General features: G+C 38.4%; 7 protein-coding genes and 2 pseudogenes across 12 annotated transcripts; 5 read left to right on the top strand and 4 right to left on the bottom strand.

The window, feature by feature from the left end:
- Window positions 1-12,868: 12,868 nt before the first annotated feature.
- On the bottom strand, window positions 12,869-16,172 carry LOC107507380 (olfactory receptor 7A5). Its single transcript, XM_016138463.2, has 2 exons — window positions 16,094-16,172; window positions 12,869-13,814 (listed from the first exon to the last, which is right to left on the bottom strand). The coding sequence occupies exon 2, from the start codon at window positions 13,796-13,798 to the stop codon at window positions 12,869-12,871; it is 930 nt and encodes a 309-aa protein (XP_015993949.2). The 5' UTR covers window positions 13,799-13,814; window positions 16,094-16,172.
- Window positions 16,173-29,663: 13,491 nt separating this feature from the next.
- Window positions 29,664-30,639, top strand: LOC107507379 (olfactory receptor 7C1-like). The gene has a single exon (XM_016138462.2). It carries the CDS (start codon window positions 29,677-29,679, stop codon window positions 30,637-30,639), a length of 963 nt encoding a protein of 320 aa, XP_015993948.2. The 5' UTR covers window positions 29,664-29,676.
- Window positions 30,640-34,183: 3,544 nt separating this feature from the next.
- Window positions 34,184-37,639, top strand: LOC107507378 (olfactory receptor 7A10-like). Of its 2 annotated transcripts, XM_036233870.1 has the most exons (2): window positions 34,184-34,201; window positions 36,728-37,639. In XM_036233870.1, exons 1-2 carry the CDS (start codon window positions 34,184-34,186, stop codon window positions 37,637-37,639), a joined length of 930 nt encoding a protein of 309 aa, XP_036089763.1. The 2 variants fall into 2 exon arrangements, with proteins under 2 accessions (XP_036089763.1, XP_015993947.2); XM_016138461.2 differs by lacking the exon at window positions 34,184-34,201 and having other exon boundaries at window positions 36,722-37,639.
- Window positions 37,640-47,487: 9,848 nt separating this feature from the next.
- On the bottom strand, window positions 47,488-48,498 carry LOC107507377 (olfactory receptor 7A10-like). The gene has a single exon (XM_036233358.1). It carries the CDS (start codon window positions 48,490-48,492, stop codon window positions 47,488-47,490), a length of 1,005 nt encoding a protein of 334 aa, XP_036089251.1. The 5' UTR covers window positions 48,493-48,498.
- Window positions 48,499-49,873: 1,375 nt separating this feature from the next.
- LOC107507382 lies at window positions 49,874-52,438 on the top strand (annotated as a pseudogene).
- A 14,507-nt stretch (window positions 52,439-66,945) lies between these two features.
- Window positions 66,946-78,967, bottom strand: LOC118612457 (zinc finger protein 709-like). Its single transcript, XM_036233867.1, has 4 exons — window positions 78,809-78,967; window positions 71,230-71,356; window positions 70,965-71,025; window positions 66,946-70,585 (listed from the first exon to the last, which is right to left on the bottom strand). Exons 1-4 carry the CDS (start codon window positions 78,809-78,811, stop codon window positions 69,001-69,003), a joined length of 1,776 nt encoding a protein of 591 aa, XP_036089760.1. The 5' UTR covers window positions 78,812-78,967; the 3' UTR covers window positions 66,946-69,000.
- A 6,561-nt stretch (window positions 78,968-85,528) lies between these two features.
- LOC107519390 lies at window positions 85,529-88,778 on the bottom strand (annotated as a pseudogene).
- Window positions 88,779-89,394: 616 nt separating this feature from the next.
- LOC118612458 (olfactory receptor 7A17-like) lies at window positions 89,395-90,969 on the top strand. The gene has a single exon (XM_036233869.1). The coding sequence runs from the start codon at window positions 89,438-89,440 to the stop codon at window positions 90,404-90,406; it is 969 nt and encodes a 322-aa protein (XP_036089762.1). The 5' UTR covers window positions 89,395-89,437; the 3' UTR covers window positions 90,407-90,969.
- Window positions 90,970-106,442: 15,473 nt separating this feature from the next.
- Window positions 106,443-140,980, top strand: LOC107519424 (zinc finger protein 791-like). 5 transcript variants are annotated; one of them, XM_036233864.1, is made up of 5 exons: window positions 121,411-121,579; window positions 125,875-126,062; window positions 136,826-136,952; window positions 137,144-137,204; window positions 137,612-140,980. In XM_036233864.1, the coding sequence occupies exons 3-5, from the start codon at window positions 136,919-136,921 to the stop codon at window positions 139,263-139,265; spliced, it is 1,749 nt and encodes a 582-aa protein (XP_036089757.1). In that variant the 5' UTR covers window positions 121,411-121,579; window positions 125,875-126,062; window positions 136,826-136,918; the 3' UTR covers window positions 139,266-140,980. The 5 variants fall into 5 exon arrangements, with proteins under 5 accessions (XP_036089758.1, XP_036089757.1, XP_016017599.2 ...); XM_036233865.1 differs by lacking the exons at window positions 121,411-121,579; window positions 125,875-126,062 and adding an exon at window positions 106,443-106,611; XM_016162113.2 differs by lacking the exon at window positions 125,875-126,062.
- The last annotated feature ends 3,199 nt before the right edge of the window (window positions 140,981-144,179 follow it).

Below are 144,179 nucleotides of genomic sequence, written 5' to 3'. Positions count from 1 at the left end.
CATTCTCTTCAAATCAAGGTTGCACATCCTGATACTGCAGAAGAAGAGATATTTACAGTTTCCCATACCTGCTCATTCATTTTTAGTCCCTCCTCTGAGCATATCATTTTCCCATGGGACACTAGTCTGGAAAGAAAGGATAATTTCCTTCTGAAATCTGTTCCCAAGACCATTATAGAAGTCAGATGAATCCTATTTTTATTGTTTCTTCTCCATGAACATGCTGGTCTTCCAGTGGTCTAACCTCCTTGCACTTTCTCTTTATCTGGAGTTAATATTTTCTCCAAATATACAACTGAGAAACCTATCTAGACTAGATCCCATGGACCTCAAAAGTTTTGTCTTATGACAGGAAACAGCTCTTGATATCCCCAGAAAATTAGTAACCCCTCTTCAACAGGAGAGAGAGGTGTATGCCTTTGCTACAAAACAATGGTGACTATAATCCTTGGCTTTCGACAATTCAGTTTGGAGATTATATGAATCTAGTTTAGAGCTATCATTTACTTCCTCTTAAAAATTTTCAATTTTAATTATATTTAAATCTTCGTATGCACCATGAACTGAACTTAATATCTTATATGGATTATTTTATTTCATTTTTACAAATGTCCCTTCTTTGTGGTGAGTGCCATTATAAACCCCCATTTTACACTTGCAGGAATGGGGCTCAGAAGAGTTAAGTGATCTGTCCTAAGTTATGAACTGAGAATAGGATCAATTTTGATTGGAATTTCTTTAAGATATTTCCAGTGTTTATACCCTTGGCCGGTGGGTCTGACTAGGATGATTTTGCCTCCAGGGAGCATTTGGCAATGTCTGGAGAAATTTCTGTTTGTCTCAACTGCGGAAGTGCTATAGGTACCTATAGGTTTGAGGCCAGAGATGCGGTACAATATCCTACAATGTACATGACAACCCCCACCACAGAAAATTATCCCGCAGAAATGTCAACAGTGATGAGATGAGAAGTACCATTCTTCAACAGATTTTCTCCAACATCAATGAGTATATGAATCAGTTGGGGACATTTTTCAGATGTGCATTCTGGGACAGGTCTAGGGTAACCCAGAGATTCTACATTTGTAACTAGCTCCTAGTTCATATTGATGCTGCAAGTCCTAATTTGTGGACCACCTGAGTATCAAGGCTGTGTTCCAGCGTTCGATTTAAGAGTAAGAATTTTTTGGCCTTCTCTACAAGAATCCTATTACATATTTCATGTTAACCGTGGGTTTTCAAATCTTGGATTCAGTAGCTCAACTTATGCACACTCAAGTTTACACGTGCCTTCTGAGTATTGCTCTCACGACAGGAAATAAAACCTTAAGGCCTCTGTTCCTTATCTATAAGTAAGGAAATTTCACCTATTTTCTTTTGAGATTTAATAACATATTAAAGCTGATGGGAAATTACTGGCACAAAGAAGATGCTCAGTCTATAGCAGCAGTTGTGACTATGTCCCAGTTTGACACTTACCAAGTTCACTGTGACACTTGGGACAGGCAGTGAGCCCAGCATATCCCTGGTACTGGGAAACAGAGAGATGTCATTTAGAGGAAGAATCTCCTCTAGGAGCAGACAGGAGCCATTGATCTATACTGTGTTGTACTCAGTGACATAACTTCTAACCACCTCACACTAACTTCAAAAAAGGCCACAGTGAGCATTCGTAGACACTTCTAGCTGTTTTACTATATCCCATATTTCACTCTGGAGAACATCTATAAAGCAGCTGTTATTTTGTAAATCTAACTATTCATCGTTTTCTTCTTACCTTCCTTGTTGCAAGTCTACAGAGTATATCACTTAAACTTTTGGTGTTATCAAAAGTGTAAAATGCTTGTGTGCCTGTTTCTGCCCCAAGTAGAATTTGGTTCATTTTTCACAATTATTGATTCACTGCCTCATTTTCTTGGGTCTGTACATCCCCACCCATTGCCTTGAGTCTTGAAGGTGTCACAAGTGTGGGGAGTGTGCGTTCCCATTGTTTGGCTTTGAGTTGGACATGAGACATGATTTGGTGGATAGAATGTAAGCAGGCATTACCTGCTCAATGCCTAAGAAGAAACTGTAAGAAATAACGTGAGATTGCCCCCTTTCTCTTACTCTTTCCTATTTTATGAGCATGAATACCTTCTCACACAGAAGCTGTTTCATCAGCCCAGGTCCAGAATGAAAACATACACTAAGAAAACAAAACTAAGTCAGAGTCATAGATACTCTGCAGTATACATGTATTGCGATGAGCAATAAATTTTTGTTATTTTCAGCCATTGTGATGTTAACAATTACTTGTTACCAAATCAGACTAATATACTCCTTTGTAGGATTCTTTTTTATTAAAATTATTGGAGTAACATTGATAAATAAAATCAAGTAAGTTTTCAATGTACAATTCAACAATGTGTCATATATATATTTATGTATGTGCGTATATATTCCTATACATATCATGGTGTGATCACTGCCCAAATGTAAATTACCTTCTGTCACCGAATATTTGACCCCCTTTTCCCCTATCTACCTACCTCTCTTTTCTCTTGTCATATGATTCTGAATAATAATTATTAACTACCAGATAGATTGACATGGCAGAATACATATTTGTTCATTTGTATCTCCAGATGACTTGTACATGAATATTAAAAACTCCAAAATGAAAACATGGCCTAAAAATTTAAAGATACTTTTAAATGTAACCATAGTGACTCTAGTCTAATCTCCACTGATTTGAATATGAAGCCGTGAGAATAATATTCCGAATATTTATATGTATACTTTACTTTCTGGACTCAAATAACGCTCACTTTCCAAAATTCAGCAATCAAATAGATTGAGTGTGAGAAATTACTTGTATGATGTTTTCTACTAAACATGAAAAAAAGTTCTCATAGTCTGTGTCTGTGTGTATGCATGTGTTTCTCTCTCTCATTCTTCCAAATCATTTGTAGGAAGTTACAAATTCCATATTGGCGTAGAATGTAGAAACTTGGAAAACGCTTCTCTCTCACACTAGCAAGAAAAGATCAAATAATCTACAAAATCATAGCTCTTTTTGAACCTTTGAGAGAACTGAGATTACAGAGCAACCAGATAGCCTGACAGCTATGTGAGGAAGAACTAGCCTGGGGAAGGGCATGGGAAGAAGCCAGGGCCTCCACGCAAGTATACCATGTTTCAGGTAAAATCTTAAAAATTTTCTAAAGGCCAAGTGTGGAGTGGCTACAACGAGAACATAGCATATCTCTGCAGGAGGTATGGGTATTATCTCACTGCAACTCTCAGAAAATCACAGAAGTGTGCACAGGAGGTTCTGTTGGTCAGATAAAGCTCCCAGGCAAAGAGGTCCAGGAGTGGCAGTTGGCAATTGGGCTGAGAAATCTCAGAAAAGATAAGAAGCAAAGTGATATGGATGGGATACCAGCAGCATCTAATATAGACACAGATATTGTGGTTCCTCCCCTGGAGTTGTTGCTGGGAGTCTACCATCTTGGAGTTTGTTGTTTGGTCTGAGCGTGTTAGGGTGGTATGAACATATTGGGGTGCTATGAGCAAGGAACAGCCAGTTTGAATATTAGAGATCTGTTTGCAAGGATCTCTCTGCCTACAATTAGGTAGGCAAACAAGAGTGACTGTAGGATCAGCTAGTTTATAGTCTTTTTATTAAACATGATGAAAAACCACTTAAGGTGTTTAATCAGCAAATTACCACAATTTTTCAATCACATCTATGATTCAGTTCAAATTAATTTTTGTGTATGGTATGATGGGCAGGTAGAGAGGTTCACAGTAATTCACATATTCCACCTTAGGGACAAATTTTAAGTAATTATTTTTAAAAAACTTTGTTTGTTGTGTAAATGTTAGGAATGAGACCTTTCTAGCCAAGAGTGGCTGTACCAATTTGCAGTCCCTCCAGCAGGGTATGAGGGTTCCTTTTTCTCCACATCCTCTCCAACATTTGTCATTACTTGTCCTGTTGAATATAGCTATTTTAACAGATGTGAGATGGTACCTCATTGTGGTTTTGATTTACATTTTCCTAAAAACTAGCCATGATGAGTATCTTTCATACGTTTTTGACCACTTGTATGTCTTATTGAGAAAAGTGTCTGTTCAGGTCCTCTACCCAATTTTTGATTGGATTGTTTGCTTATTTGTTATTATTGAGTTGTGTGAGTTCCTTGTATGGTTTTGATAGTAGACCCTTATCGAAGGCGTTGCTTGCAAATATATATTCCTATTTGGATAGTTCTCTTACCTTGTTGAAAGTTTCTATTTCTGTGCAGAAGCTTTTAGTTTGATGTAGTCATATTCATTTATTTTGCTTTTGCTTCCCTTGCCTTTGAGGTCAAATTCATAAAATCCTCCGTAAGGGTTTTAACTGCAAGATCCATGAGTTTATTCCCTATGTTTTCTTCTATGTGCTTTATTGTTTTGGGTCTTATACTCAGGTCTTAATCCATTGAGTTAATTTTGGTGTGTAGAGATAGACAATAGCCGAGCTTCATTCTTTTGCAATTTCTTTCCAGTTTTTCCAGCACCATCTATTGAAGAGGCTTTCCTTTCACCATTGTAGGTTTTTGGCTTTTTTGTCAAAAATCGTTAGCTCATACATGTATATACGGGTTTACTTCAGGACTCCTGATTCTGTTCCACTGATCCAAGTGTCTGTTTTTCTGCCAATACCATGCCATTTTGATTACTGTCACTTTGTATTGTAATTTGAAGTTAGGCAGAGTGATGCCTCCAGCCACATTCTTTATTCTCAGGATGGCTTTGACAATCCAGGGTCTTTGTGATGCCACACAAATTTGATGATTTTTTGTTCTATTTCTTTAAAAAATGCCAATGGGATTTTGATGGAGAGTGCATTAAATCTGTAGAATGCTTTAGGTAATAAGGTCATTTTAACTATGTTGATTCTTCCAATCCAAGAACATGGAATATCTTTCCATTTCTTTATATCTTCTTCAATTTCTTTTAATAGGATCTTGTAGTTGTTATTATATAGATCCTTCACATGTTGCATTAGATTTATTCTTAGGTATTTTATTCTTTTTGTTGCAATTGCAAAAGAACTTATTTTTTTCACTTCTTTTTCTAACACTTCATTATTGGAGTACAGGAACACTGTGGATTTTTGAACATTTATTTAGTATCCAGAAACTTCACTGTATTTACTTATTATTTCTAGTAGTGTTCTTATAGAGACCATAGGGTTTTCTATATAGTGAATCATGTCATCCACAAATAGTGATAGTTTGACTTCTTTGTTTCCCATATGGATGCCTTTTATATCTTCCTCTTGCCTGATTGTGCTTGCTAGGATCTCAATGTAATGTTGAATAACTGGTGATAGTGGACAGCCTTGCCTTGTTACTGATCTTAGAGGGAAGATTTTTAGTTTTTTACCATTAAGTATAATGTTAGATGAGGGTTTGTCATATATGGCTTTTATCATATTAAGTTACTTTCCCTCTATACTGATTTTGTTAAGTATTTGATAATAAATGGATGCTGAATCTTGCAAAGGTTTTTTCTGCATCTATTGATGTGATCATATGATTCTTATTTTTTAATTTGTTTATATGTTGTATCACGTTAATCGATTTGCATGTGTCGAACCATTCCGGAGCCCCTGGGATGAAGCCCACTTGATTATGGTATATAATATGTTGCTTTATTCAGTTCGCTAGTATCTTATTTAGGATTTTTGCATCTGTTTTCATGACAGATATTGGTGTAGTTTTTGGTTTTTGTGTTATCTTTACCAGGTTTTAGTATCAGGGTAATATGAGCCTCACAAAATGAGTTAGGAAATATTATTTCCTCTTTGATTTTTTGGAAGAATTTGAGGAGAATAGGTATTAAATCTTCTTTAAATGTTTGTTAGAATTCACTGGTGAAGCCATCTGGTCCTGGAGTTTTACTTTTTGGTAGATTTTTGATTATTGTTTCAATTTCCATACTGCTGATCAGTCTATTTAGATTTTCCAGTTCTTCTTGATTCAGTCTAGAAAGGTTGTATCTTTCTAAGTACTAGTTCATTTCTTCTAGGTTATTAAATTCCATGTTATATACTTTTTCATAGCATTTATGTATGATTTTTTTGTATTTCTGCAGTATCTGTTGTCGTTTTCCTCTTTCATTCCTGATTTTGTAAATTTGTGTTCTTTCTCTTCTTTCTCTTTTTTCTTTAGTGAGTCTAGCCAGAGGTTAGTCAATTTTGTCAGCCGTCTCAATGAACCAGCTCTTCGTTGCATTTATTTTTTCTTGTTTGTTTTCAATTTCATTTATTTCTTCTCTAAGTTTGATTATTTCTTTCTTTCTGCTGAATTTAGTCTCCACTTTTTTCTTCCTTTTCTAGTTTTTTTTTTAGATAAAGTTTTAGGTTGTTTATTTTGGTTCGTTCTTATTTTTTGAGATAGCTCTGTAATGATATGAACTTTTCTCTTATTACTGCTTTTGCCATGTCCCAAAGTTTTGATATGTTGTACTATCATAATTATTTGTTTCTATTTATCTCTTAACCTCTCTTTTTATTTCTTCTCTGACCCAGTCATTCTTCGGTAGCATGTTGTTTAATCTCCACGTATTTGTGGTTCTTCCTGCTTTCTTTTTGCAGTTGAACTCTAGTTTCAAAGTATTATGATCAGAGAATATGGTTGGTATGACTTCAACCTTCTTATATTTGTTGAGCCTTTCTCTGTGTCCCAGTATGTGGTCGATTTTTGAGAATGTTCCATGTGCGCTAAATGTTATATCTTTTTGTGCATGATTCCTTTTATTATTATGAAGTGTCTCTCAGTATCTTTCTTTACCTTTTTTATTTTGAAGTCTATTTCATATGATATTAGTACTGTTACTCCCGCTTTTCTCTGAATGCCATTTGACTGAAATATAATTTTCCACACTTTCACTTGAGACTATATTTACCTTTGGAACTGAGATACATCTCCAGGAGGCTGCATATGGTGGGATTTTGTCTTCTGAAACAATCTGAAACTCTGTGCCTTTATGCTGGCAAGTTCAGTCCATTTACATTTAGGATGATTATTAAAATATGAGGTTTTCCTGTACCATTTTATGTTTTTGCAGCTCAGTGTTTCCATTGCTTCCTTGTCCTTGTTTGTCTGGTTTTGTTGTTGTTGTCATTTTTTGTTTTGTTTTGTTTTGTTTTGGTTGAGTTTTGTGGATTTACCCTCTGGTCCTTCTTTTTTTATGTTACGTACTTCAAATCTGAATCTTTGGCATGTGGTTACCAATTTTATATATATATAATACACACACACATACACATACATGCACATGCGCATATATATATACACGCGTGTGTATATGTATACATATAGATAGATTCATTTCGGATCTGTTGATATGATTCATTTCAGATCTCATTGAGTTTTTTCAGAAATACCATCTCGAATTCTCTGTCATTTAAGTTGCATATTTCTATGTCTGTAAGCTCATTTTCTGGAGATTTTTCTCTTTCTTTCTGATATGCCTTGTCACCTTAGTGGTTTGTGATTTTTAATGGACTGTTTCTCTTCCTGGGTATTAATGGAAGCAAACTCTGCTTCCCCCCCCCACCCCAGAAAGAAGATTTATTATATACAGGTCTCTCTTTAGCTTGTTGCAAAGAAGGTATTTTACTTTGGGTTTCCAGTAGGTGCTATCTAAGCCTTTGGATCCCTGATTTATATAATGCCTTCTTTTCTTATAGATATTCAATCACACTCACTACCTCAGTCTCGGTCTCTATCAGTGTTAGCAATAGTTTTGGTAGCGTTTATTCAGATTCCCCTGGGCTCTGCAGTGTTCATTGTGGAGGATATGGGGAATTGGGTCCTCTGTGTTGGGGGATGAGATCTGCAACTCAGCTCCACCTTTTGCATTGTGGCTGGTAATGATCAAGTATTGTTTCTCTGCCGACCCCACTTCTCTGCCATCCCCATTTCTCTGCTTTCTTCACTGATGCCTGGGCACTGCCACTGGCCATATGGAGCTCAAAGCTCTCCCAGGCAGAGTTGTTCAGGGAGCCTGCCACATCTTCTCCCCTCCTACTCCTCCTGCAGGAAGCGATGGCTGCAAGAGGCTGCTTTTTTGTTTCCCCAGTCTATCCCCCAGCTCTTGGGATTCTGAACCATGGTACCTTTATGCGTAGATCACACACTCTAATGTGCTTATGTACAGGTTCAGTGTTTTTTGTTGAGTATTAGACGTACAGCTTATTGTCATTTGAAGAGGAGTGATCTGGGGACATCTCTCACTCTGCAATGTTTCTGATATCCTGACTATAATCTTCATGCTATACTTTACATACTCTTGACTATTTTGTAACTACCAATTTGTACTTTTTATCCTTATCTTTTTCACCCATCCCCCAATGCTGCTTCCATGTGGAAACCCTCAAAATTTTTCTCTGTATCTATGCGTTTCTTTCTGTTTTGTATTTTCATTTATTTCAATCCTTAGATTCCACATATAAGTGAAATCATGACACATATGTCTTTCTCTGTCCAACTTACTCCACTCCACACCATAATCTCTACATCCATCTATGTTGTTGCAGATGGCAAGATTTCAATCTTCTTTATGGCTGACTGATATTCAATTGCATATATGTGCCACCGCATCTTTATTCATTCATTTATTGGTGGACATCTAGGTTGCTTCCAAATCTTGGCTAATGTAAATAATACTGCAATAAATACGTGGACGTGGATGTCCCTTTGAAGTTGTGACTTCAGATTCTTTGGATAAATACCCAGAAGCAGAATTCATGGATCCTTCTTTATCTCTTTCTGTAGATTTTGTTTTAGAGGCTATTTTGTGATATAAATATGGCTACACTATCTTATTTTTACTTTTTCGTTTCCATTTGCATGAAATGTCTTTTTCCATCCTTTACTTTCAGTCTTGGAATCTTTCAATTCGAAGTAAGTTTTATAGGCAACATATGTAAGGGTCTTGTTTTCTTAGCCATTTAGCCATGTTATGCTTTTTTGATTGGAGCATTTAATCCATTTAAAGTAAATGTTCATAGATAGATACTTAGTCATTTCCATTTTATTATTTATTTTTTTATCTTTTTTTTCTTTTTCTTCTTAAAGAAGACCACTTAACATTTTTTGTAATGCTGATTTAGTGATGAACTCCTTTAGCTGCTTCTTGTCTGGAAAGCTCTTTATCTGTCCTTCAATCCTAAATGATAGCTTTACTGGGTAGAGTAATCTTAGTTGTAAGTCCTTGCTTTTCATCACTTTAAATATTTCATGTCAATCTCTTCAACAATTTCTGTTGAGAAATCACCTGAAAGTCTTTGGAAGATCCCTTGCAGGTAATTAACTGCCTTTCTCTTGCTGTGTTTAAGATTCTTTCTGTGTCTTTAAGCATTGGCATTTTAATTATGCTGTGTTGGTGTGAGCCTCCTGGGTTTGATCCAGGACAAGGCAAATTTCCCTAAGTACAGGGGTGTAGAGAGAGGGAAAAGACCAAAATCTGCACTGAGAGAAGAAGAGGGTCCTTTGGCTAAGAGTGTAGAAATAATCCAACACACATGCCAAATTTAAGGTCAAAGGAAAGTTTATTAAAGAAGAGGAAAGGCAAAAACTACAGAAAGCAAAAACAAAAACCCAAGGCAAGGGGAAAAAGCCTTGAGTGTCAGGGAGTGTCAGTTTATGCGTCATTTTTTAGATTCTACGAAAGGTAGTTTAAAGACTTCGTTTACCCATTTCCTTTTATATGAACATACAGTGAGGAAGTAGAAGGGGAAGAGCATGTAGCATGAAAGCCCTGATGGTAGTTCCCAGCCTTTAATCCACAGATTCCCTATGGTTTTAGCCATAGGGAATAAACAATTTTATTGTGCAGGGTGACATTTAAAGACTTTGTTTTTCCTGTTTCCTTTTTCACAAGTGGAGGAAAGGGGTTGTTAGCAAATGCAGCAGAAATCTTTCTTGGTTTTGCAGGTGTCCTCCTGGCCTGGCTGCAGAGCTGATCAGCATATTGCAATCTCTGAATGTAGTTTGATTCAACATTTTAATTCTCATGTCTTTTCCCTACATGTGGTTCGCCTTGCTTGAGACCTCTGTGTTTCCTGAGCTTGTATGTCTATTTACTTAGCCAGGTTAGGAAATTTTTTGTCCTTATTTCTTCAAATAGATTGTTAATTCCTGCTCTCTCTTCTCCTTCTAATACCCCATGATGCAAATGTTGGTACACTTGACGTTGTCCCAGAAGCTCCTTAAACTATCCTCATTTCTTTCGAATTTTTTTTTTCGCTGTTCTAGTTGAGAGTTTCCTGCTAACTTGTCTTTTGAATTGCTATTTCAGTTCTCTGCTTCATCCAATATACTATTGATTCCCTCTAATGAATCCTTTTTTATGTTTTCTACCTCTATTTTTATGCTTTCTATCTCTTGTCAAAATTCTCACTGAAATTATTGAGCATCATTATAACCAGAGTTTTGAACTTTCCATCTGGTAGATTGCTTGTCTCCGTTTTGTTTAGTTATTCTTCTGGAGCTTTGTTCTATTCTTCATTTAGGACATGTTTTTTGTCCCTCCTTTTAGGCTGCCTCCTAAAATTTTTCTATGCATGAGGTAGAGCTTTTCGATCTCCCAGTCTTGGCAGAGTATCCTTACCTAGTAGGTGTTATATGAGGCCCAGTGGCGCAGTCATCCTGGTCACCTAAGCTCGCTGCTCCAGGTGTGTCCCTTGTGTGGGTTGTGTGATGTGCCCTCCTGCTGTAGTCGAGCCTTGTTTACTGTTAGCACATCAGTGGGCAGGATTGACCCTCAGGCTGATTGGTTGTAAATGCAGACTATGACTACAATGGAGGAATTATTGGGCAGGGGCTGACCCTGTGGAGCAGGATTCGCTTTTGCAGGGCTCTGGTGCCTGCTGAGTCTGCCCTTTGGTTGTTTTGTTTGCAGATGTGGTTGGGTGATGCTCTGATATGCTCTCTTGTGGTCCAAAGCTAGCCACCAGTATATTGGTTCTGAGGTCTCTTATGTGGCTTCTGGTGCAGGCCAACATCAGATGCAACCTGTACCTTGCCTGGGGTCATTTGATATGAGCTACAACGTAATCTGCAGATGGTTGCCCCTCATGCTAGGCTCAAGGTGCCTGGCAGAGTCTGAGCTATATGCTGACATGGGCTGTCACCAGTGCCAGGCTTGAGGCTGCTTAGCCACAAGTATGGGCACTCCAAGACAAGATGCTGCTTGTTTGGGATTTGTGAACCTTTGGGGAATTTTAGTAAAGTCCACGGCATGAGCCAAGACATGCCGTTTGTATGGAAAAGCCACTGGAAGCGGCTTGGGCGAGTATGCAAATTGGGAGCGGCGAGGTGTCAGGAAATCACCAGGGCAGGGTGAATGGTGTTAGCCAGGTTCATGGAGACTCAGATATGGTGGCCTCCTGGGTGTGCTCCTGGGTGAAGAAAGAGCTCACCAAAGTAACAAGGGCTTCTACCAGCCCTCATTCTAAATCCAGACAATTTAGCTCTTCTCCATAAATCCTTGGTGCCTTTCAAGCTGCTTCCTCAGCTCTGGTGCTCAGTGTGAGTCTGTCATTAAGTAAGACCATGCATGGGGCATTTAAGAGGAAAACCTGGGACCCCAGCAGCCATCTCTCTCACTCAGCCACAATTTTCACTTGTTTTCACAGCCAGAATTTCTGGGGACTCCTTCTTCTTGACACTGGTACCCTGGGCTAGGGAGCCTGATGTGATGCTGGGATCTCTCCATCCTCAGGGAGGACCTCCACAGCTGTGATGCCTCTCCTGAATTTCAGCCACCAAACATGAGTGTCCATACCACATTGCCTTTATATGTTCATATATCAATGGACTCCTAGGATGCTTCTGTGTGTTGTAAATAATGTTGCAATAAACATAGGGGTGCATATGTCACTTAAAATTAGGGTTTTTTTATTTCTTCAGAAAAATACCCAGAATTAGGATTGGGGGTTAAATAAAAATGCCTAATCACTATGTTGTATACCCAAAACAAATATAATGTTGTATGTCAACTAAACCCTTATACATGAACACCAGTACTCTATACTTCAATGATTATATATATAGGATGAAAATATTTTTAATAATAATAATAAAGTATGTGGTAAAATTTTTTCTTCTTTATATGTAAAGTCTCTCTAACTAGGACCACATAAAGTCAATCTATTTATTCAAATTTGCTTTTCAGTGTAGACTCCACTGTGAGATATATGTATGATAATCAATTTTTATCAGTAACTATAGTAGGCAGTAGAGACACTAGGCAGAATAAAAGAATAACACCAGAAGACCAGTAGTAAAACTTAGTAGCATGACATTATCAGGAAGAATAGTAAAACTAGTGATGTAGAAAAGAATAACAGACTTAAACCGATAGCTTCAGTTTCAGATCTTTTTCTGTAATAAAGTTATGTAAGTGGCCTTAGGTGCCATACATAGTTTTTTCCATGTGAATAATACAACTCATCAACATTCCCTCAGGAAAACTGTAAAATATTACTTAGAAAGATAGATTTAATTTTAGAATTATTTTTTTAAGAAATACAATTTATCCTATGAAAGAAATGGAGATTTCCAAATAATTTGCATCCAAGATTGAGAAAAACATGGGGACAATAGGAAAATAGAAAAATGGAAATTTGTCCATGCATCAGACAGAGCTGAAAGCTTAATTGAGTTGGCAAATTGTAGAAAGAAATTTAAATCAAAGAAATGGTAAGACCAGAAAATAAATAGAAAGAACAAGTGCTTTTTCCACAATTTGAGCAAAGAATTGAAATTTCTAGCTCTAAAATGTTTTCAGCCCTGCAATCATAGGCACAGGATAATTGATCTTTTTATACTGCCACCCCAAAAACTTTTTTTAGACCTGCTTTTATGTCTTTATTCCTGAGACTATAGATGAAAGGGTTCAACATGGGTGTGATCACCGTGTACATCACCGAGGCTATTGAAGTTGTCATTGAGTTGTTGGAAACAGCATAGCCGAGGTACACTCCTAGGCCCGAACAGTAAAATAAGGAGATAACACTGAGGTGAGAGGCGCAGGTAGAAAATGCTTTATACTTCCCCTGAGCTGATGAGATTCCACATACGGAAATGACTATCTTAGAGTAAGAGTAAAGGATAGCAGGTAGGGGACCACCACCTAGCAGAACAACCCCGAAATACACCCCAATGTCATTTGAAAAAGTGTCAGAACAGGCAAGTTGGACCATTATTTTTTCTTCACAGAAAAAGTGGGGCACCTCATAGGGTGCACAGAAGGACATCTGCAAAGTCAATGCAATTTGTAAAAACGAATTCAGGATATTCGTGACCCAGGACCCAAGAACCAGCAGTCTACAGAGCCGGGGGTTCATAATGACCATGTAATGCAAGGGGTGACAGATGGCCACGAAGCGATCATAGGCCATCGCAGTTAAGAGATAGACATCCAAACCTGCAAAGAGTATGAAAAAAAACATCTGGGTCATGCAGTCTCCATAGGTGATGACTTTACTCTGTGTCAGGATGTTCACCAGCGTCTTCGGGACAATGGTGGAAGTGAAACAGATGTCCGAAAAGGACAGGTTGGAAAGGAAGAAGTACATGGGTGTGTGGAGGTGAGCGTCTATGCTGACGGCCAGGATGATGAGCAGGTTTCCAAACACAGTGATCACGTACATGAAGAGAAAACAACCAAAGATAAGGGGCTCTTGCCCTGGTTTCTCTGAAAATCCCAGAAGAACAAATCCTGAAAATTGTGTACCATTTCCTGGTAGCATGTAGTGGTAGTCACAACTAGAAAAGAAAAATAACATGATTAATTTTTACACACAGGGTCATTAACATAATGAACTGCTAGAATTTGTATTTTTCAGCCAAGGAAATATTTATATTGATCATATTGTCTTTAAGGAAGGTGCTGTGACACCTGTTATTAGGAGTTCCTGTCCCACACTCAGCCTTTTATCCAACAGGTCGTGTAATATACCATTTTAATGCAAAAGTTTTCATGCACTTGCGGAATTTTTGTTAAGGACAAACCATCTTCTAGGGTAAGAGTATCTAGTGCTGAAAAACAAAACTCCTTACAATCCAATGGTGGGGAAAAAAAGATAAATTAAAAAATAGAAATATATATGCCATGTCAGATAGTGACCAGTGCTATGAAAAAAAAAAGCAGGTATAAAATAGTGTAACAAGAACGTTATTTCAATGAAGTTCAGAAAGACCTACAGAAAAAGGTGCCATTTAAACAGAGTCCTGGAGGAAAACAGTGGGAGTCATGAGGTTATGTGGGGACATGTGTGCCTGTTGTTGAAAGGGTCAGTGCAAAGGCCCTGAGGAAGGCATTTGTTCCAGGTGATCAGCACTCAAATGGAAGACAAATGTCCAGGGGAATGAGCAAGAGAGAAAGAGATGAGAGAGAGTGTCACAGACTTTGGAGGAAGGAGATGGCCTCCCTGCAGCTGCTGAAACTTCAAGTCACAGGGATTCCCTTGTCCACATGTTGTTCCTTTTACATTTTAATTTTTGTTTAAAAATTCCTATGATTTAAAACAATCCCTTCACTTCCATATGTTGATTTACTTTCCGACATCTGTATTTAAGGGACACATTTTGGAGAATATGAGCTTAGGTTCAACTGCCCAGAGAACTGCTCATGCCCTACAAAACACACACTCAAACACAGTTACAGCCCACTACGGCATCCTAGGGCCATGTTACCACCTGGCTTTACTTGCTTCCAGCCAAGAGAATTAGAAAAGGAATGATACAAGCATATTGCCAAAATCAACTTATCTTGACCATAAAGAATGTAATCACAATTCCCAAATTCAAGCTCTTAAGCCTCCCATGAACATGTAAACATGGGGCTTCATTTTCATAAGACCATTTTGTTCCCTGTATTAAATACATTAAAAAGCACTTGAAAAATATGTGAGAGAAAAACAAGACCTAATTTCTCAGGTGGTCCCTGAGCAATTGTGATGAGGAGAAACTTCCTTGGTTCCGGTAGCATTCCACCCCTGGTTCTATCCCCTTGATGCCTAGAATAACTAATAAAACGGCAAGAAACAATTTATCGAAAAGAGAAAGGAGTGATATCTTTACCATGTCAAGACATAGAACTGATTGAATACCACTAGTAAAATAAGCAAAAGGGATTAACATACAATTTTAAAAAGAAAATATATAATCTATAACAATAGAAGAGGACTTTTACAAAAAAATCATTAAAGACTTTTCAGTGATTTTAGGTGCAAAACTTTATAAATCTGAAAAATAAATGTCTGTTTTGAATCTCGATCTACCACATTAGCTGCTTGAACTTGGAGACAACAGAATCATTATACGTTTGTCATTGTAAATTTATATGCTCATTCAAAAGCTTAGCACAGTTATGTCCTGTCACTAAATGGAATTGGTTATCACTGGTGATGCTATTTGGCTGATTTTTTTTCTTCTGCATTACAAGTGTCCCCATTCCTTCCCCACATCTTGGTAATATAATATAGCAAAATAATGCTTGATAATATGCCCGTTTTTACATATTAAATAAAATTTTTCATGTGAATACCCAAAATGAGAGATGGTACTGTGAAATGTATGTCTCAAGAATTACTATTGCAACATAATATACACTTCTATGGGTCCGGGTCTTCCTAATGAATACAAAACATACTCGAATACATCCCACCATGAAAATGTTTGAAAATGCCCTCAGTTACTCTATATTTCTACTCCCCTTAACTTCAAAATTTCTCTAATATGTTCTAATATTATTGAAACCACTTTATGCCTCCCATCTGTTCCTCACCTTATCCAGTTGGACTTGCATTCCCATCATTTAATTGTCGACGACTACCTCTGTACTGCTGATTCAACAGACACTTCTCTTTATAACATATTAAATACATTAACGATAAATGCTTTAGTCTACCCAGCACATAAACATAGCAATCTCTCAGCTACGAGCCAGGCTGGTTAGGCTCTCAGGGGACCTCAAGTTAAAGTTCTCCACTTGAATTCTCTCTGACCCTTTCCTGAATTACCTAGTAGGCTCTCAGACTCACCTGGATGGGGGGTGTCTGATAGGCAGAACTCTGTGTGGAAGTCTGAATTCCTCCCTTGATGATTGATGCTGGAGACTGGAGGTCTGTTCTCAGACAAGACAGCAGGAAGGAGTGAATCACTAGTCCCCACCCAGACTTAAGAATCCAAAAGCGACAACAACATTCTCTTCAACTCAAGGTTTCACAGCCTGACATGCAGCACAGGAGATATTTACAGCTTCCCATACCTGCATATCAGGCACTGTTTTCATTGTTAGTCCCACCTCTGAGCATATTATTTTCCCATAGGACACTGGTCTGGAAAGAAAGGATAATTTCCTTCTGATATCTGTTCCCAAGAGACCATGTTAAGTCAGGTGAATCCAATTTTTATTATTTCTTCTCCAAAACATGCCTGCCTTCCAGTGATCTAACCTCCTTGCACTTTATCCTAACCTGGAGTAAATATTTATTCCAAATCTACAACTGAGGAACCTCTCTAGACTAGGTCCCATTGACCTCCAAAGTATTGTCTTATGACAGGAAACAGCTCTTGATATCTCCAGATAATTGGTAACCCTTCTTCAACAGGAGAGAGAGGTGTGTTCCTCTTTTACAAAACAATGACTACAATCTTTGGGGGTTTTTTATTAATTATTCTCTATGGTGACATTGGTTAATGTAATCCTCTAAGTTTCAGCTGTACATTTTAACAGTGAGGCATATATACATTTACATTATGTGTTCACCTCCCAGAGTTAGATTTCTTTCTGTCACCACATATTTGACCCCTTTTATTCCATTTACCTCCCCATTTTCCCCTACCCTCTGGTAACCATAAGTCTATTGGCCATGTCTAGGAGTCTCCTTTTGTTTATCTTATTCATTTGTTGCTTTTAGATTTATGTCCCACATATAAGTAATATCGTGTGATTTTCAACTTTTTCTTTCTTGTTTATTTTGCTTTGCATGATTATTTCCAGGTCTATCCATATTGTCATAAATGGCAATGTTTCACTTTTCTTATGGCTGAGTAATATTTCAGAGCCCCCAGCATAAGGGATCAGGGAGAGTGCTCCACTGGGTTACACCTTCCACATTAGGCCATCTGGCCAAGGCTCAGAGACAAAACAAATATTCCTAACACATAGAAACAAACACAGAAAGGCTAATCAAATGAGAAAACAAAGAAACATGTCACAAAAGAAACAACGGGAGAAAACTCCAGAAATAGAGGCAAGCAACCTACCAGAGAAGAGTTCAAAATAATGATCATAAGAATGCTCAATGAACTTATGGGGGAAATGGATGAGCACAATGAGAACCTCAACAGCATAAAAAAAGGACATAGAAACCACAAAAAAAGAAACAGATAGAAATGAGGAATACAATAACTTAAGTGAAAGATACACTAGAAAAATTCAACAGTAGAATGGATGAAGCAGAAGATGGAATCGGTAGATTGGAAGACAAGGTGGCAGAATACACCCAATTAGAACAACAAAAAGAAAAAAGAATTTTAAAAAATGAAGATAGTTTAAGAGACCTCTGGAATAACATGAAGTGTAAAAATATTGGAATCAGAGGAGTACCTGAAGAGGAAGAGAGAGACCAAGGGACTGAGAATCTATTCAAAGAAATAATGACAGAAAACTTCCCTAACATGGCAAAGGAATTAGACTTACAAGTTCAGGAGGCACAGAGTCCCAAACAAGAGGAATTAAAACAGACCTACACCAAGACACATCATAATTAAAATCCCAAAGTCAAAGACAAAGAGAGAATCTTAAAAGTAGCAAGAGAAAGGAAGCTGGTTACTTACAAGCATACCCCCATAAGAATGTCTGCTGACTTTTCAATGGAAACCTTGCAGGCCAGAAAGGAATGGCAAGAAATATTCAAAGTTATGAAAAACAAGAGTCTACAACCACAAATACTCTACCCAGCAAGGCTTTCAATTAAAATGGAAGGTGAGATCAAGAGCTTCCCAGACAAGAAGAAGCTTAAGGAATTCATCACCAACAAGCCAACTTTACAAGAAATGTTAAAGGGTCTTCTGTAAAAAGAGAAGGGGTAAAAAAGAAAATAGAAATAACAACAATGAATAATAAAATGACAGTAACAATGTACCTATCAGTAATCACTTTAAATGTAAACAGATTATGTGCTCCAATCAAAAGACATAGGGTAACCAAATGGATAAGAAAACAAGACCCATGTATATACTGTCCACAAGAGACCCACTTCAGGTCCAGTGACACTCAGAGACTGAAAGTAAAGGGATGGAAAAAGATATTTCATGCAAACAGAAATAAAAATTTTTAAAAAGCCAGGGTAGCAATACTTATATCAGATAAAACAGACTTTAAAACAAAGGCTATAATAAGAGAGAAAAAGTGCATTACACAATGATAAAGGAATCGACAAATCAAGAGGACATAAACCTAGAAAACATATACACACCCAACACAGGAGCACCTACATATATAAAGCAATTATTGAATGACATAAAAGGAGAGATCGATAGTAATACACTGATAGTAGGAGACTTTAACACACCATTCACACCAATGGACAGATCTTCCAGGCAAAGAATCAACAAGGAAACAATGGGCCTAAAAAACACACTAGAACAGATGGACTTAGTAGATATTACCAGAGCATTTTACCCCAAAGCAGCAAAATATACATTCTTAAGTGAAAATGAAACATTTTCAAGGATAGACCACATGTTGGGACATAAATCAAGTCTCAATAAATTTAAAAAGATTGAAATCATATCAACTGTCTTCTCTGAGCACAAGGGTATGAAACTAGATATCAATTACAAGAAAAAAACTAGAAAATACACAAACACATGAAGGCTAAGTAACTTGCTACTAAACAGTGAATGAGTTATTAATGAGATCAAGGGAAAAAATCGAAAGATACCTAAAGACAAATGAAAATGAAAACATGACAACTCAAAATTTATGGGACACAGTGAAAGTAGTCTTAAGAGGGAAAGTCATAGCAATATAGGCCTACCTCAAGAAACAAGCAAAAGCTCAAATAAACAATATAATTTTACAATTAAAAGAACTAGAAGAACAGCAAACAAAGCCCAAAGTAAGTAGAAGGAAGACAATGATAAAGATCAGAGTGGAAATAAATGAAATAGAGTCTATACAAAAGATTAATGAAACCAAGAGCTGGTACTTTGAAAAGATTTAAAAAAAAAATGACAGACCCTTAGCCAGACTCATCAAGAAAAAAAGAGGACTCAAATAAATAAAATTATAAATGAAAAAGGAGAAATAACTATGGACTTCACAGAAATACAATGGATCATAAGAAAATACAATGAGCAATTATATGTCAACAAATTGGACAGCCTGGAAGAAATGGCCGCATCTCCCAAGACCAAATCAAGAAGAAACAGAAAATATGAACCAACCAATTACCACCAATGAAATTGAATCAGTCATCAAAAACCTCCCAAAAAAACAAAAGTCCTAGACCAGATGGCTTCATAGGCGAATTTTACCAAACATTTAAAGAAGAATTACCACTTATCCTTTTCAAACTATTCCAAAAAATTCAAGAAGAGAGAAAGCTCCCTAACTCCTTTTATGAGGCCACCATTACCTTGACTCCAAAACCAGGCAATGACATTACAAAAAAGAAAACTATAGGCCAATATCTCTTATGAACATTCATGCAAAAATCCTCGATAAAATATTAGCAAACCTATTTCAGCAATACATTTAAAGTATCACACACCATGATCAAGTTGGATTTATTCTGGGGATGCAAGATTGGTACAATATCAGCAAATCGATTAATGTGACACATCACATTAACAAATCAAAAGATAAAAACCATATGATCATGTCAATAGATGCAGAAATAACATTCCACAAAATCCAGCATCTATTTATCATAAAAACTCTCAGCAAAGTGGGAATAGAGGGAACATACCTCAACATAATAAAAGCCATATATGACAAACTTACAGCTAACATCATACTCAATGCGGAAAGACTAAAAGCATTTTCTTTAAGATCTAGAACAAGACAAGGATGCCCACTTTCACCACTCGTCTTCAGCATTGTATTGGAAGTTTCAGCCACAGCAATAAGACAAGAAAGAAAAATAAAAGGCATCCACATTGGAAAGGAAGAAGTAAAACTCTTGTTATTTGCCAATGACATAATACTATATAGAGAGAACCCTAAAGATTCCACCAAAAAACTGTTAGAACTGATCAATGAATTCAGTAAAGTAGCAGGTTACAAAATAAATATTCAGAAGTTAGCAGCATTTTTATACACCAATGAAGAACTTTCAGAAAGAGAAATTAAGAAAACAATTCCACTTACAATTGTGCTGAAAACTATAAAATACCCAGGAATCAAATTAATCAAGAAGGTAAAAGACCTGTTTTCAGAAAATTATGTCATCTAAAAAAGAAACTGAAGAAGATACAAATAAATGGAAGTATATATCGTCTTCATGCCTGGGTAGGAAGAATCAACATCATTAAACTGGCCATACTACCCAAAGTAATCTATTGGTTCAATGCAATCCCTATCAAAATATCAATGGCATTTTTCAGAGCGCTAAAACAAATAATACTAAAATGGAGCCGTAAAAAAAATAAATAGCCACAGCAATCTTGAGAAAGAAGAACAAAGTTGGAGGTATCACACTATCTGATATCAAACTATACTGTGAGGCTACAATAATCAAAACAGCATGGTACTGGCATAAAAATAGATACATTGAAACAGAATAGAGAGCCCAGAAATAAATCCACACCTATACGCTCACTTAATATATGACAAAGGAGGTAAGAATATATAGTGGGGTAAAGACAATCTCTTCAATAAATGGTGTTGGGAAAATTGGGCAGATACATGCAAAAAATGAAGCTGGACCACCTTCTTACACCAGCGGTATACAAGAATAGACTCAAAATGGATTAAAGACTTAAGTATAATATCTGAAACCATAAAACTTCTAGAAGAAAATGTAGGCAGTAAACCCTCTGATATTACTAACGGGAATTTCTTTTCAGATATAAATCCTCAGGCAAGGGAAACAAAGAAAAAATAAACAAGTGGGACTAAATCAAACTAAAAAGTTTCTGTACAGCAAAGTAAATCATCAACAAAACAAAAAGACAACCGACTGTTTGGAAGAAAATATTTGCAAATGATACATCTGATAAGGAATTAATATCCAAAATATATAAAGAACTTATACAACTCAACGAAAAATATCTAATTTATGTTTATCAGGTTTATTGGGGTAACATTGGTTAATACAATTATATAATTTTCAGGTGTACATTATAGTTTGACATCTATATATTCCATTGCGTGATTACGACCCAAAGTCTAGTTTCCTTCCGCTACCATATATTTGATCCCCTTTATCCACTTCACCCTCTCCCTACTCCCTATATTGGAAACCCTCCTCCTACACCCTCTTCCCTCTGGTAACCACCAGTCCATTGTCCCTGTCCCTAAGTCTCTGTTTCTCCTGTTCATTTGTTGCTTTTAGGTTTATATCCTACATATAAGTGATGTCATGTGATTTTCAACTTTTTCTGTCTGGCTTATTTCGCTTAGCATGATTATCTCGAGGTCCATCCATGTTGTCACAAACGGTAGTATTTCATCTCGCCTTATGGCTGAGTAATATTCCATTGTATATATACATGCCACAGCTTCTTTAGCCAATCATCTATCATACGACACTTCGATTGCTTCCATGTCCTTGCCACTGTGGATAATGCTGCTATGAACACTGGTGTGCAAATATCTTTTTGGATATGAGTTTTCATGTCTTTGGGGTAAATACCCAGCAGTGAAATTGGTGGATCATATGGTAGATTGCTGGAGCCCGCCGTCAGAGATCGAACAGCACCTGAAAGAGGGGGATGAAGACTAAGAAAAAAAAAAGGAAGACAGGAAAGGTTTCTTCAGGAGGGCATATAGTCTCATTGCTGCAGCCCCGAGTTTATTTAGCACAGCATATTTATACCCTACAGAATGAGTAAGAAGCAAAAACCTCTAAACATACACATAATTGCTGCCAATTACTCAGGAAGCTTTGTAGCTGTCTTAACATACTCTTTCCCGTGGTCAAAGAACCTTCAGTTTATCTCCCCCAAGGCCAGGCACACCTCCTCCCAAGCCAGCAGACTACACAGCTTGCCAACTCTGCAAAACTCCCAGCTTTACAGGCAGTTTCATGCTGCCTTGAAACAGCTCCCAACAGTAGATCAATTCTTAGTTTTTTGAAGAACCTCCTTACTGTTTTCCATAGTGGTTGTGCCAATTTGAAGTCCTATCAACAGTGTATGAGAGTTCCTTTTTCTCCACATCCTCTCCAACATTTATTACTTGTCCTACAAACAATCCAATTTAAAAATGGGCAGAAGACCTGAACAGAGGAAATATAGATGGCTTATAGACGTATGAAAAGATACTCAAGATCACTAGCAATAAGAGAATTGCTAATTAAAACCACAATGAGATATCACCACACACCTGTCAGAATGGCTATCATCAATAAATTAAAAACAAGTGTTGGCAAGGATGCAGAGAATAGGGAACCCTCCTCATACATTGTTGGCAGGGTTGCAAATTGGTACAGCCACTGTGGAAAACAGTATGGAGGTTTCTCAAAACATTAAAAATGGATATACCTTTTGACCCAGCAATTGCACTTCTGTGTATTTATCCAAAGGAAACCAAAACAATAATTCTTAAAGATCTATGCTTTCCAACATTCATAGCAGCACAATTTACAATAGCCAAGATATGGAAGCAACCTAAATGTCCATCAACAGATGATTGGATAAAGAAATTATGGTTCGTATATACAATGGACTATTACTCAGCCATTAAAAAAATGAAATCCTACCATTTGCAACAACATGGATGTTTCTTATGCTGAGTGAAATAAATCAGACAGAGAAAGATAAATACCATATGATTTCATTTACATGCAGAATCTAAAAAACAAAAAGAACAAACAAATCAAAATCAGACTCACAAATATAGTAGACAATTTGGTGATGGATAGAGGGGAGGGTGTTGAGATGCTGGGGGAATGGGGTGAGAGTTAAAGGAGTACAAATTAGTAGTTGATAGTTGGTCACGAAGATAGGGAGCATAGCATAGGGAATGCAGTTATCATTAATATGCTGGCTAGGTGGAGGGCCGTGGGGGGAGCAAGCAGTTGGGGGGATCATTTTATGAACTATAGAAATGTCTGACCAATGTACTGTATACTTGGAACTAAATTAAATAAATAAATTTTTTTAAATCATGACATCAGTTACCTCAAAAAAGTTACTATTGACATTATTTTTAATAATTGTTATTATTAAAATTTATAAAGTAAGAACCTAATGAAAATAGCATCATAGTTTTACACATGTTAAATATTTAAGAAATACATAAATGTATAATAAATGTAGTAGTTTATCTCAAAATAAAAAGGACACATAACCAAAAAAAGTATGTTTGGCAATGCCTGCTCTAAGTTATTGTCAAGTATTGATTTTATATCCAAAGTACTCTTTTGCACTGAAAGGGAATACTCTGAATAGCCTAGCTGAGTATGTGGCCAGAAGAAAAAATATGTATATGTACCTAAGTGAGTTTAAAGAAATGAATTCATTTACCGCAGATTGGAAGGGTGGGGGGTGGACTGAATTACTGGATCTGGGAACTTGTACAAAGAAAATTCTACCTCTGCAGCCAAAAAAAAAAAATCTTACCTCCTATTGAAATCAATGACCCATGAATTTTCTTCAGAATCTATCTCCTGTTTTCTAAATAGAAGTCAGGACGAAGTTCATGGGAGATTCCTACTCGGGATGGATGTGGTTGGGGGACATAGCTGTATCTCTGAGTCAGAAACTTAGTGTCGCTCACAGCAGTTCAAGGGCTAATGGGGTGGTCCTTTTAATGTGTCCTGCATGAGAGGTTATATACACTGGGGAGCTGTTCATTCCAGGGGAGATGACCCATCTATAGGAAGGGAATATACATCTATCCCCTAAGGAGAACCCATGGGAACTGAACTGGCAGAAAAGTTTCCCTTTATTATGGTCCCTTGGCTTCAAAGAAACTTAATTGCTTAGAGAATTGAACAATAATAAAACAATTTATTTAATGAGTAGCTCTGAGAACTTGGCCTCTGGACCCCTCCTCTGCAGACTCACCTGTAGCTCCTCAGCCCCAGGATAAGGATATCTCCTCTCTGAGTTGTCCAACCACTCTGGAGAACCAGCGCCTGGCCCCCATTTTTTTCCTGTTCTATGTCAATTGTCCAAGGAAGGCAAGACAGTAGAGCCAAATCCATGGAGTGATGCCATCAGGGATGCCAGAGTGAGTACTGAGGGAAAGCATTGTGAAGGGAAGTAAGGGTTTTAATCACCATGTCTTCTAGGGAGTCAGGTTGATAGTAAAAGGCGATTGATTCAAAATCCTGCACATTTCATGTCTCTGGCTCTTGGGATTCTTGCAACTCATTCCTTCTCAGCCCCTTTCTTCTCACTTATCATCTCAGGGCACAATTCCAAGCTCTCTCTCCTCCCACAGGAGGAACTGACCCAAGCTTCTATCTTCTCTACTCTCAGGATTCTGCTCTATTTCAAATTTAGCATGTCCTTTTATTTGTGAAGTGCTGACTGCATGAGGCAGCCTTGCAGAGTAAGAAAAGCACTGACTTAAAGTCAGGGAGGTATGATATCCACTTCAGCCTTCTCCATCTAGTGCTTGGTGGACCCTGGAAAAGTTTCTTACCTTTTTAACATCAGCACAACAGTGAGTATAAGGATATCTCAGAGAATGCTTATGGAAGAACAGATACCATGGACCTAGTGTCCAGGATTTAGTGTCATTTGAAAAACACCATTTATTTATTCATTCATTCACATAACAAGATCCAAAAGAATTCTAAGGAACCCACACAATATATAAAACAAAACAAAATACCTTAAATGTATATGACAAGAGAAATATGGTGGTAGAAATCAAGAAGACATAAAACTAGATGAATAATTACATGAGTAAACAAAATACCATGAAATGTTACATAGCTGCCAAAATTGAGCCCCTGATATGAGAATTCCAGTGAAAACAAAGGCTGCTGTGTTGTGAGGATCAAATTTGGCTATGTAAACAGAAGAACTAAAAATAAAAAGTGTTCATATCCAATTAGAGATCATTTTGTCTCCCTCATAAGAAAAGGGAGGCCAGCACAATGTCTCTCTGTTAACAGAAAGGACAAGAGTTTATTTCATCTCTCTGTTCCCCATCCATAATGTATGATTTTCCAAGATACATCAACTGCAGGAGTCCCATTGTGATGTGCAAATTCAAGACTAGAAGATGATAGAAAAGGAAAAGCCTTCTTAAGATCATTCCAGTATTCCCACTCACCCACTTAACATACTGTATAGACTAACCATGATTACAAGAGAAGGTGGAAAACAAGGTATCTTAGGTGGGAAAGTGACCACTGCCAAATATAATCAGGTTCTGTGAATAGAGGAGGAGAATAGATATGTTATATAAGCAATCTCTGGCACAATGATCACTTACAAATTCACAGTATCCACAACGTTAAGACAAACGCTTGACAGAAACATGACCCTTTCTGATGCTAAGGCAAAAAAGACATTGATCTCCCTAATTCTCCTGAAATGGTCACATTGTGTGATGGAAGGAGCAATGTCTCCAGCCAAATTCCCTTAGGGGAATGTAAAAACATTTTAAGATTCAAGTGTTTCTTAAGGTAGGCTAGAGGCATCCCATATGAAAAGAGTCACACTGTCAGAGAGGTTACATCATGGCCAGGTTTTAAAGTGTTCTGAAAAAGTCAGCAATAAAATTTGATTAGAGTTAAAAGTGTATGTTCCATCTGAGTGACAACAGCATTCAGATTTTCCGGTAGAGGCTTATCGAGCCTCCTTGGTTAACTCTATTAGCATTAATTTGGTAGCTCCAATTAACAAATTATTATCTAAATTTTTGGAATGACCTGCCTCTCTATATTTCTTTGAGCTCTTATAATTTTTACATACCAATCATATATGAATTTGGGGGGGATTTTTTTTGGTTTTTTTAATTAATTTATTTTTATAGTGACATTACTTAACAAAATCCAATAAGTTTTAGCTGTACACTTGAACAGTAAGACATATATGTATTTACACTGTGTGTTCACTTCCCATAGTTAGATTTATTTCTGTCACCACATATTTTACCCCGTTTACCCCATCTGCCTCCTCTCTCCTGCCTTTCCCTACCCTCTGGTAACCACTATTCTATTGGCCATGTCCATGAGTTTCTGTTTGTTTGTCCTGTTCATTTGTTGCTTTTAAGTGTATATTCCACATATAAGTGATATGTGATTTTCAACTTTTTCTGTCTGGCTTATTTCCCTTAGCATGATTATTATAAGGTCCATCAATGTTGTCGCAAATGGCAGTATTTCATCCCTTCTTATGGCTGAGTAATATTTCATTGTATATATGTGCCACAGCTTCTTTAGCCAATCATCTATCGTACAACACTTAGGTTGCTTCCATGTCCTGGCCACTGTGAAGAATGCTGCTATAGACATCAGTGTGAAAATATCTTTTCAGATATGGGTTTTCAAGTCTTTGAGGTAAATACCCAGTAGTGGGATTGCCAGATCACATGGAGGTTCAATTCTTAGTTTTTGTTTTGTTCTGTTTTGTTTTATGGTTCTGCTTTTATTTTTTTAATAATTTTTTAATTTATTTTGGTGACATTGATTAACAAAATCCAATAAGTTTTAAATGTACAATTTAACAGTAAGTCATATATATATATATATATATATATATATATATATATACACACACACACACAACATTATATATCTCTAATGTTGTCTGTTCACTGCCCATATTTAGATTTCTTTCTGTCACCACATATTTACCCCTTTTATGGCTGTCTACCTCCTCCCTTCCACAGCTTTTTTATCCTAATCATCTGCTGTAGGACACTATAGTTGCTTCCATGTCCTGGCCACCATGAATAATGCTGCTATGAATGTCGGAGTGCAAATATCTTTTCGGATATGAGTTTTCAAGTCTTTGGGGTAAATGCCCAATAGAGATATTGCTAGATCATGTGGTAAATCAATTCTTAGTTTTTTGAGAAAACTCTATACTGTTTTCCATAGTGGCTGCCACAATTTTCAGTCTCATCAGCAGTGTATGAGAGTTCCTTTTTCTCTGCATCCTCTCCAACACTTGTTATTACTTGTTCTATTGATAACAGCTATTCTAACAGGTGTGAGATGGTATCTCATTGTAGTTTTGGTATCTCATTGTGGTATCTCATTGTGGTTTTGCATTTCCCTAATAAGTAGTGATGTTGAGCATCTTTTCATGTTTGTTGCCATTTGTATGTCTTCTTAGGAGAAGTGTCTATTTAGGTCCTCTACCCATTTTTTGATAGAATCATTTTGTTGTTGTTGTTGTTGTTGTTGTTGTTATTGAGTTGTATGAGTTCTTTGTATATTTTGGATATTAGACCCTTATCGAAGGCATTGCTTGCAAATATATTTTGCCATTCTGATGGTTATCTTTTTACCTCATCGATGGTTTTTTTTGCTGATCATAAGCTTTTAAGTTTGCTGTAGTCCCATTTATTTATTTTGCTTTTACTTCCCTTGTCTTTGAGGTCAAATTCATAAAATCCTAAGCCCAAGGTCCTTGAGTTTTTAGTTCCTATGTTTTCTTCTATGCAATTTGTTGTTTCAGGTCTTATATTTGGGTCCTGAATCCATTTTGAGATAATTTTGGTGTGTAGTGACAGACAATAGTCTAGTGTCATTCTTTTGCAGGTGTCTTTTCAGTTTTCCCAGCACCATTTATTGAAGAGGCTTTCCTTTCTACACTGTATGTTTTGGGCTCTTTTGTCAAAAATTATTTTTCCATATCAACATACACTTACTTTTGGACTCTTGATTCTGTTCCACTGGTCTGTGTGTGCTATTTTCTGCCAATATCATTCCATTTTAATTATTGTTGCTTTGTAGTATAATTTGAAGAGTGATGCCTCCAACCTCATTCTTTTTTCTCAGTATGGCTTTAGTGATTCGAGGTCTTTCATGCTTCTATACAAATCTGATGATTTCTTGTTCTATTTCTTTAAAAAATGCTGATGGGAATTTGATGTGGATTGTATTAAATCTGTATAATGCTTTAGGTAAAAGGTCATTTTAACTATGTTGATTCTTCCAATCCAAGAACATGGAATATCTTTCCATTTTTTTGTATCTTCTTCAAATTCTTTTAATAGGGCCTTATAGTTTTTATTATATAAGTCCTTCACATGTTTCATTAGCTTTATTCCTAGGTATTTTATTCTCTTCATTGCAATTGCAAAAGGAATTCTTTTTTCCAATTCTCTTCCTGACAATTCATTATTAGAGTAGAGGAATGCTATGGATTTTTGAAAATTTATTTTGTACCCTGAAACTTTACTATATTTGTTTATTATTTCTAATAGTGTTTTTGCGGAGTCTTTAGGGTTTTCTATATAGAGAATCATGTCATCCGCAAATAGTGGCACTCTGACTTTTCATTCTCCTTTTGAATGCCTTTTATTTCTTTCTTTCTCTTGCCTGATTGTAATCGGTAGGACCTAAATCTTATATGAATTTGATTTAAAAAAATCTCTGCCCTCCTCACAAAGTTTGTAACCTGAAGACATTATTACCAAATCACAAATAAGTAGACCACTTCATATGACAAAAAAATTGCTCACATATAACATTAGTCTAATATGCAGTGCTTGTATTACCTTGTAAAACTATACTTTAAGAAATTCTACTGAAAGATAAAAGAAAAAAGGACATAATGCTTGACAGACTTTTCAATGACACAAACTAAAGTGTCATGAAATATATTGTAAGATAATGTATATATGATCACATAAGCAATGGAAATCATTGTGAAAGTTGTAGATATTTGCATTGAAAAATTAAACATAAGGTTCATAAACAATGCTTAGAATAGTTAGGATAATGTATGAAAATTATTAACTCCACACTGATGTTAGAAAAAAATAATTATTAAGCTCCTATTTTTAGCTACATGTTAAGCAGTGAGGCTGAAAGAAGGTGTGGAGGAAAATAAAAGTGAGGAGATAAAAACTGAAGGACTAGAAGCCATAGACGTTCTAGACGGACACTGCTCAAATGTTAATATGCATGTAAAATTCACAGTGATCTTGTCAAAGTTCAGATTCTGTTCAGCAGTTTTAAATGGGGCCTGGAATTCTGTATTCAAAGAAGCTCTTGGGCAATGCTGGTCCATGAACCACACTTTGAGTAGCCAACCTATAAAAGACATGACTACTTTGGAACTGTGATTTGTTTCCAGCTAGTATTGACAGCAAAAGAAAGGGTGGAAGCATTTCAAATCCCTAACTGAAGGTAATTATTAAAAGGTAGTACTTTATTAATTCATCTATCTAAAATTAAAGGCAACCACAGTCTCATGTTGCCAATGTGGTGATAATTGAATGTTACTTTTTCCTGCAAGTTTTTTCATCCTCATGGAACCAGGAAATCAAACATGTGCTTCAGAATTTCTCCTCCTGGGATTTTCAGCAAAGTCAGAGATTCAGTTTCTTCTCTTTGGGCTGTTCCTCTCCATGTACCTGGTGACGTTCATTGGGAATTTGCTCATCATCCTGGCCATCAGCTCAGACTCCCACCTTCACACTCCCATGTACTTCTTCCTCTCCAACCTGTCCTTTGCTGACATCTGTTTCACCTCCACCACCATCCCAAAAATGCTGCTGAACATCCAGACACAGAGCAAAGTCATAACCTATGCAGGCTGCCTCAGTCAGATATTTTTTTTCATTGTGTTTGGATGCTTGGACAATTTACTTCTGACCGTGATGGCCTATGACCGATTTGTGGCCATCTGTCAACCCCTGTACTACACAGTCATCATGAACCCTCGTCTCTGTGGGCTGCTGGCTCTGGGGTCCTGGTGCATCAGTGTTATGGGTTCCCTGCTTGAGACCTTGACTATTTTGAGGCTATCTTTCTGCACAAACAGGGAAATCCCACACTTTTTTTGTGATCTTCCTGAAGTACTGAAACTCGCCTGTTCTAACACCCTTGTCAATAACATAGTGGTGTATTTTACAACTGGCCTTCTGGCCATGATTCCTTTCAATGGAATTCTTTTCTCTTACTATCAAATTGTTTCCTCCATCCTGAGGATTTCCTCAGCTAGGGGCAAGTACAAAGCCTTCTCCACCTGTGGGTCTCACTTGTCGGTGGTCTCCTTGTTCTATGGAACAGGCCTTGGGGTCTACCTCAGTTCGGCAGCCACTTCATCCTCTAGGACAAGTCTGGTAGCCTCAGTGATGTACACTGTGGTCACCCCCATGCTGAACCCCTTCATCTACAGTCTGAGGAACAGAGACATGAAAGGGGCCCTGGGGAAACTCCTTGTCAGGATGAGGACTCTCAAGGACAGAAACGTTATAGGACTCTCATGAGTTGCTGGGTGCACAATAATGAGCACCAGAAATCTTGGTTTTCTTTGTCTAGCGTTTTTATTTTTCCTGATTTTACATGTCTTTTAATTAAATTTATTGGGATGACATTAGTTAATAAATATATTCACCACCGAAAATCAAATCTCTTTCCATCACCATATATTTGATCCCCTTTACTCTTATCTACCTCCTTCCCTTTAGTAACCACTAAACTGTTGTCTGTGTCTATGAGTTTTTGTTTATTTGTCTTGTTCATTTGTTTTATATCTCACATATACAGGAAATCAGACTTTCCTTTGGTTTTCCATGCTTTCCTCATTTTTCTTCAGGTTATATCTTGGGTGCTTTTTCACTTTATAACCAGTCATTTTAACTTTATGTGAAGAGAACCTGCCATTTTTTTCACTTATCTTCAATAATTGTCTATATTTTTTAAGTAAATCTTATACTTTTAAAATATATTCTCAGAAGTGAAGAGATGTGTACCTATTTTGGAAATGCTTCGAAAGCTCAATTACAGAGATGATTCTAACATTAGGTGAAGTTCAGTGAAGTTGTAGAATATGAAATCAATATAAAAAAATCAGTAGAGTTTCTATATGCTAATAGTGAACTATTGAGAAAAGAAAATTAAGTAAACAATCTTATTTACAAAAGCATCAAATACAATAAAATACTCAGGCATAAATTTAACCAAGGAGGTAGAAGATCTGTACCCTGAAAACTGTAAGTGATTAAATAAATTGAAGAAGACTAAACCAATGGGCCAGATACCCCATGTGCAAAAATTGAAAGAATTATGTTGTTAATAAAAATGTCCATACTACTCTAAGCACTCAGCTGACTCAAAGCATTCCATATCAAAATTCCATTGGAATTTTTTACATTAATAGAAAAAACAATTGTAATGTTTGCACAGAATCACAGTCCACCCCTAATGCCCAAAGCAATCTTGAGAAAGAACAAAGCTAGAAGCATATAGTTCCATATATCAAAGTATATTACAAGGCTACAGTAATCAAATATACCGTGCTGGCATTAAAACAAATAGACCAATAGAACAGAATCAAGAGCCCAGATATTAACAAATTCAGATGTTGTCAATTAATTTTTAACAACAGTTCTGAGAACACATACTAGGGAATGGATAGTCTTCTTAATTAATGGGGTTGGGAAAACTGGATATTCATATGAAGAAGAATAAAACTAGACCCCTATTCTATGCCTCTTACAAATATTATTTTGAAATATATTAAATATTTAAATGTAAGACCTTAATCTGTAAAACTTCTTAGAAAAGGAAAAAATTTTCTTTAACATTGGTATTGAAAATTATTTGTGGATATGACACCAATAGCAAGGGCAACAAAAGAAAAAATAAATGATCAATATTACATCGAACTAAAAAGTTTCCACATGGCAAAGGAAACAATCAATGAAATAAAAAGACTACCTATAGAATGGAACAAAATATTTGAAAACCTCATATCTGTTTTTTAATATCCAAAAAACATTAGGACTTATACAACTTAATAGGAAAAGAACAAATAATCCAATTAAAACTGGACAGATGACTTAAACGGACATTTTTCTAAAAGACACTTACAAATGCACAACCATTACATAAAAAGATACTCAACTGAGCATCAGGGAAGTGCAAATCAAAACCACAATGAAATATCACCTCACACCTGTTAGAATGTCTATTATCAATGAGTAAAGAATAACAATTGGTGACAAGGAGAAAAGGGAATCATTGTACTCAGTTGGTAGGAATGTAAATGGATATATCCATTATGGAAAATAGTATGAAGCTTTCTCAAATATTTTTTAAACTACTATGTAATGCAGCTATCCCACTTCTGGTTATATATCCAAAAGGAATAAAATCAGTATCTGGATGAGATATTGGCACTTCCAATTTCATTGCAAAATTATTCACAAAAGCCAATATATGAAAACAACCAAAGTGTTCATCGGTAGAAAATGGATAAAGGAAATGTGAGATATATATAAAATAGAACATTACTCAATGATAAAAAGAAGTAAATCCTGACATTCACAACAACATGAATGGACTTTAGGGGCGTTATGGTAACTGAAATAACTCAGACAGAGAAAGACAAAATTATATGATCTATCTTACATGTGAATATTTTTTTAAAAAGCCGAACTCATAGAAACTAAGATAAATAGGTGGTTGTCCAGGACTGAGGTGGGGGAAATGTGGAGATGTTGATCAAAGGGTACAAGCTTCCAGTTATAAGATGTCTAATTTCGTGGAATGTAATGTACAGCAAGGTGACTATAGTTAACAATAATGTATTATATACTTGAAAATTGCTAAGAAAATATATATTAAATGTTCTCACCACAAAAAAAGGTAATTATATAAAGTGCTGGTTGCGTTAACTAATCTTATTGTGGTAATAGTTGTGCAATACACATATATATCAAATCATCTTGTCATATACCTTAAATTTACACAATGTTGTATGTCACTTTCACATCTCAATAAAGGTGCAAAAAAATTTTTAAGTCTCCAGCAATGGATGAGACTGTATAATCCACCTAAGAGAATTGGGAAGTGAAAAAGTAATGGTGAAAAAATTAATTAAATTCCACCTGGGGCATATAGATACAAGCATTTCATATGTCTCTTAACAACAAATGGACAACAAATATATGAAAATATGTTCAATATCACTAGCTATTAGGGTAATGCAAATCAAAACCACAATGAGATACCATCTCATACCTGTTAGAATAGGTATAATCAACAAGACAAGTAGTAACAAATGTTGGAGAGGATGCAGAGAAAAAGGAACCCTCATACACTGCTGGTGGGACTACAAATTGGTAGAGCCACTATGGAAAACAGTATGAAGCTCCCTCAAAAAAACTAAGAATTAATCTATCATATGATCCAGCAATCCCACTACTGGGTATTTACCCCAAAGATTTGAAAACTCATATTCGAAAAGATATTTGCACACTGATGTTCATAGCAGCATTACTCATAGTGGCCAGGACGTGGAAGCAACTGAGTGTCCTATGATAGATGATTGGCTAAAGAAGCTGTGGCATATATAGACAATGGAATATTACTCAGCCATAAGAAGAGATGAGATACTGCCATTTGTGACAACATGGATGGACCTCGAGATAATCATGCTAAGCAAAATAAGCAAGACAGAAAAAGTTGAAAATCACATGACATCACTTATATGTAGGATATAAACCTAAAAGCAACAAACAGGACAAGCAAACAGAGACTCATGGACATGGACTACAGACTAGTGGTTACCAAAGGGTAAGGGGTGGGGGAGGGGAGAGGTAGACAGGGTTAAGGGAGTCAAATATGTGGTGACAGAAAGAAACTTAACTATGGGAGGTGAACACACAGTGTAAATATATATGTCTTACTGTTAAAGTGTACAGCTAAAATTTATTGGATTTCGTTAACCAATGTCACCATAAAAATAAAGAAATTAATTAACTTTTTAAAAAGCATGAAACTCCTAATTGATTTGTCAAAAACATTATGAAGCCAAGGATTAGTGTACCCATGGTTTTATAGCAAAGGAATGAAGCTCTCCTCCTATATGAAAAGGAAATAGCGATTTTCTAGAGCTATCAGGAGTCATATTTACACAAAATTACTGCTTTTAAGACCCAAGAGAAGAAGACAAGGCAGGTTCCCCAGTCTTAGATATGGAGAAGACTTTAACTCAGGGCTGTGAAAAGTTTCAGTGTTAAATTCTGGAAGCCAGAAGAGTTCACGGAGAGGGATAATAAAAATTAGATGCACCTGACTAACCTAACCTGGTCTCTTGGGAATAGCGAATTGGCAAGAAAATTTTCCATTCTATCTAGACAAGTTCTCATGGGGAAACATGCTAAGAGTTGGAGTAAAAATGGGAAATGTGTCTGATATGCACATGTGAGAAGCAGGCACAGCAAATATCCGAAGCTGTAAATACTTCCTCTACTGCTGTTCCAGAGCATGTTCAACTTTGACCTGGAGGGACATGGTTCTTGTATTTGGAGACCTAAGTCAGGATCAGAGACCAATGCTTCACTCCCTTCTTCTGTCTTCTCTGGGGAACAGCTTCATCAACCATCCAGGGAATTTGACTTCCACATGAGTCCTTCCTCTCAGAGACTCCAACCAGGTGAGTCTGAGAACCCAGCAGGTACTTCAAGAAAGGGTTGGAAAGAATGGAAGCTGAGAACTTCTACTTGAGATCACTTGAGAGCCTAACCAACCTAGCCTGAAGAACAAATGATTAGTGTGTTTGTTTGCTTGGTTAACTAATTAATTTATAATCACTTTAATATATTTTCTTTTTTAAAAAAAAAAGAAGCATTTGTTGAATTCAGCTATATGAGGATCATTGTTGACAATTAGTTGATGGTGATAAAAGTACAGTTGTATGAGAATGAAGAAGAAATGGGAGCCATAGTCTCCCAGAAAATTCTGAACATAGCAAAGGAGTTTTTCAGTTAAGGGAACTATGAAAATAGAGTATCAGACGTGGACAGGTGTGCAATGAAAGCATTTAGAAAACTTTCAGATGGAGTGTATTTGATTGAGTGTGTTCTCTGTTCATTAGAAAAATCCAGACCGATGGAAGCAGGTAGTTTCTTGCAACAGGAATACTTGAGACACACATTTCACAGAATCTTTTCTCATGATGAGTATTACCATGGGGGAAAAAAATGTATTTTATATAGAAACAGGCATATGCTAAAGGGCTTTACTTTGCAATTATCTCATTACTTGGAAGACTGAATATATTGGCCATTTACTCTTTCATTTGCAAATTGTCTCTGAAGGTTCTTTGCTTTATATACTAGGATCTGAGTGTTCTTATTCTTGTTTTTTGCTTGTTTTTGCTGTATCGTTTCCTTTATAGTTTATTTCATCTTCAGTTCTGAAAGAAAAGTTCAAGAATTGCACTTCAACATGTGGGAGAAGGGGAGAATGAGGTGTATTTTTAATAGCTAGAAATAGAGATATACGCAGCTTCATTCTCCCCACTTCTGCGCTTCCTCACATGGGTGTGTCAGATTCCATTTCTGTGGCACTACCATTTCACCCCAGAAATGCTCTAAGCTACAACCACTTCCCCTGCTCTGGCAAGATTCTTTATCTCCTAGTCTCTTTTCATTCCTGTGCTGTGTGTTGTGTGGGGAATGAGCAGTTCTCAAAACAGGAGTGTCTGAGATCATATATTTCAAACTGTGACCCTTCAAAGAGAGGTAAGAATGTTAACCAACACGTGAAAATAAAAAAGGGATCCTTTCCTATTTACAAGATTCTGTGAAAACAAAATTAATAAAGTTCAAGGAACAACTTGTGGACAAGGGACTCCTTGCGACTTGACGTTTCAGCAGCATCAGGGAGACCACCTCATTCCCCCATGTTCTCTGACACCATCTCTCATCACTGTCCCTTCTTGTTCATTCCCCTGGACAAACCAGTTTTCTTTTTAAACTTGATTTTCTGAAACAGCTGCCTTTCAGAGCATTCTTCCTGCTTTTCCTCTGACCAGTACACATTCCTTCCAAAACTCATGTCACTCTCCCTCTCTTCCTTGAGGTCTTTCTACACGTTTGTGGGTCTGCATGAACACACAGTGAATAACGACACTGCCATTTACTCTCCTCTTTAAACCTGATTTCTTTTTCTTCATAGCAACTTTCACCATCTGGTAATTTATATAATTTTATATCTCTTATATTCTTTCTTCATCATTGAACTATAGGGACTTTTGTATCTCAGCACCTTATACTCTTTGCCTAGAAGGCGCTCAGTCCTCCACTGATATTCCCCAAGTGCATGACAGAATTTCTCATTAAAGGTGTAGGATACATGACCACATGGGAGAAAAGGCTGAGTGGGACAGAGATGGCATGGGAAATCCTCTAAAGGGGATAAGTTTCATAGAAAAATTATGGATATTCATTTTTTAATGCAAAGTATAAATTATAGAATTTTGACTATATTTGTAATGCTTATTTTTGAGAAATTAACCATGCGATTTTTTCTGCCTGAGTAGTCACATCTACCACATGGAACCAGACAATGATTCAGAAATTTCTTCTTCTGGGACTTTCAGAGGAACTAGAACTACAGCCTCTCATATTTGGGCTTTTCCTCTTCATGTACCTGATCACTGGATTTGGAAACCTGCTTATCATCCTGGCCGTCAGCTCAGACTCCCACCTCCACACACCTATATACTTCTTCTTCTCCAACCTGTCTTTGGTGGATATCTGTTTTACCTCCACCACTGTTCTGAAGATGCTGGTGAACATCCAGACACAGAGCAAAGTCATCACTTATGAAGGCTGCATTACACAAATGTATTTTTTCACATATTTTGGAGCATTGGACATCTTCCTCCTGACTATGATGGCCTATGACTGGTTTGTGGCCATCTGTCACCCCCTGCACTACACAGTCATCATGAACCCCCAGTTCTGTGCACTGCTAGTTCTGGTGTCCTGGATCTTAGATTCCCTGAATTCCTTGTTAGAACCCTTAATGGTGTTGAGGCTGTCCTGTACAGACTTGGAAATCCCCCACTTTTTCTGTGAACTCAAGCAGAAGGTCCAACTTGCCTGTTCTGAAACCTTTCTTAATAACATGGTGTTGTATTTTGTGACTGTGCTGCTGGGTGGTTGTCCCCTGGCTGGTATCCTTTACTCTTACTCTAAGATAGTGTCCTACATATTTAGAATGTCATCAGCTCAGGGAAAGTATAAAGCATTTTCTACCTGTGCATCTCACCTCTCAGTTGTCTTCTTATTTTATTGTACAATCCTGGGAGCAAACCTCAGCTCTACTGCTACCCACAGCTCTCACTCAAGTGTAGCAGCCTCAGTGCTATACACTGCGTTCACACCCATGCTGAACCCCTTCATCTACAGTCTCAGGAACAAAAACATAAAAAGAGCACTGAAAAGATTCATTGGGATGGCAGTTACATAAGGGCCAATTGTCTTGGGGGTTCAGAAATGCTCATAATTGGAGGGCTAAATTCTCAGAGCCTGAAGTTGCTATTTTTTCAAGAGATTATAGAGGTAGAACTAGCATTTCTGTTTATTTCCTAGAATTCTCTTTTCTTTGAATTCAACTTCTCTATTTAAGTAGTGTACTTTATTAAGCTTCTGTTCTATATGACATATAGATAATGCTTCCCTTTGTCCATTTTCAGATGTTCTCAAAGTTTTTCACAAACTTGGATTAGAAATACTTGGCAATTTCCATATCCTACATGAGGCAACATGGATTTCTTAAAAGTAATCTATTCTCAAGTGACATATATCATGGCAAATAATTTAACCTAGTTTTCCTGAAAGAATAATCATGAGTTTACTTCTCATATGGAAAAAACACTATGACTGGCAATTCAGGCCATTTACATAATTTTGTTGTAGAGGAAAATATGATACCCCAGTTTTCACTTTGGGTCCATCATTCTTTTTTACACCACTACTCTAACTGCTCTTTCTGGTAATGTGAATTTTAATATTGTTAAGTCTCAGCCTGTTGGTAGTGAAGCTGTTGGCTAGGAATGCCTAAGGCTCATACCTGAACCCAGGGCACATACCAGAGCACACGTCTGGACCCACACTACTTGCTGCAGCCGTTACAGACATTTCCCTGACCTGAGCCTGTACTGAGGATGAACCAGCCTTTTGGTTCTCATGATTACAAGACACACCTCAACAACAACCATCAGAGCACTTTTAAAAACAAGGCTTATTACACACAGTTCCTGGAAGACACTTGACACACTTATGCAGGGAGGTGGGGGAAGAAGGAGAGAGGGAGGGGAAGAGAGAGAGAGAGAGAGAGAGAGAGGAGAGACAGACAGACAGAAAGCCTTGTGACTCTGCCTTTTTTGGAGTCTATGAGCAGGGTGGCTAGGATTTTGCGAGTTCACTTTTTCTTGGAGAATTCTAAAACCTAATAGTAAAATTAGGACATGGAAAGGGAAAAGCAGGGTCATTCATGAGGCCAGTTATCTAGGCTACTGAGGGTTTTCTAAAAAGGGGAAGTCATTGGTGGGGGCAACCTGGATGCTTATCTAATAATTAGTTTGTCATACAGCTGGCAAAGTGTACTTGACATTGTTGTCTTTGAAATGGATGCCTTGAAATTAAAAGCTTAATTTCAGTCACGTACATTACAATCAAAAAGCTTAATGTCAGGCATTCACACTATAAACATGTGACTGTGTTTTATACCTGGTTTCCTGATTTTATTGTTATCAGCTTGGTATCCACAATGTGTACCATAGCCACTAAAAAAAAATGGCCATCAAATACATTTATTCCAGTGGCTTCTACATGGAAAGACAAATTTGAGTAAATAGATTAACCTAATATGATTGTAGTCAGAGATGACCTTTATATATGAGAACAAAATGTCAAATCATTCATTTTATTACTATCCAAATTATTTCTTTTTCATGCTATACATCTGTTAAAGTATGGAAGATTGTATCCATGAGTGAAGGTGTTTATTTATTGAGGTGAAGAATGGGTCAGTGAGTTTTGTTTTATTACTAAATTATCTTCCTGTTTCTTCTTGTAAATTAATGCTACCTACAAATATGACTCTATCGTTCTAGAAAATGACTCTCCTTTTCTAATATTTGTCATAAATACTAAAGGATAATGAATAAACAATGCCAATATTATCCATTTCATGTCTCCATCCTGCTCAGGAATCTCTTCCATTTTCATGATCAGAGGATACTCACAAGAGAGGTTAATATTCTGCCCAGTCATGTGATTCAGAGTCACCAGTTTTTCTGCACAATTACGCATGTCTTTCCAACTTCTTCTGGTTACCCAGAAGGGAACCTCAGTATAGTCACTTGTTCATATAGTTATCTGAAATAAACTTGAACATCAGAATAATTATGAATGCTCACGTCAAATATTAGGTCATGAGCCAAAAATAAAAAACAGCAGATTATTATAATTGCTTTCAGTTCTGTTTGCTTTGATTATTGTGTTAGCTATTGCCGCATAATAAGTCATCCTATTTCAAATGAGACACCATAATACCTTTATTATCAGATCAGATTATATGATGGGAGTGTTTCTGATCTCTGCTAGGCTCCTCATGAGTGTGAAGTCAGCTGTCAGTCTTTCCATTGTGTTCTAAGGCTCATCTACGATGTGTGTTTTTGTAGTTTTTTTCTGACTTGCACCAATTTATGGTCAATTTACTACATTTCTATATCTAAGTTAATCTATTTATTTAAAAAATGAATTTATCATATGATTAGTTAAACTTAATTCCACTGTTCCTAAATTCACATATGACACTTGGCTTTCTTCCCAGTTAGAACTCTCCTACCACATTAAATGAGAATCAACTACCTATACTCTAGGTCCCACCCTGAGCCATAATATATTAGATTTTTTCTATTTAACTAAACTATTAGAAAACAATTATACACAACTGCATATTTAAAGTTCAAATTTGATTAATTAAAGGAGTACATGCTGCATGATTCCATTTGTGTATAATTTAAGACAGTCTATAAGATTTAACTGCTTTGTTATGTAATTGTTAAAAATATAATCTCCTGAGCCTTAATATTCCTATTTCTGAAGATAATTTGTGATAGTAAATGTAACTTCATATGGACGTTCTGAGGAATAAATGAAATATGTGGAAATACATTTTTTAGTTTAAGAAAATATTCAGGGGTAATGGTTATGTCTATTTTTCTGTGTATACATTTTCCTTTCAAATAAGCATACACACACATATATGTACACACACATTTATGATTCCATATTTTATGTTGAAAGGAAACTTGAAAGAAAGTTGAAGAGGATAGAAATAAAAAAGAATAAATGTTTGAATTAACATAAAAAAATAGAAATATAAACACAAAGATTAAGGAGAATTGTGACCTTTTGATAATGAATTTTGATAATGAATTTTATTATCTATCTTAATGCTACAAAGATGTCATAGTTAGAGCACATTAACATTTGTTCAATGAGGATTTCACTGTACCAGCTAATGGGGTGGAATATCTCCAAATCATTTTGAAATTTATTTTGTACTTCATGTAGGCATTTAATATAAAATTCCCTTACCCAAAGAAAGCTAATGAATGAACTGAATTAAACTCATTTACCTTAAACAAATTATATTTAATAAATGTCTGTATTATATTTATAATGCTGCTGTAAAATATTCCCACACAGTTGCTTAAAACAAAACACACACACACACACACACACACTCAGAGAAACTAAGAAAATAATCCCATTTACAATTATGAAAAAAATAATAAAATACCTAGGAATAAAATTAACCAAGGAGATAGAAGACCAGTTCTCAGAAAACTTGAGAGTCACTGAAAAAAAGAAATTCAAGAAGATACATATAAATGGAAGCATATACAGTGCTCATGGTAGGAAGAATCAACATCATTAAAATGGCCATACTACCCAAAGCAATCTATAGATTCAATGCAATCCCTATCAAAATACCGATGGCATCTTTCAGAGAACCAGAACAAATAATCCTAAAATTTATATGGATCCATCAAAGATCCTGAATAGCCATGGCATTCTTGAGAAAAAAGAACAAAGTTGGAAGTATCACACTACCTAACATCAAACTATACTACAAACCTACAGTAATCAAAACAGCATGGTACTGGCATAAAAACAGATACATTGATTAATGGAACAGAATAGAGAGCCCAGAAATAAATCCGTCTTTACGCTCACTTAATAAATGACGAAAGAGGCAAGAATATACAATGGGTTAAAGACAGTCTCTTCAACAAATGGTGATGGGAAAATTGGACAGATACATGCAAAAAATGAAACTGGACCACCTTCTTACACCATAGACAAGGATAGACTCAAAATGGAATAAAGACTTAAATGTAAGACCCAAAGCCATACAAATTCTAGAAGAAAACATAGGCAATAAAGTCTCTGATATTGCTACTAGTAATATCTTTTCAGATATATCTCCTTGGGCAAGGGAAACAAAAGAAAAAAATTAACAAATGGGACTACATCAAACTAAAAAGTTTTTGCACAGCAAAAGAAACCATCAACAAAATGAAAGCAATCTTTGAATGAAAAGAGATAGTCACTAATGATACACCTGATAAGGGGATAATATCCAAAACTTATAAAGAAGTCATATAACTCAAAAACAACAACAAATTCAATTTAAAAATGGGCAGAAGACCTGAATAGATATTTCTCTGAAGAGAAAATACAGATAGCCAATAGACATATGAAAAGATGCTCAGCGTCACTAATCATCAGGGAAAGGCAAATTAAAACCTAAATGATTCCGTGTTCTTGGATTGGAAATATCGACATGGTTAAAATAACTTTATTACCTAAAGCATTATACAGATTTAATGCATTCCCATTAAAATCTCAATGGCACTTTTTAAAGATATAGAACAAAAAATTATCAGATTTGTATGGAAGCACAAAAGACCCCAAATCGTGAAAGTCATCCTAAGAAAAAAGAACTAGGCTGGAAGAATCATTCTGCCCAACTTGAAATTACACTACAAAGAGACAACAATCAAAACATCATGGTATCGACAGAAAAACAGACACACAGATCAGTGGAACAAAATTGAGAGTCCAGAAGGAAACCCATGTTTATTCAGGCAAATAATTTTTGACAAAAAAGCCAAAAACATACAATGGAGCAAGGAAAGCCTCTTCATTAAATGGTGCTGGGAAAACTGGAAAGACACCTGCAAAAGAATAAAAGTAGATTGTTGTCTATCACCGCACATCAAAATTAATTCAAAATGGATTAAGGACCTGAATATAAGACCTGAAACAACAAATTGCATACAAGAAAACATAGGAATTAAACTCAAGGACCTTGGACTTAAAGAGGATTTTATGAATTTGACCTCAAAGACAAGGAAAGTAAAAGCTAAAATAAATGAATGGGGAGTGAAAGGGAAGTAAAAGCTAAAATAAATGAATGAGACTACATCAAACTAAAAAGCTTATGCTCAGCAAAAGAAACCATCAACAAGGTAAAGAGACAACCATCAGAATGGGAAAATATATTTGCAAGCAATGCCTCCAATAAGGGCCTAATATCCAAAATACACAAAGAAGTCATACAATTCAATAACAACAACAAAAAATAAACAATCCCATCAAAAAATGGACAAAGGACCTGAAGAGACATTTCTCTCTAGAGGACATACAAATGGCCAACAAATATATGAAAAGATGTTCAACATCACTAGCTATTAGGGTAATGCAAATCAAAACTACAATGAGATACCATCTCACACCTGTTAGCATAGCTATAATCAACAGGACAAGTAATAACAAATGCTAGAGAGGATACAGAGAAAAAGGAACCCTCATACATTGCTGGTGGGATTGCAAATTAGTACAGGCACTATGGAAAACAGTACAAAGTTTCCTCAAAAACTAAGAATTAATCTATCATATGATCCAGCAATCCTGCTACTGTGTATTTACCCCAAAGACTTGAAAACCCATATCCAAAAAGATATTTGCATTATTCATGGTGGCTAGGACATGTAAGCAACCAAAGCGTCCTATGATAGATGATTGGCTAAAGAAGCTATGGTACATATGTATGATGGAATATTACTCAGCCATAAGAAGAGATGAAATACTACCATTTGTGACAACATAGATGGACCTCAAGATAATCACACTAAGCAAAATATGCCAGACATAAAAAGTTAAAAATCACATGATATCACTTATATGTGAGATATAAACCTAAAAGCAACAAACAAATAGAACAAACAGAGACTCATGGAAATGACCAATAGATTAGTGGTTACCAAAGGGGTGGGGGAGGGGGAGGAGGAGGTAGATAGGGTAAAAGGGGTTAAATATGTGGTGACAGAAAGAAATCTAACTATGGGAGGCAAACACACAATACTATATATATATATATATATATATATATATATATGCCTTACCATTGAATTGTAGAGCTGAAACCTATTGGATTTCATTAATCAATGTCACCATAATAAAAATAAATTTAAAAAAAAACAGATTAACAGCAATGACTACAGTCTGAGAAAAAAGAAAACCCACAATGAGATAACATTTTACACCAATTAGGATGGCTACTATCGAAAAACAGACAAGAAGAATCATTGTGAGAATTTTGAGAAATTGGAACCCTTTGCGCACTATTGGTGGAAATGTAAAATGATACAGTCACTATGGAAAATAGTATAGTAGTTCCTCAAATAATTGAAAAAAGAGTTACCATATGATCCAGTAGTTCCACTTCTGGGTAAATACTCCAAATCATTCAAAACATTTTTAAGGAGATATTTGTACACTCATGTTTATAGAAGCATTATTCATAATAGGTAAAATGTGAAAACAACCTGTGTTCATCATTGGATGAATGGGTAAGCAAAATGTGGTATATATATAAAATGTAGTATTAATCAGCCTCAAAAATGGAGGAAATTCTTCAATATACTATGCCTCAGATGAACCTTAAAGACATTATGCTAAGTCAAATAAGCCAATCATAAAATGATAAATACTGTATTATTCCACTTAGAATAATAGTAATTATGGAGACAAAAAGTAGAATGGTAGTTACCAGGGCTTGGGGATTGGTGGGATGGGGCATTGTTTAATGAGTGTAGAGTTTCAGTTTTACATGATGAAAAAGTTCTGGAGATGGATAGTGGTAATGGTTGTACAATATTATGAATGTGTTTAATACCGTTGAACTGTGCATTTAAAAATGGTAAAAATGGTAAGTTTTTTGTTACATGTATTTTACCACAATTTTTTTTAAAATTGTAAAAAATTAAATAAATAGATAGATAGATAGATAGATAAATAAATAAATAAATAAATAAATAAATAAATAGCATGAGTTAGGAAGTATTTCCTCCTCTTCGATTGTTTGGAAGAATTTGAGAGCAATAGATATTAAATCTTTGAATGTTTAGTAGTATTCACAGGTGAAGCAATCTGGTCCTGGACTTTTATTCTTTGGTAGGTCTCTGATGATTGTTTCAATTTCCATACTGCTGATGGATCTATATAGATTTTCCAGATCTTCATGATTCAGTCTAAGAAGGTTGTATCTTTGTAAATACTTGTCTATCCATTCAGCACTCCATCTCTTGGTTGGAACACCTAATTCTTTTCCATTTGAAGTACTTGTTGATAGGAATGTAGTTGTTACTACTCTGTGTTCCTGTTTTTGATACATGTTTTTTCTTCATCAAGGAGTCCCTCCAACATTTCCTATAATAGTAGCTTGGTGTTGATAAATTCCTTTAGCTTAACAATACAATTAAAAAATGGGCGGAGGACCTGAATAGGCATTTCACCAGAAAGGACATACAGATGGCCAACAGACATATGAAAAAGATGCTCGATGTCACTAAAAATCAGAGAAACACAAATTAAAACCACAATGACATATCACTTCACACTTTTCAATATGGCTACCATCAATAAACCAAAAAACAAGTGTTGATGAGGATGTGGAGAAAAGAAAACCCTCGAGCACTGCTGGTGGGATTGCAAATCGGTACTGCCATTATAGAATATGGTTTGGAGTTTCCTGAAAAAGTTAAAAATAGAATTTTTTTCACTGCAGTGTTATTTACAGTAGTCAAGATATGGAAGAAACCTATGTGCCCATCAGTAGACAATTGGAGAAAAAGATTGTGGTGTATATATACAATGAAACATTACCCAGCCATAAAAAAAAAATGAAATCTTACTATTTGCACTAGTATGGGTAGACCTAAACGGTATTATGCTACATAAAATAAGTCACACAGAGAAGGACAAATACCATATAATTTTACTGATATGTGGAATCTGAAGAAGAAACTAAATAAACAAAACAGAAACAAATTTATAGATATAGGGAATGAACTGGTAATTGCCAGGTGAGAGGGAATGTGAGGGAATGGTTAAAAAAGGTGAACGGATTAAGAAGTACAAATTGACAGTTACAAAATAGTTACAGGGATGTGGAGTAAAGTATGGGGAATGTAGACAATAATATCGCAATTAATGCTGAACTGGTCAGAGGATCACTCCGTGAATTTTATAGGTGTCTGGCCATTGCGTTGTACACCTGAAACTAATATAGAATTTTGTTTAATGTCAACTTTAATCGAAAAATAAAAATAAAAGTAAACAAAAACAAAAATTAAAAATGTAAAAAATATAAAAATGGGAGGAAGCACTCTCTAAGTTGTATATAGAGATAGATGGATTTGAATACATCTAAGGAAGGAAAGGTGATCTTTAGTCAAATGTAAATAAGAATGCCTTACACATGACGATTGAAGATGGTGCAAGTTTTAGAAATAGATCCAATCATAAAGGCCAAAGGGAACAATATAGGATAACAGATGTAAAAATAAGTTAGAAATATGTATGAAAGTTGACTTATTAGCACTAAGTATATAGAATAACATTCTTGGTATTTGTTCTCATATTTGAAGACAGTATTCAAGGTTACTCTGTGACTTCAGTTTATTTCAAACAGCTGAATTTAAAAACTCTCATTGGGGATCATTTCCCTGTAACCAGGCAAGGTTGAAAGAACATGAGTGTGTATAGGAAAACTGGTGACACTGATTCACATGACTGAACAGGAATGTAAGCTCTCTCTGTAGTCATTCTTTGATCATGAAAGGTGAACAGAATCCTGAGATTTGAAGATGCATAATGGATGATACTGATAATGACCATTCACCATCCCTCTTGTGGTTATGACAAAATTCAGAAAGGGGGATATATTTTCTTTACATAATTAAAGGGGTCATATTATATAGGCACCACTGAAGGTTTTCAATCTGCCTATATCTTTGAAACACAAAGATAATTCAACAAAAAATAGAAAAATGCCAATCAATTCTTCACCAATGTATATAAACCCCCTTACACAAGGGCACAAATCTTCCATATTCCAATGAATAGATGTACAGCATGAAGAATATTTTGCACAATAATACAATATGTGATTTAAATTTTTATTTCATCATATCGAAGGTCATCTGTGATTTTAAAGTCATATTGGATCAACCTATTTTTTAAATTTATATTTCAGTGAAGAATCCTTCTAATAATACATATTTAGTAATCATTTTATGAGTGACTAAAGTAGGGTTTGTGGACACTGAGCTGAAAGAGAACAGGATTCTAATGAGGAGACTAAAACCCAGTGACCAGGTATTAAAACAGACTAGTATGATATAGTCTGCATTATCTGAAAGAGCAGTTAACATAGTAATATACAAAGGAATGTCAGACATAAAAAGTGAAAAACAGTGATCTCAGATTTTTCACTCTTACAACGCAATATAGAGATGATGTATAATTGAACACTTGAAACATATATAATAATATCAAACAGCGTCACCCAAATAAGTTTAATAATATTGTATAAGTGGCATTGGTTTTAACTATAGTTATTTTTTCCTTAGGAGTAGTACAATTCATGATGATTCTTTAATAAAAAAATAATAATAATAATGGTATAAAAAAGATATATGTCATTTGAGAAAAATTATTCTTAAAAAATCCATGTTGTATCAATAGGTAAATGGGATTTTTCAAACATTTCTGATGTATGGTTGAAATAAATTTGGGAAAGTAGGAAAACAACAAAGAAAAAACTTGGATATCAGAGAGCAAAAAAAAAACTTAGTAAAGTGAATTACTAAAGTTGAATATTGAAGTTAAGCTCAAAGAAATTCCAAGGTATTAACATAAAGAGTAAGGTCTACCTCTATAGTTTGAAATCAATCACAATATCTGGCTCTGAGTCTTTGACTTCTGCAACCATGTGCACTTCTTTAGTCCTAGTACAATTGAGCCTTTTGTGGTTTCCTTCACAAAGAAACCTTTCAGAGACCCCTTTATGTCTTTATTCCTCAGACTGTAGATGAAAGGGTTCAGCATAGGTGTGACCACAGTGTATAGCACTGAGGCTATTGCACTTGACTGTGAGCTGTGGGTGGCAGCAGAGCTGAGGTACACTCCTAGAACTGTAAAATAAAATAAGGAGACAACTGATAGGTGAGACACACAAGTAGAAAATGCTTTATACTTCCCCTGAGCTGATGCCATTCCATGTATGCAGGAAATTATCTTAGAGTAAGAGTAAAGGATCCCAGCAAAAGGACCTCCACCTAGCAGCAGAGCTGAAAAATACATCACTATATTACTAAGAAAGGTGTTAGAACAGGCAAGTTGTATCACCTGATTGAGTTCACAGAAAAATTGCGGAATTTCAAAGTCTATACAGAAGGACAGTCGCAATGCCATTAAGCTTTGTAACAAGGAAATTAAGGAACTCATGATCCAGGACACCAGAACCAGCAGTTCACACAGCCGGGGGTTCATTATGACTGTATAGTGCAGTGGATGACAGATGGCCACAAACCGGTCATAGGCCATCATGGTCAATATTAAGTTATCCAGTCCTACAAAAAGAATATAAAAATAAATCTGGGTGATGCAGCCTTCATAGGTTATGACTTTGCTCTGTGTCTGGAGGTTCACCAGCATCTTTGGGATAGCGGTGGAGATGAAACAGATGTCCACCAAGGAGAGGTTGGAGAGAAAGAAGTACATGGGTGAGTGGAGGCGGGGGTCAGAGCTGACAGCCAGGATGATAAGCAGGTTTCCAAACACGGTAATTAGGTACATGGAGAGGAAAATCCCAAAGATGAAGGGCTCCAGTTCTGGTTCCTCTGAAAGTCCCAGAAGAAGAAATTCTGTAATCCATGTAACATTTTCTGGTTCCATGTGGTGGAGGTGACTTCCAGGAAAGAGGGAAATAACATGACTAATTCACACAAACTTGCATGACTCACACAACTTGAATGCTACAATTGATATTTGCAGTCAAAAATTACTTTTGCCATATTGTGTATGAATCTGGTCCCCTTTGGGAGATCCCCATGCCGCCTGTCATATGAAAATTTTGTTTCAATCACCTTTTCCCCTAAAGTGTCATGTGCTCTACAGTTTTAATGAGAAATTCTTCATGTATTTCAGGAATATAAATTGAATGCTGATCATGTTTTAGGCATTGGCTAGGCCGTGAGAATATGGCGCTTAAAAACAAATGTCTCTACAGGTCAATGATGGAGAAAAATTATAGAAGCAAATAATAAAAATGGATAACGTGTCAGATGGTGACAAGTGGAACGAAGAAAAGGAAAGCAGGTCTAAAGGAAAAACTGACGAGGGCGTTTTATTTTTCATGGGTATTTATTTAGGCAAGACTTGTAAACAAGGTCTTTTTGACATCGAAATAGATACCTCAAGTAAGAGAGGGAGGGAGATGCAAGTTTATTTGGGGAAGTGCATGTCCGGCCGAAGGAATAGCCAGTGCAAAGTCCCTGAGGAAGGAGTTTGTTTCAATGTTTAGCCAGAAAAAGAAGCAGGTGTTAGAGGTAAATGAGCATGAGGGTGAGGATGGGAGAAGCTGTCAGACAAGTCGAGGAGTGAACTAGCCTCTCTGCTGCTACTGAAACCTCAGGCACAGGGACTTCTTCGGCCACACTGCCTCTTGCATTTTATTGCTCTGGTTGCAAAGGAGTCCTACGCATGGAAAGAGAGCCCTCCTTAGTACCTTCTCTTGACTGAGTTCTGGCCTCTGTTCTGTAAGAGTCACCTGGAATATATGATCCCTATTCCTCTGTGCTGAAACCACTCACATCTACAAGTAACACACACACACGCGCACACACACACAACACACAACCCTGGCTGTGTTATTTCCATGTCTGTCTCAGTTCCAGCCTGATTCAGGTAGGAGTGGCTATAACCTAAGCTGGCCAGATCAGTGAAGGTTGCCTATCTACTACAGAGGTTGTTCCTAGAAATTCCCATTCTTAAGCCTGCCATGGACTTATCAATTTGGGCTTCACGTTGGGATGGCCATTTTCTTCTGTGTATTTAAAGAGATATTTTTTAAAAACCGACATGAAGTCTGAGGAGAAAAAAAAATGGCTTATATAATAGAGGCTCTGTCCATCTCTCTGGCGACCAAATCAAAGTTGTGATGGAAACAAAAAACAGCAGCAAGAAAAAGTCGCCTGGGATGCAAAAGCCATACAACTACAGATAAATCCAAGAAATCACCCTGCAATGGCAGAAGGTAGGACCGGGTGAGGCGAGGATGCGTGCTGCCTGGTCTGAGTGGCTGAGAAGGAGGCTGCGGCAGCAGCAGATGCCTCTTAAAGGGGCCGTGTCTGCGAGTGGATTTTCGCAGCTGCGAACATGCTTGCTCTGAGCACCAGTGCAGATTCAGCTGTGCACAGGGGGCACCAGGAACTTATAGGGAAGTCATTGTCGGAGCAAAGACTCACTCTGTACAGAAGTGCCGGCGGTATTCCTTGTTTTCTGTTGGGCTCTCCCCTCTACCAGAGCGCCGGACACAGCAGCACCGCCATAGCGGGAAGTCATCAAACGGGATAAAAGAGGTCGCTTTGCCGGGAGGATTCCCTGAAACCCTGCCTGCCCAAACTCAAGGTCCTACCCAAGTCACATCCATATATATCTTCAGCAAGTCAGGTGTTCCTTGCTGAGACTAACACTGGAGAGGCAGCTGGCCTCAGTTTCTGATTGTGGCCTTTTAAGGAAACTATAAGCACAGGATCTGTGGATTGCTGGCTGAATTTTAACAGGTAGCCCCAGATGGGTAGAGGTTTGGGCTAAGTTTGGCCTGCAGCTGAACCCCTCTCAGGTCTGTGCCACTGGACATCTGCTTCACAAATCCACACTAATTAAGACAGGGACAATTAGGAGCTTTGCTTAGTACATGAAAACAGACATGGAAAGGCAGCCAAAATGTGAGGACAAAGAAGCATAAACCATATGAGAGAAGAGAACAGAGATCCAGATATAACAGAGTCAGGTCATCTAACAGACGTAGAATTCAAAACACTGGTTATAAAGATGCTCAATGAACTTTTGGGAAGTGTAGATAAATTCAGTGAGAACTTCAAGAAAGAGATTAAAAAAAAAATAAAAATAGAAATGGAAATTATAACAGGGAACCAGTCTGAAATGAAGAACACATTGTCTGAGATGAGAAGTATATTAAATGGCATAAACAAAGTGAATAAAGAATAGGATCAAATGCCCTATCTAGAGGACAGGACGGCCAATCAGGACACTCAATCAGAATGGCAAGAAGAAAGATGCCAACACTATAAAAATAATTTAAGAAGTATATGAGACTACTACTAAGGCTCCAAATATTCATCTGATCAGCATAACTGAAGAAAATCAAGACGTTGAACAGCTGTTTGAAGAAATAATGATGGAAAACTTCCCTAACCTAGTCAAGGAAATGGACAAAAAATCCAAGAAGCTCAGAGAATCCTAAAACCAGGGATCCAAAGAGGCCCACACCAAGACACATCATAATTAAAATGCCAAAGGTTAAATAAAAAGAAAGAATATTAAAAGCATCAAGAGAAAAAGAGATAGTTACCTATCAGGGAACACCCATAAGACTGGCAGTTGATTTCTCAAAAGAGACTATGCAGTACAGAAGGCCTTGGCCAAAAATATTCAACAGGTTGAAGACCCCGTATCTACAACCAAGAACAATTTATCCAGCTATCATTTAGCTATCATTTAGAGGTAAAGGACAGATAAAGAGCTTCCCAGACAAAAATAAACCGAAGGAATTTATCAGCACTAAACCAGTGTTGTGGAAAAGGTTAGAGGAACTTCTTTACGAAGAAAAAACATGTATCAAAAACAGGAATAAAGAATCGTATCAACTACATTCCTATCAATAAGTACCTTAATGGAAAAGAATGAAGGGCTCCAGGAAAAAGATAGAGTGGATAAAACAATAAGGAAACAACCCCTAGATATGCTGCCTCAGCTCAAAAGACTCAGTTCAGATTAAAAGACACACACACAAAGGAAGGGGATGGAAAAAGATATTGCTTTGATGGACCTAGAAGGCATTTAAGTCAGAGAAAGATAGACACTATAAGATTTCACTTCTATGTAGAATCTAAGGAATACAAAGAACAAACTAATCAAAAACAGATTCACAAATATAGTGGACAATTTGGTGTCAGACGGAGGGCAGGGGCATTTGGGAGACTGGGAAAATGGAGTGAAGGGCGAAAGAAGTACAAATTAGTAGCTGACGGATGGTCACGGGGATGGGGAGCACGGCAGAGGGAATGCAGTTAGCATAAATAAGTTGGCTAAGTGGAGGGTCAGGGGAAGGAATGTACAATTACGGGGATCGTTTTATGAACTATATAGATGTCTAACCAATGTCCTGAATAGTTGAAACTAAATTTAAAAAATAAAAAATAAAAAACAGTGTAAAAAAAAATCTGTTCAGCTTTTGGCTCCTCACTTCCAAGATGACCAAAAATAAAGAACAATGGTCATGCCAAAAAGGGCCAGGGTCAAGTGCAGCCTATTTTCTGCATTAACTGTGTCCGATGTGTGCCCAAGGACAAGTCCATTAAGAAGTTCATCATCTGAAACATTGTAGAGGCTGCAGCTGTGAGGAACATTTCCAAAGCAAGTGTCTTAGACGCGGATGTGCTTCCTGAGATGTATGTGAAACCGGTTACTGTGTGAGCTGTGCCATTCACATCAAGGTAGTCAGGAATTGCTCTATAAAGCCCAGAAGGATCAAACACCCCCACCTCAATTTAGACCTGCAGGCGCTGCCCCAAGAACTTCACCAAAGCCCATGTAAGGGACTAACTCTGAAGAACTATCCTCTGGAAAAAATAAAATGGAAATTAAACATTATAAAAGTTTAATTTGTAAACTTGACTATTGTAAATCATTCTGCAGTGAACATAGGGGCACATATATCTTTTCAAATTAGTGTTTTGGTTTTCTTTCGATAAATGCCCAGAAGTGGGATTGTTAGATAGCCATCAATAAATGAATGGATATAAATGGTGTGTGTGTGTGTGTGTGTGTGTGTGTGTGTGTGTGTGTGTGTGTAATGGAATATAACTCAGGAATAAAAAAGAATGAAATCTCGCTATTTGCAACAACATGGATGAACCTAGAAGGCACTATGCTAAGCCAAGTAAGTAGGCAGAGAGTGACAAATACCATATGATTTCACTTATATGTAGAATTTAGAAAACCAAAACAAAACAAATGAACAAGCAAAACAAGGGAAAAACAAACTCATAGATACACAGAACAAACAGATGGTTGCAAGAGCGGAGGAGGTAGGGATGAGTAAACAAGGTGAAGGGGAATGTGAGGTATCAATTTTCAGTTATAAAATCAGTAAGCCATAGATATGTAGTGGACGGCACAGGGAATAAAGTCAATAATATCTTAATAACTTTACGCAGCGACAGATTATTACTAGACTTGTCATGGTAATCACGTTGTAGGGTACAAAAATGTGAAATCACTATGGTTTTACACCTGAAACTAATATAATATATGGTAACTATGCTTTTAGAAAAATTAAAATAATAGTTGTAATTGCATAAAAATCTGAGAGACAGAGAGAGAGAGCGACAGACAGAGAGAGACAGAGCACGAGAGAGAGACAGAAATGAAATGGATGAGGAGGGAAAAAGTCTACCTCGCTCAGGTGGTCATTGAGAGACCGTGAGGAAGAAAAATCTTCCTTGGTTCTGGCAGCACTTGAACACTGATTACATTCTCTTGACACTCAGAAAAAACAAGAGAACAAAAATAAACATGTCCTAAAGACAAAAGAGGTGATATCTTTATGGTGTCTAACACCTTACAGATTGCAAACCCATAATAATGAGAAAGGGGATAAACCAACACTTCACAAAAGAAAAAAATATGAAAAGAGAACAAAAGTTGGACATTTTCTGTATCAAGCAGTAGAAGTCCTGTTTTTCCTGTGCCGATTCCATAATTACTTGACCAGTTCATTTTCGTGAATGAAAATTGGATTTCAAGGTCCAACTGAGGATGAACAGGTTAGCCCCTTTCTCCTTTTCTTATGTGGCATCTTTTCTATGTCATTTTGGGCTCTGGGTTTTGATCACTTTTTGACAAACCCAGTGGGCACATTCTAATCCTGGTTCTGGACTTCGTCAACATGCAAAAACCTCCCTAGACCATTCTTTGTAAATCGTCCTTAAGCCGTGACAATGCTTTCTTCTTACAACAAATAGCTTTCTTCAGGTGAGTCTGCCTGAAGACATTGTGTCATCCACACATTGATCTCATTGTTCTCTGTCCTCACTGCTATACTGCATGATCCAGAAGAGCAAGGACTTTACCTGCTTTGTTCATTTTTGGACTTTTCACAAAGGTGGGTGAATATGTGTTTCTTATATAGAAACAAATCTAGGAATATGAAAGTGATAACATGGAAAGAATGAAGGGATAATGAAACCGGGTTAAAATATGTAGTTTCGAAATATCTGTAGTAAGCAAAATTGAAGGGAGAATCAAACACTAGTGAAACAAGACATAAAATAGTGATAATTTAATGATATCAACATGGATTAACGATTAAATTGTAAATACTTAGACATAAAAGAATATAATATAGAATGCTCACAGAATGTTCTGGCACATAGCCCATGCACAGTTACTATTCATTTAATGATTCCGGAATTAGGTCTAAATGTATATAAACATTCCCAATATGGCAAGTTTGTATTTCAATTTGCTACTTAGTAGTACTCTTCACACTTATTAAATAATACCCAGCATGAGAGAAGATACTGTAGTGCATATCTCACAAACAGCTTGTTGCAGATAATATCTTCCTCCATTGATCGGGACCTTTTCAATGAATAAAAAACATCCTCAAATACATCTTATCTTAGAAATTTGATACAGATGTTCTCTCTACACTGCACCAGTCCTCCACACCTAACAGACTATTTTCTACTCCCCGACCAGCAAAGCTCCTCAGACGTTTTCATTTTACTGCAATCGTTTTATGCAGCTCACTTATTCTACAGTGTCACCCAACTGTGCATCCATGCCCATCACTTAACTGTCAACTAAGGTCCTTGTAGTATAGATTCAGACACGTTTATTAGTGTATTAAGTAAATTAATTATAAATTAGTTACTTAACCAGGAATACAAACAAAGAGATAACTTGTCTCTGGAAGGAGCTGATTGGTCTCTCACGCGACTCGGGTAAGAGGTCTCAGGTCCCACCTTCTCTGACCCTGTCCTGTTGTACCACCTGGGCTCTCAGACTCACCTGGATGGCGTCTCTGAGAGGAGGGTCTCTGTGTGGAAGTCCGATTTTTTCCCTGGATAGTGGATGATGGAGATTGAAGTTCTGTCCCCACACAAGACAGCAGGAAGGAGTGAAGCACCAGTTCTGAGCCAGCTTAGGAGTCAAAAGCGACAAGCATGTCCTGTCCACCAGTGCTGTACAAGCTGAGGGACTGCAAAGAGGAGGCGTTATCGCTCTCTCTCTCTCTCTTTCTCTGCTCACCAGGCAAGTCTCCCTCCTGTTCTTCCAACCTATAAGCATATGATTTCCCTCCGGGACTCTGGAATAAACAGAAGGAAATTCTTCCTAATGATTCTTCAATCCCAAGAGACCAGGTTAGTAGTGAAAAGAATCCAATTTTTATGACTCCATTCCTTGATCTCCCCGCTTCCCAGGGGTCTAAACTCTTATCACCTTATCCTAAAGACTTCACGTTTTCTCCAAAGTCTGAGACTAAGGAATCTGTCAGGACCAAGCCCCTTTGACCCTTAAAGCATCGATTTGTGGTGGGACACAGCCCCGAGGTCTCCAGAGAATTGCTATTCCCTCTACAAGAAGGGGAGTGCTGGGTTCCTTTGACATGCAATCCTGCGCACCACACTCTTTGGCTTCCTGACACATTTATCAAAATCAGGGATTTCATACTTGTATCACAAGTCAAGAGTTGTCATTTAGTGCCTCATCATAAAATATTTGTTAATTATGAGAGATACATTTCGAGATTTTGATGCCGTATAACCTGAGCTTCGCATATTATAAACAGGGTCTGATTCAATTTGTTAAAAAGCCCATTCCAGGAGGCAGTACCATTATGAACTCCATTTCCTTTTGCGGAAATGGGGCCTGAAGAGTTTACAGATCTGCTTGAAGTCATCATCAGAGTAAGGAATAGGTATTGATTATAATTCTGTCAGGACACCTCCAGTTTTTAACCTCTGGGCCAGTGGTTCCCAATCAGAGATGATGTTGCCCCCGGGCTATTTGGCCACGTCTGAAGGGAGGCTACTAAACACCTACAACACCCAACACAAGTAATTATGTCTGATCGAGAAGGTGAGAAAATCTAGTCTGGACCAGCACTTCTCCAACTGCAGTGTGCATTTCAGTCACCCGGGATTCTAGTTCAAATGCAGAATCTGATTTATCAGGTCCTGGTGGACTCGAGATTCGGAAAACCAAACCGTTTCACGGGTGTTTTGATGCCGCAGGTCCCAGTCTGTGGACCCGGACTCTGAGTAGCCAGACCGTGGTTCTGTGTCAAAGTCAGACGTAGGTAGTTTTAGGACTTTTGAACCAAAATTTTATTGGTATGTAGTTTGAACGAATAGTGTAGCCGCTTATTCCAGAAGCTGTTATAAATTCTGTGCTTGATTCCTTAATATAAAGGCCCCTGAATGGCATCAAATATTGAGCTTCCAAAAACAGTTTTGTTTACTTTTTTATATAAAGGCCGTAGAGCGACAATAAATTTCTGAAAAAGGATTGATGACAGGTAGAATAGGAGACTCCAAAATATGTCTGCATCCTAATCCTCGGAAACTTTGAATATGTGATTTTTATGCTCAGGTGGGGGCATTAGGTGGCAATATGTTTGCTAATCATCTTTACATATTTTTAGTATAGGTTTCTTTAATTAAAAATCATTGAGGTGACATTACTAACATCTAATGAGATTTAAGTGTACGATACAACAGTACGTCATACATATATTGCAGTATGTGTTCACCATCCAAAGTTAGATTTCCTTCTGTCACCAAATACTTGACCCCTAGTACCCTTACCTACTTCTCTCCACCCTTCTTCTTTCTGGTAACCACTAATCCACCGTCCATGTCCATGAGTCTCTGTTTGTCATGTTTCTTTGTTACTTTCAGTTTTTATATCTACACAGGAGTGAAATCACATGGTTTTCAATTTGCCGTCTGACTTATTTCGCTCAGCATGGTAATCTCAAGATCCATCCATGTTGTCACAAAGGGTAGAATTTTGTGTGTGTGGTTTGGATCCATCTTTTTTTTTTTTTCAGCTTTATTGAAATATAATACACAATTAGTTTCTTGTATTTACATTGTACAATTCAATGAGTTTTTTTCTATTATATTTGCCATACAATAATATATTTGTTTCCGTTGTACAGCATAGTGATTAGAGACCTATATAACACACAGAGTGATCATCCCACTAAATCTAGAACACCTCTTCTCCTTTACATATTAGCACATTGTTAACTATTTTCCTTATACTACACTTTATATCTTCATGTCTATTTTGTAACTATCCATTTGTACTTCTTAATCCCTTTGTCCTTGTTCGTCGTTTCCCCCAAATCCCCTCACATCTAATAGCCCTCAAAATATTCTCTGTCTCTATGAGGTTGTTTCCATTTTTGCTGTTGTGTTGTTGTTGATTTTCTTCTTTATATTCCACACATATGTGAAATCGTGTGATATTTGTCTTTCTCTATCTGACTTATTTCATTCAGCGCAATACCCTCTAGGTCCATCAAGGCATTATCTTCTTCTATCCCCTTCCTTTTAGTCTGTGTGTGGCATAATGAAAATAGTTAATTGACATGCAACCTGAAATTAGTCAAACAGCACTGGCCTAGAAATTAAAAACTGGATGTGTATTTAATCGTTCATCTATACAGTGGAATATTACTCAGCCATTAAAAAAATGGAATCATACCATTTCCAATGACAAGGATGGACCTAGAAATTCTTATGCTGTGTGAACTAAGTCAGATGGACAAAGATAAATACTATATGATTTCACTTATATGCGAAATCTAAGGAACAAAAAGAACAAACTACTCAAAAACAGACTCGCAAATATAATGGACAATTTGGTGATGGACAGAGAGGAGGGGATTTAGGGGGCTGGGAGAATGGGGTGAAGGGCTAAAGAAGTACAAATTTATAGTTGATAGTTGGTCACAGGAGGCAGAGCACGGCAGAGGAATGCACTTAGCATTAATATGATGTCTAGGCGGATGGCCAAGGGAGGGAGGGAGCAATTGGGGGAATCATTTTATGAACTATATCGATGTCTAATCAGTGTACTGTATACTTGAAACTGATTTAAATAAATTTTAATTTAAAAAAATAAAATATAAATAAAAGTTTTAAAAAACGGAGGTTTCCTAACAGAATTGGAATCAATACCTATTCCTGATTCTGATTATGACTTTGAGCAGATTTGTAAATTCTTCAAGCCCCATTCCTGCAAAAGGAGGTTTTTTGGAGAAAAATGGTGGAGTGAGAGATACCCCCAGATTTCTCCTCTTGAAACCACAATAAGCTGAACATTAAAACTCAATAAAACACACACACACACACACACACACACACACACACACACACACAAACTGCACACCAGCATATCTGAGCATGAGATCTGCACATAAGAGCTACCACAGATCAGAATCCCAGGCATGGACTGGGAGAAATAAAGAAGCTGCCTATCAGTAGCCCCAGCTCCCGACAGGAGGAGGGTGAGGGGAGAAGGTGTGGCAAGTTCCCTAAACAGCCCTGCCTGGGAGTGCGGTGAGCTCCACGTAGTCAGCAGCAGGGCCCACTCATCAGGGCAGAAAGCAGAGACACAGGACGGCAGAGAAAAAACAGTTGATTTTTACCTGCTGTGGTTGCAAACCAAAGCTGAGCTCCAACCCCCAACTACCAGAGGGCCCCTCCCCCCATATTCTGCAAGACCAAACACTGTGGAGCCGCAGTGGAATCTGAGCAAATGATACTGAAACTGTGGCGAACAGTGACAGGAACTGAGACTGAGGGTAGCGAGCATGATTAAACATCTACAAGAAAAATAAGAGGCATTGGTAAGGCTTTATATAAATCAGGGATCTAAGAGGCTTAGATGCCGCCTAATGGAAGCCAAAAGAAAAGCATCTTCTTTGCAACCAGCTAAAGAGAGACCTGTATATAATAAATCATCTTTCTGGAATAAAAGCAGAATACACTTTCATTAAAACCCAGGACGAGAAATAGTCCAGTAAACACCATGAACAACTAAAGTGACAAGGCAACTCAGAAAGAAAGAGAAAAATTTCCAGAATATAAGCTTACAGACATAGAAATATGCAATGTAAAGGACAGAAAATTCAGGATGGTATATCTGAAAATATTCAGTAAGTCCGAAACAAGTCATATGAACAATCTTAGGAATTGAAAAAACAACTAGATGAGCACAGCAAGGAGATTGAAACACTTAAAAAGAACAGATCTTCTAGAGATAAACACACACACGCACACACGCGCGCGCACACACACACACACACACACACACACACACACTGAAAGAATTGAAAAATGAAATAGCAAACTTGGGAAATAGAGTCGACCAGATAAAGGGAAAGATCAGTGATAATGAATATAGAAATCTAGAAATAAATCAGAAGGAGAGAGAAACTGTAAAATGAAAAAGAAATACAAGAACTAGCTGATAACATCTAGAGAGGAAATATATTCCTCTAGCAGGGGAGGAAAAGGAATAGGAACTAGCAAGCATTTTCAGACAAATAGTGAATGAGAATTTCCAAATCTAAGGAATGAACTGGAGCTTGGAATACAAGAAATCAACAGAGCACCCAATTACCTCAACTCAAAAAGGCTTTCACCAAGAGACATTGTATTAAAATTATCAAAAATCAATGACAAAGACAGAATTCCCGGGGTAGCCAGGGAGAAGAAAACAGTAACTTATAAAGGAAAACCCATTAGATTATCCTCAGACTTCTCGGCACAAACCTTACAAGCCAGAAAGAAGTGAAATCAAATATTCAAAATATTGAGTGAGAGGAACAACTAGTCTAGAACAAGGTATCCAGCTAACCTTTCCTTTAGATATAAAAGAGAAATAAAGACCTTTCCAGACATACAAAAATTGAGGAAATTCTCCACAATGAGTCCTTCCCTACAGAAAATGCTGAAAGGGGTCACCTCACCTAAAAGAAAAAGACCAAAAAAAAATACATAATTAGGTGTAAGGTGACTATCGGGCAAATAGAAGCAGAGGAGTGCAACCCTTACTAAGAACAGGGCAATATAGGCTTGAACAATAAGAGAATAGCTACAGCAAGATAGTAATGAATGTTCAGCAAACAGAGGGACAATTGAGACAACAACGACTGCAAAGGGGAGGATTCAAAGATCCAAATTTGCAAAGAGGAATGCAGATAAGGCATGTGCAGAAGAGAATGGATGTCTTTTATATATTCATAATGGTAACCACACACCAAAGTTTCAGAAATGAAGTCTATAATGGAAAAAAAAAAAAAAAAAAAAAAAAAAAAAAAAAAAAAAAAAAAAAACAACAAGAATAACCAGGGGAAAAACCCACAAAAGCCAACCAAAAAAAAAAAAAAAAAAAAAAAAAAAACAGAAACAAAAGGACAAGGAAGCAATGAAAACACTGAGCTACCAGAAAGGAAAAGATAAAATGGCTCTAAGAAGACATGATATTTCAATAATTGCCCTACATGTAAATGGATTGAAATCACCAATAAAAAGGCATAGAGTTGCAGAATGGATCAAAAAACAAAACCCAGCCATATGCTGCCTCCAGGAGACACATCTCAGCTCCAAAAATAAATATAGACTCAAAGTGAAAGGGTGGAAAATGATATTTCGAGCAAACAGCTTTCAGAGAAAAGCGAGAGTACTGGTACTAATATCAGATGAAAAAGACTTCACAATAAAAAAGGCAAAGAAAGATACTGAGGGACACTTCATAACGATAAAGAAAATCATGCATTAAGAAGATGAAACACTTAATAATATCTATGCTCCCAATCAGGGAGCCATGAAATATGTAAAGCAATTACTAACAGAACTAAAGGGAAGAACAGACCAAAACACTATCAAGCAGTAGGGGACCTAAATACTCCGCTGTCGGATATGGACAGATCATCCAAACAGAAAATCAATAAGGAAATAACATCCTTAAATGACACATTAGACCAACTGGACATCATTGACATTTACAGAGCCTTCAATCCCAAAACAACTGCTTATACATTCTTCTCTAATGCACATGGAACATTCTCAAGGATCGACCACATACTGGGTCACAGAGGTAGCCTCAACAAATATAAGAGAGTTGAAATCATACCAATCATAGTCTCTGATCATAACACTCTGAAACTAGAAATCACCTTCAAGAATAAAGCAGAAAGAACCACAAATATATGGAGATTAAACAACATGCTACTGAAGAATAATTGCATCAGAGAAGAAATAAAAAGAGAGATCAAGAGATACATAAAAACAAATGATAATGATAGTACAACATATCAAAACTTTTGGGAAATGGCAAGACTGGTCATAAAAGGAAAGTTCATATCATTACAGGCCTATCTCCAAAAACAAGAATGAGCCCAAATAAATGACCTAACGCTACATCTTAAAAAACACGCACACAAACAAACAAACAAACAAACACAAAAACCAAAAAAGGAAGAACAAATGAAGCCTAAAGTCAGCAGGGGAGAAATAATCAAAATTAGAACAGAAATAAATGAAATTGAAAACAAACCAAAAAAATAGAAAAAATAAATGCAACAAAGAGCTGGTTCTTTGAGATTACTAGCATTGATAACCCCCTGACTTGACTCACTAAAGAAAAAAGAGAAAGGACGTGAATTGACAAAACCAGGGATGAAAAAAAGGAAATTATAACAGATACCACAGAAATACAACGTGTCATACAAGAATACTATAAAAAAGTATATAACACCAAATTTAATAAGCTAGAAGAAATGGAGCAGTACTTAGAAATATACAATATTCCTAGACTGAATCAAGAAGAACTGGAAAATCTGAATAGACTGATCAGCAGTATGGAAATTGAAACAATTATCAAAAACCTACCAAAAAGTAAAACTCTAGGACCAGATGGCTTCATCAGTGAACTGTATTGAACATTCAAAGAAGATTTAATACCTATGCACCTCAAACTCTTCCAAAAAATCGAAGAGGATGCAATACTTCCCAACGCATTTTATAAGGCCAATATTATCCTGATACCAAAGCCTGGTAAAGATAACACAAAAAAGAAAACTATAGCTTGCTATCTCTCATGAACACAAATGCAAAAATCCCAAATAAGACACTAGCGAACCGAATACAGCAACATATAAAAAGATTATACACCACAACTGAGTGGGCTTCATCCCAGAGGCACAAGGATGGTTCAACATATGCAAACTGATTAATGTGATACACTACGTAAACAGATTAAAAAATAAGAATCATATGATCATATCAACAGATGCAGACAAAGCCTTCGACAAGATACAGCACCCATTTATGATCAAAATACTTAACAAAATTGGTATGGAAGGAAAGTACCTTAACATAATAAAGGCCATCTGTGACAAACTCTTAGCCGACATTATACTTAATGGTGAAAAACTAAAAACCTTCCCTTAAGATCAGGAACAATGCAAGGCTGTCCACTATCGCCACTCTTATTCAATATAACATTGGAGGTCCTAGAGAGTGCAATCAGGCAGGAGAAAGATTAAAAAAGGCATTCAAATAGGAAACGAAGAAGTCAAACTGTTGCTATTTTCAGATGACATGATTCTTTGTATAGAAACCCCTAAAGACTCCACAAGAACACTACTAGAAACAATAAGCAAATACAGTAAAGCTTCTGGATACTAAATCAACGTTCAAAAATCCATAGTATTCCTATACTCTTATAATGAAATGTTAGAAAAAGAAGTAGAAAAATAATTCCTTTTGCAATTGCAACAAAAAGAATAAAATACCAAGAAAAATCTAACAAAACATATGAAGGACCTATATAATGAAAACTACAAGATCTTATTAAAAGAAATCAAAGAAGATACAAAGAAACGGAAAGGTATTCCGTGTTCTTGGATTGGAAAAATCAACATAGTTAAAATGACCTTACTACCTAAAGCATTATACAGATTTAATGCAATCCCTAACAAAATCTCATTGGCATTTTTTAAAGAAATAGAACAAAAAAGTCATGAGATTTGTATGGAAACACAAAAGACCCCAAATTGTCAAAGCCTTTATGAGAGAAAAGAACAAGGCTGGAGGCATCACTCTGCCCAACTCCAAATTATACTACAAAAGGACAGTAATCAAAACAGCATGGTATTGGCAGAAAACAGACATACAGTCCAGTGAAACACAATCGAGAGTCCAGAAGTAAATGCATGTTTTATGGGAAAATAACTTTCAACAAAAAGGCCAAAAACATACAGTGGATAAAGGAAAGTCTCTTCAATAAATGGTACTGGGAAAACTGGAAAGCCACCTGCAAAAGCATGAAACTAGAATGTTGTCTATCACCACACACCAAAATTAGTTCTAATAGTTTTTGTAGACTCTAGGATTCTCTCTATATATAATATCACGTCATCTGCAAATTTTTGAGTTTTACTTCTTCCTTTCCAATTTGGATGACTTTTTTTCATTTTATTTGACTGCTGTGGCTAGGACTTTCAACATGTTCAATAAAAGTGGTGAAAGTGGACATCTTTGTCTTGATACCGATCTTAAAGAAAAAGCCTTTCACCATTGACTATGATGTAAGCTGTGTTTGTCATACATGGACTCCATTAGGTGTGGTGGCAGCACACTGTCTATAAAGTATATGAACTCCCTTGTCACTCATGTGCTCCCAAGTGACTCCCAAAGTGGCCCATGTGTCTAGAAAAGAGATGACCTACTCAAAACAAATTATATTATTGTGAAGGAAACAACCTTCCTTCTGTAAATTGAGTATTGAAGAAGGGCTCATTTTTGCTCTGCCAACAAGTACCATTTTTTCATGAGAAGCATCTATACAGTAAACCTGAGGGGTCCTGCATTCACTGTCCTGCATGAAGTTGGCTGTGGAGGGTCATCAGCAAAGGCCTTGAAAGGGGCTACACTTACAATAAAACTCAGTTCCTGCCGCACTCCTCTAATTGTGTGCGGCAAGAACAGTTTCTGGTACAAAAAACTCCTGGCATAGCTGAGTCCACCATGAGTGGGTTAGAGACACTGGGGTGTGTAATAGGAGACTGCTAAAGCCACTTTAATAAAGGGGTGTTGGGAGGAGATGATAAGGGAGTGACTGGTACTTGGACAACTTTTTCAGTAATTTGTTTTCCCACCCAATGTCAGTATATATTTAAGTATTGTGTGAAAGTAAGCAAGCAGATCTCATAAATATGTGACAGCTGTGGACGATGGAATGTACCCATGACAGGTTCTGCCGACTGCTTCTGTCACCCTCTCAGCTCAGATGCCTGGTGTTGACTTACAGATTGTTCCAGAGTGGGGCGTGCGTGGATTTCCAAAGATGTTTCCAAGGAAGCAGGCGCAAGTTGGCTTGGGCTGGGAAGCAGAGAGCTGGAAATATGCTATGGAGGTGATGAAAGGAATGATGTTGACGCCCGTGACTGAGGATGTCCTCAGGCAGATCCCTACTTGGTATACACCTTTATTTTTCAGAGCCACAGCGCATCCAGAGATCTGTCCGAGGAGCCTGACTTAAACTGCAGGACAGATTCTGGGAGCCCTCCCACTTCACTCCTAGTTACGTGCCTGACATGAGGGCAGCGCAGCCCTGGAGGGTGTTAATTAAGACAGTGCTGCAAGAAAGGCCTGGTAAGGACTAAATTCTTCCTTGCAGACCTTCAATTCTTTCCAAGAGCGATCATTCAGTTGTGGAAAGGAGTGTTAAATACATAAAAATCAAGATTTGGGAGAGCTTAACATTCTCCCGGCATATGAAAGTGAGTGTTATTCATTTCCATTGATTAATTATATGTGCATGTGTGTGTGTACTTATAAATTAAGTGTACTTGTGAGTTTTCACAAATGTATATATAGAAATACTGCCATCAAAAGATGGAAAATATGCCATCGCCCCGAGAGTACACTCTGTGGTGCCCATGTGAATGAAATCCCTCCACAATGTTACTTGACTCTAAAAAAAATGTGAGATTTAATTTCCTTTTCCCTCTAATAAAAATGAAGCTTTTTTTTTTTTTTTGATATATCTCGCAGCCTTCCAGTAAATGTGCTGGAGTCTAAGCATATAAAAATGAATCCTGTGAACAGTATAATGAGCTGTGGGGCTGTGTGGATCATTGAAACAAGAGGCTTCCAGCCGCTCATGTAAGAAAAATACAGTAAAAATTTTCCATCAATTAGGATATTACTCAAAATGATACCCTCTCTCTGCAACTCACTTCTGTTATTCCTTGGATGACTGCCTTTACACATCCATACCTGTTTGTGGCGTTTCCACTGAGGAATCACAGGGGACCTGCGCAGGTATCGCCCTGCACGTAAGGCAAACTCAGGATGGGCTAGAATGGTGCCGATGAATGTAACTCTTTCTCTGATTGGGAGGACTCCATGGTGCAGTGGGATAGACATGTGTCACTCAGTGTTTGCAGCAGCCTGATGGAAATGCCAAATACTGTAACATTTTAAATATTTAAGGATCAGTGAAAATCCTCTCAAATGACATTAAACAGAAAGACACCACAAATACCTGTGGCCAAAATCAATAGGATATCTCAAGTTCCGGAAAACAATGTCCAAACTCATGAACACAGGTTATATACAAAATATATGTAAATTGCATACATAAAAATGAACCATATGCCTGTATCTTTCTCTCTATGGTGAATCTTTACTGTTAATCAACGAAAGCAGGACATTGCCGTCCTCTAACTCCACAACCAAGTAGTTCCTGAAACAGTAGTTAAGATGCACTACGCGCTCAAAATACAAGTGATCAGTAATGACATCTTCACTCATGGAGGCTCCTACCCTCACAGGAAAAAAAAGAAAAAAAAAAAACGCACCCAGCCTCCCTATTGTATTGCATGTTTTTACTTGTCTTCAGAGCTCTTATTGCTAACCTACAAAGTTTGCCATTTGTTAACCATCTCTCCTTTCCCACAAAAATATAAGTACCAGGTCTGCAAGAAAAAGTTTATCTCATGTCACTGTATCCAAATCCTACAGTTCCTGGATTGTGCTAAATCAGGTACGATGACCCTAAAATGCCTGGTAATGAGGGATTTGGAAACATTAACACCAAGAGTGTAATCTTGAGCGAGAAAGGGTCGACTGGACCTGTGGTTCTGTCTTTTCCCCTTGCTAGGTTTGCGTGCTCTCACAATTTACCTAAACTGAGAGACCTCAGTTGAGTCACAAAGCTGGTATTAAAAATATCAGGCAATGAGTTTCTACATTTTGACTGAGGTACTTTATGGCGAACAGGAAATCCATCAGTGTTCACATGATAGGTACTGACAGCATAAGCCATTTTAGAGGACTGTGAGCTGGCCTGCAATCATGGCAAGGCCAAGTCTTACCCTTTGAAGAGAAAGAGGTCACATAACACCTTCGTCAAAGGTAATCAGTGATCGTGATGCACCAAGACAAAAAGAAATACGTTTCGTAACTATGTCTCAAAAAATGGTAAAAGTGATCATTCTAAATCATAAAATGACCAACATTACCCTCTTCTTACTTATATGACTGACTGGGGCTTCTTACACATTAAGTTTAGTGCCACTACATTGTTTTTGACTTCTAAAAAACAAGGTTTATGATTACCAATAAAATAAGTTTAATTTCTCATGACGTTTAATATACAAAAACTTCTTGATGCCTTCAATAGGGATCAAATTATCTAACAAAAGCCAAATCCTACGAAGGTCCTGAGCAACCTTTTATGTTATCACCCCATGATTATGTGTACTTTATGGTCATTCTTATTATAATTCATTACACCTCTCTTTTTGATTTCAAGCAAGCTCCTGTGGGTCACTGGCAGGAGGACACTGAAAACATGATTTAAGGTTCTGTTATTAAGATTGAATGACAATTAGTGTCATATAGTGATAAAATTTGTAATTATAAAAATAGAACATAAAATATGCCTGAGAAATATTTTATCATAAAATTAGCCCATAAAGCATAATGATTAAATTAAGAGATTTAATGGAAATCTTATTGGAAAGTTTATTTGAAAGCCCATAACCATAATGGGACACTTTAACATATCCTCTCAGGGTATGAACAACACAATATTTAGTAGCACACAACAGCTGAGAAATCCATTAATATTTTTATGAAACACCTACAGAAGTGTTCGTTTTACCAAAAAAATGCACATACTTTTTAATCATATGTAATCAATCACAATTGAAAACATATTGAGGGATTACATCCAGCTTCAAGTAACAGAAAACACCAGCCTTCCTCCAGGAGGAAGGTGCTTATTCTCACATGGAAGGACCAGGTCAAGGCAGTCACTGCACATGCAGCAGAGAAACAAACACCCATGGTCTTTGTGGATAGCCTCAAGGTAGATGTCAAGGACAATTAGGAGAACATGCTCACTGGACTGTTAACAGCATAAGGTGTTTCCTAAACAAGTGAGACCTTATACGGATATAATCCAGAGAAGAGGGGAATAAACATAAGCATAAAAGTCTAAATCAGTTTCCTGATGGACACAAAAGGGCTTAGAGAAAACTCCAAACTCTGATGGATCTTTGATGTGGATCTTGTGAAGATATCCCTGGAAACCTGCACCTCTCAGAAAATGCAAATCAAACAGTTGGTGGTGGTTTTGAGGACAGTCTTGACTGGAAGGTCAAGGAATCTGGGCAATGGTCTAGAAGATGCTGTCCTTAAAGCTCCTATTTATCTGTCTGCATAATGATTCCGAAATCTGATGTGTTGTTTTTGCCTTCCAAATCTCACACAAGTGAGGCCATTAATGAATTTTAACATGGCACCATAAAGAAGATGCATTCTAAAAATTCAAGTTCCTAAGATTACATAACAGGAGGGAAAATTTCCAGCTCTGTATTTTGTTGCCCTATCATAGGTTCCTCTTCTTAATTCAAAGTCTATTCACCAAATACCAGTCCAAAGAAAAAACAAAAAGCAGTCTCATTATAAAAATAATTCACATCAAACTATATTTTTTCATACCTTTGCCACACATAAAATTTATTCCAACTGTTCATTAGTATAGAAAATGGAATACAGTTGCAAAACCTATCGCCCCAAGAAAGGAGCTTAGAATATACATAATGGACTAGGGATATAAAGGCCACTAGGAAAATTCAAATATCAAAGCATCCTTCTCAACCCTAACACAGAACAAATAAAACATGATTAAAAAATTTAACCTAATTATATTTAACAAATATACTTCAATTCACCCATGGATCTAACAGGCTTCAAAACAGTGAGAAAAAAATAGTAAATTTTTAAGGAAAAACTGCTACCTATTAATCTTATGTGCTAACATTGAAAGACAACCCTCAGAATTATTGTACATGAGTATTCATTTCTGAAATTAGTAGAAATTCACACTCAAATGATGTACTTTAAAAAATGTTCAATAAACAATATATTTACAACTTTAATAAGAACTCTTTCTGTTGAAGTTTTCTGGCGCATTTCTATCAAGCTTTCTCATGTTACTTACATTTCTATCTCTTTTTCGTGGGAGTTTTCACATGTTAGAATGGGGATCAATTCAAGTGTTTCCCATGCTGTTTACATTCAAGAGTTTTTGTCCAGTGAATCCTTTCATACTTTTGAAAGGACCTAGAATACTGAAGCCTTTCCCATATTTTGCATTTTTATATGGTTTCTCTCAAGTATGCATGGTCACATGTCTTCTAAAGACTGTGACAAATGGTTTTCTACATTCCTTATATCCTTGGGGTTTCTCTCTGAGTTCTTTTGTGTTTATAAGAAACTGTAATCTCTGTAGTCTTTACCACACTGTTTATATTCGAAGGGTCTCTCCAGTGAGTTTTCTTTCATGTTTTCGAAGATCACTGGGATACCTAAATGCATTACTGTATTCTTTAATATTCATAGGGTTTCTCTGCAGTGAGATTTCTTTCAAGTTTTTAAAGATAATCCAGACAACTGAATGCTGCGCTACATTTTTTCATACATTATGATTTCTCTTCAGAGTGTTTTCTGTCATGTGTTTGAAAACTTGATAATATCTGAAGGCTTCTCCAAATTATTTGCATTCATAGTATTTTTCTTTAGTGTGAGTCCGTTTGTGTCTCTGAAAGGTACTGTTATGTCTGTAGGCTTTCCCACACTCCTGACATTCATAGGGTTTCTCTCCAGTATGAGTTCTTTCATGTGTTTTTAAGGAACTGTGACCTCTATAGGCTTTACCACATTGCTTACATTCATAGGGCTTCTCACCAGTGTGAGTTCTTTCATGTATTCGAAGATCACTGGGATACCTGAATGCTTTAGTACATATTTTACATTCATAGAGTGTCTCTGCAGTGTGAGTTCTTTTATGTATTTGGAACCACTTATGAAAACTGAAAGCTTTACCACATTGCTTACATTCGTAAGGTTTCTCTCTAGTATGTGTTCTTTCATGTTTTTTAAGAGAACTGTGATCTCTGAAGGATTTACCACATTGCTTACATTCACAGGGCTTCTGTCCAGTATGTGTTCTTTCATGTTTTTGAAGATAACTGTGATCTCTGAAGGATTTACCACATTGCTTACATTCACAGGGTTTCTCTCCTGTGTGAGTTTTTTGATGTATGTGTAAGGAACTGTAATATTTGAAGAATTTACCACATATTTTACATTCATAGGGTTTCTCTCCATTATGAGTTCTTTTATGTTTTTGAAGAGAAGTGGGATAAGTGAATGCTTTGCTACATATTTTACACACATAGGGTTTTTCTCCAGTGTGAGTTTTTTGATGCACTTGAACATAACTGGAAGAACTGAAGGCTTTACCACATATTTTACATTCATAGGGTTTCTCCCCAGTGTGAGTTCTTCTGTGTACTTGAAGTTGACTGGAAGAATTGAAGGCTTTACCACATATTTTACACACATAGGGTTTCTCCCCAGTATGCGTTCTTTTATGTTTCTGAAGAGAACTGGGATAAGTGAATGCTTTGCTACATATTTTACATTCATAAGGTTTCTCTCCAGTATGAATTCTTTCATGTATTTTTAAGGAACTGTGATCTCTATAGGCTTTATTACATTGTTTACACTCATAGGGTTTCTCTCCAGTGTGAATTCTTTCATGTATTTTTAAGGAACTAGGATCTCTGTAGGATTTACCACATTGTTTACACTCACAGGGTTTCTCTCCAGTGTGTGTTCTTTCATGTATTTTTAAGGAGTAGTCATCTTTGGAGGCCTTACTACATTGTTTACGCTCATAGGGTTTCTCTCCAGTGTGAGTTAGTCCATGTAATCGAGGTGAACATGAACAACTGAAGGCTTTCCCACATTCTTTATATTTATAGGTTTTCTCCCCACCAAGATTTCTTTCACTTTTTCCGAAATAATGGAGATAACTGAAGGCTTTCCCACATTCTTTACACTTATATGGCTTCTCTCCACATTTCCGAAACTCATATGCTTTGTGTCCAGTGTGACATCTGATGTGCCTACCAAGGGATGAAAGATGCACAAAGACTTTTCCACATGCACTGTGTTCACATGGTGTTACTCTAGTAGTGTCCTTCTTCAGACTGAGATTTGAAATAAGACTGAAGTTTTCTCCACATTGACTAACCTCTTTACTTTCACAAACTTTCTCTACCAGTTGACTTCTGTAAACAACAAGAAGCACAAATTTAATATTTTTTTATTAATGATCTTATATTCATTATGTTTATTATGATTCATAGGAAAAGTATATACATTCTATATTGTCTGAAATTAAATATACAGAATGCTTTCCAAGAAGACCTGACCCTTCTATTATCAAACTGTGATGTTTATATACAGGGTTTGTTAATGCTGTTTCCAAGTGAATTGTTTTGCAAATACTAATGTGTATGGTATACTTAAAAAAGTATTTTTGGTAAAAAAATTTTTAAGAAAAAAGATATTTGAAGCAGGCTTTATTAGTTTTGTTTGCTTCTTAAAAAAATTTTATGACATATTAGAATTCTCACATGAAACACTGCTTTCTATTGTGCAACTCACCTTAGTTTTCTCCCCTGGTTTCTGTACTGATCTCCAGTGTCATATTCTTCCCATTTTTTTCCTAAAATGTAGACCCAAAAAAAATGATTCCAAAGAAATTGTATTATAGAAAAATTATCAGCTTCTAGATCCACAATGAGCTGTGACCATGCCTAGATTTTTTACCAGCACCCTCCCTTTCCACAGTCTACATCTTGGAACAATACTGGTGAACAAGAAACACTTGTTCTCTAATTGACAGCTGAAGGAATGTTGTTATCCTTACCTACTGAGGCCAGGTTGCAGAAGGTTTCCTGCATCACATCTCTGTAGAGTTTCTTCTGTGAAGGATCCAGTAAGGCCCACTCCTCTAGACTGAAGGTCACAGCCACATCCTCATAGGCTACTGAGTCCTATACAACATCCCAAATATGTGTACAGTTGAATGAATGAGACTGACAGTACTGGACACCTAGACTTCATTTACAGGAAGGTTACATATGATTATCTCATCTCCAAACCTTTATTCTATGACTTGATAATCAGAAACATGCTCTCTGTCCACACTTACTTCCTCATAAACTTAACAGCATCACGAACACATGTAAAATATTTATATATTTTTACAGTGAACACATAACATCTTATTATTCTAATGGCAGGGTTCAGAAAATGTTTAGAATCAACAAAAATGCTATTCAAATAAAACAAAGATTATTTTAAGACCATCAATTCTTTGTGAGAAAAATTCTTCTTCACTACCCACCATCTTCAGCACTCCATAATGCAGAGGCTGAAATCTGAGTGAGGTTTTAATAAATAAAACATAGTGAAAACATAGTGAAGGAAGTTTTTCCTTCTGTTTTCATCACCAAACATGAGAGTCCAGGAGACCTGTGGAAGTCACCTACACCAAAGCCAGCTGACCTATCAGCCTGAAGCCCTCCAGGCCTTTACCAGCAATGAGGTGCAGCTGGTTAAATGTAAACGTGCTTGTGGAGAAGTACTGCTTGTAACTTGTGTCATATTTATCACAGACTCAGCTCTTCATTCTCTCTCTGTCCAATCTCATGGGGCTAGAAAGTAACTTGGAACTTAGAGCTCAGACACAAGGAAGAAGGTATGAAAAGTTAGACCACTAAATTCTTATACTCACGTGCCTCAGGGCTGCTTCCAGCCAAAGTTTCGAACATGTAGCAAGAGAATATGCTAGAAGAGCTCTTTCTGGTCAAACCCTAACAGTACCCTGGGATTTGCTGCCCCTGAGGAACAGGTTAAGAGCTGAAAATGATAAGGTAGTTCATTTAAGCCCACATAATTTGATGATGAATTTGCCCATGATTATATAACATGAAAAAGGATTCAACAGTGCTTTCCTCAAAAAAAAAAAAAAAAAAAAAATTTCATTCTCCAATTTCAGGAGAATTTTCCCTACAAGTCACTCTAGAGCAAAGGTCCCCAAACCCTGGGCCGTGAACTGGTACCAATCCATGGCCTGTTAGGAACAGCAAGCAGTGAGTGGCAGACAGGCGAGCAAAGCTTATCTGTATTTGCATCTGCTCCCCAGCACTGGCATCACCGCCTCAGCTCCACCTCAGATCATCAGGCATTAGATTCTCATAGGAGCACCAGCCCCTGATATCAAAAACATTGGGGACCACTGCTCTAGAGGGTGCCCTGTCACCTTCTGGTCTGACACTTAATGAACTTAGGAGCTGTCAGTCTCAATTTCATTTAAAAAAAAAAAAAACTTGCAGTGAACTACTCTTAGATCCATCAGAGCCTTGGGGTCACAGGGGAAATGGTATCTCCAAAATTAGGAAAGAAAAAAACTGGTATTTTGAGACATGCCCTATATATGCTGTTCTTAATAAGGCCTATACTCAAAAAAAAATTCTATTTCATAAGAGTCTAATGCAAAGACAATGAAGAATAGAACAGAACACAATATCCATGAAGCCTAGGACAACCTTCTTTAACATGAGGATTAAATTACACAAAAAGGGACTAACTGAAAAAAAAGAAAGAAACAAGAGAGTTAAGTGAAGTAATAATCACTGAAATATCCTAAAATTAATGAAAGATGATAAAATGTAGAGCCAGAAATTTCTAAAACACTAAAAATGAAAAACGCCAAAAATGCAAACAAAAGTATATCATATTCAAATTAGACAAAAATCAAAGACAAAGGGAATATAATGAAAGAAGTCAAAGGGAAAAGAAATGTTATATATAGAAAAACAAAGATTTGAATTAAATTTTAATCCTTTTCAGAAGTCATGCAAGCAAGAACAGAGCAGAATACAATACTGAATGTTTTGAAATTAAAAGAAAAACTCTCTACAGAATTTTGTATAGAGAAAAACAATCTTTCAAAAATATAGAATAAATAAGGGCTTTCTGAGGTGAAATTGAGGTAATTTGTCACTAGTGTATCTACTTTAAATGAAACATTTAAAAATTCATCTAAAAGTACATAAATGATAAAAGGTAAAGGGTTAGAGAAGGAAAAAGTGAAGGTAAAATCTTTTGTAGTTCTTAAAATATAAGCAATAATGTATTTGGCAATTATAAGTATATGGGTAATGGAAATAAATGACAGCAATGTGACAAGGAACAGTGAGGGAGAATTGGTAATAGTGTAAGAGTAGTTGCAGAAATAGTGAAGTGGTATAATACTTGACAAAGGACGTGGGTTAGTAGTAAATGTACACTTAATAATCAAGGAAAATCACTAAAAAAGCGTTTTAAAAAATGTAAAAATGCAAGAGGAATCTTAAAAGTACATTGCTAAGTGAAAGAAGTGAATCTGCAAGAATACATACTATATATGATTCTGAGTATATGGCAATGCGAAACAGACAAAATCATGAGCCAGTAAAAAGATATTTGGGTTTAAAGGATTTAGGGGTGGAGGGAGGAATGAATAAATAAGTGGAGCACAGAAGAGTTTTAGGGAAGTAATATCACAGTTTGTAATATAGAAACGATGGATACTCATTATTATACATTTGCTCAAACCCATAGATCCTATGATATAGTCAACACTAATGTAAACTGTGCACTTTACTGCATCAATACTAGTTTGGGAATTATAACAAACGTACCACAGTCATACAAGACATAAAAAACACTGCAAACTGTGTGGATGTATGGGTTATATGGGTACTCTCCGTACACTCTCAACAATTTTTCTGTAAATCTAAAATGACTTGAACAAAATTGAGTCTAAACAAGAAGGAAGGAAGGAAGGAAGGAAGGAAGGAAGGAAGGAAGGAAGGAAGGAAGGAAGGAAGGAAAAGATAAAGGCAGACTCATTACAACTCAGCCCTGATAACTGACTGATGGATGAAACAGGCCACGTATCATTCAATTCATCAGACCTTATGTCAATACGCCAGCGCGGTGCCCTACGAGCCTGCGACCAGTACCGAGGAGAAGCTTCCGCAGATGCCCCGCAGGAAAGCAGGGCACTCTGTGTTCTGAGATGCACCATGGTTACCACCAGCAGAGTCTGGAAGTCCAAGGTGGGTGGGCAGTTTCCTGGTGGTCTGGTTTTGGGGAGCTGGTTGTCCTAGGGTGCAGACAAGTGTTACCTAGATCTACACGTGGGGTGTCTCAGTCAAGACATCCCCAGAGTTCTTTTATCACAAAGGGGCAGCTCAGACAACAGTCCAAGGGCCTGTGAACACAGACAGATGGGGACAACTGTGGGCCAGTGGTAAAATGACTGCTGGATGTCTAGGGAGCTATGTGACCTTTGGGCTCAGTCCTTTATCAGGAATGTTCCAACAAAGGGATGAAGAGCCACAGCTCTCCACTGTCCTCCTCCATGTATGAGTGTGTGTGGTCCTCCTGAGAGTCTGCCCTCCCCAGGTCTGGGCGCTCACTGAGTCCCTAGGAACAGCCCAGGGAACCCAGGAGCCTGCAAGAGGGGAGACCTCCTCCAGCACTGTAGCTTCTTTCAAGGGACTAGAGTAAGGAAGGTCACCCCTCCTGCAGGTGGCACAAGCTGGAGGGCCAAGGGCTGGCTCTGTCTTGTCGCAAGCAGGTGTCAGCCAGCCTGCTGAGCAGAGGGAGTTGTTTCTAGAGCCCAAGGCATAACAGGCCCCTGAGCAGCGGGTCCTGTGCTCAGTGTTTATGACAGCCTCTGTTTCAAAGAGGGCCCAGCACGTTGTGATAACTGCGGCTCCGACGGCATACAGCGTGGGCCCAGGACAGTTTCTTAATCAGAAGCCTAGGGACAACTGAAAGCCCTCCTCCAGAGCCTCATATCACTGCCAACAGGGTTAGAGGCCCTGACGTGACAACTGGTTGCTGTAGAGAGTAAGTACCCTGGGCTTAAGCAGAGTTTGAACTGATCCCTTTGCTGTGAAACTGAAACCATGGTGCTGTCCACTGTCACCTGGAGGATCAGGATCTTTGCTACAATAGATGCAGGGGCAGCAGCAGCAGCAGCCACATTACTGAGGGGTCCTGCTGGGCCCTCTGGAATCTTGCCACATGTTGGCTGCCGTCCCTGTCTATTCTTTTGTTCTCTCTGAAATAAAGGCTCTTTAAGGAGTGACCATCTGATGGGCTGACCACATCTACAGAGTATAATCATCCTCTACCCCCCAAGACCTCTCCCTAATGTCTGTGCAAACCTAACCTCAGTCACACTCTCACTTTACACACACATTAGGGTTCCAGCTAAACCACTGGCCCAGGATGACTGTGAGAGCTCCATTCCCATACTCTGTTCACAAAGGACAAAGAATTTCCAAAATTGCCTACTCAGAGTCCTGGGTATACAGACTCCAGGCTCAGTGAGTCCACAACACAGTACTGGGCAGCACAGCCCACAGGAGAGATCTCCCGCAAGCAGCAGCTCAGAGCAGGGGCCTGACAGATAAGAAGCACTAGGGGAAAAGGGAGGGGCGGGGATTACATTGTTTAAGTAAAAGAACATCAAATATCCTAGGGGACCCTGACCACTCATGACAACAATGAACATGGGTAAGAAAAGTAGGCATTCGCACTGGTTTGTTTTTATGTAAAGAAACACTAACAGGATCATCAGGAAGTGATCAATACTGGTCATTTGAGGGTGGATCGAATAGGAGCACAGGAGTGGAGCAGACATGTGAGCAGGGAGTCTTTTTAAGTTAGTTTCCTCTCCTAGGAATTCCTTAAACATTCTAATGCATTATTTGTTTAAAATAAGGAGAGAAATTTATGTATACTGCATTTTCATATGATTGATAATCATTTTAAATTTTGCTTTTAAAAATAATTTATCTCTTTACATAATTAACCACTCCAAGATTTAATCCTTTAAACACTAAATGATATAAAAGTTCAGACCATTAAAAAGTTGACAAATCCCTTTCTAAAAGGGCAAAAAGCATTATGACAGTTTTCTCTCTATATTATAATGAGGATATTTTCAGAAACAAGTAAGATATTATTAGTGTATTAGCGGTTTGCAATTAAGCTCTGAAATATACTAGTAATTTCAAATATTTACATGAGCTTTGAGGTGTTTTTGTCTTACGAATGAAAATAAAAATTCAGTTGTTTTCTTTTTTCCCCACATCCATTAAAATAGGAGTTCATTTGCCTTCGGAATAGTATATCCTTTTCAATGTCAAAGTTCTCTAGGGACCTGAATATAGAAACAATGACCTAAAATGAAAATTCATCTGAGAATTTAAAAACACCTGACATTTTCAGGTTCTTTTACCTAAATTTTCTGGCCTTATATGATATCTCTCAATCAATTTACATTTTAAAACACCAGGTGCTAATGGACACTAGAATCAAAGGGCTGTAATATTTAATGGAGAAAGAAATTCAAAGGAAAGAAACACAAACACTGGAGTCAAAACATATCAGAAGGAAACCTGCATTCAGAAAGGTGATTGAATATGTTCCCACACTTGGGGTCTAGACAACCCAGGGTGAGACAGAACCTCTGAAGTGGGTCAGTCCCTAAGGAAGGAGGGGAGGGGGGACACCTGAGCATCCCCAAGACTGAACTCTGGGACCTCCAACATCCCACCTCCTGTAAGCATGGAAGCACTGCCTCCCCCAGGCTTCCATTCTCAGTGAAGAAACTCAGCCTGATTCAGTTTGAGTTCTGACCCAAATGAACTCCCCAACTCATAAACCTTTTGTCCAGGAGACAGAACCCCTAATCTTCGCAGACTTCTCTATATACACAAATTACATCTATATGCACAAATTACACTGACTGTAGATAGAAAACTCAAAACATAAGACATAAAAATGTATAGCCCTAAAAAACCACAGCTACAACCTCAGAATGTGCATCATCGCCCCTCCCCCATTGTACACGTGCACCCCAGCTTTCTTGGGCTGCAGCTTCTCTCAGTATAAAAGCTCCTCCCCAGTAGGTGGGAGCAGGAAGGCCACCTGCAGGGAGGCGGCTCCCCAGGAAGAACCACTAGGCCTGCAAGTGCTTCCGTTTGCAGGTCAAAGGGGCCTTAGCTTGGGTCACTGACCTCAGGTCTCTGCTCCCCACTGGAGTTACTTTGGAAAACCGGTGATATTGTAAATGACACAAATCCAACATTTGAACAATACAGCAAAATCACTCAAACCCAGCATTTACAGGGAAAAGAAAAAAATTTTAAGGTTCTCTTACTAGTTCCACTAGAAAACCACAAATATCTATTCTCTTCAGAAAAAAGATGTCAGTTAATTATATTTCTAGAAAAAGAAACTGGTTGGTAATCATACATGTCTGCTCTGCAAGTCTAAACGCTACAATTTGACTTTTGAACACCCAAAACTAAAAAAAATCAACTTCACAAATTTACTTCGCACTGCTCAGGGGAAGAAAGTGAAAGAATTATACCCAAAATAAAATGTAATCACGGAACTTGTTATTTTTTTCTAAAATTCACCCGGACTTTGCCTGTTTGGGACTATTTTATATCTCCCAAGCGCTATTGATTAAATACATTTTACTCTTATTGAAAACGGACATTTTAAAAAGTCAATAAATCTTTTCAAGGTGTCAAACCCAGGGAGAGGCCGTGCTCACGGGACAAAACGCCCAGGAAAGTTTCCAAATAGGAACCTCTGTCCAAAGGACACAGGGCGTGTGTGCCCACGGAAGATCCTGGGGGAGAGGTGCAAGGATTTCAAACAACAGAATTCCAGTGGTTATTCTTCCCTTTCCTCTCATGTAAAATGTCCACACAAAAATATAAAACTCTAAAAAAGTGCCATCCATAAATGTGGGAAAAAGGATAAACAATTAAAATATTGGGTCTGTTTGAAATAAACCACGGAGGATAAACAGTTGATAATGAAGTAGGCTTGAGAATTCGAGGAGGGATCTGGAAATGTAGGGACTTACTCCCCGTCAGTCCCAGGAAGAGACAGGCGAGGAGCAGAGAATGATGGATCTGAGACCCTGCTTCCCAAACACTGGGAAAACTCAGGAGAAAACAGTCCCCCTGGGGAAAAAGAAGGGGCTGAGGACCCCAGAGACCACAGCTCCTGCCACGCACGAACCCCTGTGACGGAGTCACGATTTTCTCCCTGATGACCCACCCTCACGGTGGTCACCGCACCATCTGGGGAGACGCAGGGCTGCGGGCGCAGAGCCGCCCAGAGGGTGCGGGGCCCAAGTCGCTGCGCGCAGTGAGGAAACAGCGCGCCCGTGGTCCCGGCTGTCGGCCCGGCCCCTATACTGTGTGCCAGAGGGGACTGAGGTCCCAGCGGGGACCCAAGGGCACTCGAGTCCGCAGACTCTAGAGGGCCCGTGGAGAGGCCGGGTCCAGCCACTGCCGACTCCAACCGGTTCTAACCAGCCCCTCGTCTCTGCCTCTGCACCCCGGCCCCACACTCACCATTGCTAGGTTTCCTGGGTCTCCCTGAGTCTTGCCTAGACCCCCAAGACACAGCGCGACAGACGGGGTGGCAAAGCCACTAATGACCAGGAATGACAGAGGACACCAGACCCTCAGGGCCGCTGGAGCAAGCTGGGGCGTTCACAACTTCCCGTTACATCACCCCACCCACCTACCCCAGGGGCGCTCCTGATTGGACAGTTTTCATAGCTGCCTCCTTGTGCCTGAGTGACGATGGACGTGAGGACCCCTGACTCAATGAAACCAGGCTCCACTGGGCAGCTGGAACTGAGGCCACTTGTTTCATTTGCATTTAAACGGAAATTTCTTCCTAGCCGCGGGTAGCCTCTACTGTTTTTCCCGAGCTGTTTGCAACCGGGAGGGCACTGAAGTGTGCAAGGAATTCCTGACTGAATTTCCAAGTGGAGCTGGTAGGTGCGGAGCGGGAGAGCAGTCTAGGCCCGTCACACTGGAACAAGAGGGTCTCATGCCTTCTAGGGATCAAGGACTTGGCTAAGGTCGTAAAGCCACTCATGGAACTTAAGTTTAGAAACTCACTTAAATTTGACTTCACTATCTACAATTAGAAGTCTGGCTCCATTTTAATCTTTGATCCTTGCAACCCTTGAGCCTTCCACCCATCTCTTCCCCATTAATGTAGGGAGGAGGCAAGAGAGCTAAAATGTTAAATCAAGTCATATTCAAAGACTGCAATATCCTGATTAGCGCCACAGGCAGACCAAGAGGAAACCTGCCGGATAAAGGAAGATGTCTGCAGGGATTGCTAACAACCCATTTGCCCACACCGTTAAAGGGAAACAGGAAAAACAGATTCTTTAATGGCACAGTAAACAAAATAAAGTCATTCATTCCCTATGGCCAAAACCATGGGGAACCTGTGGATCACAGGCTGGGAACTGCCAGCGGGCCTTTCACGCTACATATTCTTACCTTTTCATGCTACATACTTTTATTCTTCCTCAGTGTATGTCCATATCAAAGGAAAATGGGTAAACGAAGTCTTTAAACTAACTCACGAGAACTAAAGACTGATAGATAAACTGGTTCCTCTGACATGGGAAGCTTTTTCCCTTGTCTTTGCTTTCTAATATCTTTTTTTATATCTCAGCTTTCTCCCTTCTCTAATAAACTTTTCTTTTGACACTAACTTTGGTGTGCGTTTGAATTACTTCTTATGCTCCACCAAGAACCCTCTTCTTTCTCAGGGCAGGACTTGAGCAACCCCAGGATTGTATGTCAATTAACAATTTTCCTTCTGCCACACACAAGCTAGAAGGAAGAGGATGGAAAAAGATAATGCCTTCTTTAGCCCTTCACCCCATTCTCCCAGCCCCCTAAATCCCCTCCTCTCTGTCCATCACTAAATTGTCCATTATATTTGCGAGTCTGTTTTTGAGTAGTTTGTTCTTTTTGTTCCTTAGATTTCGCATATAAGTGAAATCATATAGTATTTATCTTTGTCCATCTGACTTAGTTCACACAGCATAAGAATTTCTAGGTCCATCCTTGTCACTGGAAATGGTATGATTCCATTTTTTTAATGGCTGAGTAATATTCCACTGTATAGATGAACGATTAAATACACATCCAGTTTTTAATTTCTAGGCCAGTGCTGTTTGACTAATTTCAGGTTGCATGTCAATTAACTATTTTCATTATGCCACACACAGACTAAAAGGAAGGGGATAGAAGAAGATAATGCCTTGATGGACCTAGAGGGTATTGCGCTGAATGAAATAAGTCAGATAGAGAAAGACAAATATCACACGATTTCACATATGTGTGGAATATAAAGAAGAAAATCAACAACAACACAACAGCAAAAATGGAAACAACCTCATAGAGACAGAGAATATTTTGAGGGCTATTAGATGTGAGGGGATTTGGGGGAAACGACGAACAAGGACAAAGGGATTAAGAAGTACAAATGGATAGTTACAAAATAGACATGAAGATATAAAGTGTAGTATAAGGAAAATAGTTAACAATGTGCTAATATGTAAAGGGGAAGAGGTGTGCTAGATTTAGTGGGATGATCACTCTGTGTGTTATATAGGTCTCTAATCACTATGCTGTACAATGGAAACAAATATATTATTGTATGGCAAATATAATAGAAAAAAACTCATTGAATTGTACAATGTAAATACAAGAAACTAATTGTGTATTATATTTCAATAAAGCTGAAAAAAAAAAAAAGATGGATCCAAACCACACACACAAAATTCTACCCTTTGTGACAACATGGATGGATCTTGAGATTACCATGCTGAGCGAAATAAGTCAGGCGGCAAATTGAAAACCATGTGATTTCACTCCTGTGTAGATATAAAAACTGAAAGTAACAAAGAAACATGACAAACAGAGACTCATGGACATGGACGGTGGATTAGTGGTTACCAGAAAGAAGAAGGGTGGAGAGAAGTAGGTAAGGGTACTAGGGGTCAAGTATTTGGTGACAGAAGGAAATCTAACTTTGGATGGTGAACACATACTGCAATATATGTATGACGTACTGTTGTATCGTACACTTAAATCTCATTAGATGTTAGTAATGTCACCTCAATGATTTTTAATTAAAGAAACCTATACTAAAAATATGTAAAGATGATTAGCAAACATATTGCCACCTAATGCCCCCACCTGAGCATAAAAATCACATATTCAAAGTTTCCGAGGATTAGGATGCAGACATATTTTGGAGTCTCCTATTCTACCTGTCATCAATCCTTTTTCAGAAATTTATTGTCGCTCTACGGCCTTTATATAAAAAAGTAAACAAAACTGTTTTTGGAAGCTCAATATTTGATGCCATTCAGGGGCCTTTATATTAAGGAATCAAGCACAGAATTTATAACAGCTTCTGGAATAAGCGGCTACACTATTCGTTCAAACTACATACCAATAAAATTTTGGTTCAAAAGTCCTAAAACTACCTACGTCTGACTTTGACACAGAACCACGGTCTGGCTACTCAGAGTCCGGGTCCACAGACTGGGACCTGCGGCATCAAAACACCCGTGAAACGGTTTGGTTTTCCGAATCTCGAGTCCACCAGGACCTGATAAATCAGATTCTGCATTTGAACTAGAATCCCGGGTGACTGAAATGCACACTGCAGTTGGAGAAGTGCTGGTCCAGACTAGATTTTCTCACCTTCTCGATCAGACATAATTACTTGTGTTGGGTGTTGTAGGTGTTTAGTAGCCTCCCTTCAGACGTGGCCAAATAGCCCGGGGGCAACATCATCTCTGATTGGGAACCACTGGCCCAGAGGTTAAAAACTGGAGGTGTCCTGACAGAATTATAATCAATACCTATTCCTTACTCTGATGATGACTTCAAGCAGATCTGTAAACTCTTCAGGCCCCATTTCCGCAAAAGGAAATGGAGTTCATAATGGTACTGCCTCCTGGAATGCGCTTTCTAACAAATTGAATCAGACCCTGTTTATAATATGCGAAGCTCAGGTTATACGGCATCAAAATCTCGAAATGTATCTCTCATAATTAACAAATATTTTATGATGAGGCACTAAATGACAACTCTTGACTTGTGATACAAGTATGAAATCCCTGATTTTGATAAATGTGTCAGGAAGCCAAAGAGTGTGGTGCGCAGGATTGCATGTCAAAGGAACCCAGCACTCCCCTTCTTGTAGAGGGAATAGCAATTCTCTGGAGACCTCGGGGCTGTGTCCCACCACAAATCGATGCTTTAAGGGTCAAAGGGGCTTGGTCCTGACAGATTCCTTAGTCTCAGACTTTGGAGAAAACGTGAAGTCTTTAGGATAAGGTGATAAGAGTTTAGACCCCTGGGAAGTGGGGAGATCAAGGAATGGAGTCATAAAAATTGGATTCTTTTCACTACTAACCTGGTCTCTTGGGATTGAAGAATCATTAGGAAGAATTTCCTTCTGTTTATTCCAGAGTCCCGGAGGGAAATCATATGCTTATAGGTTGGAAGAACAGGAGGGAGACTTGCTTGGTGAGCAGAGAAAGAGAGAGAGAGAGAGCGATAACGCCTCCTCTTTGCAGTCCCTCAGCTTGTACAGCATTGGTGGACAGGACATGCTTGTCGCTTTTGACTCCTAAGCTGGCTCAGAACTGGTGCTTCACTCCTTCCTGCTGTCTTGTGTGGGGACAGAACTTCAATCTCCATCATCCACTATCCAGGGAAAAAATCGGACTTCCACACAGAGACCCTCCTCTCAGAGACGTCATCCAGGTGAGTCTGAGAGCCCAGGTGGTACAACAGGACAGGGTCAGAGAAGGTGGGACCTGAGACCTCTTACCCGAGTCGCGTGAGAGACCAATCAGCTCATTCCAGAGACAAGTTATCTCTTTGTTTGTATTCCTGGTTAAGTAACTAATTTATAATTAATTTACTTAATACACTAATAAACGTGTCTGAATCTATACTACAAGGACCTTAGTTGACAGTTAAGTGATGGGCATGGATGCACAGTTGGGTGACACTGTAGAATAAGTGAGCTGCATAAAACGATTGCAGTAAAATGAAAACGTCTGAGGAGCTTTGCTGGTCGGGGAGTAGAAAATAGTCTGTTAGGTGTGGAGGACTGGTGCGGTGTAGAGAGAACATCTGTATCAAATTTCTAAGATAAGATGTATTTGAGGATGTTTTTTATTCATTGAAAAGGTCCCGATCAATGGAGGAAGATATTATCTGCAACAAGCTGTTTGTGAGATATGCACTACAGTATCTTCTCTCATGCTGGGTATTATTTAATAAGTGTGAAGAGTACTACTAAGTAGCAAATTGAAATACAAACTTGCCATATTGGGAATGTTTATATACATTTAGACCTAATTCCGGAATCATTAAATGAATAGTAACTGCGCATGGGCTATGTGCCAGAACATTCTGTGAGCATTCTATATTATATTCTTTTATGTCTAAGTATTTACAATTTAATCGTTAATCCATGTTGATATCATTAAATTATCACTATTTTATGTCTTGTTTCACTAGTGTTTGATTCTCCCTTCAATTTTGCTTACTACAGATATTTCGAAACTACATATTTTAACCCGGTTTCATTATCCCTTCATTCTTTCCATGTTATCACTTTCATATTCCTAGATTTGTTTCTATATAAGAAACATATATTCACCCACCTTTGTGAAAAGTCCAAAAATGAACAAAGCAGGTAAAGTCCTTGCTCTTCTGGATCGTGCAGTATAGCGGTGAGGACAGAGAACAATGAAATCAATGTGTGGATGACACAATGTCTTCAGGCAGACTCACCTGAAGAAAGCTATTTGTTGTAAGAAGAAAGCATTGTCACGGCTTAAGGACGATTTACAAAGAATGGTCTAGGGAGGTCTTTGCATGTTGATGAAGTCCAGAACCAGGATTAGAATGTGCCCACTGGGTTTGTCAAAAAGTGATCAAAACCCAGAGCCCAAAATGACATAGAAAAGATGCCACATAAGAAAAGGAGAAAGGGGCTAACCTGTTCATCCTCAGTTGGACCTTGAAATCCAATTTTCATTCACGAAAATGAACTGGTCAAGTAATTATGGAATCGGCACAGGAAAAACAGGACTTCTACTGCTTGATACAGAAAATGTCCAACTTTTGTTCTCTTTTCATATTTTTTTCTTTTGTGAAGTGTTGGTTTATCCCCTTTCTCATTATTATGGGTGTGCAATCTGTAAGGTGTTAGACACCATAAAGATATCACCTCTTTTGTCTTTAGGACATGTTTATTTTTGTTCTCTTATTTTTTCTGAGTGTCAAGGGAATGTAATCAGGGTTCAAGTGCTGCCAGAACCAAGGAAGATTTTTCTTCCTCACGGTCTCTCAATGACCACCTGAGCGAGGTAGACTTTTTCCCTCCTCATCCATTTCATTTCTGTCTCTCTCTCATGCTCTGTCTCTCTCTGTCTGTCACACTCTCTCTCTGTCCCTCAGATTTTTATGCAACTACAACTATTATTTTAATTTTTCTAAAAGCATAGTTACCATATATTATATTAGTTTCAGGTGTAAAACCATAGTGATTTCACATTTTGTACCCTACAACGTGATTACCATGACAAGTCTAGTAATAACCTGTCGCTGCGCAAAGTTATTAAGATATTATTGACTTTATTTCCTGTGCCGTCCACTACATATCTATGGCTTACTGATTTTATAACTGAAAATTGGTACCTCACATTCCCCTTCACCTTGTTTACTCATCCCTACCTCCTCCGCTCTGGCAACCATCTGTTTGTTCTGTGTATCTATGAGTTTGTTTTTCCCTTGTTTTGCTTGTTCATTTGTTTTGTTTTGGTTTTCTAAATTCTACATATAAGTGAAATCATATGGTATTTGTCACTCTCTGCCCTACTTACTTGGCTTAGCATAGTGCCTTCTAGGTTCATCCATGTTGTTGCAAATAGCGAGATTTCATTCTTTTTTATTCCTGAGTTATATTCCATTACACACACACACACACACACACACACACACACACACACCATTTATATCCATTCATTTATTGATGGCTATCTAACAATCCCACTTCTGGGCATTTATCGAAAGAAAACCAAAACACTAATTTGAAAAGATATATGTGCCCCTATGTTCACTGCAGAATGATTTACAATAGTCAAGTTTACAAATTAAACTTTTATAATGTTTAATTTCCATTTTATTTTTTCCAGAGGATAGTTCTTCAGAGTTAGTCCCTTACATGGGCTTTGGTGAAGCTCTTGGGGCAGCGCCTGCAGGTCTAAATTGAGGTGGGGGTGTTTGATCCTTCTGGGCTTTATAGAGCAATTCCTGACTACCTTGATGTGAATGGCACAGCTCACACAGTAACCGGTTTCACATACATCTCAGGAAGCACATCCGCGTCTAAGACACTTGCTTTGGAAATGTTCCTCACAGCTGCAGCCTCTACAATGTTTCAGATGACGAACTTCTTAATGGACTTGTCCTTGGGCACACATCGGACACAGTTAATGCAGAAAATAGGCTGCACTTGACCCTGGCCCTTTTTGGCATGACCATTGTTCTTTATTTTTGGTCATCTTGGAAGTGAGGAGCCAAAAGCTGAACAGATTTTTTTTTTTTTTAATTTAGTTTCAACTATTCAGGACATTGGTTAGACATCTATGTAGTTCATAAAACGATCCCCGTAATTGTACATTCCTTCCCCTGACCCTCCACTTAGCCAACTTATTAATGCTAACTGCATTCCCTCTGCCGTGCTCCCCATCCCCGTGACCATCCGTCAGCTACTAATTTGTACTTCTTTCGCCCTTCACTCCATTTTCCCAGTCTCCCAAACGCCCCTGCCCTCTGTCTGACACCAAATTGTCCACTATATTTGTGAATCTGTTTTTGATTAGTTTGTTCTTTGTATTCCTTAGATTCTACATAGAAGTGAAATCTTATAGTGTCTATCTTTCTCTGACTTAAATGCCTTCTAGGTCCATCAAAGCAATATCTTTTTCCATCCCCTTCCTTTGTGTGTGTGTCTTTTAATCTGAACTGAGTCTTTTGAGCTGAGGCAGCATATCTAGGGGTTGTTTCCTTATTGTTTTATCCACTCTATCTTTTTCCTGGAGCCCTTTTCCATTAAGGTACTTATTGATAGGAACGTAGTCGATACGATTCTTTATTCCTGTTTTTGATACATGTTTTTTCTTCGTAGAGAAGTTCCTCTAACCTTTTCCACAACACTGGTTTAGTGCTGATAAATTCCTTTGGTTTATTTTTGTCTGGGAAGCTCTTTATCTGTCCTTTACCTCTAAATGATAGCTAAATGATAGCTGGATAAATTGTTCTTGGTTGTAGATACGGGGTCTTCAACCTGTTGAATATTTTTGGCCAAGGCCTTCTGTACTGCATAGCCTCTTTTGAGAAATCAACTGCCAGTCTTATGGGTGTTCCCTGATAGGTAACTATCTCTTTTTCCCTTGATGCTTTTAATATTCTTTCTTTTTATTTAACCTTTGGCATTTTAATTATGATGTGTCTTGGTGTGGGCCTCTTTGGATCCCTGGTTTTAGGATTCTCTGAGCTTCTTGGATTTTTTGTCCATTTCCTTGACTAGGTTAGGGAAGTTTTCCATCATTATTTCTTCAAACAGCTGTTCAACGTCTTGATTTTCTTCAGTTATGCTGATCAGATGAATATTTGGAGCCTTAGTAGTAGTCTCATATACTTCTTAAATTATTTTTATAGTGTTGGCATCTTTCTTCTTGCCATTCTGATTGAGTGTCCTGATTGGCTGTCCTGTCCTCTAGATAGGGCATTTGATCCTTTTCTTTATTCACTTTGTTTATGCCATTTAATATACTTCTCATCTCAGACAATGTGTTCATTTCAGACTGGTTCCCTGTTATAATTTCCATTTCTATTTTTATTTTTTTTTAATCTCTTTCTTGAAGTTCTCACTGAATTTATCTACACTTCCCAAAAGTTCATTGAGCATCTTTATAACCAGTGTTTTGAACTCTACGTCTGTTAGATGACTTGACTCTGTTATATCTGGATCTCTGTTCTCTTCTCTCATATGGTTTATGCTTCTTTGTCCTCACATTTTGGCTGCCTTTCCATGTCTGTTTTCATGTACTAAGCAAAGCTCCTAATTGTCCCTGTCTTAATTAGTGTGGATTTGTGAAGCAGATGTCCAGTGGCACAGACCTGAGAGGGGTTCAGCTGCAGGCCAAACTTAGCCCAAACCTCTACCCATCTGGGGCTACCTGTTAAAATTCAGCCAGCAATCCACAGATCCTGTGCTTATAGTTTCCTTAAAAGGCCACAATCAGAAACTGAGGCCAGCTGCCTCTCCAGTGTTAGTCTCAGCAAGGAGCACCTGACTTGCTGAAGGTATATATGGATGTGGCTTGGGTAGGACCTTGAGTTTGGGCAGGCGGGGTTTCAGGGAATCCTCCCGGCAAAGCGACCTCTTTTATCCCGTTTGATGAATTCCCGCTATGGCGGCGCTGCTGTGTCCGGCGCACTGGTAGAGGGGAGAGCCCAACAGAAAACAAGGAATACCGCCGGTACTTCTGTACAGAGTGAGTCTTTGCTCCGACAATGACTTCCCTATAAGTTCCTGGTGCCCCCTGTGCACAGCTGAATCTGCACTGGTGCTCAGAGCAAGCATGTTCCCCGCTGCGAAAATCCACTCGCAGACACGGTCCCTTTAAGAGGCATCTGCTGCTGCCGCAGCCTCCTTCTCAACCACTCAGACCAGGCAGCACGCATCCTCGCCTCACCCGGTCCTACCTTCTGCCATTGCAGGGTGATTTCTTGGATTTATCTGTAGTTGTATGGCTTTTGCATCCCAGGCGACTTTTTCTTGCTGCTGTTTTTTGTTTCCATCACAACTTCGATTTGGTCGCCAGAGAGATGGACAGAGCCTCTATTATATAAGCCATTTTTTTTTCTCCTCAGACTTCATGTCGGTTTTTAAAAAATATCTCTTTAAATACACAGAAGAAAATGGCCATCCCAACGTGAAGCCCAAATTGATAAGTCCATGGCAGGCTTAAGAATGGGAATTTCTAGGAACAACCTCTGTAGTAGATAGGCAACCTTCACTGATCTGGCCAGCTTAGGTTATAGCCACTCCTACCTGAATCAGGCTGGAACTGAGACAGACATGGAAATAACACAGCCAGGGTTGTGTGTTGTGTGTGTGTGTGCGTGTGTGTGTGTTACTTGTAGATGTGAGTGGTTTCAGCACAGAGGAATAGGGATCATATATTCCAGGTGACTCTTACAGAACAGAGGCCAGAACTCAGTCAAGAGAAGGTACTAAGGAGGGCTCTCTTTCCATGCGTAGGACTCCTTTGCAACCAGAGCAATAAAATGCAAGAGGTAGTGTGGCTGAAGAAGTCCCTGCGCCTGAGGTTTCAGTAGCAGCAGAGAGGCCAGTTCACTCCTCGACTTGTCTGACAGCTTCTCCCATCCTCACCCTCATGCTCATTTACCTCTAACACTTGCTTCTTTTTCTGGCTAAACATTGAAACAAACTCCTTCCTCAGGGACTTTGCACTGGCTATTCCTTCGGCCGGACATGCACTTCCCCAAATAAACTTGCATCTCCCTCCCTCTCTTACTTGAGGTATCTATTTCGATGTCAAAAAGACCTTGTTTGCAAGTCTTGCCTAAATACCCATGTAAAATAAAATGCCCTCGTTAGTTTTTCCTTTAGACCTGCTTTCCTTTTCTTCGTTCCACTTGTCACCATCTGACACGTTATCCATTTTTATTATTTGCTTCTATAATTTTTCTCCATAATTGACCTGTAGAGACATTTGTTTTTAAGCGCCATATACTCACAGCCTAGCCAATGCCTAAAACATGATCAGCATTCAATTTATATTCCTGAAATACATGAAGAATTTCTCATTAAAACTGTAGGACACATGACACTTTAGGGGAAAAGGTGATTGAAACAAAATTTTCATATGACAGGCGGCATGGGGATCTCCCAAAGGGGACCAGATTCATACACAATATGGCAAAAGTAATTTTTGACTGCAATTATCAATTGTAGCATTCAAGTTATGTGAGTCATGCAAGTTTGTGTGAATTAGTCATGTTATTTCCCTCTTTCCTGGAAGTCGCCTCCACCACATGGAACCAGAAAATGTTACATGGATTACAGAATTTCTTCTTCTGGGACTTTCAGAGGAACCAGAACTGGAGCCCTTCATCTTTGGGATTTTCCTCTCCATGTACCTAATTACCGTGTTTGGAAACCTGCTTATCATCCTGGCTGTCAGCTCTGACCCCCACCTCCACTCACCCATGTACTTCTTTCTCTCCAACCTCTCCTTGGTGGACATCTGTTTCATCTCCACCACTATCCCAAAGATGCTGGTGAACCTCCAGACACAGAGCAAAGTCATAACCTATGGAGGCTGCATCACACAGATGTATTTTTATGTACTCTTTGTAGGATTGGATAACTTTATCTTGACCATAATGGCCTATGACCGGTTCGTAGCCATCTGTCATCCACTGCACTATAGCGTCATCATGAACCCCTGGCTCTGTGAACTGCTGGTTCTGGTGTCCTGGATCATGAGTGCCTTGACGTCCTTGTTACAAAGCTTAATGGCATTGCGACTGTCCTTCTGTACAGACTTGGAAATCCCGCAATTTTTCTGTGAACTCAATCAGGTGATACAACTCGCCTGTTCTAACACCTTTCTTAGTAATATAGTGATGTATTTTTCAGCTGGACTGCTAGGTGGAGGTCCTTTCGCTGGGATCCTCTACTCTTACTCTAAGATACTTTCATCCATACATGGAATGGCATCAGCTCAGGGGAAGTATAAAGCATTTTCTACCTGTGCATCTCACCTCTCAGTTGTAATCTTATTTTACTGTACAAGCTTAGGAGTGTACCTCAGCTCTGCTGCTACCCACAACTCACATCCAAGTGCCACAATCTCTGTGATGTACACCGTGGTCACACCTATGCTGAACCCCTTCATCTATAGTCTGAGGAATAAAGACTTAAAGGGGACTCTGAAAGGTTTCTTTGTGAAGGAAACCACAAAAGGTGCAATTGTCCTAGGACTAAAGAAGTGTCCATGATTGCAGAGGTTGAAGACTCAGAGTCAGATATTGTGAATGTTTTTAAAATATGGAAGTAGTTTTTAAATACAGCTGTATGAAATAAACTGAAATGACAGTGTAACTATGAATGCTGATTACAAACATGAGAACAAATGCCAAGAATGTTATTCTGTATACTTTGTGCTAATTAATAAGTCAACTATCATACATATTTTTAGCTTGTTTTTACATCTCTTATCTCGTATTGTTCCCTTTGGCCTTTGCAATTAGATCTGTTTCTAAATCTTCCATCATCTTCAACAGTGATGTGCAAGGCATTCTTATTCACAATTAATTAAAGATCACCTTTCCTTCCTTAGGTGCATTTAAATCCATCTTTATATAAAAAGAAAATATAACTTAGAGAGTGCTTCCTTCTCATTTTTGTATATTTTTTATTTCTGTTTTTATTTTATTTGTATTCTTTGATTAGAGTTAGCATTAAACACAATTCTATGGTAGTTTCGGGTGTACAGCTCAGGGGCCAAACACCTATAACATCCATATGTAATTGCAATATTATTGCCTACATTCCCCATACTGTACTCCACATCCCTGTGACTATTTTGTAACTACCAATTTGTACTTCTTAATTCTTTCACCTTTTTCAACCAGTCCCCGACACTCCCTCCCACCTGGCAATCACCAGTTTGTTCTCTATATCTATAACTATATCTATAAAGCTGTTTCTGTTTTATTTATTTGGTTTCTTCTTTAGATTCCGCATATCAGTAAAATTATATAGTATTTGCCCTTCTCTGTCTGACTAACTTCACACAGCATAATACTGTCTAGGTCCATCCATGCCATTGCAAATAGTAAGATTTCATTTTTTATGGCTGGGTATGTTCCATTGTATATATACACCACAACCTTTTTCTCCAATTGTCTATTGATGGGCACATAGGTTGCTTCCATATCTTGGCTACCTTAAATAACACTGCAGTGAACACAGAGGTTCATACATCTTTTTGAATTAGTGTTTTGGTTTTCTTCTAATAAATACTCAAAAGTGCAATTGCTGGTTCATACAGTAGTTCTATTTTTAATGTTTTCAGGAAACTCCAAACTATTTTCCATAGAGGCAGTACCAATTTGCGATACCATCAACAGTGCACAAGGGTTCACTTTTCTTCACATCCTCACTAGCACTTGTTTTTCGGTTTATTGATGATAGCCATTCTGACAAGTATGAAGCAATATGTCATTGTGGTTTTACTTGTATTTCTCTGGTAATGAGTGATGTTGAGCATCTTTTTCATATGTCTATTAGCCATCAGTATGTCTGCTTTGGAGAAATGCCTATTTGGATCCTTTGCCCATTTTAAAATTGGATTATTTGTTTTTTGGTGTGGACTTATATGAGTTCTTTATAAATTTTGGCTGTTAACCCCTTATTAGATGTATTATGCAAATATCTGCTCCCATTCAGTAGATTGTCTTTTGTCTTGGTGGTTCCTTTGATGTGCAAAAAAAAGTTTTTTTGAGAACAATTAAATTTTTATTCTAAATTGGTTGACGATCAATATTTTTTACTATTCTTTTTTTATGGTGACACTGGATAACAATATCTAGCAAGTTTCAAGTGTACAATTTAACAGTAAGGCATATATATATTGCATTATGTGTTCACTGCCCATAGTTAGATTTCTGTCACCACATATTTGACCCCTTTTACCTCATCTACCTCCCTCCTTTCCCTTTCCCCCACCCTCTGTTAACCACTAGTCTATTGGCCATGTCCATGAGTCTCTGTTTGTCTTATTCATTTGTTGTTTTGGGGTTTATATCACACAAATAAGTAATATCATGTGATTTTCAGCTTTTTTCTGTCTAGCTTATTTCACTTAGCATGATTATCTCAAGCTCCATTCATGTTGTCACAAATGTCAGTATTTCATCTCTTCTTATGGCTAAGATTCCATTTTTTATATGTACCATGGCTTCTTTATCCAATCATCTGTTGTAGGACACTATAGTTGCTTCCACATCCTGGGCACCATGAATAATGCTGCTATGAACATTGGTGTGCAAATATCTTTTCAGATATGGGTTTTCAATTCTTTGGGGTAAATACCCAGTAGAGGGATTGCTGGATCATATGGTAGATCAATTCTTAGTTTTTTGAGGGACTTATATTCTGTTTTTCTTAGTGGCTGTACCAATTTGCAGTCCCACCAGCAGTATATGAGGGTTCTCTTCCTCTGCATCCTCTCCAACACTTGTTATTATTTGTCCTATTGATAACAGCTTTTCTAACAGGTATGAGATGGTATCTCATTGTGGTATATTGTATTGATTTGAGCATCTTTTCATATGTTTGTTGGCTATTTGTATGTCTTCTTGGGAGAAGTATCTGTTCAAGTCCTCCGCCCATTTTTTACTTAGATTGTTTGTTTTTTTGTTGTTATTGAGTTGTAAGAGTTCTTTGTATATTTTGGATATTAGGCCCTTATCGCAGATGTCACTTGGAAATATATTTTCCCATTCGAATGGTTGTCTCTGTGTCTTTTTGACAGTTTTTTTGCTGTGCAGAAGCTTTTTAGTTTGATGTAGTCCCATTGATTAAGTTTTGCTTCTACTTCCCTCGTCCTTGAAGTCAAATTCATAATATCCTCTTTAAGTCCATGGTCTTTGAGGTTACTCCCTATGTTTTCTTCTATGCAATTTATTGTTTCAGGTCTTATATTCAGGTCCTTAATCCATTCTGAACTAATTTTGGGTTGTGGTGATAGACAACAGTCTAGTTTCATTTATTGAAGAGGTTTTTCTTGCTCCACTGTATGTTTTTGGCTCTTTTGACAAAACTTATTTTCCCATATAAACATGGATATACTTCTAGACTCTCAATTCTGTTCCACTAGTCTGAGTGTCTGTTTTTCTGCCAATACCATACCATTTTGATTATTGTCACTTTGTAGCATAGTTTGAAGTCAAGCAAAGCGATGCCTCCAGCCTCGTTTTTTTTCTCAGGATGGTTTTGGCAATTTGGGGTCTTTTGAGCTTCCACATGAATCTGATTATTTTTCATTCTATTTTTTTTTAAATGTTGATGGGATTTTGATGGCAATTGCACTAAATCTGTATAATGCTTTAGGTAATATGGTCATTTTAACTATGTTGATTCTTCCAATACAAGAACATGGAATATCTTTTCATTTCTTTGTATCTTCTTCGATTTCTTTTAATAGGATCTTATAGTTTTCATTATATAGGTCCTTCGCACGTGTTGTTAAATTTATTCCTAGGTATTTTATTCTTTTCATTGCAATTGCAAAACAAATTATTTTTTCCACTTCTTTTCCTGACACTTCATTATTAGAGTATAGAAACAGCATGAATTTTTTAACATTGACTTTGTATCCAGAAACTTTACTGTATTTGCTTATTGTTTCTTGTAGTGTTCTTGTGGAGTCTGTAGGGTTTTCTGTAGAGAATCGTGTCATCCTCAAATAGTGACAGTTTGACTTCTTCGTTTTCTATTTAAATGCCTTTTTTTATCTTTCTCCTGCCTGATTGCACTCTCTAGGACCTCCAATGTTATATTGAATAAGAGTGGCGATAGTGGACAGCCTTGCATTGTCCCTGATCTTAAAGGGAAGGTTTTTAGTTTTTCAACATTAAGTATAATGTTGGCTAAGGGTTTGTCACAGATGGCCTTTATTATGTTAAGGTACTTTCCTTCCATACCAATTTTGTTAAGTATTTTGATCATAAATGGGTGCTGTATCTTGTCGAAGGCTTTGTCTGCATCTGTTGATATGATCATATGATTCTTATTTTTTAATCTGTTTACGTAGTGTATCACATTAATCAGTTTGCACATGTTGAACCATCCTTGTGCCTCTGGGATGAAGCCCACTCAGTTGTGGCATATAATCTTTTTATATGTTGCTGTATTCGGTTCGCTAGTGTCTTATTTGGGATTTTTGCATTTGTGTTCATGAGAGATAGCAAGCTATAGTTTTCTTTTTTGTGTTATCTTTACTAGGTTTTGGTATTAGGATAATATTGGCCTTATAAAATGCGTTGGGAAGTATTGCATCCTCTTCGATTTTTTGGAAGAGTTTGAGGTGCATAGGTATTAAATCTTCTTTGAATGTTCAATACAGTTCACTGATGAAGCCATCTGGTCCTAGACTTTTACTTTTTGGTAGGTTTTTGATAATTGTTTCAATTTCCATACTGCTGATCAGTCTATTCAGATTTTCCAGTTCTTCTTGATTCAGTCTGGGAATATTGTATGTTTCTAAGTACTGCTCCATTTCTTCTAGCTTATTAAATTTGGTGTTATATACTTTTTTATAGTATTCTTGTATGACACGTTGTATTTCTGTGGTATCTGTTATAATTTCCTTTTTTTCATCCCTGGTTTTGTCAATTCACGTCCTTTCTCTTTTTTCTTTAGTGAGTCAAGTCAGGGGGTTATCAATGCTAGTAATCTCAAAGAACCAGCTCTTTGTTGCATTTATTTTTTCTATTTTTTTGGTTTGTTTTCAATTTCATTTATTTCTGTTCTAATTTTGATTATTTCTCCCCTGCTGACTTTAGGCTTCATTTGTTCTTCCTTTTTTGGTTTTTGTGGGGTTTTTTTGTTTGTTTGTTTATGTGCGTGTTTTTTAAGACGTAGCGTTAGGTCGTTTACTTGGGCTCATTCTTGTTTTTGGAGATAGGCCTGTAATGATATGAACTTTCCTTTTATAACCAGTCTTGCCATTTCCCAAAAGTTTTGATATGTTGTACTATCATTATCATTTGTTTTATGTATCTCTTGATCTCTCTTTTTATTTCTTCTCTGATGCAATTATTCTTCAGTAGCATGTTGTTTAATCTCCATATATTTGTGGTTCTTTCTGCTTTATTCTTGAAGGTGATTTCTAGTTTCAGAGTGTTATGATCAGAGACTATGATTGGTATGATTTCAACTCTCTTATATTTGTTGAGGCTACCTCTGTGACCCAGTATGTGGTCGATCCTTGAGAATGTTCCATGTGCATTAGAGAAGAATGTATAAGCAGTTGTTTTTGGATGGAAGGCTCTGTAAATGTCAATGATGTCCAGTTGGTCTAATGTGTCATTTAAGGATGTTATTTCCTTATTGATTTTCTGTTTGGATGATCTGTCCATATCCAACAGTGGGGTATTTAGATCCCCTACTATGGTAGTGTTTTAGTCTGTTTCTCCCTTTAGTTCTGTTAATAATTGCTTTACATATTTCAGGGCTCCCTGATTGGAAGCATAGGTATTAATAAGTGTTATGTCTTCTTGGTGCATGATTTCCTTTATCATTATGAAGTGTCCCTCAGTATCTTTCTTTACTTTTTTTATTTTTAAGTCTATGTCGTCTGATATTAGTACCACTACTTCCACTTTTCTCTGAATGCCATTTGCTTGAAATATCATTTTCCACCCTTTCACTTTGAGTCTATATTTATCTTTGGAGCTGAGATGTGTCTCCTGGAGGCAGCATATGGTTGGGTTTTGTTTTTTGACCCATTCTGCAACTCTGTGCCTTTTTATTGGTGAGTTCAGTTCCTTTACATTTAGGGTGATTATTGAATAATGAGGTCTTCTAATAGCCATTTTATCTTTTGCTTTCTGGTAGATCAGTGTTTCCATTGCTCCTTTGTCCTTGTGTTTCTGGGTTTTTTAATTTTGATTGGCTTCTCTGAATTTTCCCTCAGATTCTTCTTGTTTTATGTTACATACTTCAGTTCTGAATCTTTGGTGTGTGGTTACCATTACAAATATGAAAAGGATAGTTATATATTTTTATACACACACACACACACACACACACATATACATACACACACAGTCATCCATTTTCTTTTGCATGTACCTTATATCTATTCCCTTTTGCAAATCTAGATCTTTACAGTCATCATCGTCTCAGTTTGCCCCATATGTGCTGTACATTCATTACCATCTTGCTATAGCAATTCTCTTCTTATTGTTTAAGCTTATAATGCTCTATTCTTAGTAAGGGTTGTACTCCTCTGCTTCTATTTGCCTGATAGTGACTTTACTCCTAACTTTTTTTTTTTGGTCATTCTGTTTTAGGTGAGCTGACTCAGTATTTCCTGTAATGCAAGCCTTGCAGTGGTGAATTCCCTCAATTTTTATATGTCTGGAAAGGTCTTTATTTCTCCTTCACATCTAAAGGAGAATGTAGCTGGATACATTATTCTAAGCTGGTTGTTCCTCTCACTCAATATTTTGAAAATTCAATTCCACTCCTTTCTGGCTTGTAAGGTCTGTGCTGAGATGTCCATCGATAATCTAATGGGTTTTCCTTTATAAGTACTGTCTTCTTCTCCCTAGGTGCCCTGAGAATTTTGTCTTCATTGTTGATTTTTGATCATTTCAATACCATGTATCTTGGTGAAGGCCTTTTGAGGTTGAGATAATTGGATGTTCTGTTCATTTCTTGAATTCCAAGCTCCAGCTCATTCCTTAAATTTGGGAAATTCTCATCAACTACTTGTCTGAAAATGCTTTCTAGTGCCTGCTCCTTTTCCTCCCCTTCAGAATGCCCATTATTCTTGTTTCCTCTCCTGAGGGTATCAGCTAGTTCTCAAATTTCTCTTTCATTATTTTTCATTCTTCAGGTTCTCTCTTCTTCCTTCTGATTTATTTCTAGATTTCTGTCTTCAGTATCACTGATCCTCTCTTCCATTTGGTCATCTCTATTTCCCAAGCTTTCCATTTCATTTTTCAGCTGTTGCAGTGTGCTTTTTATCTCCAGAAGTTATATTCTGTTCTTTTTGAGGGTTTCATTCTCCTTGCTCTGCTCATCTAGTTGTTTTTTTTAAATCCTGAAATTCTTGATATGACTCATTTCAGAACTCACTGAGTTTTTTCAGAAGAACCATCCTGAATTCTGTCATTTAAGTCACATATTTCTATGTCTGTAAGTTTATTTTCTGGATAGTTTTCTCTTTCTTTCTGAGATGCCTTGTCACCTTGGTTGTTCATGGTGTTTAATGGACTATTTCTCCCCCTGGGCATTAATGGAAGTGTATTCAGCTTTTTCTCCCCAGAAATAAAATTTATTATATAATGGTTTCTATTTAGTCTATTGCAAAGAAGGGCACTTTTCTTTTTGTTTCCAGTAGGTGGCACGTAAGCCTCTTGGATCCCTGCTTTATGTAAAGCCTTAACAATGCCTTTTTTTCCTTATAGATGTTTAATCTCATTCACTACTCTCAGTCTCAGTCCCTGTCAGTGTTAGCGACAGTTTCAGTAGCATTTCCTCAGATTTCCCTGGAGCTCCGTGGTGATCAGACTAGGAGTGTCTGAATTGGGGGTGGGGGACTGCAGCTCAGTCTCGGTTTTGCAACCGTGGATGTTAAAAATCAACTATCGTGTCTCTGCTCTTTCACTTCTCTGCTTTCTACCCTGAGGACTGGGGCTGCTGATGGCAGCATGGAGCTCAAAGCACTCACAGGCACAGCTATTTAGGTAACTCACTGCACTTTCTCCCCTTCCCCTCCTGCTACAGGAAGCTCCTGCGGCTTCAAGAAGTAGCTTCTTTATTTTTCCCAGTCTACCACCCGACACTTGGGGTTCTGATCTGTAGTAGTTCCTATGTGCAGATCTCAGGATCAGACGTGCTGGTGAGCAGTTTCGGTGTTTTTCGTTGAGTTTTAGATGTCCACCTTATTGTTATTTCAAGGGGAGCGATCTGAGGATGCCTCTTACTCTGCCATGTTTCTCCGAACTCCAGAATCACCCATTTTCAATGTCACTTCAAAGGCCTCTCTCCCTCGAAGCTCGGGTCCCCACCAGCCACCTCCAGTAGCCACCAGGACTTATCGCCTCGCCCCCACCCCAATCCTCTTATGTCCTATTTTTTATAGTTATAATCTTTGTCACTATAATGACACTAATTGCCATTCAATCTTAATAACAAAACCTTAAATCATGTTTTCTTTTCAGTGTCCTCTTGCCAGTGACCCACAGGAGCTTGCTTGAAATCAAAAAGAGGGGTGTAATGAATTATAATAAGAATGACCATAAAGTACACATAATCATGGGGTGATAACATAAAAGGTTGTTCAGGACCTTCATAGGATTTGGCTTTTGTAGGATACTTTGATCCCTATTGAAGGCATCAAGAAGTTTTTGTATATTAAACATCATGAGAAATTAAACTTATTTTATTGGTAATCATAAACCTTGTTTTTTAGAAGTCAAAAACAATGTAGTGGCACTAAACTTAATGTGTAAGAAGCCCCAGTCAGTCATATAAGTAAGAAGAGGGTAATGTTGGTCATTTTGTGATTTAGAATGATCACTTTTACCATTTTTTGAGACATAGTTACGAAACGTATTTCTTTTAGTCTTGGTGCATCACGATCACTGACTACCTTTGATGAAGGTGTTATGTGACCTCTTTCTCTTCAAAGGGTAAGACTTGGCCTTGCCATGATTGCAGGCCAGCTCACAGTCCTCTAAAATGGCTTATGCTGTTAGTACCTATCATCTGAACACTGATGGATTTCCTGTAGTGTATTACACTGTTCACCATAAAGTACCTATAAATGTAGAAACTCATTGCCTGATATTTTTAATACCAGCTTTGTGACTCAACTGAGGTCTCTCAGTTTAGGTAAATTGTGAAAGCACGCAAACCTAGCAAGGGGAAAAGACAGAACCACAGGTCCAGTCGACCCTTTCTCGCTCAAAATTACACTCTTGGTGTTAATGTTTCCAAATCCCTCATTACCAGGCATTTTAGGGTCATCGTACCCGATTTAGCACAATCCAGGAACTGTAGGATTTGGATACAGTGACATGAGATAAACTTTTTCTTGCAGACCTGGTACTTATATTTTTGTGGGAAAGGAGAGATGGTTAACAAATGGCAAACTTTGTAGGTTAGCAATAAGGGCTCTGAAGACAAGTAAAAACATGCAATACAATAGGGAGGCTGGGTGCGTTTTTTTTTCTTTTTTTTCCTGTGAGGGTAGGAGCCTCCGTGAGTGAAGATGTCATCACTGATCACTTGTATTTTGAGCGCGTAGTGCATCTTAACTACTGTTTCAGGAACTACTTGGTTGTGGAGTTAGAGGACGGCAATGTCCTGCTTTCGTTGATTAACAGTAAAGATTCACCATAGAGAGAAAGATACAGGCATATGGTTCATTTTTATGTATGCAATTTACATATATTTTGTATATAACCTGTGTTCATGAGTTTGGACATTGTTTTCCGGAACTTGAGATATCCTATTGATTTTGGCCACAGATATTTGTGGTGTCTTTCTGTTTAATGTCATTTGAGAGGATTTTCACTGATCCTTAAATATTTAAAATGTTACAGTATTTGGCATTTCCATCAGGCTGCTGCAAACACTGAGTGACACATGTCTATCCCACTGCACCATGGAGTCCTCCCAATCAGAGAAAGAGTTACATTCATCGGCACCATTCTAGCCCATCCTGAGTTTGCCTTACGTGCAGGGCGATACCTGCACAGGTCCCCTGTGATTCCTCAGTGGAAACACCACAAACAGGTATGGATGTGTAAAGGCAGTCATCCAAGGAATAACAGAAGTGAGTTGCAGAGAGAGGGTATCATTTTGAGTAATATCCTAATTGAGTTTAATGGAACTGATGGAAAATTTTTACTGTATTTTTCTTACATGAGCAGCTGGAAGCCTCTTGTTTCAATGATCCACACAGCCCCACAGCTCATTATACTGTTCACAGGATTCATTTTTATATGCTTAGACTCCAGCACATTTCCTGGAAGGCTGCGAGATATATCAAAAAAAAAAAAAAGCTTCATTTTTATTAGAGGGAAAAGGAAATTAAATCTCACATTTTTTTAGAGTCAAGTAACATTGTAGAGGGATTTCATTCACTTGGGCACCACAGAGTGTACTCTCGGAGTGATGGCATATTTTCCATCTTTTGATGGCAGTATTTCTATACATTTGTGAAAACTCACAAGTACACTTAATTTATAAGTACACACACACACACACATAATTAATAGAAATGAATAACACTCACTTTCATATGCCGGGAGAATGTTAAACTCTCCCGAATCTTGATTTTTACGTATTTAACACTCCTTTCCACAACTGAATGATCGCTCTTGGAAAGAATTGAAGGTCTGCAAGGAAGAATTTAGTCCTTACCAGACCTTTCTTGCAGCACTGTCTTAATTAACACCCTCCAGGGCTGCACTGCCCTCATGTCAGGCACGTAACTAGGAGTGAAGTGGGAGGGCTCCCAGAATCTGTCCTGCAGTTTAAGTTAGGCTCCTCGGACAGATCTCTGGATGCGCTGTGGCTCTGAAAAATAAAGGTGTATACCAAGTAGGGATCTGCCTGAGGACATCCTCAGTCACGGGCGTCAACATCATTCCTTTCATCACCTCCATAGCATATTTCCAGCTCTCTGCTTCCCAGCCCAAGCCAACTTGCGCCTGCTTCCTTGGAAACATCTTTGGAAATCCACGCACGCCCCACTCTGGAACAATCTGTAAGTCAACACCAGGCATCTGAGCTGAGAGGGTGACAGAAGCAGTTGGCAGAACCTGTCATGGGCACATTCCATCGTCCACAGCTGTCACATATTTATGAGATCTGCTTGCTTACTTTCACACAATACTTAAATATATACTGACATTGGGTGGGAAAACAAATTACTGAAAAAGTTGTCCAAGTACCAGTCACTCCCTTATCATCTCCTCCCAACACCCCTTTATTAAAGTGGCTTTAGCAGTCTCCTATTACACACCCCAGTGTCTCTAACCCACTCATGGTGGACTCAGCTATGCCAGGAGTTTTTTGTACCAGAAACTGTTCTTGCCGCACACAATTAGAGGAGTGCGGCTGGAACTGAGTTTTATTGTAAGTGTAGCCCCTTTCAAGGCCTTTGCTGATGACCCTCCACAGCTGACTTCACATTTTGCCCTGGATCGTGAACTCGGGACCCCTCAGGTTTACTGAATAGAGGCTTCTTGTTAAAAAAGTATTGGTAGTTGGAGAGAGAACAAAATGGCGTAGATGATAGAGGCTCTGTTCATCCCTCTGGTGACCGAATCAAAGTTGTGATGGAAACAAGGAGCTGCCGCACAGAAAAATCACCTGGGATCTACAGGAACAAGCCATACAACTAGGGATAAGTCCAAGAAAACACCCTGCAATGGCAGAAGGTAGGATGGAGCGATGATATGGGCCTGCTTGGTCCCAAGCTACTGAATGAGATGGAGGCTACAGCAGCAACAGCAGCAGCAGACACTTCTTGAAAGGACTATGTACAGGAGCAGATTTTTGTGGTGACAGACCTGCTTGCTCTGAGCACCAGTGCTGATTCAGCTGTGTGCAGAGGGCACCAGGTTACTTTCAGAGAGACATTGCCAGAGTGAGGGCCAAGGCAAGACTCGCTAGGCACAGAGGTGCCAGCAGTATCCATTGTTCCCTGCTGAGCCCTCCCTGACTACCAGTGTGCCGCCATTGCTGTGACATCATCAAACTAGATAACAGAGGTCGCTCTGCCTAGAGGATTCCCTGAAAACTCCCCTCCCCCAACTCACAGCCCCACCCAAGCCACATCTAGGTCAGGTTCTCCTTGCTGAGACTCACAGTGGAGGAAGCCTCAGTTTCTGGTGTGGCCTTTTGAGGCAACCATAAGCACATCATCTGTGGATTGCTTGCTGAATTTTAACAGGTGGCCCCAGAGGGGTAGAAGCTGGGGCTAAGTTTGTCCTGCAGGTGAACCCCTCTCAGGTCTGTGCCACTGGACACTTACTTCACAAATCCACACTAATTAAGGCCAGGACAATTAGGAGCTTTGCTTAGTACATGAAAACAGACATGGAAAGGCAGCCAAAATGTGAGGACAAAGAAGCATAAACCATATGAGAGAAGAGAACAGAGATCCAAATATAACAGAGTCAAGTAATCTAACAGATGTAGAGTTCAAAACACTGGTTATAAAGATGCTCAATGAACTTTTGGGAAGTGTAGATAAATTCAGTGAGAACTTCAACAAAGAGATAAAAAAAAACCTAAAAATGCAAATGGAAATTATAAAAGGGAACCAGTCTGAAATGAAGAACACATTGTCTGAGATGAGCAGTATATTAAATGGAATAAACAAAGGAATAAACAAAGTGAATAAAGAAAAGGATCAAATGCCCTATCTAGAGGACAGGACAGCCAATCAGGACACTCAATCAGAATGGCAAGAAAAAAGATACCAACACCATAAAAACAATTTAAGAAGTATATGAGACACTATTAAGGCTCCAAATATTCATCTGATCAGCATAACTGAAGAAAATCAAGACATTTAACAGCTAGCCGTTTGAAGAAATAATGATGAAAAACTTCCCTAACCTGGTTAAAGAAATGGACATAAAACCCCAGGAAGCACAGAATATTCCAAAAATCAGGGATCTAAAGAGGCCCACACCAAGACACATCATAATTAAAATGCCAAAGTTTAAATACAAAGACAAAATATTAAAAGCAGCAAGAAAAAAAAATGATTACTTATAAGGGAACACCCATAAGACTGGCAGCTGATTTCTCGAAAGAAACTATGCAGGACAGAAGGGCTTATCAAAAAATATTCGACAGGATGAAGACCCAGGATATACAACCAAGAACAATTTATCCAGCAAAGCTATCATTTAGAGTTAAAGGACAGATAAAGAGCTTCCCAGACAAAAATAAGCTAAAGGAACTTATCACCACTAAGCCAGTATTACAGGAAACATTGAAGGGACTTCTTTAAGAAGAAAAAAACATGTATCAAAAACAGGAATAAAGAATGGTAACAACTACATTCCTATCGATAAGTACCTTAAATGGAAAAAAATAAGTGCTCCAACCAAAAGATGGAGTGGCTAAAAAAATAAAAAAACAAGACCCCTACATGTGAAAAGGAAGGAGACAGAAAAAGATATTGCTCTGATGGACCTAGAAGGTATTAAGTCAAACAAAGATAAACACTATATGACTTCACTTATATGCAGAATCTAAGGAATAAAAAGAACAAACTAATCAAAACACAGACTCACAAATATAGTGAACAATTTGGTGACAGACAGAGGTTGAGGCGGGGTTGAGGGACTGGGACAATGGGATGAAGAGCTAAAGAAGTATAATTAGTAGCTGATGGATGGTCACAGGGATGGGGAGCACGGCATAGGGAATGCAGTTAGCATTAATACATTGGCGAGGCGGCGGGTCAGGGGAAGGAGTGTGCAATTGGGGGGATCGTGTTATGAACTATATAGTTATCTAATTAATGTACGGTGTACTTGAAACTAAATTTAAAAATAATTTTTAAAGAATTAGCTATTCTTGAATATCCAATTTACAGAAGGAACGTTGTTTCCTTCATATTAATATAATTTGTTCTAAGGAGGTCATCTCTTTTCTAGACACACGGGCCACTTTGGGAGTCACTTGGGAGCACATGAGTGACAAGGGAGTTCATATACTTCATAGACAGTATGTTGCCGCCACATCTGATGGAGTCCATACACGACACACTCATAGCTTATATCATAGTCAATGGTGAAAGGCTTTTTCTTTAAGGTGAGGATCAAGACAAAGGTGTCCACTTTCACCACTTTATTGAACATGCATTGGAAGTCCTAGCCACAGCAGTCAGACAAGAAAAAAAAAGCCATCCAAATTGGAGAGGAAGAAGTACAACTAGCAGAATTTGCAGATGACGTGATATTATATAGAGAGAGGATCCTAGAGTCCACAAAAACTATTAGAACTGATAAATGAATGCAATAAAGTAGCTGGATACAAAATTAACACAGAAGTTGGTTGTATTTTTATAGACAAATAAACTATCGAAAAGAGAATTTTTAAAATCCTGTTTACAATTCCATTAACAAAAAAATCTAGAAATAAATTTAACCAAGGAAGTAAAAGACCTAACTCAGAAAACTATAAGACATTGAAGAAAATACAAATAAATAAAACCATATACCATGCTCATGAATAGGAAGGATTTATAGTGTTAAAATGTCCATACTACCCAAAGCAATGTATGAATTTAATGCAATCCCTATCAAAATACCAATAGCATTTTTCACAGAACTAGTACAAATAACCCTAAAATTTATATGGAACCACTTAAGACCCCAAATAGCTACAACGATCTTGAGAAAGAAGAACAAAGTTGTAGATATCACACTACCTAATATCACACTATACTTCAAGACTACAGTAATCAAAATACCATGTACTAACATAAAAACAGACACATAGTTCAATGGAACAGAATAGAGAGCCCAGAAATAAATCCACACCTATATGGTTAATTAATTTGTGACAAAGAAGGCAAGAATATACAATGGGATAAAGATAGTCTGTTCAATACATGGTGTTGGGGAAACTAGACAAATACATGCAAAACAATGAAACTAAACCACCTTCTCACACTATATACAAAAATAAATTCAAAATAGATTTAAAACTTAACCGTAAGACCCATAACCATAAAATTCTTAGAAGAAAACATAGGCAGTGAACTTTCTGACATTGCTCTTAGTGATATTTCTTTCTGGTATATCTTGTCAGACAAGGGAAACAAAAGAAAAAATTAACAAATGAGACTACCTCAAACTAAGAAGTTTTTGCACAGCAAAGGAAACCATCAACAAAACGAAAAGGCAACCTACTGATTGGGAGAAGATATTCACCAATAATACATTTGATAAGAGGCTAATATACAAAATTTATAAAGAACTCATACAACACAACACCAAGAAAACACACAATCCGATTAAAAGATGGGCAGAGGTCCTGAATAGACATTTCACCAAAGAGGACAGACAGATGGTCAATAAACATGTGAAAAGATACCGTCACTAATCATCAGAGAAATGCAAATTAAACCACAGTGACATTTCACCTCACAGCTGTCAGAATGGCTATCATGAATAAATGGACAAACAAGTGTTGGTAAGGATGTGGAGAAAAGGGAACCCTCACGCACTGTTGGCGGGATTGCAAATTAGTGCAGCCACTACGGAAAACAGTATTGAGATTCCTCAAAAAATTAAAAATAGAACTACCATATGACCCAGCAATTACACTTTGGGCATTTATCCCAAGAAATCCAAAACATTACTTCAAAAAAATATATGCACTCCTATGTTCATTGCAGCATTATTTACAATACCCAAGATAGGAAAGCAACCTAAGTGCACATCAATAGACTATTGGATAAAGAAGAGGTGGCACATATGCACAATGGACAATATTACTCAGCCAAAATAAAGAATGAAATCGTACCATTTATGACAACATGAATAGACTTAGAGGGTATTATGCTAAGTGGAATAAGTCGGACAGTGAAAGAAAATACCATATGATTTCACTTATATGTGGAATCTAAATAACAAAATAAACAAAACAAATGAACTCATGATTATATAAACGTCTAACCACTATGCTGTACACCTGAAACTAATATAATATAATATTGACTATCACCTGTAATTGAAAAAAATATATTTTTAAGAAATATAGATACAGAGAACAAACTGGTGGTTGTCAAATGAGAGGGGAGTTGGGGGCTGCATGAAAAAGGTGAGTAGATTAGAAGTATAAATTGGTAGTTACAAAATAGTTATGGAAATGTAAAATACTGAATAGTGAATATAGTCAATAATATTGTAACCATGTACAGAGCCAGTGGGTACCAGGCTTATGAGAGGATCACTTTATAATTTCTATAAATGTCTACCCACTATTTTATACACCTGAAACTAATGTAAAATAATATTGAATTTATTCAACTGTAATTGCAAATAAAGTTTTAAAAAAACAAATAGGAGGAAAGGTTGATTAATAAAGGATTAAAATGCTAACAAAAAGTTAAAAATTTTTAAAAAGCAGATTTCACTGGCAGCCTCGCCCACCTACAGGAGCTAGTTCTGCACAGCCACCTGAAATCTCCCTACCCACCCACTCAGGAAAAGGAAGGGAGGCGGGGCAACTGTCCAATCAAGGAGACAGCAAGGCAAATGGGTGGGGCATGGATCACCAAAACCCCCAGAAGCTCCTGGCTTCAGAGGGTATTGCGGTCACCTGAGGTTAACCCCTCAGGTGTCTCCGCTCCAGCGTTAGTCAGCTGTGACCAACTCCGGCTGAAAGGACGACGCCGGGGGACCCCAGAAGCCAAGAAACGGTGAGTGTTGGGAGCTAGGTGTCTCAGGACGGGGATCAGGGGCTGGTCGCAACCGGCTATTACCGGATCTGGTCTCCCCACGGTTATCTTCGGACTCTGCGGAGCCGGGTTCCTCGCATTCGCCGCCGGGACCTCAGTCCGCTCCCGCGCGCAGCGTGGAGACTGAGCGGGCAACCCGGACTGGGCGTCCTGTCCTGTCACTGAGAGAAGCGACTTCCGTCCCGCCCAGGAGCCTCTCTGGCAGTTCTGCGCCCGCAGCCCCGCATCCCCAGATGGTGCGGGTGACCATAGGGAGGGGCATCGGTGGACAGTCGTGACTCATTCTGTGTGATTCCTACGTGGGAGGAGCTGTGCTCTTTAGGGTCCCCAGTCCCTCCTTTCTTGCTAGTTCTCTTCTGAGTTTTCCAAATGTTTGGGAAGCAGGGTCTCAAATCAATTCCATTGGTGTAGAATTCTTCTTTCACTCTTTCTTCCCCTGAACATGTGTAATAAGTCCTGAGGTCTGTTTTTTGCTGTGGGTGTTTGCAAATAAAACTCCAGATTTCGGATTTAGCCTTGAAGAGCAGAAGTGTTCAAGTGTGAGTAGTTATTTACAAACCAATTACTTTCCCTCTATAAATAATGGATAGCTTTTTCTGAAAAGAATACCTATTAGAGATTTTCTAATTCGACTTGTAAAAGACCCTTTTTCTTCCTATCTTTCCCAATAAACGTTGGAATTATGTGACTTGGATGCATTGATCATACGCTGGGTTTTTGTCATTTAAAATATCAAAATGTCCCAAAGCAACTCCAGTGGTCCCTAAAGACCTGAGGGCAATGTATCTAAGCTAATGCTTTCTTGAGTGTTAGGGAAGCACTTGAAGGCCCAGTAGTTTTCCCTGGGGAGCCTCCCCCTGCAGGTGTCCTACCTGCTCACCCCCTCTATGGAGGAGCCTTTACACTGAGAGAAGCCACAGCCCTGGAAAGCTGGGGATGCAGGTGCACGTGGGAGAGTGACACCTTTACTCAGATTTTAGCTGTGGTTCCCCTGGGCCTGTCTTTAGACACAGGTAGGAGTTATGCACCCACAGTGTAGGTGCACTCAGAATGTAATTTGTGCATGGAGAAAGTCTGTGAAAATCAGTTCTGTGTCCTTGGTTAGGGTTCGTGAATTGGAAGTTTGTTTGATCAGACCCTTTACCTTAAGTCCAAGGGAGCATTTCCTCACTATGACATGAAGCCGGGGAGAGGAGGGTGTTGGGCTCCCAGAGTTCATTCCTGGGGCAACTCAAGAGCCCCTCCCCTCCTTCCCCAGGGACTGACCCATGCCAGGGATTCTGTCTAAATACAGAGAGTCTGGAATGTGGGACCTCCTGAAAGTGGCTTTCTCTCTGTCCCCTGGGAAGCAGGCTACTCATCTAAGCTGATTCTAGGACTTGCATTTCTTTCCTTTGGATCTTTTTATCAGCTGGACAGGGCAGCCCTTTGCCTCTAGTTCCCTGAGCACTTTGTCATTTATTTCCCTGTGAGAGAAATAGCATTTTTAGTTTCTTGAGCTTAAAAATGTAGGTTGAGAGAGACGATGTCAGTAAGACAAGAAAATTGTGCATCTAAATAGATTTTTGTTTCTTTTAGACAAGAGAACCTTGAGATGTGAGATGATAGTGTTTGTTTTCAGATCCATTTTTTATTTTTATATCAGTGTTTGTGCATTGAAATTTAAAAAGTTAAAGTAATTAAATTTTTATTTTAATTGATGTGCGGAAAATAAATCAAAGCTTATGTAAATCTGAAAATCCTACCACATTCAAGGAGCTAACCTCAAAAACCTATTGCATTGTAGTATGCTACTTATCCCTGAAAATGCCCCCATGTGAGATGTAGGGGAAGGACAAACTAGGATGCAATTTGTCCTTTTAGTTAGCAAGAGATTTGAAAATTTTCATTTTGTATAGGTTGCACTTTAGTAACATTTAGTATTTAAAGGAATGAAATCTTAGAATATGTTCCTATGTACAAAAGTTAAAGAAGGACTGGTAGATAGTAAACATGGTTGTATAAATTTCTCTTTTAAATAAATCTGTAAGAAAAGTCTGACTTAGGAAGACTCACTGCCCATACATCCAGGCCTCTCCAGTTCTTTTAGGCTAGCCCAAAGTACACAGTTTTGATCATATCTTGAGCTCCTGTTAGTATTTCTTTATAGAAAGACAAGCCATTGCAAATGCATATTTTCCTTACCCATGTTTGTCCTTGCAATGAGCAGTCACACTCCACATTGTTCAATATTTGCTGCAGCTTAAGCCCCCTCCCCCTTCCCTGCATGCATCCTTCTTGCACTGGCTTCAGGTTCCAACTGCACACTCCCTGTCTGTGAACAGAACTCTGGCCCTGACCCACCCCTGACAAAGATTCTTTGCATGAACGACTTTACTCAGGCTCCTGAACCTTTTCCCAGGCCTATCTCGTTGCATGTCCTTATAAAATCCAGTTTCAGCAGGAGCCCTGGAGTCATGTGAACCAGAACCCCCTCCTGTCTTATCTCCTCCATATCTGGGTTCCATCTCCTGCACCATCAGGTGACATCTGAGCCCCTGGCCTGTCCGTAGCAGGAACCCCTAACCCTGATTTTCTCTCAGTGATTTTTCCATCCACTGACACCCACCCTCCTCTCTGGTCGTGATCCCCACTTGCCCTTGCTGTGCTCAGAGTGGAACCCAATCCCATTTCCCCCCACTGTGAAATCCCATCACAGTGGTTTCTGCCTATTGAAATGGGTCTGAATTAAACCTCCTTTACCATCTTTGACAAGTGTCATTGAATATTTCTTCTTAACACCCCCAACCACAATAAAACCCCAAGCTCCTTTCCTTGCTCCCTCGAACCATATCAGAACTGCTTGAGAGAACTGCCCTGCCCTCCTCTAAGACCTTATGTGAGTCACAGGTCTTTTCCCACCTTCTCTGTGCGTGTGGACAACCTTGCAGGTCACCGTAACAGCTGGCTCCATGAGCAGCATGTCCTGACGTGACCACCCCGTGGGTCCATCTTGTCTCGCTCTGACCTGCTCTCCTGCTCTGCTGCCTGTGGGCTTCTGGGTGCTGGGGAGCTGGGGCTGTGAGCTATGCTGCCCAATGTGGCAGCTTTGACCCTGGTGAACCCCAGTTCTGTGTGCAGCCAGCCAGAGTGTGCAGTTTTGAGAATTCCTAGGCCTTTGGGCACAGGCTTATGGGGCAGGGCCCTCCTACAGGTGGTCCTGGGTGAATGTCTTTACCCGGGTTAATCTGTGTATTAGAGAGAAGCTGTGACAGAGGCTGAGTCGATCCCTACATAGCCTGGGGATAGAAGAGAGGGACTACAACCTGTGCAAGAGGTGGCCCCATCAGATGGTGCTCCTGAACAGCTGTCAGTTAAAATAGAGAAGAGATGGGGAAGGGCAGCCAGCAGGCGGCAGGTTCATCCACAGTTCTAACACCAGAGGGCTCCCCAGGACCCTTTAGTACCCTGCTGCTGCTGTGGCTGCTGCTGTGGGTGCTGCAGCCTCTGCTCTATTGCAGCAAAGACCCTGACCCTCGGGGTTACAGGGGGCGACACTCGTGGCCTTACTGTGGCACAGCTGAGGGATTCATTCAAACCATCTTAAGCCAGGGGATGAAGCAACCAGTTGAAGGACTGAAAAATATTATCCAAAAGTTATTCAGTGACAAGGTGATTAACCCCAGTGCTTCTTTTTTGAACAGCCAAATTTGGCATGTTCTTCAACCTGGAAAGAATGAATGACACCTCACAGTGGATTACCGCAACCTTGAGGCTGTGGTCGCATCAAATCAACCCCTATTTCCAGTTGCTGCCATAGGAAATTACTGACTGAATCCACCCAGCAACTGGCACACATTTTCCTACCACAGATTTGGCTAAGTCTGTGCTGTACAGTGCTTGTTTCAACAGCTTCTCAGCTGCTATTGGCCTTCACCTCTGAAGGGTCATGATGTACCTTCACCTGGTTCCCCTCAGGGAGCCTCAGCACCACTGCCACCTCACACAGTCTCTGAACTGTACCCACCTTGCTTGAGGAGCACAGGTATTGCCACGATCTGCACGGCTAGAGTGTTAACCTGAGGAGGGTGGGGGCAATGGAGGATGAAGAAAAACACACAGACATAATATACAAAAGCTGGGGCCAGGTGAGACACTGCACTCTGATGGAGATACAGTGACCCCCAAGGCAAGCTCAGCGCGTTTATTATATACAGCTAAGGTCAAGGAGGGGATGAGAGTCTTGTTCTCAGAGCTTGAAACTTGACAGCAACAATAATCTCTAGAAGGCCTATCTGTACCCAGATATCTGTGCTAAACCACAAGCAGCAGTCTGTTCTTTGTTTGCTTCTCTGCCTTCAGCAGATTGCAACATAGTCCAGCACGGCTTTGCCAAGTTGTCTGTTCTTTGTTTGCTTCTCTGCCCTTGGCAGATTGCAGCTCAGACAATTGTGGCTTTGCCGATGCTTTGACTATAGGTCCAACTCAGATCTGGCTTTCTACAAGGTATGACGTTACACTAATGACATGCTCCTCCAAGGACATTCACTGGACATTTATTCAGGACATACAGATATTGAAAAAAGGAGCTCTTTAAAAGTGGATGAGCCATTAACCCACACATAATTTAACCCTGACACCATGGTTAAATTCCTAAAAAGTGGTAAACAAGAAGCTGCTCCTCCCTGGCATCATGAAGAAAAAGCTGTTGTCCCTCTCAGCACTCACACCATCTCCTGGGTCATTTTCATATTCTTGGTTTACAAATGTTACTTCTATGCAAGAAACTGCCCTCCTGGATGGCCTACATTATAAGCCATTAGAGCTGCAGTCCCCTCCAGGTACTGTGCTTTCATGAAAACAGAATCCCTCCCAGGCCCCTAGCATGTGGCCCTCCACCCAGCTGCCTCCAGTCCTCAAAACAGCATCCATGAGCCCAGCACACCTACCAAGACCTCCTTGAGACATGATAATGCCAAACCTGAGCCCTCTGGCATAGTCTACCTGCAGGAGGAAGTGTCCTGCCCTCTCCCGAGTCCCTTTCCAGGTGCCATAGTTCTGGAAAAAGTCATTCTTCACTACAGTGTTAGCTGTGGGCTTGTCATAAATGGCTTTTATTATGTTGAGGTACATTCCTTCTATGCCGAATTTGTTGAGAGTTTTTATCATGAAAGGATGTTGAATTTTATCAAATGCTTTTTCCACATCTATTGAAATGATCACATGATTTTTATCCTTTATTTTGTTTATTTGATGTAACACATTTATTGATTTGCATATATTGGACCATCCTTGCTTCCTGGGGATAAATCCAACTTGATTATGTCATATAAGCCTTTTAATGTGTTGTTGAGTCAGTTCCCTGGTATTTTGTTGAGGATTTTTACATCTATATTCCTCAAAGATATGGCCTGTAAAATTTTCTTGTGTTTTCTTTATTGGCCTTGTAAAATGAATTTGGAAGTGTCCCCTCCTTTCCAAGTTGTTGCAAGAGTTTGAGAAGGATTGGCATTAATTCTTTTTCTATGTTTGGTAGACTGCATCAGTGAAGCCATCTAGTCCTGGACTTTGTTGGGAGGTTTTTGATTACTGATTCAATCTCCTTACTCATTATCGAGCTGTTCAGATTTTATATTTTCATGATTTAGTCTTAGTTGGTTGTATGTTTATAAGAATTTATCTACTGCTACGAGGTTATCAAATTTGTTGGTATATAAGTTTTCCTAGTAATCTCTTATGATCCTTTGTATTTCTGTAATGTGAAGTATAATTTCTCTTTTATTTCTGATTTTATTAATTTAAATATTTTTTATTTTTTTCCTAAAGTTTTGTTAATTTTATCTTTTCAAACAACCAACTCTTAGTTTCTTTGATCAGTTTTTACTTTTATACGTTAATTTCAGCTTGAAGAATTCCCTGTAGCAGCAGTCCACATCTTTTTTGGCACCAGGGACCAGTGTTCCTATGAGCATCTAATGCCTGATGATCTGAGGTGAAGCTGAGGCGGTGATGCTAGCACTGAGGAGCAGTTACAAATACAGAGGAAGGTTCACTCGCTCGCTCACTCACCGCTCACCTCCTGCTATGTGGCCTGGTTCCTGACAGGCCATGGACCTGTATCAGTTCGTAGTCTGGGGATTAGGGACCCCTGCCCTATAGCATTTCTTGTTCGGTAGGTGTCGGGTGATGAATTCCCTCAGCTTTCATTTGTTGGCAAAAGTCTTTCTTTTTTTATTTCTGAAGGACAGCTGTCCTGAGTGAAGCGTACATGCTTAGCAATTTCTTCCTTTCAACACTTTGTATATCTAATGTTACTCTCTCCCATGTCTTCAAGGTTTCTGATAAGAAATTCACTTATAGCCTAATTGGGTTCCTTTGTATGTGACATGTCACTTTCCTCTTGGCCCTTTCAAAATTTTTTCAATTTTTGATATTTTGATTAAAATGTATGTTTGTGAAATATGTTTTGAGTTCAACCTGCTTCAGGATCTTTGAGCTTCATGTAGCTGGATGTCCATATCTCTCCCAAGATTTGGGAAGTTTCCAACCATTATTTCTTTAAATATGCTTTCCACCCATCTCTCTCATTACTCCCCTGGAATTTCCATAATGCATGTATTATTTCTTTGGCTAGTGTCCCCTAAAACACATAAGTTTTCTTCATTCCTTTTAATTCTTTTTTCTTTTTTCCTCCTCTTGAGTGATTTCAAATGACCAGTCTTCAGTTCACAGATTCTTTCATCTGATTCAAGTCAGCTCTTGAAGCTTTCTACATTTCTCATTCCATTTATTGTATTCTTTGGGGCCAGAATTCCTGTTTGGTTCTTAATGATTTCTATCTGTTGAACTTCTTGTTTGTTTTTTTTTCTTTGCTTGATTTTGTTGAGTTCACTATATGTGTTCTTATGAAGCCCACAGAACTTCCTTAGAACAATTTTTTTTAATTCTTTGTCAGGCAATTTGTGGATCTCCACTTCTGTGGGATTAGTTATCAGAAAATCATGTTTTCCTTTACATTTTCTTTCTTTTTGTGTTCTTTGAATCCTTGCATTACTGTATTAACACTGAAGGAGCAGTTACCTCCCGAGGTCTTTAATAACTGGCTTTGGGAAAGGAATGCTTTCACCAGTCAGCCCTGTAGGGATTCTGAGGCTCTCAACAGACTTTTCCTATGGATGTGCCCACTTCACACCCCTTGTTCTCTCTTATGGGGGAATTCTTAAGACGCATGCCTTCTTTGGGTCTCTCAAATCCAGGCCAGGTAGAGAGCCTCCAAAGCAGAGAGCCTCTCATTTGTTCTCCTGAAGATAGCCCACTGAAATACTCAAGTTTGTATGTCTTCTCCCCATCCCACTGACTTGAGCCACCTGAATGTGTGTGCTTAGGAGACATTGGAGAGGCTTGTATTTGCGTTTGGGAGCACAATTGGGTATCCTGCCAACTGTGGGAGGGTGGGAATGAGGTGCAAAGAGCATTGGGTATTCCTGTGGGCCAATTGGGAGTATCCACAGGCATTGCATCCCAAGTGGCTAAAATGCAAGCCTCTCGGTGGAGCCACCAACAGTTACTTGGGTCTACAGCCATTTATTGAGTTTTGAACCTTGGTTTCTGTGTGTCCTTGTAACTCTTCCCTGCTTCCAGCCTTCCAGCCTCTCGCCACTCAGATATACTGATCCCTTTTAGCATTCTTAGTGATTGGAGAAATTGGTGAGCCTCTTGGGTACTCTCCAACTGCGGAAGCCATGTACTCAATCACTACATTCTCACTTTCTTCATGGGAGGGATCCTGAGCCGAGGATGTCTTGATAATGAGCTGTGCCACCTTTGGAAAGGGGTGATGTACATAAAATGAAACTGCTCTTGCTCTCATTATAGTGCCTACTATCAGATTTTATGTTCCAGTGGTGTGCAAAAACTTCTCCACTGGACTCTCAGACTTCCACAAGGGTACACTCATTCTTGGCTGATTGTCAAAATCAGTGCACTGTGAGGAGATGATGGTAGAAACTTCTCTATTCTCCATTGCTGATGTCACTGTCATTGATCAATGTATTATTTAAAAGTGTGTCGTTTAATCTTCAGGTATTTGGGGGTTTTCCAACTATATTTCTGTGATCGAATTCTAGATAAATACCACTGTAGTCTGCAGCATATCCTGTATGATTTCTCTTTTCAAATTTAAGGTGTGTTTTATGTGCCAGAATGTGATCACTCTTGGGAATATTCCATGTGAATTTAAGAATTTGTATTTTGCTATGTTTTGATGAAATGTTGTGTGGATTTGAGTTAAATCCACTTAGTTGATGGTGCTGATTAATTTAATTACGTACTTCCTGATTTTTTGCCTGTTGGAGCTCTTTATTACTAATGGGGGTGGGTATTGAAGTTCCCAACTATAGTAGTGAATTTATTTATTCCTTCCTCCAGCTCTCTCAGCTTTTGCCTTGTGTATTTTGCCCCTGTGTTGTTATGCACCTACATACGAAGGACTGCTGTGTCTTCTTAGAGAATTGACCCCTTTTTTGTTATGTAATGCCGTTTATCTCTGTGAATTTTCCCTGCTCTGAAGTCCACTTTGTCTGAAATTAATACAGCTATGCCAGCATTCTTTTGTTTAGTGTTGGTGTGGTATATCTTTTTCCATCCTTTACTTTTAATCTGTCTGTCTTTAAAACTAAAGTGTGATTCTTATAGACAATATATAATTGTTATTTTATTATCTACTGTCACAGTTTGTGTCTTTCCCTTGTTGGATTTAGGCCATTGATATTTAAAATGATTACTGATATTGTTGCATTAATATCTACCATATTTTTACTATTTTCTATTTGTCGCCTTTGGTCTTTAATTTTTTTATCTTCCACCTTTGTTCTGCCTTCTCTGCCTTTTTATTTTTGCATTTGAAGTAAATTTTTTAATCAAATTTATTGGGATAACATTGGTTAATAACATTTTATAAATTTCAAGTGTACACTTTATAATACAACATCTGTATACTCCATTGTGTGCTCACCACCCAATGTCTAGTCTCCTTCTGTCACCACATATTTGACTCCCTTTACCCCACTACCCAAACTTCCCCTCTGATAACCTTCATACTCTTGTGGTCTGTGTCTATGAATTTGTTTGTTTTGTTTGTTCATTTATTACTTTTTTAAATTATTTTTTTATTCACTTGATGTAACTTACATAACTCCCAATTTTACTTATTTGACCCCTTTTATCCCATCTACCTCCCCACAATTTATTACTTTTTGTTTTATATTCCACCTGTAAATGAAAATATGATTCTTGTCCTTTTCCATCTGAATTATTTCACTTAGCATAATACTCTCAAGATCCATCCATGTTGTCACAAATAGCGATATTTCATGATTTTTATGAGTAGTATTCCATTGTATACACATACCACATCTTCTTTATCCAGTCATTCATCAAAGGACACTTAGCTTGTTTCCATGTCTTGGCTATTGTGAATAATGCTGCAGTGAACATCAGGTACATATATCTTTACAAATAAATGTTGTCAAATATTTTGGATAGATACCTAGAGGAGGAATTGCTGGGTCATGTGGTAGTCTATTCCGAATTTCTTAAGGAACCTCCATACTGTTTTCCACAGTGGCCACACCAATTCACATTCCCACCAGCAGCGTGTGCTTTTCTGCCTTCTATTGAGCAATTTATTGATCCCATTCTCTCTTCTCTTTTAGCATATTATAATACATTTCTTAGTAGTTTGACTTGAGTTTGCACTATACATGTACAAGTAACCCAAGTTCTCTCTGAAGTAACACTATACCTCTCTGCTGGAGGTACAAAAGTATTTCCAAACCCTCCTTCTCCATCTCTTGTAACATTGCTGTCATTCATTTCATTTACCTATAAGCTGTAATCACTGAATGCGTTGTTGCTAATATGACTTTAAACATAGCGTTATCTGTCAGATTAAATAGAAATAACAAAAATAAATCATTTTATTTTGCCTTCATTTAACTTCCTCTAACACTCTACCTTTCTTTATCATTACTTTCTGAAAATTTTTTAACTTTTCTTACAAAGTAGGTATACTGGTAACAAATTCCCTCATTTTTGTTTGTCTCCCTCTTAATTTCTCCCTCTCTTTTGAAACACAGCTTTGCTCTACACACAATTCTAGTTGGGTGCTATTTTTTCAACACTTTAGATATTTCACTAAGCTCTCTTTCTGCTTGCATAGTTTCTGAAGATAAGTCTAATTTAATTCTTAGCCATTCTTCTCTATTACTAAGGTCCCTCCTCCCCAGCTTCTTTCAAAATATTCTCTTTAATTTTGAATTTTCTCAAGCTTGAATATATTTCTAGGTGTTTATATTTTGGTTTTTATCTTGTTCGGTGGCTTCTGATCTTCCTGGATCTATGGTTTGGTGTTTGTCATTAATTTGGAGAAAATTTCAAGTCACCATTGCTTCACATATTATTATTTTTTAATCTTTATTCTCCTTTATGTATTTCCACTATGTGTATGTTGCATCTTTTATAATTGTCCCAAAATTCTTGGATTTCTGCTTTGTCTTTTTTGTTTTTTTCATTTCTGTGTGTGTTTCCGTTTCGGAAGGTTGTATTCACAATTCCCCAAGATCACTGATTCTTTCCTCACACATTACCTCAGTGTCGAGAGTCCCCTACTCCCCAAAAATAGGAGAATTCTTCATTTCAGTTTTGTTATTTTAACATTTTTTATTCCTTACATTTCTCATTTGGTGGTTCTTTCTTAGAGTTTCCATCTCTGCTTACATTACCTATCTGTTCTTACATGTTATCCACTATTTTCTTTATAGTACTTAGCACATTAATCATTGTTGCTTTATAATTTTGGTCTGATAGTTCCAAGGTATCTGCTACATCTGAATTATGTTCTTTTGCTTGTCCTATCTCTTCAAACTGTGTCTTTAATTCTGTTAGTATGACTTGTAGTTTTCTTTGTTGAATGCCGGACATGATGTACTGTGAAAAAAGAGCCAAGGTGTGAGGTTTTATGTTTATCTGACTAGGGTTTAGGCTCTGTTTACTACTTACTGTGACTGTCAGAGGCTAAAATATCCTCAGGTGTCCCCGGTTTTATCTCCCAGGTCATCTTTAGGGTTCCACAGATGCTTCTTAAATAAACGCTGAAGCTGCAGTTCTTTCCGTGTATTCCACTGCTATTCAACAGGAGTGCTGTTGGTGTAGTGCTGTGTCGTAGGTGGAGGGGAAGTGTTCTGTAGTCCTATGATTTGGTCTCCATATTTTAATGAGCCTGTGTTCCAGCCTGGGACTCTCTGTGGTATAAGAAAGGTGTGAGATCCTTGTCCATGGTTCCTAGCAAACACCTCCTAAAGCCCTTGCACTTTCTGAGTGATAAGGCGATGGGAGCATCTTATGTTCTAATGAGGTGACTGCAGGCCCCTCAGTGGCTTCAGGGTGGGGGCTGGTCACCAGGAAGACCAAGCTTTGATGAGAGGCTTAGAAGTTTCAGCCCAGCCCCCAGCCTCTGGGGAGGGCAGAGGGCTAGAGATGAGTTATTCATCAATGGTCAATGATTCAGTCAGCCACGCCTAGGTGAGGAAACTCCATCCAAACCTCTGGACCTCCAGTTTGAGAGACACCTGAGTTGGTGAACACATTGGTGTGCAGGGAGGCTGTCACATCTGGAGAGGGCGTAGGATCTCCCACTTTGCCCTGAGCACCCTTCCCGTCTGGCTGTTCCTGACTTGTATTTTACAACAAACTGATAATTGTAAGTAAGTAAATTGCTCTTTTGTTAGTTCTGATCATTGTTTTAGGAAATTAACCAACACGAGGGGGCATCCTGGGAACCTACATATTTGTAGTTGACCATAAAGAAATGCGTCCATTTGCAGCTGGCATCTGATGTGTGGGCAGTTTGTGGGACTGAGCCCCTTAAGCTCTGGAGTCTGATGTTAGCTGAGGTTAGTGGTGGAACTGAACTGAATCATAGGCCACCCAGGTGGTGTCAGAGAGCTGGAGAAGTGGTTTGTAAAACACACCACATACTTGCTGTCGGGAGGACAGATAGCTTGTGAACCTCACAAGTGTTTCTAAGTTTCTGCCCTCAGCCTCCAGTTAGGTCAGGCAGAAAGGCGACAGGGGACTTAAGTTGGCAATTTCCCTCCCCCACATCGGTTTGGCACTGGTAAAATCCCTCCCCTGAGTTGGTCAGTCAGACGCTGGTGAAACAGCATCTTTGATGACAGGCCTTGTTGAGAGCAGAATATTTTAAACTGTTTATTTTCCTGCTTTTCTTTCCAGTTTTGGAGACAGCAGTTTGCCCTGTGACCTCAATTCTTTGATAGCTCTAAGAATTGTTGACTTTAAATTTGTTTGCTTTTTTTTTCTGGTGAGCTCCTTACAATGCAGAAGAGAAACCAGAGGTCTCTGACTCCATGTTTTAATGTTTGACTGCTGATTTGCTGGTAAAACCCACTTTTTTCCTCTTATGTGTCCTCTTCACTCTCACCCAGAACACTTCAGTTTAAGCACATCTCTGGTCACCACAAGAAGCAATTCTCTGTGACACCGGCTGGTGTCCTACAACTTAATCATAACACTATCCATCTGGAGATAGTGTCATGTCCTACAGGTCAAGATCTCAGTAGCACAAGATTGCCCCACCCTACCCCACTTCAGATGCTAATCACAAGTTGTAGGTCTCCAGGTTATTCACAACTTCTGTCCAACTTGGCTACAAATCAGGGGTTCCCATATCCCCCTACTTGGTTTTGATTATTTGCTAGAGCAGATCGTAGAACTCAGGGAAACACTTAAGTTTACCATTTTATTAAAGGATAAAGATAAATAAATAGATGAAAAGATACAAAGGTGAGATCTAATAAGGTACTGTGAAGTTGGGTGTATCACCTTCCCAGTATATGGATGTTCTCACCAACCTGGAAGCTCTCCCAACCTCATACTATTGGGATTATGCAGTCTTCCTCATATAGGCATGGTCAATTATTAAACCCATTTTCAATCCCTCTCCCCTCTCTGGAGGGGGTGGAGAGGGTGTAGGGCTGAAAATTCCAAGCTCCAAATCATGACTTGGTCTTTCTGGTGACAACCCTCATCTAGGAGCTTAACTAGAGTCGCCTCATTAGAACAAAAGATGCTCCTAGGGCTCTTACCACTTAGGAATTTACAAGGGTTTCAGAAGCTCCCTGCAAGGATTCAGGGTCAGAGACCAATATACAGGCAGACCTTGCTTTATTTTGCTTCACTTATGTTGCATTTCTTTTACGAATTGAAGGCAAGACCCTCAACCAGTAAAAAGATTCTAACTTGCTTTATTCCAATACTCTATTGTAGTTGTCTAAAACTAAACCCACAATATCTCCAAGGTATGCCTGTGTATATTTTCTATTACCTGAGAGCTGACAACTTTAAAGCCTTAGCTTTCCTTCTTCCCCATGTGTCCCACATCTGTACAAGATGATTAAAGACAAACAAAAACGCCTGGCTGCTCATTCCTTTAGCATGGCAAGAGATTAAATCTATGAAAGCCCATCTGTGTGTGAACTCTCACCCTAGCCCACCCGCTAACCTCAATAAAAACCCCAGGCCAGACTCCTTTCCTTGTTCTCTCAAGCCATTTCACACCTGCTTGAGAAGCCTATCCTGCCCTCCCCAGACACCTCAGTTATGGAAGTCATAAACCTTTTCACAGTTTCTGTTAGGTGTTGGATGTGGTTAGGAGGTCCTAACAGGTTGGGAGGTTCTATACAGGTTGTAGGAAAGGTAACATAGTGTATATATTACAATATACTTTTCTTATTTGTTCTGTAGGTAAGTCCTCCAGATCTTTTCATACCAATACCCTTTGTCTTAAAAGAAGAAAAAAAAAAGTACATATTATGACGAATCTATATAACCCATTCTTTCTAGACACTTGGCCTGTTACTAATTTTTGCTACCAAAATCATGAATGAAAACTTGGATTGCCACATTATGGGACAAACATATGCAAACTATGTTCTTTTTCAATCTTAACTCTTAAATTTTTATCATCAAATCTATGCAGAACAGACTGTGCAAACTGTGTGGTGGTAAGACTTAGTAATAACAATATGAACATCCTTGAAATCATCATCAAGATTCATAAATGGCCTGTGGGCAGTGGCGAGGATCTCCCGATGTCCCGGCTCCTGATTCATCTCTGTCCTGCCCCATAGACAATCACTGTCCTGATTCTTTCTTCTCCATACCTTTGCCATCTATTATTTTTCACTAAGCAGTGTTCTTTCAGTTTGCCTTTGACCTTTCACTGAATAAGTATTAAATATTTTCCAGTGATTACTTTGCCTCATATGTTTCACACATGTTGGCATCTGAGGCGTCGGGCCTGGACTAGGTCTGAGGGTTCAAACTTCCCACCAGAGCGTAGTGCCCCTGGGACCACAGGAGTCTTTAAAGAACCAGATGAGTGTGGGGAAGGGCAACCTCTCTCTGATGGAACAATATCAAAATGGAGCCAGACCCATCATTACGTATGGTAAGGTTACTTTTAAGTGTCTGCGATTGTAAATAAGGGTCACAGTTCCGTCGAGTGGCCTGGAGGCCTTATAGTTAAACACGGCGTCATTCGAGAGGACAGGTTCTGTCTGACCCACTGCCAAGACCAGGTCGGCTCAATGGTGAGACCTCTGGCCTGCTGTCACTCAGGCGGGAAAAGGTGGGGCCTTGCGAACTGTCCAATCAGAGGAGTCGCAGGTAACGTACGTGAGGGCGGAGCTCTGATTACGGCATGCTTGGCGTGGACTGCGTATTCATCACTCCTCTGTCCAGCTGCGTCGCGATCCTCCCTGACTATCTTTAAAGGCCATAGGTGGCTCTGCCACATCTTCTGCCGCTGTGACCTGCACTTGCCGCAGGAGTCGTACGGTGGAAGACAGGGAACCCCAGAAACTGAGAAATGGTGAGCGTGTGGGGCTGGGTGTTGGAGGACGGAGAAGTAGGGGTTGGTGGAACCAGTGTGGTAGGACCTGGCCTTTTTGCGGTCACTACAGAGTTTTCAAACACAAGTCTGCTGGGATTGCGGCACGCAGCGCCGGGGCTCCGCCCGCAGCCAGAACCCGCAGTTTTCTCCGATGCTGTGCGGCCGCATCTCCCCTAGAATTTGCCGTGACAACAGGGAGGGTTATCAGGGGACAATCGCAACTCAGTCTCTGGGTTTCCTACATGGCAGGAGCTGAGGTCTTCAGGGTCTCCAGGCCCTCCTTTCTCCCCAGCGACACTTATTTTTTCCTGAGCTTTCCAGGTGTTTGAGGAGCAGGGCCTCAATCCATGACCGTCTTCCCAGAAAAGATCTTCCTGGGACTGGCAGTACATCCCTAAATTTCCAGATCTTTCCCCGGCATTTCCGATCGCCATCTTCTCCTCTCCAGTTCACAGCACCATATTAACTGTTTGTCCTCCGTGATGTATTTCACACTACGCAGTATTTTATCATTTCTCCACGCAGGCATGGATGGCCCTTTTTAAAGCTTTATTTTTGGTCTATGGATGTTTTACTTAGAGAAAAGTCAAGAATAATTAGGTGGAACTGTGTTGTATAAAAAACCTCATGCCTCTCCCCCCGGGATCTTTTCTGGGCACAGACATCCAAAGGGTGTCCCTTTTTTGGAAACTTTCCTGGGTGATCAGTCCTTTCATCACAGTTCCAGGTCAGCACTTCTCATCTCTGGGTTTGTAACTTTACCCACTTTCCAAAGAGGCAAGAAAGAGGTGAATTTCAAGGGGCGGGGCGGCGGAATTCCATTATTGCATTCCATTCGTTGAGGGCCGGCCCCCCGCCCCTGCCCGGTGAATGGATATAGGAACATTCTGAGATCTTTTCTTTTGGTTAATTCCGAATGCAGTAGCAGGGCTTAGATTTGCAACACCTAGAAGTATATTCAGTATGATCGTTTTCCAAATGATTATGTGCCATGGAAATGATAATTAAATGACATTTATTTTCAAAAAGCAATCGATATTTGCAGGTTTTCTCGAACTAGAAAACCCCCTTACAATTTTCTCCCATCCTTTACACATAAACACTGGATTTGAGTGATTTACTGGATTGTTCAAACACTGGACTTGTGTATTTAAAATATCACTGGTGGTCCAGAGCAACTCAGTAGAAAGCAGAAGCCTGAGGTCAGTGTCTCCAAGCTAAGGCCCCCTTGACCTGCAAAGGCAAGTACTTAAAATCCCAGTGCTTCTCCTTTGGGAGGTGCCCCCTGCAGGTGTCCTACCTACTCAAACCCACCATGGAAGAAGCCTTTATGGTGAGAGAAGCTGCCCTGGAGAGCTGGGGGTGCAGGGGTGGGGGGCAGTGATTACCTTTCTAAGGTTGTAACTATTTCTAGACATATGCTTCAATGTTGCAGCCACAATATAAGTACACTTAGAGTAATTTGTGGAAGTTGAGAAAGTCTGTGAAGGTCAGTTCTGTCTTTTAGACAAAGGGTTTATGAATCTGGGAGTTTTTCTGAATGAGAACCTTACACTGAATCTGGCTAAGAGTTTCCTCTCTTGTGAGAATTAAAGCCTGAGAAAGGGGGCCTTTGCATGACCTCAGGAGAAGGGCATGTGGAGCTTCCAGAGATCATTCCTGTGGCTACTCAGGTGTCCCCCTGCCCTCCATCATCAGGGACCAACCTACTTTAAAGGTGGTATCCCAACAAGGGTAGTGTGGACTACAAGCTTGAGAATATGGGTTTTCTTCTGAACAGTGGTAAGCAGAGAGCTTATCTCACCTGATTCAGAGATTTGCGTTTCTTTCTTTGGATACTCATAATATTGCATTTTGCATCTCCGAACTGTAGTTTTCCTTAGCAGTTTGTTATATTATTTCCTGAGTGAGTGTGTAAGATTTGTAGTTCTTGGGCCTTGAAAATGTAAATTGATTGAGAGATACATAGGAGTAAGGCAAGAAATTCTGGAACTAAACAAAATATTTGTTCCTTTTAAGCAAGAGGGCCTCAAGATATGAGATGGGTGTATTTGCTCTCTCAGGTAGATTTTACATTTTAGGTCAGATTTGGTATGTGCATGTCCCTAGAGAGCTCTGAAAATTTAAATGCTATAATATTGCTTAGGTATAAGGGAAATGAATTCCTATTTTAATTGATAGGAGGAAAACTACTCAAAACTTAATAAATCTTTGAAAATCCTGATATATTTAATGGATTAGGCCCAAATCCCTAGTGTATTATATCTTAGACTTGTCTCTTATGTGGAAAAGAAAAAAATGGCTAAATTTAAAATTAAATTTTAAAAGCAAAACTAATTTAAAATAAAAGCTATTAAATAGAAAAATATGGTTTATATGCATTACTCAGCTTTTAAAAAATAATACACTGAACAGTTAGTCAAAGTCGTAAGAAAATCCTGGTCCCCTCCAGGCTGGCTTCAGCTACCCCCAATAACTAGTGTTGAATTTCTTGATCATCCTGTCGTTTCTTTATTTGAAAACAAGTGATTATGAGTGTATATTTTTCTTACTCACCTTTGTGCTTATAATGAGCAGTTGGACCCCACACTTTCTGATATCTGACTGCTCATAGCTGAAGCCCACCCCTCCCTTTGCCCCTTGAGCCCCCACCTGGACAAGCTGATGAGAAAGTCTGGGTGATCTCTCCTATGGAGATGGCAAGAAATTCAAATCACACAAGCCGCTGCCCTTGGATGAGGATTCTTGCCCCAGCCCTACCCCGCAACCGTGGCTTTCACAGCTCTAGTTCAGAGCTGCTTGAGAGGCCGCCCTGCCCTCCCCCTGGGAACTCAGTTATGTGATCACAGCCGTCTTCCTACCACTCCTAATGTGTGTGTGTGTGTGTGTATACGTATATATGTATGTGTGTGCACACCACATTGTCATCAGTCTCAAGGGAACCACCCCTCCGCAGGTGACCATACAGTTGGCTCCATGAGCAGTATGTCTTGACATGACCACCCCATGGGTCCTTCTTGTCTTGCTCTGACCTGCTCACCTGCTCTGCTGCCTGGTGGCAGCTGCACTGTGGGCGGCTGCGGGGCTGGGGTGGGGGGCTGCGGCTGTGAGCTGTGCTGCCCCATGTGGCACCGTTTACCCTGCCAAACCCCAGTTTTGTGTGCAGCCAGACAGAGTGTGCAGGTTCAAGAATTCCTAGGCCTTTGGGAGCAGAAGTATGGGCTTGGGGCCCTCAAATTAATCCTGAGTTGATGTCTTTTTTGAGATTTATCAGAGTGAAGTTGTGACAGAGGCTTGATTAGCCCAGACGTAGAGGACACAGGTGGGAGAGGGGTCTGTGTCCTTCATAAGGGGTGGGCCCTTTGGGTATTCGCTCCTCAAAGAGCAGTTCTGTGAGTGAATGAATGAATGAATATTAGAAAATAAAAAGAGAGAAGAGGGAAAGGCAGCCAGCCAGTGGATGGAAGGCTGATCCACACGCATTTGTTTCCACACTCCTGATCCCACAGGGATCCCACTAAATTTAAGCAAGATGCCCCTAATAATGTTTGGGGAGTTACTGAACAAATACAGAATGCAAATAGGGACGTTTCGCCTTAACCCTGAGAACTGTGGTCTTACCTAAATTCTCCATGGTGACAGCACCCATTGTCTTAAAATAGAACACAACGAGCAGAGAAGGTCTGAAGCAATAAGTTTATAAATTAAATTGTAATGCAGTCTTTGGCACTTTCAAATTATACTAACAAAATAGGACCCCTAATGTAACTTAAACAGGGCTTTGAAGGATTGAGAACCACTATGCACCTGTTCAGTGAAGAAGTAACAGTTACTCTTCTGCTCCATTGAACAACTGAATTTGGCCTTCTTTTTTTAAGATGGCAGGTTTGAATTTATTTAACTTTATAGAATAAATTTCTGAATGAGCTTAACAAGCTGGAAGATCCTTTGCTGCCTGGTGGAAGAGCAGTCTTTTGGATAACTTAGTAACTTTTTATTAAAATCATAAATAGTTATTACCCCATCTAACTATAGTTGGAAAAGATGAATTTTTAGTTGGCCAGACCTTCAGCCTGGAAAGAATAAATGACACCTCAGTGCATAACTGCAACCTCAAGGCTGTGGTCCCTATTCCCAGCCACCAACATTATGGAAATTATTGACTGCACCCACTTAGCAACTGGTTAATATCCTGTCACATATTTGACTCTGCTTGTTCTACTCAGTACCTATGTCAGTAGCCTCTCAGCTGCCGGTGTCCTTTACCTTTGAAGGAATATGATTCACCTTTACCGGGCTCCCCTCAGGGAACCTCAGCACCACTGCCACCGTACACAGTCTCTGCAGGGAAGATCTGAACTGTATCCACTTTGCTTCAGGAGAACAGGTGTGACGTTGAACTGATGACATCTTTTGAGGATTTCAGGACATAAAAATATTGACAAAAAGAGCTCATAAAAAGGTGAGAGGCCAGTAGTATGTACATGAGGTGAGACCCTGGTACCTTGTTTAAATTCCTAAAAAGTGTTCAATAATCTGGGCCCTGCTCCCTCCTTGTGGAGGTGAAGAAATAGCTGTTGTCCCTCTCAGCACCCACAACATTTTCTGGATCCTTTGGTGTTCTGGAGGCAGCATGTTCCTTGTTCACACACTCTACTTGAGTCCGTTTATGCTGTTACTTGCAAATTGGCCCATCTTTAATAGGTACCCCAACAAGAAAACAAAAGACTCTGGATTTGGTCAAATTGCCAGGCAATAGGCTCCCACGGTGCTGTCAGACTCTGTTTCACAGTAAGGGCTTCAGTGACCTCATCTCATGCCTCCCAGAGTGACCCATAATGGCCTTAAGTTCTCCATAAGCTTCTGATGCAAGAAACTGCCTTAGGCCCCAAACTGTATGCCATTAGAGCTGTAGTTGTCACTGCTTATAGGGCTGTCCTAAAAATATCCCTTAGCATGTGACCCCTTAGGGAGCTGCCTATTATGCCTTGGGACCTATAAACAGTACCCTTAAGAACTCATATCAGCTATGGAGACCCCTTGAGACAAGATAGAGCTAAGCCTGGGCCCTCTGGCATGTCCTACCTATAGGAGGGGGTGGCCTCCTCTCTTCTCGGTCCCTTGCCAGGTGCTATGGAGCTAGAAGAGGTCACCCATTTTCCTGGAAAGCGTCTTGGGATTTTCTAAGTGAAAAGACTTTAGGGACGACATCGCCTTGTTGGTACACAGTGGAGTTCAGGCAGAGTTTCTGTTTTTATCCCTTAATTGGGACAGCCTTTTAAAGAATGGGACTCAAGGGTCCACACGACTGACCAAACATCAGGCAGTCATCTTAGCACTGGCCAACATTTTGCTTCGTCAGCCATGTTTACAGACTTGGGTGATTTTCTACAAGTTGCCCTTTTGTGGTAAAACAATTCTGGGACTGTCTTGCTTCACAGTTACCCATAATATAAATCAAAGTAACACCTGTCTCTGTATATAGTAAGGCCATAATATGAGGCCTCATCAGGACACTTCTTCTCAATGTGGTAGTATAGATGCTACTGATAGTAAAAAAGGAACTCATTTCACTTCTCATAAAATACAGTGCTGGGCTCTTGAAAAAAGCATTCAATGGAAGTTTCTCCTCCCAAGTCTCAGGGTGTAGGCCTCATAGAATAAAATAATGGTTTACTGAAATAACTTCAAATCAGTTGAATGAAAGATGGCCTCTTTCAGTCATCAGTCAAGCCTATTACTACATCTTTCTTCATCTTTTTTCTTCTTGGAGACTTGGCTTTTCTTTACAGCAGTTTTAGGTTTACAGAAAACTCAATCAGAAAGTACGGAGAGCTCCTGTATAACCCCTCTGCCTCCACGCAGTTTGCCCTAACTTTTATATCTTGGATCGCATTGGTATCTTCGATATGATTGCCGAACCAATATCAATGCATTAAAGTCCATAGCTTACATTAATGTTGAGTGTTGTACAGTCTCTGGGCTTCGGCTGATGTAAAATGGTGTGTGTCCATCTTCCCTGTGTCCTGTAGAATACTTTGACTACCTTAAAAATCCCCTGCCTTCTGCCTGTTCGTTCATTCCTCTCTGCCACCCCCAAATCCCTGTCATCCAGCCTTGTTCTTTCCAGAACTTTGCTTGGAGTCGTACAGTGTGTAGCCATGTCATATTGGCTGCTTACACTAAGCAATATGATTTTAAAGTCTCCATTTTTTTTTTTGGCTTGATACCTCATTTCCTTTTATCACTGAATAATAATTCATCATATGGATATTTCAGTAACTATTTTTCCATTCTCCTATTAGAGAATACATTGGTTACCTGTAAGTCTTCGCAGTCATGAATAAAGCTCTTATAAACAATGATGTGCAGGGGTTTTTTAATGAACGTTAAGTTTTCAACTTATCTGAGGAAATAAGGAGCATGATGGCTGGATTGTACGACAAGAATAGGTTTGGTTTTTTAAGACACTGCTTATCGTCCAAAGTAAGCATACCATTTTCCATCCCACCAGCAAAGGATGAGGCTTCCTGTTGCTCCACATCTTTGCCATTGTTTGTTGTTTGTTCTCAATGTTTTGAATTTTAGCCATCGTATTAAGTGTCTAGTAATATCATTCTCCTTTTATTTGTACTTCCTAATGACGTGATGTTGGGCATCTTTTCCTATGCTTATTTACCATTTGTTTTTCTTTGGTGAAGTGTGTGTTCAGATCTTCTGTCCATTTTTAATTGTGTTGCTTGTCTTCTTGTTGAGTTTTAAGAGTTCTTTGGACATTTTGGATACCAGTTCTTTATCAGATTAGTATTTTGCAAAGATTTTTCTCCCAGTCTCTGGCTTATGTTTTTAATCTCAACACTGTCTTTCATAGAGCAAGTTTTATTTTAATGAAGTCAAACTTATTTTTCTTTCATTAATTTTTCTTTTTTGTGTTGTATCTAAAAATTTATCACCAAACCCTAAGATCAGTAGATTTGTTTGCATCTACAGAATTGACTTTTATATATTAGCCATTTATTTTTCAACCTTCTGCTATTCCGTTATTAGTTCAAGGAGTTCTTTGTTATTGTTTTCTTTGAGATTTTCTCCATAGTCATGTGTTATGTGACAAAGACAGTTATATTTCTTATTTCCCATTCTGTATACCTTTTATTCCCTTTTCTTGTCTTATTATATTAGTTTAGACTTCCAGGACAGTGTTGACTAGAACTGGTGAGAAGGGGACATCATTGCCTTCTTCCTGATCTTACCAGGAAGGTGTCTAGTTTCCCACCATGAAGTATGATCTTAACTGCAGATTTCTTGTAGATGGTGTTTCTCATGAAGGTCAGGGAGTGCCATTCTACTCCTACTTTGCTACCATAGATGGATTTTCAATAACCCAAATTCTCTTTCAAGTAACACTAAACCACGCCACTGGCTATATAAATTCCTCATAACAGAGTATTCCCAATTCTTCTCTCCCTGTGCCTTATTACATTATTATTGTTCATTTCACTTATTCATAAGTTATAATTACTGAATACTTTATTGCTAGTATTATTTCGAACAAAGTGTCATCTTTAAAATTAAGAATTTTTAAAGTGATATTATTTTCCCTTAATTTATTCCTTCTCAAATGCTTTGTGCCTTTCTTCATTTTCCTTCCTTTTGAAGAGTTTCCTCTAACATTTCTTGCAAAGCAGGTGTACTGGTGACATATTCCCTCAATATTTGTTTCAGAAATTTCTCCCTCACTTTTGAAGGATAAATTTGCTCAGAATTTTAGTTAGGTTGATTTTTTCTATGAACGCTTTATTTCATTTCATTCTTTTCTTACTTGCTTGATTTTAGACCAAAAAAAAAAAAAAAATAGAGTCTGATTTAATTCTTATCATTGTTTGTAGGTAAGGTGTGTTTTTCCCTATGGCTTCTTTCAAGATTAAGTTTTTTAGTATAGCAATTTCTTTTGCTGTTGTCGGAAACCAGACATGATGGACCGAGAAGAAGGAACCTAGGTAAATAGGCCTTTAGTGTGAAGTTTCAAGTTTATATGGCTAGGAGTTAGCCTGTGTTTACTGTTTGTGTACCTGTAAGTGTCAGAGGCTAAAATTTTATCTGATGTCCCCTTTGTCTCTCCTGTCATCTTTAGGTTTCTCTAGAAGCTTTTCAAATAAGGTCTGAAATGTGTGGTTCTTTCCACATATTCCACCTGTTGTCATACAGGAGCCCAATTGATATAGGGGTAAGTGTGGGTAAGGAGAAGCGCTCCCTAGTCCTAAGATGCGGTCTCAATCTTATAGTGAGCCTGGGTCCCTGGATTGTGAACTTCTGCAGTATAAATGCAAGAAATATGTTGGTCTTTTTCTGCGGTTTCTAGCAAAGACCTTTTAAAGCCCTTAGAATCTCCTGTGTGAAAAAGGTGGTAGAGCGTCTTTTGTTCTAATGAGGCGTTTCTTGGTGGGCTCCTAGAGAGCTTCAGAAACACCAAGCCTTGATTAAAGGCTTAAAAAGTCAGCTCCAGCTCCCAGCCTAGAGCAGGGGTGGGGGTTGGCACGGGGGTAGCTTAGGAGGGGCTGGAGATTGACTTGGTCACTAATGGTCTTGAGCTAATCGGTCGTCCCTACATAATGAAACCTCCATCAAAATCCTCAGACAGGATTTAGGGAGCTAGGTTGGTAAGCACACTGAAGTGCTGGGAGGACAGCTTATGGGGAGAGGATGTGGAAACTCATCCCTTCCACTTGCCTGTTGCTGAGTTGTATCCATTATCATGAACCCAATGATAGTGCTTTCCTGAGTACTCAGAATTGTTGTAGCAAATTAGCAGACCTGAGGGGGTGTCAAGGGAATCTTTGGATTTGTAGACAGCCAGCAGAAATGTCGGAAGCCCGAGCACTTCATTTATGGCTATATAAGGTCCATCCTTTTTTACTTCCCCTTTTTATGTTTTGTTTTCACAAATCATCCCTTTTTATGTTATCTTTTTGCCAGATTGAAGTAGCTATAGTTATCTTTAATCATTATGTTATGATTAACACTATTCTGAAATAGAACCAGAAAATTACAATTTGTCACCCTACTCAAAGTACCGTGTGTTTTTGTTTTTGTTTCAAATAGAAGAGCTCCTTTAAACATTTCTAGTGATGCAGGTTTTATGGTGGTAAATTCCCTGAACTTTTGTTTGTCTGGGAAAGCCTTTATTTCTTCCTCATATCTAAAGGATAACTTTGCTGAGTAGAGCTTATCTGGTGGTTTTTATCTCTCAATATTTTACTTATTTATTTTTTTCTCTCAATATGTTAAAGATATCATTCCACGCTACCCTGGCCTGTAGAGTTTCTGCTGAAAAATCTGGTGATAATCTAATGGGGTTTCCTTTGTCTTTTTTTACCCTGGCTGCCTTAAGAATTCGTTCTTCATCATTGACTTCTGACACTTTTAACTAATATAATGTGTCTTGGAAGAGGTCTTTTTGCATTGAGATAATTCAGTATTCTGTTAGCTTCCTTTGCTTGTATGGCCAGTTCCTTCCCCCCGCCGCCCCCATTTGGGATGGTCTCATATATTACTTCTTTGAATGGGCTGTTTCCTTTTCCCTCTCTTCTCTTTCTGGGATACATATTATCCTTTCGTTGCCCTAATGGAGCCAGATAGTTCTCATAGAGGTTTTTTGTTTGTTTGTTTTATCTTAGTTCTCTCTCTTCCACCTGAGTCATTTCTAGATTTCCTTCTTCAAGCTTGCTAATTCTCTCTTCCATATGGTCTACTCTGTTCCCTCTGTTTTCTAACACATTCTTTCTCTCATTTATTGAGTTCTGCAGCTCCAGAATTTACTTGGTCCTTTTTTAGAGTTTCAGTCTCTCTGGTACAGTACTCTTTCTGTGCTTGAAAATTTTATTCCTGGGCTCATTGAACTGCCTGAATCTCTTTATATCTCATTGCATTTTTTCATAACTACTATTTTGAATTCTTCATTATTTAGATCATAGTCTTCCATGACTTTGAGTTTGGTTTCTAGAGAATTTTCATCTTCTTTTTGTTATACCATGTTACCTTGGTTGTTCATAATGCTTACTCTTTTGTTCCTCTGCTGGCACATTTGAAGTAGTGAACACCTTATTTAGGTACTGTTTTGAGTAACAGCTTGACAGATTGATAATTAGAAGTCCTTTTGTTTTCCTTTACATGGTGCCGTAGTGCAAAAGTTTTTGTTTTATTTTACCTGTACACTATTTGTGCCTATGAGATTGCTGATGTCTTTGTGGGAAGAGGAGCTGGGTGACCAGGGTCATGGACGCTCTGTGTCCAGGTCACTTGAGTCTTGGGCCACCACCACTATGGTGGAGGAATGTGGCAGGTTGGGGGAAGCAGGGTTTACAAGCCCACTGCACTGCTGCCTGGTTCCCTGTGGCCACAGGCACTGCACTGTGGCTCAGAGCCTGGAGACGTGTCACCACTGCCACTTTCTGGCTTTCTGATGGTGTGAGAACTGCCACAATTAGGGGAGGGACCCAGATTCTCTGGCACCAATGCTACTGCTGTCCCTCTTACCTCTGCCAGGCCGTAGTGTGGGGGCCACACCCCCACACTAGCTCCTCTGCTGCTAATAAGTTCACTGGGGCTGCAGACTTAGCCGCAGCAGCCAGGAAACCAGGGCTATGAACTCCATTCCTGTCCTCCTCCCCATTTGCCTCCCCTACACAGTCAAGTACACCTCCCTTCAGATGTACTGATGTGGATCTCTCCAGCATCTCCGTGCACTGAACAGGGGAACTTTTCTTGCATTATAAATGTCCTAATTGTAGATTGAAGGAGAGATACAAAGGAGTCATCTCACTCCACAATGATGCTGTTGTCCTTAATTTTCTAAATTTGAATCTCATATATTCAGAAAAGAACGTATAAGATGTTTTTTCTGGAAAACAGTAATAACAATATAAATATCATCATAATCATTAAGTTTCATAAGTGGGCCTTGGGCAGTTGTTAGGGTCTCTTGATGTTCCTGTCCCTGACTCGTGACTATCCTGTCCCACAAAAAACTTTGTTTATTTTTCATACCTTTACCATCTGTTCTTTTCACTAAGCCGTATTCTTTTAGTTTTACCTGCTTTGATCTTTCAATAAATGAGTATCAATATTTGAATTGTCAGCCTCTTCTTACTTTAGAGTTCTCTCTTAAATGAGAAAATTCACTGAAAGAAGCATTTACCAGTGACTTCAAAAAGTATCTAGTTTTCAGGGTCGGGCCTGATTAGTACTTAGATGGGAGACCACCTAGGAAGACCAGGTGCTGTAGGCATAAAAAATTTAAAAAATAAGGGATTGTAAGATGACAAGGTCCTTGCAATCTGTGATATCAACCAAGGGTTGCCTCGCCAAAAAAATAAGTATCTAGTTTTATTCAAAATGTTTTTTGGTTCTTTGCAGCAGTGTATTCTACACATGCTAGTGAGGCTGTGGGCCATCAAGTTACTTACCCATTTCATGGTTAGGGTGTCCAGGCTTTCAAGTTTTAATTTTTACTCATGTTCAAAATACCACTCTGTCATTCTTTTCTGTATCTCCAAGTGCAAATATACAGTTCTCTAGGCATTGGGGGAAAACTGCTAAGCTACACGTATAGATCATGATCAATTCAAATTTACAGGAAATGGCAATAGAGTATATTAGTTGACACGTCCTCCTTTTGTGCATAATTTATGTATTTGTTGACTATGGTCATTAGCATTTGAGATTGTTAAATTGACTAATTTTATCCTAATCAATGTGAAGTGTAATATGCTTGACATTTTTTCATTATTTCTGCATTACCAAGGAGATGGATGTTTTTCATATGTGGTCTTTCATCTTAAGTAAACTTTGACAATTTTCTCATTTTTTAACTATGTCCATTCAGTCTTATTCCACACAATAACTCTTTTATTATTGCATGTATTGGAGATATTTTTATTCCACCTTGTTGCTTGTTTTTTAACTGCCTTAGTGTTAATATATTTGAATTGGTCAGTCTCTTCTTACATTAGGACTTACTCTTTTACTTACACAAGAAAATTCTCCCAATTTTTGGATCACTGAAGGAAGCATTTACCTGTGACTTCAAAAAAGTGTCCTGGTTTTATCTTTCACATTTAAATTTATAATGAGTTGGCTATTGTCCATGGGATAGAGGGGAGTAAAATGCATTTCCCAGTTAGGTAAGTCTGTCCTTGCCCCGTGTGCTAAAGTGTTCTCGATGTCCACTCTACCATGCCTGCTCTGCCCTTGACCAATTTTCCGTATTAAATACTGGCCCATGGAAGGCACTTTTCCCTTACCTGGTCTCTTTTTCTCTCTGCTAACACTATGCTATCTGGAATTCTACAGTTTGAGAATCCTTGATGTATATTAGGCAAGCTGCCACTTTGTTCTTCAAAATACCAGACTTTTTTTTTTTATCTTCGTTCCTCCTATTAGGTTTGGAGAAGTAGTTTTTGTTGACTCCTAAAAGTTTTGGAAATAATGGAATTTTATAAAGATATATTTTGGGAGAGGTGACATTGAATTCTTTCTGAGATTGTACACTATATTTTTTTTAATAGAATTGCTTTTATTTTTTTATTTTTTAAATTTTAATTAGTTTCAAGTATACAATACATCGGTTAGACAACCATATAGTTAGTAAAATGATCCCCCTCTCCTGACCCTCCACCTAGCCAATGTAGTAATGCTAACTGCATTCCCTATGCCATGCTCCCCATCCCCATGACCATCCATCAGCTACTAATTTGTACTTCTTTAACCCTCCACCTCATTCTCCCAGCCCCCCAAATTCCCCTCCCCTCTGTCACCAAATTGTCCACTGTATTTGTGAGTCTGTTTTTTGATTAGTTTGTTCTTTTTATGTCTTCAATTCTGCATATAGGTGAAATCATATAGTGTTTATCTTTCTCTGACTTAATACCTTTTAGGTCCATCAGAGCAATATCTTTTTCCAACCCCTTCTTTTTCATATGTAGGGGTCTTGTTTTCTTATCCTTTCAGCCACTCTATCTTTTGGTGGAGCACTTCATTCTTTTCTGTTGAAGGTACTTATTGATAGGAATTTAGTTGTTACCATTTTTTATTCCTGTTTTTGACACATGTTTTTTCTTCTTAAAGAAGTCCCTCCAACGTTTTCTGTAATACTGGCTTAGTGGTGATAAATTCCTTTAGTTTTTTGTTTTTGTTTTATTTTTGGGTTTTTTTTGTTTGTTTGTTTGTTTTTGGTCTGGGAAGCTCTTTATCTGTCTCTCAACTCTAAATGATTGCTTTATTAGGTAAATTATTCTGGGCTGTATATCCTGGGTCTTCATTGTGCCAAATATTTTTTTGCTAAGCCTTCTATCTTGTATAGTTTCTTTTGAGAATGAGCTGCCAGGCTTATGGGTGTTCCTTTATAAGTAATTTTTTTTTCTCTTGCTACTGTGCACCATATTTTCATTTATTTATTTTTCCTTTGAGGTTATCTAGTAGAAAATTCAAAATTTTTTTTATTAGGGTCATCAAATATCATTCATTAGTCTTGTTTATGACCTAATTAAACCTGTAGGGAACCAGATGTAATCTTCCAGGTGTTCTCTCCTAGTGTAATCAGACAGGAAGGGTTCAATTCCACAAGCAACTAAGTTGTGACAACATGTGTGAAATATTGTCTTCCCTGGAAGCTCATTAGAGACTCAGTACAGAGAGATTTCTGGGAGCAGATCACACAGGCACTCTCTGCCAAGCACGACAAAATTTTAGACTTTCAGAACACAAACAGGAGTTTGGGATATGTTCCTTGCATAAACATTTTAGCACACTAAGCTACAACCTATTGGTAGGGCCCCTTATATCCTAGTTCCCAGATACCAACGAAGGACAGACATCCCTGAAAGTCAGCAGTCTCAGGCCTGCTAATGTACTAGGCAGTTACGCGGATGAGTAAGCGCTACAGATCCACCATAGGAAGAGTGATTAAAGCTGATACTACTCTGTGTACTGACCAAGAAGTGGGGATTTCCTATTCTGTTCCTTAACTGAATGAGTAGATTCTACCATCAGAATTACCATGTGGGAACATTTTCTCTATGCCCTGTATGTAGATATCAGTGGGTTAATGATCTTTTTCAGAGACCAATGTTTAAGGGAATTATGTGGCTGAGGGATTCCCATGCTTAGAAGTTGGGCTGTCATGTTCCTGTGCACCACATGAGGGCAGGAAAATGAGAAAAGTGAGAGGACAGTCTAGAGTGGTTGGTTGAGAATCACTACCTCCTGAAATTGGAGAACAGAAGTTTTATGTCCTGTTAAAAGAAAGCACTGCTAAGCCCTTTGTTTTAGAATAATGGACATACTGTGGTCTCCAATTAACTCACTTGAAAATTGTAACTCTTACCCAGTCCCTCACAGTCAGCAGGGCCCGAGATATACTGTTACAGTCTTGCAGAAAGAGCTCTTCCATCTCACTGTATGGGTAGATATGTGTTTAAAATTGGTAAGAAGCAGCTCAGCCCCGTGAGTATAGGGATTTTGTGAAGGTCTAAATCGTCATGCCTTATTTCTCCTGTCTGAGCTCTAACTTCTGAGTAACTTCCCAGCCCCATGAAATGGGACAAAGATGAAAATGAATAATGATCTCTGACAAATACTTTTACAGACAAGTTAAAATTAAGAAAATTTCATTCAGCCAGCAGTTTGGCTACCTGCAATGTCTTGGCATACTTAAGGACTGTATGGCCAGTTTGTCCTAGTCATAAGTTGGATTTCCACAGGTCTCCTGGCTTCTCATGTTTGGTAATTGGATTAGAATAAGAAGTTTGCAGTTCTTCACTCAGTTTTTATTCATTATAACCTCATGCATTGTGGAGTGCTTTGTGATATGGTGGCTAACAAGGAAGGAGATGAAAGATTTTCTCACAAGGAATTAATGGTCTTAAAAATATTTCTTTCATTCGTGTAGCAGTTCTCTCATTTTTCCAATGTGTTTTGGACTGTACTGTTAGAGAACAATAAGGCTTAAAGTGATCATAGTAAAAATATAGAAATAATTTCCATGTGTTCATGATGCTGTTAAAATTTATGAAGCACTGATTAATGAATAGTAAGAATTCTAATGACCAAGTCATAGAATAAATATTTTGAGATCACAGAATTTTATGAGAACTTCTTATGAACTGACTATAGGTCCCAAATTCTGCCCATCTTACCTGTCTTCCTGTGTATATGTGTGGGATGTTTTAGGACTCAGTGGCCTTTGAGGATGTGGCTGTTAACTTCACCTTGGAGGAGTGGGCTCTGCTGGAACCTTTGCAAAAGAAACTCTACAGAGATGTGATGCGAGATACTTTGAGGAACCTCGCCTCAGTAGGTAAGGATGATGACATTCCTTCATTTAGTTGCTTCTCTTAAGTGTTTCTTGTCCATCAACGCGTTCTCTGATTTGGAATGGGGAAAGGGAACACTTTGATAAATAAAACACACATGGTCAGAGCTCATCATAGACCTGTAATGTAATAATTCTTATGTAATTTCTTTGATTATTCTGGATCTGCATTTTAGGGAAAAAATGGGAAGACCGTAACATTGAGGATCAGTACAAAAACCAGAGAAGAAACATAAGGTGAGTTAACACTCACAACAGAAAGGAGTGTTCCACAAGGGACTCTTTGTCTGTCATGAAAATTTAAAAACAAGCAGACACAAAATGGCCCAGCTTCAAATTTATTTAATTTGGGTAAATTTTTACTGATAATGTTTTCTTAATTATTACATAGATGTTCAGTGTTTACAAAATAGTTCACTTGGAAACAGTATCCAGAAATTCTGTATATGAATATCACTACTTTGATGATAACTATGGTTGAACCTTCTTTTAGGCATTCAGTATATATTCAGTTTCAGACAATTTAGGCAAGGCAGAAAACCTACTTTCCCTATAAATTATAAGTACATAATTCTAATGTTTACTAATAGGTACAAAATTATTAGTAAAAAGTCATTAACCATGTACTCCTGATTTTTTTATAGAAGTCATACGGTAAAGAAACTCTGTGAAAGTAAAGAAGGTAATCAATGTGGAGAAAACTTCAGCCATATCCCAAATCTTAATTTGAACAAGAAAACTTCCACTAAAGTAAAACTGTGGGAGTGCAGTGTGTGTAGAAAAGTCTTCATGAGTCGTTCATCCCTTAATAGACACATGAGATCTCATACTGTGCCCAAACCATACGAGTACCAGGAGTGTGGAAAGAAGCCTTATAAATGTAAGATATGTGGGAAAGCTTTCAGTTATCTCCAACCTTTTCAAAAACATGAAAGAAATCATAGTGTAGAGAAATCCTATAAATGTAAGGAATGTGGGAAATCCTTTAGATATCGTCAGTCTGTTCGGAAACATGAGCGGACTCACACCGGAGAGAAACCCTATCAATGTAAACAATGTGGAAAAGCCTTTAGATATCATCAGACCTTTCAGACACATGAAAGAACTCACACAGGAGAGAAACCCTATGAATGTAAGCAGTGTGGTAAAGCCCTCAGTTGTCCCAGTTCCTATCGAAGTCATGAAAGGACTCACACTGGAGAAAAACCCTATGAATGTAAAAAGTGTAGTAAAGCCTTCAGTTGTCCCAGTTCTCTTCGAAAACATGAAAGAACTCATACTGGAGAAAAACCATATGACTGTAAGGAATGCGGGAAAGCCTTCATTTCTCTTGGAAGCTTTCAAAGACACATGATAACGCATACTGGAGATGGACCTTACAAATGTAAGGAATGTGGGAAAGCATTCAATTGTCCCAGTTCATATCGAATACATGAAAGGTCTCACACTGGAGAAAAACCCTATGAATGTAAACAATGCGGTAGAGCCTTCAGTTGTTCCAGTTCCTTTCGAACACATGAAAGAACGCACACTGGAGAGAAACCCTATCAATGTAAGGAATGTGGAAAAGCCTTCCACTGGCTCACCACTTTTCAAGTCCATGTGAGAACTCACACTGGAGAGAAACCCTACATATGTAAGCAATGTGGTAAAGCCCTCAGTTGTCCCACTTCATTTCGAAGACATGAAAAGACTCACACAGCAGAGAAACCCTATGAATGTAAACAATGTGGTAAAACCTTCAGTTCTGCTCTAGGTTTGCAAATACATGAAAGAACTCACACTGGAGAAAAACCCTATAAATGTGAGGAATGTGGGAAAGCATTTGTCTCTCTCACAAGCTTTCGAAGACACATGATGACACACACTGGAGATGGACCTTATAAATGTAAGGAATGTGGGAAAGCATTCAATTGTCCCAGTTCATTTCGAATACATGAAAGAACTCACACGGGGGAGAAACCCTATGAGTGTAAAATCTGTGGTAAAGCCTTCAGTTGTTCCAGTTATGTCCAGGTGCATGAAAGAACTCACACTGGAGAGAAACCCTATGAATGTAAGGAATGTGGGAAAGCTTTCATTTATCGCACAACTTTTCGAGGTCACATGAGAGTGCACACTGGAGAGAAACCATATAAATGTGAAGAATGTGGGAAAGCCTTTAGTCGGCCCAGTTCATTTAGAAGCCATGAAAGAATTCACACTGGAGAGAAACTTCTTCAGTGTAAGCATTGTGGGAAAGCCTTCAATTGGCCCACATCCTTACATAAGCATGTCATGAGGATGCATACTGGATAGATAAATTATAAATACAGTAAAGTTTTGAGTCTTAACAGATACACTCAAAGTCATTTGAAAACTCTACTGGAGAAAAATGTTTATAAATGTAAGTAACAAAGGAAAGCCTGATGCAAATTAATTTACAACATGAAAAAATGTTTTTAAAGTTAAAAATATACTGTCCTTCAAGTGGATCATTCTGAAACTCAGTGTCTGGATTGTGGATTCTGCTTGTTGCTTTTGTAAGTGAATTATTGAGACAGTTCTGTAAGTACTCTAAGCTATAGGACATAAGCTTTTAGTAGGTAGTGCTTTTCCTTAAATCAGCTTATAAAATTTTTGTCTTTCTATTTTGAAGTCTTCTAACAGACTTGGGTGAATTGAAATATAATTGTAATATACTAGTAGGGTTAATTTTTATATAAACTTTTGATTTTTCTGTAAGTTAAGGGGAATACTGACACTGGTATTTGGCGGTATTTTCCTATTGGCTTTGTGTGGCAGGTGCTGGGTGTTCCTTACCCATTATAAATATTCCCTTTTTGTTATGAGAAAACTCTTTTTCTTTCATCAGAAGAGCTTTATTCATTTTTCCTTAATAGATGGTTGGCATAAGTTTGTAAGTATACAAAGTTTATCATAAAGTATCTCATTTGAATCACTATTTACATCTTTTCCCTTTTCTTTGTGATTCTTTCTGAATGTGATTTGGATAACAGACTTTACACATTAAGAAAAGCAACCTATGCTGACATCACTCTCAGACTTATAAAACTATTTTAAAATACTTACAAGGATAATTATTTTAGATTTAAATTCACAGCTACAATATCTTTACACCAAAGCAACATTTTCCCCCATCAAGCCATTAAAATCCTCCTACAGTACTATTACATCACCATTTGAGTTATCTTTTACCCATAATATAATTAGAATGGTTATATGATATCACTAAAGTGAACCAGTAGTAGTATCATTCCTCTATTCATATTGAGCACCTATTGTGTGCCCGGGCTGGACACTAGAAATACAACAGTGAACATAACTAAAATGGTCACCGCTCTCACAGTACTTCAAGTCTATAAGGGTAAATATAATCACATTTCTAGCTACTTCCTAAGTATTATTAACACTTAAACTCTGATTCATTTTTGTAATAACATTATCTTTGGTAGACCACTAGACCTTTATATTTGTCAAAAAAAAAAAAAAGAGAGACCTTTGATAGGACAATAAAATGTAGGATTGGAAATAGCTCTCCTGGAATGTGTTATGTTCATATGAGTAATGTTGCGACCTTTTTCTAGAATATTTTCTGTTCTTTTTATGGTTCCATGTTAGAATTCATTAATAGTCTCATGAGATTCAGATGGAAGAAGTGAAAAAGGTCTGTTTTTGAACCACAGTACACAGAAACATAGATGTTTCATATATATATATATACCTGCTTTCAACCTATTTTCATGATTCTTTGCCAGTCTAGAGTATCCTCAGTACCACCACCAACTACATGACTTCCATTTTCTGAGCTGTAGATTTCCACAGATGCCTCCACAAGTCCCACAGCAAAGATCTGTCAGTTTGGATTCTCCTGCAAGTCCTAATGTGTCCACTAGGCAACAAATTTGGACTGTCATGTTTGAAAATCTTCTCTGAAGTGCTGACTCCCTTCTTTAGAGTGTATTTGTATGCGGTCTGGTTTGTATAGTAAACACTTTGTTCTGTTACTATTACTAGTGACTGTGTGTTCCTGATTCTACCAAAACAGCTACAGTGGTGCTGTCAGAAAGAACTGTGTGGGCGTTTGTTCCTCTGTTTCACTGCAGTGACTGCGCTGACAGTCTTTCCATGTGAAAATTGGCACCTTCTTTATATTAGGCAGATTGTGAATGTTTCCAACTATTCACAACTGAACATAATTCCTCAGTACGTTTTCAGTTATGTTTGTGTGTGATTTAAAATAGTGTTCATTGTTATGTCAAACAAATGTTTCTGTAGGTGTTTCGTAGACATGTTTTATTGTTTGAAACAGCTTGTGTACTAACAAATATTTTCTTTTCCACTTCCTGATAGGATATATTAAAACATCCCACTGTAGATCAGTTTTGTGATTCTTTTTTAGGCAAGGCGACCCTTGGTTGATCTTACAGATTGCAAGGACTTTGTCAGCTTACAATCTTTTTTTTTTTTTTTTTTTTTTTACACCTACAGCACCTGGTCTTCCTAGGTGGTCTCCCACCCAAGTACTAAACTAACCAGGCCTGACCCTGCTTAGCTTCCAAGATCAGACAGGGTCAGGCTTGTTCAGGGTGGCATGTCCGTAGACAGTTTTGTGATTTTTGTCAAGTTAATCTTTATACACTTTGAATCAATGTTATTTATTTTTTCCTCAGGCAAATTTTATTTCTTATTCTATAGTTTTAAAATGTCATTAAACTAACATCTCAAGCATTCTTAATTAAAAACTCATATCATGATTTTGTTGGTGCCTTACCAAAAACTACCGGGATCACACCTATACTCAGAGAGAGAGGTGTAATGAATTGTGATAAAGATGACTACAGACCATAAATGATAATCGATTGCATCAGAGGGTGCTCAGAAGGTCTTATAAAATGTGTGCTTGTGTTAAGTGATGGGATTGGCATTCAAGAAAGAAAAATATTTCTGTGTTTTGGGTACAGTGAGGAGGTGGACTAAATTCTTTGGTAATCATTATAGTTCTTACCTAATATTATGTTATATGTGATACTATTTTCCATATAAAGTAACTCAATTAAAATAGATAAAGTCACTTGCTCTTTAGCAAACTATAATGTCAACTGAGGCCTTTGGGTTCAAGTAACTTGTCAGAAAATACAAATCTACCAATGGAGAAAGACAGGGTCCTTATTCCATTAGAACTTTTGCTAAGAAATTATGCCCACTGTGCTATTTTTTCAGCATTCCTATCTTGCCAGGCAGTGCACACTGAAAATACACACAACTTTTGGTACAGCCGCTATGGAAAACACTATGGAGATTCTTCACAAACACTAAAATAGAACTGCCATGTGATCCAGCAATCCCACTTATGGGTATTTGTCCAAAGAAAATGAAAGCACCAGTTCAGAAAGGTATATGTCCATCCATATGTCCACTGCAGCATTATTTGCAATAGACAAGATACAGGAACAACTTTAGGTGGCCATCATAGATGAATGGGAAAAGATGTTTCACAAATGGAACATTACTTGGCCATAAAAAGAATAAAGTCTTACCATTTACAATGTGGATGGACCTAAAAGGTATTATGCTAAGTGAAACAAGTCAGAGAAAGAAAGAAATACCACATAGTTTCATTTATGTGTGGAAACAAAAAAAAAAATCAGACTCACAGAAACAGATCGTTGCTAGAAGGGAGGGGTGGGGGATGAGTGGAAAAAGTGAAGGGAAATATAGTCAATTATGTGATAAGTTTGCATGGTGATAGGTGATTAATAGACTTAGTGTAGTGATCACTTTGTAAGCTATATAAATGTACAATCACTATATTATACATCTGAAACTAATTGTATACCAACACTTTTGGTTTATAAGATGGAAATAAGGGCTTTGAAAGAAACTGACACATGAAGCTCAATACGAAGCTTTCTGTGTGTGTGTGTCTTTAAAATGTCAAGACCTCAGTGAGTGAGGACGTCCTCGCTGATTACTGTTATTTCCACCATCTAATACATCTAAATACTGAGGAACTGCTCAGGTGCATATATAAACAATGGAGAGCAAAAGGCAGTCCTGCATTCCTGTGATCAACAATGGTTCCGATGAAGATACAGATGTGGTTCATTTTCATTTTTGCCATGGTTAAAAGTTTTATTAAATGGGATAGTAGTCATGAGTTTAGATAAGGCTTATCTGAGACTTAAGACTGTCCATTTTCATTGTTTTGGGCCATAGATATTTGCCCTTTACATTTCCATTAGTATTGTGCTGCCACACAGACTGAGACTATATGTACCCTAGGAATGACTAGTCATCTGCACAGCTGTAGCCCATCATGGGTTTTCCTATGAGGAGGGTGGTATCTGTGCAGGTCCAATGTGATTTCCTCCTAGTTAAACCACCAAAAAGATCTATGGAATGTTACAAGGCAGTCATCCAAGGAATAGTTGAGATGCACTGCAGGCAGTGTGTTAGCTTCTTGAGTAACACCCTAGTTTAGTGGAAAGCAGATATGTTTGACATCCTCAAAATGGGAAGTTTTTAATGCCTTTTATAAGAGGACACCTGGAAGCTTTTTGTTTCAATGATTCACAAAGTTACAAAGCCTGTTTTGCTGTTCACAGCTTCCATCTCCATATTAGACTCCAGCACATAGCGTGCAAGAGGGACAGTGGAAATTAACAGCTTTGTGTTTTATTACAGAGCAAAGGAAATCAAAACTTCCATTTTTTTCAGTGATAACGTTTTCTTTGCATGGTATATGACTTCATAATTGTCTCAGTTGTTCCACCCTTATCCCAATCATTCATTCTTTCTTACAAATGAAAGTTGGATATAGGGACAACAGGGTCTTACCAAACTCACAGCCTCAGGATAATGCCATCTTAGGCTTAAAGACTTAATGTGTGCCACCACCTCTACTGGGAACTGTTAAAATTTTTAGTCAGCAGAAAACTGAAAAATTTGTGTAAATTTGGCATCAAATTTGACAAACAGGGTTCATGTGGCAACATGGTGTTCTATTTATTTTACATTCCGGAAAAAAAAAAAAAAAAGAGGCAAATATAGGGACCTAAAACAAGTGGTTAAAACCATGAGTTGGGGTTTTGTACAAATGGGCACCACAAGAATTGTTCTCTTGGGGTAATAGAGTGTCCTCTCTCTTTTGGTAGTAGTAATATACATTTGTGAAAACTCATAACTACACTTAACATTAGTGTGTGTATA

The sequence above is a fragment of the Rousettus aegyptiacus genome, unplaced genomic scaffold, assembly GCF_014176215.1.
Source record: "Rousettus aegyptiacus isolate mRouAeg1 unplaced genomic scaffold, mRouAeg1.p scaffold_m13_p_16, whole genome shotgun sequence".
Classification (NCBI taxonomy): Eukaryota; Metazoa; Chordata; class Mammalia; order Chiroptera; family Pteropodidae; genus Rousettus; species Rousettus aegyptiacus.
Note: the sequence above shows the minus strand (reverse complement) of the source record. Positions and strands in the feature narration are given on the sequence as shown.

What these genes read in the sequence shown, in the direction of transcription:
- LOC107507380 (XM_016138463.2), bottom strand. Translation starts at nt 13,798, where the DNA reads ATGCTACCAGGAAATGGTACACAATTTTCAGGATTTGTTCTTCTGGGA.
- LOC107507379 (XM_016138462.2), top strand. Translation starts at nt 29,677, where the DNA reads ATGGAACCAGGAAATCAAACATGTGCTTCAGAATTTCTCCTCCTGGGA.
- LOC107507377 (XM_036233358.1), bottom strand. Translation starts at nt 48,492, where the DNA reads ATGGAACCAGAAAATGTTACATGGATTACAGAATTTCTTCTTCTGGGA.
- LOC118612457 (XM_036233867.1), bottom strand. An exon ending in CTGCAACCTGGCCTCAGTAG is followed by an intron (nt 71,026 to 71,229) that starts GTAAGGATAACA and finishes TCTACATTTTAG; the next exon opens with GAAAAAAATGGGAAGAATAT. An exon ending in AACCAGGGGAGAAAACTAAG is followed by an intron (nt 70,586 to 70,964) that starts GTGAGTTGCACA and finishes TGTTGTTTACAG; the next exon opens with AAGTCAACTGGTAGAGAAAG.
- LOC118612458 (XM_036233869.1), top strand. Translation starts at nt 89,438, where the DNA reads ATGGAACCAGAAAATGTTACATGGATTACAGAATTTCTTCTTCTGGGA.
- LOC107519424 (XM_016162113.2), top strand. An exon ending in GAGGAACCTCGCCTCAGTAG is followed by an intron (nt 136,953 to 137,143) that starts GTAAGGATGATG and finishes TCTGCATTTTAG; the next exon opens with GGAAAAAATGGGAAGACCGT. An exon ending in AACCAGAGAAGAAACATAAG is followed by an intron (nt 137,205 to 137,611) that starts GTGAGTTAACAC and finishes ATTTTTTTATAG; the next exon opens with AAGTCATACGGTAAAGAAAC.